Genomic DNA, 143,330 nt, shown 5'->3' with positions numbered 1-143,330 from the left:
GCAGCCAGCAGCACTGAAGAAGCATTACAGCTGCCAGGCAATAACTTAGATAGTTACAGCTGCCATCACCTAGTTCACGCAAGCTTTTTAATATCTTTTGGCAGCGCTTGGTGTCACAGCACAAAAGGAAAGTTGGCACTTCCTAGCATACTTTGTTTGACATAACTGTAGGCAGAACCCAGCTGATACCTTCATCAATGTGTATGTGTTTGCTCTTAAGGTACGTTTTAGCAGATCAAACATTGTTTTTCCCTTTCTGGGGCACACACCACTGTTAAATCACAGGTTGGGAATCACACCAGATAAATGGGAAAGAGCTCAGTGGGCTGGAGCACACGGCCAGTCGCAGCAGCACCTCAGATAAGGAACACACACAAAAAATATCCTTAAAAACAAAAAGAAAAAGATAGTACAGCAGGAGGGGCTGCAGAGGGAGGCTTAAAAAAATAAATATACTGCTTTGCCAAAATGTTCTCCTGCCTCGCCAGTAGCAGCAGCAGCCTCAGAGCCAGGCCAGATTCTCTTCTCCATTTACCATCCTTATAAAAAACCCACAAGCACAAACACATAGACCATCACATACACATAATTAAAGCATCGACATCCCTTACTGTGATTTACAATCCACACCACCAGAAGTACACAGGCGCTCCCAGGATTTCATCAATGTCTCATCTGGTGCTCTTGGCAAACCCAACCTCTTCCTTAGACACAGCGCATGCTGCACCTCGTTCTCTCAGAAATGGGGACGCAGAGCTCTTCCCCTTATGGGAACTGGGGAAGACGAGCACTAAATGTGTCAGCGCTGGGTGATTTGCTGCCCTGGGACCTCATTTTGCAGGAGATTAATAAAAGACTAGCCTGCAGCATCGACTCCTGAGACCGCTTTCTATCATCTCAAGCCTTCTACGTGGCCCGTGGATCTGGGTTACAATATTGTACAAGGAACTGGACAGCCTCTGCATAATGATATTATCATACAGCTCTTAAAAGAAAATGTACAGAGAGAGAAGACTCTGCCCCCAGGAGCTTGCATTGGCTATGAGCAAAGCAAGCCCATAAACCTCTACCTGAAGTCAGCGAGGGTTCTAATAGAGTATTGAGTTAGTTTATTTGCAATTCATCCCATAAAATGAATGCACTTATCTCTTAGGCCTCTAGTATTTCAATGGGCATCAAAAAGCTACAGTACTGAAACGAAGAGCTTTACAAGGTTTTTCAGGTGTAACACCACCCGGAAGAGCAGCAATTAAGCCAACAGAAAGCAAAAAGCAGACAGCAAATATCATTATCTTCATTCGGAAAACAGGAATCTCGGGCATGTGGAGGTGAGATGGCTGCTCCAAGCTTGACCCAGACAATGGGGACAGGGCCAGAAGTGAACGTCTGTCATCCTGGGTTCACATTCAACACCTCACCCCACAGGCCAATTGTACCCCTGACCCACGGGGTGCAGTGGGCTCCCCTGAAGGGAGCAGAAATGACTTTGTGACCCAACTTTGTGATCCACAGGAGCCAAGGGCTTGACCTGAACACAATGGGCTAAATCCAACTCCCAAAGCACCAAAGGGACACTAGGGAGGTGCTTGCCTATTTTCCTAACACACAGTATCTATAGTCAACATTCTTTAGGTACATCGGACATGGACAAATAAATGTAAAGCATATCAAGAGCCACATGAATCTGAATTATTTATTTGAAGCTGATCTGGGAGCAAACAGTTTTTAATGGCAGCACACAGTACAAGGGAACTGCCTTTGCCGTTATCTAGTCCCATGCATATGTCGGGCCAAGATAAAAGATGCCCCATGGGAAGGACAAGAAGATTTTGCTTTGGGACCCCAGGTGAGACTTATGCGGTGGCAGAAAAGGAAAGCTCATCCACAAAATGCACGTGTTGCCCCAGGATGGTCCAGCCTATGAATACATTTTGGAAGCTCCTAATACACTGTATAAAGAAACAGTCATTCATGTACACGCACACTAAAGGACAGTCCCAGATTTACAGCCACCCACCAAGGTAAAGCAGGTGGCTCTAACGTAGTAAAAATGCATTGCAAGGAACTTGTCATGAATTTTCAAAACAAAGATGCCTACAGACATAATAAAATTGATGTGATATTCACTTATAAAAAGCTTTCACCTATCTTAAAATGACAATGCAGGGGAATTCAAGGAAAGGGGCTGTCCCCATCATCGCTCACACAACAAAGTGGTTCACTCAGTTCAGGCAAGTAATGTCATTGATCTTGACAAACAATGGCACAGCTTACACCTTTCATGAAGGTAAGACATCAGGACCAAAGACACACAACAAAATCATGCCCAGACAATTGCTGTAAAAAAGAAATGCTTCAAGGTCCTGGCAGAGAAAGCCAAGTGTTTTCCTTCCTCTAGCATGGGATATGACATTCCTTGATTACTTTAGACATTTCAGGGAAGCCAAGTCCAACTGTTAGCCAAGAATTGCTTCCTCTTTCCTTCATTATGTTTTTAGTGGAAGCATGTAAATTCGGAAATACTGGAAATCCAAGTCACCTTTCAATAATATGAACAGAATAAACTGACAGACTCCTCTGCTAGCCCCCAAAACTAAAGAGGGAAAAGAAACAAAATCCAGATTTAAGCTTTGCAGGCAAGATATATCCATGTCTATTAAGATGTGGATCAGCAAGTTAACCAGTCTGACAGCAGTTTACTTCGTCTTTTAACTGGGAGGGAGAAAAAAAGCTCAGGTTCAGTGGAATAGAAAACAGAAAGAACTCGGATAAAGAATGAAACAGGGATACAAGGATAAATAGTCAATTATGATAAACTGGTTACCTTGGTAACTATATTTATAACTGTAATGATGTTGCTATTCTTTTACTGATGAACAGAAAGGTTTGATGCAAAGTTATATCATTCCGGTGTACAAACCAGCATCTGTTCTGTTGGTAAAGCTGAATCCATGTCGTAACGAAAGATGACAAGCCTCGGAAGACTTGTAAATGCTTTTAAACAGCTTCTAAATGGTTGTAAAGCTGTTCCTAAGGACAGGTGAGCTCATAGCACTGGGTTTCTACCCTCCGCATCATTGCTTGGCTGTATGTAGTTGCCTCACAATCTTTGTGCCTGGAGTAACACTCCAGATAGGAGAGAGGATGGACACAGGAGCAAAGGAGAGAAGACGACCAATTTAGAAAACCTTGGGGGTGATATTTGAGTTGTTGAGTGTATAAATGCGTGTGACCTTTACCAAATGCATGTGCACAGCTGCCATAATTGTACGTTGCATCCTGACTGCTTCCAAAAATTACTCTGGTGAACAGCCCCTTCTTTTTGAAAATTCACTTGAATTTCCACTGTTAACACCTGAAAATGAGATCTACTGATACCTCTCTGCCATTGTAACCGGTCTGCGGAGCCCATTGATATCTATGTATAAGTTAGTTACACTCCACCCTACAAAAGGTCTCCAAGGGAGTCACTCTGAAGAAGCACGTGGGGGCAGCGCCTGAATGAAAGGTGCCGTCACAGATCTCTGATCCTGAAAGCAGGCCATGTACAAGACCTGGCTTCCTCTCTCCTCATGTTCCCATATTTTCTCCCAGTGAATACCAGGACTTGGGGATAAAGGAGGCAAAGAAACCCTCCAGGTTTCATCCAGACTTGCCATCAAGATGCTGCTGAGCAACATCCATCAATTCCACAGTTTAGACATATTTGCTGACACCAGAGCTTGTCCCCAGCAGTTATGGTCCCTGCAGGAGCTCAGGAGGGTGACAGAGCTGCTTCAGCATCACTTCTCCACACTCCTTCAGTCTGTGTTTGTCACATATTCCTACACTGCAACACCCTTAATCAGGTTCTTGGGCAGTCGGTGTTATCGCTGCCCTCCATTGACATGAAAGCGGAATGGAAATGGAAACAGCAAAGCAAACCAACCCCCCCGACAAAACATAGTCAATGCTCAGTTTGCATTTGGAAGGAAATAATCCTCCCGATGAACTACACTGAGATAGGGGCTGCCTGTGTGTCTGAGTGTGTGAAACACAAGCCTTCCTCACATGACTGAAGCAGGCTTTTCAGTTAGATGCTCAGTGTTGATTAATGGAAGTACTACAGCTACAGCACTATAATACTCACAGATTTTACCCTCTGCTGTCTCTTTAGGCCATTGCCCCAAAGGCTTTCATGTTCCTAAAGCTGTCATTTAAAACATTTGTGAATCAGGATGTGTGGACAATGGAAGAAGCTGGTAGAGCCAGCGAGTGCAGATGTGAAATAATTTAATCAACAGCAATTTTTCCATTTACTTCAATGGGCTTTGGATCACCCGCCTCATGAGTGGAACATGCATTGAGGAGGAAGCAACCCGAGCCAGATAAAGAGCCAAGATACCAAAGTAACAGAGTTCCACTGAACAAGAGGGTCCACAGCAGCTGCAGCTTGAGATGCATGATGTAAACACAGACCTAGACTCAGCTCACACACTGGGAAAAGGATGCAAGAGAAAACTGAATATAAGCAAGGATTTAGCCATCAAAAGGCAGTGCCACATGGGTTGCTACTTAGAAGAATTTCTGTGGGAGGAAACATGTTATGGTACTGATAATATTCAAATAGGTTTGCAGAATTTACCCAAGGAGGAAATGAAGGAGCAAAGAACACAGAATTTTTGGCTAAATCAGAGAAAAAAAACCCTGAAGGTTTTCTTATTCCCTGTATGGCCAAAGTATTAGGCTATGATGCTCACTGTAGTAGTTACATCACACTATGGTGTTGAGATCATTGTGTGTGAGTTGACAACAGTTGCCCTAATTGGTGTCATTAATATAATAATAATTGTTCCTCAACCCATTGGCACTTCAGAAATGGCCATTCCCAAGCACAAGCAGTGGTGTGTCCCTGGTGCTGAAATGGTTAACACCATGTATTACATGTCAGTAATGAAAACTAGCACTCGAGCAAGGAAATTCAAAGCTACGGCTGACACACCATCGTTAACGCAGCCCTTTGTGCTTAGCTACCACGGGAGTCTTGGAGCAGCACATGGTGTTGTACCCCATACAATATGTGCTACTACAATACCGCATTCACAACACAATGAATCAAGGTCAAGTGAGTGACCCTAAAAAGAGCTTTCTTTTAATTCTTTAAAGAAACACCCCATGATACGTAGGAGCCCATTAAACAAAGCTGCAAGAAGATACAGTAAACTTTAATTAGCAGTGAAGGCAATAACCTCACTTTATACTTCATAATTTCTCCCACCATGTTTTATTACATGGAACAGTCGTTTTAGTACCTTTGTACCTAAGGCAGCATCCATGTGGTGTGGAAAGGATATGTTGTTGGATATTTATTGTAATAGGGCTTCATGTGGTTGGAGGTCAAAGTGTAGGACTTTCATTTGTACATCACTGCTGTACTATCTGCTCATGTCTCTGGGTAACCTGATGTTTAAACCTTTTGTAAGGCAATTGCTGAGGAGGTTGTTCTTATTGTTAGGAGAACTTGGAGAAAGGATGCTGGGCCCTGGCTTTGGCACAAGCCTACTGTGTGACATAGGGTACTCCGCCAAAATCTTTCTCACACTGACCTCAGATGCTTCCATTTTTAGGGGACTCAGGTGCAGCTCCTAGGGTCTGGTCTTAGAAAGCCTGGGAATCCTGGAAGCAGCTCCTCAGGCTTCTCGGGACCTCGGAACCAAGTTGGGAAAAATCACAACTTTGTCTCCCCACAAATTACCTGCGATATTGAAATGTTGCCCTTTTGTCTCTCTGCCCTTCAAAACATCCCCCATCGAGCTGGAATGGGATTTACCTACCAGCTTGCAGACTGAAAGGGACACTGTTAACTTTTCTTTGTCCTTTTTATGCTGGATATTTATCTGACAATGGGGCTTAATACTTGAACTCCTTGTGTAGATAAGGACACTATCTGCATTTTGCTGGTGGAAAACACCAATGCACGGTGATTCTGGACCAGACCCACAGCAGGGCTTGGGCAGCTATAGCCAGCCTGCATGGAAATGATATAATCCTCAGAACACCCAGGAGTCTTCTGGCACATCAATCGTTTGCATTACATTTCCCCAGCGTCCTGGTTTCAGCTGGGATAGAGTTATTTTTCTTCCTAGTAGCTGATGCAGTGCTGTGTTTTGGCTTTAGTCTGAGAATAATGCTGATAACACACCAATGTTTTAGTTGTTGCTAAGTAGCGCTTACTCTAAATCAAAGACTGCAGTTTCCCATGTTCTGCCAGTGAGCAAGTGCACAAGGAGCTGAGAAGGAACAGAGCCAGGACAGCTGACCCAAACTAGCCAAAGGGATATTCCATACCATAGAATGTCATACTTAGTATAGAAACTGGCTGGGAGCCGTGGGTTGCTGTTCAGGGACGGGCTGAGCATCGGTCAGCAGGCAGTGAGCAACTGTATTGAGCATCACGTGTGTTTCTTGGGGTTTATTCCTTCCTTGAAGGCTTCCTTGGCTTCCTTGAAGCCTTGGGTGAGATGGTTTAGTGTGAGGTGTCCCTGCCCATGGCAGGGGGGTTGGAACTGGATGATCTTGAGGTCCTTTCCAACCCTAACTATTCTATGATTCTTTTTCCTATTATTAGTATTACTACTTTATTTCCGTTATTAAACTGTTCTTATCTCAATCTGCAGACCTTACCTTTTCTGATTCTTCTCCCATCCCACCAGGTGGGAAGGGAGGGGGCACTGAGTGTGCAGCTACATGGTACTTAGCTGGAACACGTCTACTGGAAGGGGCTCACTGCAAAACCATCATTGCTTTCCATTTCTTATATACCAAGGCTACAGGAGCAAGGCATAGCTAACAGTAGTGGCAGCATTTGATTTATGCTACCTGCTCCACAGCCTCTGCCACACCACCTTCCTTTCGTAAATGGGTGTGCTAACTGCTGTGCTACAGAGTCAAACTATTCTTACATCCCTTTTCCGTCCCCATTAACCCTGAATTTTACAAGTACTGTTATAAGAAGCGTGAAGAGTGAGGGTCTTCTCCCCTCATCCTGCCTAAGATTATCTCATAGCTTGATGCATAGGATCTAATCCTGCCAGAAAAGAGATGCAGGAATCAAGGCAGGAGAAAAGGATAGTGAACTCAGATGTCTTGGATGAATGCGCTAAGCAGTAAAGTATCAGATAAAGTACTGCTGTCTTCTGTTTGGCTCGTGAGAGAAAAGTCAGACATTGAGGTTCAAGGGAGTCTTTCAGTCTGCAAAGCCCAAGTACAGAGAGGCAACAAACAGTGCCTGGAGAGAAGCAGCTTGCAATGGTGTCTTGCTGGGCAGCTTCTGAACTCCATATAGATTTTATGTATTTATGTACCTACCCCGGCTCCTAATTTTACTGCAGGCACTAGGCCACTAAAGATAAGTATTGTGATGCTTTGGTGTTGTGGCAATCAGTGGTGTTGTATCAAAACAACAACTTTTTGTTGTTTTGTTGCCAAAAGTAATACAGAAAAAGTTCTCAAGAGATGAGGGATCTGAACCCAAACTTCCCAGTGCCATGGCTGAGACTTAAACACTGGATCAATCTCTCCTTCCTGGAATTTATTGCTTTTTCTTGTACACACAAATGCAAATAAAAGTTTACTTGTAAGTGTGTGAAGTGATTCTCCAAATATGTGTCTACTTTATGCATTTGATGGACTAGGTCCTGGTCCGCTTAATGCTTTCTCATTACAGAACTACATTTCCTGGGTTCTTTTCACACCACAAGGAAAAGAAAACTACTTAAAGACAAAAGGAGTTGGCAACCACAATACCCAAAAGTTACTGGAAGGCCTAAGAAGCAGGTCCAGGGACTGAACCTGGTCGAGTTCATTGGTTTATACTGACCAGATTTCAAGCTGATGGTGTCATTTGGCATTCATTTCTGGTTTTGAGAAAATTAGGACCCCACTTTAACAAAAAATGGCAGTATTATTTCTAATTCTTCAAAATATATGTTTAATGTATCCTGTAGGAAAAGGTCTCCCCATTCCCTTAAGCCTACCTGAAATGTCTGAGAACAGCAACATATGCAGTATCAATGTCAAATAACACAGCATAAGGCCTGATTCCCTTCCCCAACCTTCATCCATGCTGTTTAGTACCTTAATCCCAGAGGATATCCCAAAAAAAGACTTATTTTCTGAGGGACTGAGAACCTCAAATATAGACAGCTACTTACCAATCCTCATTTTAGTTTGCTGAAGTTTTGCTCCTTGTCCTGTCAAGGTCCATAGCAGTCAGGTACAGCACCTCTTGTGGATCCGAGTCTACATTCACAGCCTTTTAGGAGGAGTTCAGAAGAGCATATGCCTCATGAAGTAACAGGAGATGGATCTACCTGTGTACCCCGTGCCATCCAGGATCATCTCTCCCAGTAGCTGTATCTACACCATCTGAATGCCCGACTTTTCAGAGGTCAAGCATGGACATGTGGTTCCATACAGGAATAGGTCAGGAGCTTCTGACACACACACAGAGTCTGCAGGATATCCAGAGCTATGATGTAGGTGGCTGGAAGCATGACACCATTTAGTTTGCTCTTAGCAGGGCTGACACAATCACTGAATCCACTCACAGGTCCACCCTGGTATACAATTTTGAGTGTTATCTTGCAGTCTCCCGCATATGCATGAGTTCAAAACAACAACATTTTTAGGACAACATTATGATGTGTAAGAAAATCGGAAAGGCACTTTCAATAACGTGCTGTCCATCACTCTGGTTGGTGTTACTTAGCACAGTAACATACCTCAAACTGCAACATCTTCCCACCAGTCCTGCACTGAGAAGGAGAATACCTCCCAGAGCACAATGATGAATTAGATGAAAGGTGCAAAACCTTTCTGCTGCAAGCCATGCAAGGGTTAAAAGCAGTAAAGGGAGAAAATACGGAAATGCAGATGATGCTCTTTTGCCTTTTTTCTTTCCTACTGACAAAATGTAGTTGAAACCCTCATTAATAAGAATAGGTGAAGTATTATCAGTCTCTCTTTTCAGTTCAGGCAATGTGGTGCTGTTTGGCTGCACCTGACAGAGACCTTACAAGCAACACCTAGAATAAAGCTGGAAGATTCATCCACAGACCTTCAAGAGGCGAGATATTCTCACCTCCCTTTGACTTAGAAAAGCCAAACTCCTGAGCATCTGGAAGGCTACACACCGCAACTAGCATGTCAACAGCATGTAGGGCTGCATTAACAGCAAGTGCAGAACTCAGGTGCAGCATGCTCTCAGCAGCGTGCCCTCAGTGAACGCTGGGCAGTATGCTCTGCTCCAGCACAGGCTCCTGAATTGCCTTTCAAAGTAGCTCTTGTTTGAGCATGTTACAGCAACCTAGCTACATGGTGACAAAAACATAGATAATTGTCGCAGCTTTGTGTTAGAGGAAAGGGCAAAATCGAGACAGCTCAACAGAGGCACAAACAGGCGTGTTGATGTGGAAGCAAATGAGAAAATTCAGCAGAATTAGCACCAGGTGCATTAGCACTTCTTCCTTCATAGGTTAGGCAAAAAGGGGAGTAATGATTAATGCTAGTCTTATTTATACAATTTATTTTTTCCCACTTACGAAGGGCACCACAGTGACTTGGCACAGTGACTAGGCGCCAAGCGAGAGCCCTGTTGTGAGAGTCTGTGTTTTGTGCCTTTATCTTTGTTGCAATCACAGGAGGTCAAGTACCCAGAGAGCACTGCTACCCCCTGTTCAAAAAGTATATGTGGAACTTTGCAAGAGTTCCACTAGAAGACAATCTCATCTATAACTCCCTTTTACACACCACCTTTATGCCTAGAAATTATTAAAATATACTCATTTAGATGATACCGAATTTGGCTGTGGTGATTTTACATCAGGAGTGATTTTGACCCTAGGAAGTTTCTTTCCAAGAAAAATTGCTCTTCCCAATTGAGGCTTAAATCCACCAAGAGGAGAAACAACCAATCAGCTTCAGAATTCCAGGGATGCCTTCATCTCTGTGTTTTCCCTGTGGTTTTAGAGTATATTGTTGCATATGAGTTACAAATGTGTGAAAACGTTAAAGTTGAGCCAACTACAAAATAAGCTAATATCTTGTGTTTTCTGAAAAATGCAAGCCTAATTAGAGTTTAGGTAATTAAAGCTTTCACAGTTATAAAAAATACAATACATTCATTTATGCAAATCTGACACTGAGTGCGATTTCAGTAAAATACCATGTAATGTGCATAACGTCACAATTTTGCTTACAATTGAAACGTCTGCAAAGCAAGTTCTCTTCCTAAATTTCAGGCCCATGCACTGTAATTCTCTTGCATTATGGATTTAAAACTCAGATTGCTTTGTCTTCAGTTAAAAATGATTAGCAGTTTACATCGGATTTATGTGCTGGCATAGCCTTTGTATCACTGAACAACTACAAGCTGATTTACAAAAGCCCCGATACACTATGTGTATATCTATGTAACTACAAAGTAATACGTGATGGCAGGCATAACCAGCACACATAATTTATAATTAAGTGATTAGCAATATAAGCCACTATTATTAATTAATGTGTAATGCTGACATTGTGCTTGGGGCTGTATAAACTACAAGCGTAAGGCAATCTCTGCCTCGGAGTGGCAAGAGGCTACAATGACAGGCACCATCTCCCAGTCCCACAGCTTCTGGGCAGCCGGGGGGAGAAAGCACCCAGCGGGAGTCCTGAAGCTGGCTTGGCACAGCCAGGCACAGGCCACTGAAGGCTATCACAGCCACCAACACCTCTGAAAGAACAGCAGTGGCAAAAGCAAAGACTCCTTTTCTCTAGTCAGAAAGCAACAGAGCAAAACCAAATACTTAAAGGCTTTCCAGCCTCTGTAACACTGAGGCAAAGACACAGCAAATATTAATACAGAACAAGGAAGGCCTAGCTCCTCTGTCCCTGCTCACTGAGGAACAAGTGGGGACAAGTATATTTGGGGGCTGCACGGATGCTTTTGCTCCTCTGTCACTCTGCAGAGTTAAGACCAGCTTTCGGGAGCACAAAACCTGTGTTTCTGAAGGGAACAAGAAGGGTTCACAGGATATGAGGTCCCCCAATACCATGACAGCCAGTTCTCACGAAACAGCACCCAAAGCACATTCAGACAGAGAAACAAGAGTGAGTAAGGCGATTCCAGAAATGAGATGCCACAACCATAGTAGTGAAATACTCAGGTTATGTACATCACAAGAACAGCCACTAAATGTTTGAGAGGAAGGGGACTTCCCAGACAGAGCACACATTTAGGTTTGATCATTTCTTTCTAACGTAGACTGAGATTTTAACAGAAGCAGCATGTGAAGAGCTGGTTCTAGCTCATAGCACTCAGCATTGCTGTGTCAGTAGTCACATTTCCCTGTGTATGTAGAAGGACAAGAGGTATGAAACTTCCTGCCATGAAACCAGTATAGCTCCACCAATGGTTAACACCCCACAAGGGATAAACACTCGCTTCCATCTAAAGAGGGTTAGGGAGAGTTTTTAATGCCTTCCCTCTGAATTAGCCAGGAGAAGTCTGCAGTAACTAAAATTGGGTTTAGAACTTCTGGGGGGAATTAGGTGTTGAAAACCAGCTCTAACAGATATTAGTTTTGAAAATCCTCTGCTTCTCTCATGCTCAGCAGCCTGCATGGGAAAAAATCCAACCTGGAAGTGTCCTTCATTATTATTTACATAGAGCCTTACCTGCTCTTCTGTTGATAAATCGAAAAGCTGTATTTGCAGCAAAATAATGATAATATACAGCTGCATGGGCAGATTACGAACAGCAAAGCAACCAGACAATTATTTACTGTGCTGCTAGAAGACAGGTACTAACTTCCCTTACATCAACAAGTTTTAAAACTGTCACGCAGCTTTTAATTGCCATTAATAAGGTAGAGATAAAGCCCTCTGGGTCTTAATCCCATCATCATGGTGTTGCAAGTTAATGATATGTTAGCCAGTGCTTTATATCACTAGCTTACAGAAGAGTCAGAAGGAACATTTCATCCTAGGCCATCAAGGCTGAATTCCACGGGTAACCTCTAACCTGGTGGGGCTGTCAATCAATGAGCAGCACGCATGAGCACCGTGCTCCTGGTATATCTCCTTTAACACCTATGAATTTTGTCAGTCATCATCCATTATTAACAGTTCTTTCAGTTGCTACAACCAGACTGAGTTGTCAGATCTTTTCAGGATAGTGGAGGGCAATTTGGTATTGATCTTGTCTTGGAGAATTCGGGATCTACTCATGGGTTTGGGTAGCTGATGGCACCCTGAAAGGCTGAAGATTGTTTGGCTTGCTTTGAAGGACCTCAGAAGATTACATGAATACGAGAACTGTAAGAAACCTGCAAAATATTAAAGGGGCTATCAAGGAAACAGCTTCAGATGGATTTAGCTGAGTTGAACAGGGATCATAGAAGTCAGGTCATGGAAAATAGCTGGGTCTCAGTAATGAGCAGGACCTCTGAGAGGTATTGTCATACAGATAATAGAGATCTGCATCCAACCTACCACAAGATTCATTGGCACTTTGATCGGATCTATGTCTTCTGTATAGGTAAGGGCAAAGAAAGAATCCAAAGGAAAGGCCATTTTCCCTAGCTTGCTATTGAAGTATTCTTACAGAAAAATACTCTGGAGACCAGGGGCTCTCCTGAATAGTTTTACATAGGAAATAGGGCTGGAAGAGTCCTCCCAGGTCATCCCTGGCTACGTTTGACACATCATATCTCATTGATATCAGAACATCACAATCTTATTGATAAATTCCTTAAGTTCTTTTCTTGAAACCAGGTAGTTTTCTTGCCCCTGTGACTCCGATTGGAAAGCTGCTCCAAAACGTCATGATATTAAAAATCTTCAGCCCTTTTCCAAAGAACATTTGTTCAGTTGGCTCCCCTCAATTGTTCATAAGGCATTCAGTTCACCCCTAATTTAATCAGTTCTCTCTCACCACTTACCCTGATGATATATTTATAGAGAGCAACATACCCCTACTCAGTTTTAGTTTTGCTAAACTTAAGACACGGTCTTTTATTCCCCATTTCCTACCTCAATTTAATATCCGTTTTTCTGGACTCTGTCTTTTTCTGGATCTCCCCAGTGCCTTGTACAAAAGTACTCAGGAATCCCACGTTTCCTGGATATGCTTCCCCTGATGCAACATCCAGGGCAACATCTCAGGGGATGTTTCTCTTCCCTGCTGTCGCTGAGCTCCAGCAGTTGTCAGTCATTGTAAGACTCAGCAAAACACTTCTGTGTTTCTTCCAGCTGATGACCCCCTGCTCAGAGCAAAAGAACATCTGCATGACCTTGTGGTTTATTAGTACTTAATTTTATCCATTTTCCATTTCTCCTCTTGTCAGGGTCAGTCCTTCTCTCAGTTGTCAAGGCCGCACAGCTTTCTGTCTCTTACAGACTTTGCATTTGCACACATTTTCTGCCGTGGCCACAAATAAAACTGTTCAGATGGGTCACAAGACTGATCATTAATATACACTGCTCATTACTGTTCTTTTCCGTTGACAGTCCTTTCAGCTCAGTTCTCAGCAGTCCTCCTATAGCCATTTCTTTACATTTATTGTGCCCTGTGTTCTCCAGCATGAATTCTTTCCTTTCATGTTTTAAACCACTGCAATAAACACTTTACAGAAATCTTGATGAATTAGAGTGACTATATTTCTCTTGGTCACAAACTCAGAGAAAGATACCATTGCAATGTGACACGATTTATCTTTGGTAGCCTATCTACTGCTACAGTATTTCCTAATTAAACCTTCTTCCAACAGATCTATGCAAAGTTCAGTGCCCATGTATTACAATGACAACAAAGGTCAGCTCCCCCTAATCTCACTCTGCTAGAAATGAAGAGCTTACAAAGGTAATGAAATTATTTCACGACAAGAAAAGTTCTAAGACCTGATCTGCCTTGGAACATGAGCCACAGTGTAAGCCCATAGAGTACAATCATTTATAGAGATTCAGAGGATTAATCAGCTCAAAATTACGACAAAATCTACATAGAATCATAACAATTTGAAAGGTCCCACCAGCCTTTTAACATGTTTTCAAGTTTATGGAAGGAATCGTCACTGGTCACTGCTGTTGAGCTAAGTAAATATGGTTCCATTGCACAGAGCTACTCACCTTGGACCCCGCAATGAGAATGAAGCAAAATTTACTGTGTTGTCTTAAACTATCCTTACCTTTGCCTCAGCATTTACACCTTAGTGTAGATATCTTAATGGAAATGGGACGTAGCAGGGAAAGAAATGCTTTCATTGTTTCTTTTGCATTCAGGACATGCAAGCGCACAGAACTCCCGGGCACCAGCTGAGACACAGATATGACTTTGTTCTGCAGGACAGGGACTTCAGTATTACAGACATGCACAGAGCCCATGCTGCTGAGGGTCCTTTCAGAGAGCTAGTTGTGATGTCTGATGGAAACATAGTAACATGGACAACAGGCTGCAAGTATCATTCCTTTGTGAACTTTGCTGTCTCACCAGGTCAATTTAATTATTCAGAGAAGATTAACAAAGAGAGAAACAGTACCATCGCTAGACCCCCAAACACTGTGCCATGTCCCTCTGGCAGGAGAGAGGATGATTTTGTGACTAAAACAGAGCAGAAAGACTTACAGTGGTACTCTGGATGTTCTTCATGACATTGAACAAGTCGCTTGAGCTCTGTGTGCCTCAGTTTTTCCACCCATAAATCTCCATCATCATAGTTCGCAGAATCACAGATTCCTTTTGAGACCTTATCTATTAGAGCTTTTGAGACACTCTCAGATCCCTAGATGAGAATTGCTAGAAACTATCATCAACTCAGTAACTATATTTGCAAGCAACAATTCTCTATTTTGGCCGAGTCAGTAGGGCTGCTCCTCATAGAAAGCTCTTAGCTTAGTAGCTCCTATGGGTTTAGAGAGCCCGAGTTTCTGATGATGTAGCATGAGAAAACGATAGCAACATGTACAGCACTCTAGGAGTTGCCATACTTCATCATTGGAAGCTGTTAGACTTAGGTGAACATGAAGGTGCTAGCAGACAAATACACCAAACCCTGACAAAAATAAATGGTAAGAAATGTTTTATCAAAGAGCAGGCATTTGCTATAGGCCCAACACTATGAAATGCAGGCCTCAGTTTCTATAAGAGACATTCATCTAACAGTCAGTATCAATTCAATCAAAGCTGCCTGAGCAGTGTAAATCATTACCTTTACACTTATACCATTTCCTTGTTAAGCTTCTCAGACCTGGGCTTGTGTGAAATCCAAGGACAGTCACTAAAAGTTCTAAATGCATCTTGCAGACATGTGCAGTATGCTTAACTGCCTTCCTGCTAGGTGTGCATAACTCCAGTTGTCCAGTCTTCTCTAGAGAAGGAGAACAGGAGGAAAGTTCATTGTTTCCCCAACAATTTGCAAGAATATCTGAATTAAAAATGGAAGTTTTGTCATTTGCATTGCAAAGGGAGCAGGGAAAGAGAGGAAGTATTGTTAGGTACTGGTAATGTAAAAACATAAGTATGCTGTTATTTATGTAATTAGTTATTGCTTTCATTATGGGTACAGTCTTAATGGTTATAGTATTTATGTATAATTACCTTAATATTCACTGAAATTTCCAAGTAGCTCCCTAATTAACTGTCTCAAATATATAATTACATTGCATCTTTACGCAAGACTTGCCTAATTAATGTAGTTACACCACTTCTTTGTGAATGTGCATTATTAAATGCTCTTCGCATCATTCTTCTGACTTCTTGTAATTCACGCTTTACAAAAATTAAGACCCTGAATTAGAAACCTTCATGAGCAACCAGCTCCAAAAGCAAGCACCAGATGATCTTTTCTTAATAAAAAACAAATCTTACTAAGCCTCATTACCACTCCCTTTAACAAAAGCTTTCCATCTGGATCTGAAAGAAATCCCAGGTACCATTGTCTTTTAAGAGGGCAGAGAAAATACGGTGTATTTCTCTGTATACCAGAGAAGACTTTGCTGCCATCAAGGGTCCAAACTCCTGGACTTCCTAAATCATCTGCCCGTCTGGTAAAAGAATCAGGTGAGTGCATGATAGCACCCCGATCACTTGGCAGCGTCAGGTGGCATTTTCAGAATACAAGAAGGAACAAGGGAAGAGTTACTGGTGAGAGTACCCTTCAAAATCATGTGTGCCACAGCTTTAAACCAAGAGCTTTGAAATCCTTTTTGCCAAGGGTTCCACCTCTGCGCTTGGCTCACTAGCTGCCACTTTGAAGTGTCTTGCATGTCACGGGTTACCAGTGTATCACAACCTGGGAGTTCTTGTCTAGCATGCAGCTCCTAGGTCTGTGGGCAAAGGACCGAATGCCACCACCAGTCAGCAACACGTGTGAAGGGAATTTTTCTGCTCTGAAGGATTTAATTGCACTTATAGACTGAACTCCTCTGATCCTTAGCATCCTCTAGGATGTTCAGCTAGTAACATGAGAAGAAAGGGAGTAAGAAGAAATTCTGGGATCCTGTCTTGCAGGTCATTATGTCCATCTTCACCTGCCAGTGAGGACTACAGTGATAGTGAGGTTAGGCCAGAGACAGCTTCTCTAAACAAAAGGAGATGCACTGGAAAGTAGCAGAGCTAAAGAAAACTCATCAGAGCTCTCATATAACAGAACTAAATCTGAATCCACCGAAAGGTAAGGACAAGATTTACCATTCCACAGCCAGAACAGATGCCAAGGAAGAGTCTGATTCTGATGGTTTCATAGGTCAAACTTCCCTTACACTGGACCCACTCAATGAATCCTGTTGGCCGGATGGGCATGACAGCCTAACGTATTACAGCAACACTGAACTCACCATTCATTTACATGTGATCAGCTTGCCCAAAGGCAGTATGTTTTTTACACCCTGGGATTTTTGAAACAGTGGGGTATGCACCACAGACCTTTCCCAGGGATTTGTGTACTGGTTAAATGCTTACCCCAACAGTTGGGACCTGGGGAAAATCTTGGCAAGTGTGCTTGTAGACTCTACAACTGCTTCACCTAGTGACATCCATTCAAAAAGCAAGTGAAGTGGGGGAGAAGAAACATGCTTCAAGGGCATTTACTTAGGAAATGTTCTCTTGCAGAACTGAGGTGAAGGCTGAGAGAAGTGTGATAAAGATGGTCTCTGTCTGTTCCAAATAATCTGGTTTGTACATTTATTGTTCATTTCCAGTATGAAATTTCTCAACATATATGCATGGCAGCTAAATCTCAGAGGTAAATAGGCAAAACCTCTGGAGCTCAGGAGCCAGGTTTATCTGCGTTTACCATTGCAAAGTTTGCAGCAACCAGCTGTCAAAGACAGGCATTACAGAGATGTAAAACTAAGGAGATCATCCCATTTCAGCCCCCACAGCAATCACTGTGTACTAGTACATATAAACTACGCCATACAGGAAAACTAACCCTGATAACTTTGCTTGAATATAGATACAACTACTTTAGTAAGCAAAGAGTGAGCTTTACAAGGGAGGCTGACATTTTCAAGTGTAGAAACGTGCAGTTAGGCACCTAAATAAATAGGCTGGCTTTCAGAAGCACTGAACATTAGGAAGTCAGAATAAGAGCTACTGTGTGCATCTTCAAATATCCTGCCCTATACGTCTGTGTATTTTGGCCATTTAATAAGTACATCATATTTTTCCAGAGCAGTCCATAATCCTAAACTACCTGTATTAAACAAATCTGTGCTTAAACAGGTTCAAGCACTGAACAAATATCAAATCCATCACTGCTAGCAAATCACTGCTATTTTAAAAGAGCATCTTGCTTTTTGAAATAGCAGATGCCAACTCATATACTAGATACAATAATTAAGCACTTTGTATTGCAATATTTTAGATAGATGTTTAACGTATCAGTTGAACATGTTTCAGCCAACGTGTGACGTGCATGGAAAATACACTGTCATTCCACCGTGGGGTTTTTCCACTTGCATTTTTTTCTTCGGTTTTATAGTACGCAAAGAGTGACTGAAACAGCGAGTCATACAACATCTGGGAGACAAAAAACACACACAGGAAAATGCAGCAGAAGGGGAAGATTCATGAAAACAGGAAACATTAAGAGGAGAGTGAAAATATGTCAAAACAAAGGAGGCAATAGACTGTCAGAACAAATGAGTTCACCCATCGGCAGAAGTTCCTCAAGAGCCTTCAGAGACCAGCAAGGTGACGTATGCCACTCCTGACACAAAAGGACAGCAACCTTTTGAACCTCCACTCTGTACACACATGAAATATGGTGGTTTACCCGTAGACATGCCAGTTCCACACAGAAAAAAAAACATTTTTCCAAGCCTGCGCCTTGCTCTGATAGGAAACACCAGCATTTTAAGAACACTGCTAATAGCAAATACAGATGCTTACGGCCACAGTTGCCCAGTAGGTGCTTAGACCTAGTAAAAGCATCATTCACAAACACGAACATCGCAGAGGACATTTTGCTCCATGTCCATAGCCTTTTCAACAATGTTTGCACAAATGGCCTTTTATTTGCCCAAAGCTTTACCAGTGCTCCTGTATTTCAGGCAGACAAGAGTATTCATCTGCATCCTTCACCTTCCCTCAGGTTTCTATTCATAGCACTTTAGTCATTCACTTGGATGCTGTTAATATTATTCTGTGCATTGGGATAGTTTCCCAACAGAGTAAACATGATAAATACCCAAAGTGAGCAGCCCTCGGACTGAGCACTGCTCACCCAAGCTGGTCAGGCCACGTTTCAGTGACAATTGCAAGTGTAGAAATCAGGCCATGGTGCAACATGAGAAGCTGTGAAAGCAAAGGCCATTCTGCAAGAGGTTACACAGACTTTAAAGCCTGTCAAAGCAAAGCTTCCCCCGCCTTTCTGAGAGGACCCTCAGAGAGAGGGAGCCTTTGTAAGACACCATCAGCTGTTGAATCTCTATAACTTTAGACAGAAAAGCAGCCAGGTATCACCTGTACAAAGACAAGTTCCTTGTGTGGGATTTTCTCGGTCTTCTTATCACAAACCCATCTAGGAGGATTTTGACTGAGGAGATGTGGTACCACAATGCTTTGTAGCAAACTAAAGCCCAGCCTATAGAAAATGAAGGATGTGAGGGCAATTTTAGAATGAAAAAGCCAACAGTAAAAAAAAAAAAAAGCAGTGTAGTGTAGCCTCACCCGCTGGCTTCATCATACAGCAGATTCATGGGCTCTCCCCATTTCAGGCTGAGTATTTCCCTCAGGCACAAAGGCCATTTAGATGCATAACTCCTGTTGACGCTGAAAAGAGAGGCAAGCACTTAAATGCATTTGTGCCTTCAAAAATCTCTCCCTGTTGTAGTAAAACTAAGTCTCCAAGACTTGCAATAAAACGCATTCACCGGTGTCCTATAGAACACCCCAAAGAAAAACCACACTTGCTCCTGGTATAGGATTTGCCCTGCAGGGCAAGGAGAGCCATTGGATGGGCCCCGCTGCTTCCCAGGGACATGATGCTCTTTCTCCTCCAGCCCAGGGAGAGGAGCAGAGAAACCTTGGGACCAAAGGCACATGGCCATCATGGAGGGGCTGACGGGAGGACAAAGGGGATGTGACAGCCACCAAAGGCCATGCAGCAGGGATTCTGACCCAAAATTTCCATCAGCTTCAGTCTCAAAAGCAAAGCTGCCACCTGAAGGGCACACGAACTTCATGAACCTGTATCAACACATGGCCTTTAAAAATACTACAGGAGGTATCTGAGGGTGTTTGAATGGCTGCCTCCAAGGGCAACAAACAGTTGTAGGACACCAGCCTCAGCAAGACGTGGGTCTCCAGCATGCCTCCTTGAAAACTGTGAGCTTGAGCTCTTCCTCCAGCCTTGCAACTGCACTGCCATACCCATGTGTGTTTTATCTTACTTCAAAAATAAAGTTAACACCTTTTACAAATTCCAGTTTGTACCCTAAAATCCTGCATTTTGCACTCAAGACCCAAACATGACCATGAAGTTAAGCAGCATTACTGAGCATCCATCAGGCTGGATGGACCAAAAGAGAAAGGAACAGATCCTGAAAGCTCATCATAATCCAGGACCACATCGTGTTGCATAAAGACCTGCCCCTCTCTGGTCACAGATCCCCACAATAGTTGGGCAAAGAAGGAATACCTCAACTCCCCCAGCTGCCAAGGCTTTCCTACAGATACACACACAGCAACATGTACTTCAGACCCAGCTATCAGAAAGCGGTGTGTGACCCTGCTTCAGCCCCCGAGAATGAGCAGTACTGTGGAGCAGCAATGGGATCAGCAGAACACTCGGAAAGCGAACCCCTAACCACATACCTCGGTTTGGAAAAGTTAATGTTAACCATTACCTGAAGGGCAGCTCTTCCACAAGGCATTGATTATTCCCCACAGCAATGAAATTAGGAAATATAGAGGGGCTCTGCCAAAAAAAAATACATAAAAATGAAAAAAATCCTCTTAATTACATACAGTACTGCATGACTTCACAGAGCAAAGCTTTTCTTTAAGATCTTAAGACCACCCACAAGCATAACACATGGCCTGGAACCTGAAGAGAATATCTGAACAGGGGTCTCAGCATAAGGATGGGAGGGGGGCAGTTTTGCTTGAGCATATGCAAATGTTTGTTTCTGTGGGATCAAATAAAGATTAACTATTTGTTGTGCCTGGTTATCATTTGTCGGAGCTGGGGGCTCCTCGCTGAAACAGGGAGAAATAAACCTTTAAAACCTGTGACACAAGAGAGTTATTTGTCTGTGCAAGGCTTTAGTCACGGGTTTTGGTGCCTTATGTATGGATGTTGTGCGGGAATAGGACAACAAGAGCTTTGTTCAACTTGATCATCTCATCAAACAAGGCTAAAAGAATAAAAGTTGGGATGCAAGACTAAATGGATATGATCTGAATGCATATTTGTGTTACATCTAATACAACTAGCATCATAGATGAACAAGATCAAATAAATGGTAAAACCTGACAAAGAGAAGAATAGATGGTGTGTGGAGCCATCTGTTTTGGAGGACACCCAAATCTGTCTGAATCAGGAAGGCCAAACTACCAGCTATTCTAAGATCCTCCATTCCAAGAGTGGCCTAATACGCAACTACACAATCAGCTTCTCTCACCATCACTTTGGCTGCAACTTTTTTGTGCAATTAAGTAATTTATTCCTTTCTTCATCCTCCTGATTCTAATGAATCCAAGCCACAAACAAGCCCCAGTTGCTCCTATTCAAGGAGTCTGATTGCATCTGGCAGTAATTGCTGAAAATCCTGAAGAGGAAACAGGGAAGGAAAGCATATTGTTTGTGGGGGTAATAGGTGAAGACCTGCCTCTCTTGACCTATAATACATTAGTGTCAGTGAACATTTGGCAGCCTTCAGATGATTAGCAATGAAGATGAATCAAGCAAAAAAAGAGGTAGAAATCTGCCTCATCTGAATCGCCAGAACTGCATAAATTTGCATGTTGATTAGCTGTTCTTTTGTCTGTGTTCCTAATTATTATGACACATTATGTCTTCATCATGCAAGATTCTGATCTGTCTTGTTCAAAATGCATGTAGAAAAAAGTGCTGTTTATTGATTCAACATGTAACTTTAATTTTTATGTTTGCTTTAATTAAATACATATTTGATTGCCTTTGACTGGTGTCTCGGATTTTTTTAACTCTTATTTACTTCCTCCTGTTGACAAACAAACAGGTAACCTTTCTTTATTCTCGGATCACTTGCTGATTAGAATCCTCCCCACCCCCATCCTCGCCTTCACTCACAACCACCTTTGCTTCCTTGTTAGAGCCAAGATTGCCAAAACAAAAAGTCCTTAGGTGGTGAAGAGTGATAGCTACAGCACTGAGCAGGATTGCGAGGACCTTAATGATGTTAACGACAGCAAAGAAGTGCACGTACTACAGGGTCAAGGTAATTTTCTTATGCTGTAGATTCATTAGCAGAAAGAAAGCACCTGGATAGGCAAAACTTCTGATTTGTGGGATTAGTTACAATGGGCTCAATCCTGCCCACATTGTCTATTGACTCTCACAGCAGCAAGATTAAACTCCAAAGTTCCTGACCTGAAAGGAAGTGAAGTCCGCAGCATCCCATTGACTCTCCTACTTAACTCCAACAATCAGAACATTTTAGCTGTTTCTGTGAATTGGGAATCTTGAAATTCACATTTCTTCCTATGAGATTTGTTCAGGTGGCTATAAGCAGCCAAATCAAATCAAAGCCAAATCAAAAAATATAGAACTGTAATGACCTAAAGAAGTTTCCAGAAGGTTTTCACTAAAAAAAAAGGCAAATTATGATGCCATTTCTGTATCATAAAAACCACATAATTGAATTTATATTTTATCCTTTTTTAATTTTTTTATAAAATCTTGAAAATGAAACAATATTTTCAATTGGGAATCAAAATATTTCCTTGTAGATGATGTTGGACTGTTCAGAAATGCTGAAAAGAAACAAGTTTTTTGGCACTTTTTTACCTTTTCCCCCAAACTTAAACAATTCACTAAAAGCAGCAAAAATTCATGCCTCATTTTGTTTGACAGAAAACTGCCTGTTTTAAGCAAGAACTTAGTTTGAGATTAAACATTTGACCCTCTCCTCTGCCAGCTAATATCAGTTTACCCTTATTACATGTATGCTTATCATGAACTCCGTCCTGTTTGTAGTGGGGGCAAACAATACTCCGCTTGAATTTGTGTTTGTTAAATCAGTAACATGTTTGTATAACAATAAGCATCATGTTGTAATTCAGTCGGCTGAATAGCTCACAAAACTTTGCACATAATTCTTCAGGTTGTGGGTCAAATATGAGGATCATCAAGTTTGACTGCCTTCCTCTAAGGGTGAAAATGGAGTAATTCCTTATTGCTTTCAGTCTTCTGAAATCTACCCCCTCAAGAAAAGGAGTAAACACCCTATTACATTTTCTCTAGGGGCAGCAGAACATGCCAGTCAATATACAGATATTAATCAAAACTGTGCTGCTAAAGATGCCTGAGGATGAAAAAGCCTGTATATTCAAGCCACTGATTTAGCTGTTCTTTTTTACCATTGTACCCTTGCCAAACCAAATGAGATTTGAAACAATAATGCCTGCCGTTCTTCACCGTTAATGGCACATGATTGGCTACAAGTGTAATCAGTTGCTTGGTACCCACTAATCATCTTGAAACACAGGTAAATGTAAATCCGTATTTCGAAGAATATAAACATGTAATTAACACGTAGCTACAGAAAAACTACTGGAATATAAAGACTTCAAGGCTTCAACATAAACCCACAAGGCAGGAAGGGAAAAGTTGTTGTATATTCAGGCTATTCATGTTTATTTTCCCTCAGTCCCAAGCAAACCATAGTAACCACTGCCATGGACCTCCTCCATATCAACATCCAGGAGTAACCGAGGAATCAAAAGAGATCTCACACATAGACATAAATAATCATAGGGAGCTAAATAGAGGCAGCTAATCGACTTTCTCTTTTCTGTAATTCTCTTCCCAAGGCACTTCAGCACACACTGCTCTGCACAGAGGCACGATGCTCTGGGCTCACCCAGCCTCCGCAGCACTGAGCACAGCCAGAGTTTGGCTGAGTGTGCCCCAAGTCAGGCAAAGCACAATGGGCAAGTGGGTCCCACAGGTGTGTGTGATATGGTGCAAGCCAGCATTCCTCACCTCCACCCTGCAGTAGTGGCCTGAGCATGGGGCAGGCAGCAGTTACCAGGACCACCACTGCGTGCTGCAATTACCAGTATCAGTACAGAATCACAGAATCACAGAATCCCAAGGGTTGGAAGGGACCTCAAAAGATCATCTAGTCCAACCCCCCTGCAAGAGCAGGGTAACCTACAGTACATCACACAGGAACTTGTCCAGGCGGGCCTTGAATATCTCCAGTGTAGGAGACTCCACAACCCCCCTGGGCAACCTGTTCCAGTGCTCTGTCACTCTTACAGTAAAGAAGTTCTTCCTGATGTTAACGTGGAACTTCCTATGCTCCAGTTTACACCCATTGCCCCTTGTCCTATCACTGGATATCACTGAAAAAAGCCTAGCTCCATCATCCTGACACCTACCCTTTACATATTTGTAAACATTGATGAGGTCACCCCTCAGTCTCCTCTTTTGCAAGCTAAAGAGACCCAGCTCTCTCAGCCTCTCCTCATAAGGGAGATGTTCCACTCCCTTAATCATCTTTGTGGCTCTGCGCTGGACTCCTTCAAGCAATTCCCTGTCCTTCTTGAACATACATCTACTGCGAGTATCATGGTGGTTCTCATTCATCAAAGGAGAAATCATACCAAAGAATGGATGCATTCTCCACCCATAGTCCTTTCCTACAACTTAATTAGCAGGAGGGATCCGTCACTTCTTCGTAAGCGGAATTCAACCCAGCTTCTTTGCGGGATCCAAATGATTTCCTAAAAACAGGATCCATCATCTGGTGCACAATAGCCAATTCTCACACACAAGAGCTTATTCCAAGTTTGAGGGAAAAAAGGGGTTCTAGCTGGTATCCCACAAAGCTAGCACACCACTCCATACAAAATTCCCGTATGAATACAATTCAGTTGAGGTTAGTAACTACCCATAACCTTCCCACTGTTTACCGATTGGTCAGTTAATTTACATAAGATTGGTTCATTCATTTCTTAATACACACGTTCAGGGGAAGGGTCTTTAAAGTTGGGTGGGCATCTTTTGACCTATAGGCATGATTTTTAATGTTACAATGAGGGTGTAATGAGGACAGTTCATTGAAAGGACACCCTAATCATGTGCTGTTGACACATCAAGGTCATATATTGATGATTTCCATGTGTTTTCAGGATGTACCGGTCTTCAAGGATAGTCTTTTCTGGTAAGAAATTCCTTAGCCCTGTTTCTTAACCCACCTACACAAGGCCAAAGCCTCTTCCCTGGCTATCTTTATCTCCCCTCTTTGTTAGTGCTGTTCCCAGGTCATCCTGACCTTTTAGGAGGCCCTTGTATCTGTTTAGGCTTTTTCCACAGTAACACATGTTCCAATTTTTAACTAGATTCCTACTTAAGTTCCTTACTTTTTAACTGTATGCCTACAACACAAGTCCAAACAGTTCTATCTTCTGTAAATGCTTCCCATTTCCTCCTATGAAAAGCAAGAGCATTCTTTTACATCTGGCCAAACTTAGCTTCATTTAAAAATCCTAGAGAGTGCTCTCGCCCAGCTCATCAGAGGAGTATTTACCAACGTGCTGACAGGACAGGGCTTCTGGCTGCACTGGCTGCACCTCAGAACTCACTCTGGTTTAGGATCTGTTTGTCCTGGATTTAACCCAGTGACAGTGTCTGGCTTCCTCTCGCTGCCATCTGCCCAGGATTGCTCCAGAGCCCAACCCAGAAGGCTGAAGTCTTGAAAGAGGGAACCCAGGGGACCCCAACCAAGAACTACCAACAGTTTGGGAATTAACTCTCACCCAGCCTTGAGCTAATCAACCCTGCAGTTCTTCCTGACTAACATCCAAGAGGGTTTGCAATTCCCAGGAATGATCCTGCAGCTGCTAGGCAAAGGGTAACTTGGGCTAAACCTGCTAGAAGGGAATCTTTTACATCTGGCACAGTCTGAATTTAAGGCAGGCTGTGGAACTGGAGCTATCTGAGCGGCATTGATGGATGATGCCCTCCTGTCAGTGCAGAGAGAGCAGACATCCATCCTCATCCTCCTTGACTTCAGCATTAACTGTGAGATATTGCTGTCTTGCTTGATAGGTGGCAGAAGTCCAGGGTAATGCAGTAAAAGCGTTTTGAGTTGTTCCTACTGGGACATACCCCATGACTTGTGAAAAAGTGTTATCTTCAGCACTACACTCCCCTTTCCTGTGGGCTCCTGATCTGTATTCCTTATGGTGCTTCCCTGTGTCTACACAGAGCCGGTAGGTGACATGGAGCAAACTGAGTTAGCAGAAATAGGCAGGGGAAATACAGGTAAACCTAAATTTCTGTGTACGTAAACACGCTGCTACTGCCAACATGGCAGTGGAAGAAAAACAGCTGGTTAACTCCAATCTAAACAGAGGTAAGACAGAGGGGAGACAGGAAAGCATCTTTAAGAGCTTGTCACTTGAGTGCACTATGCCTGGCAGGATGGTGCATTTCCACAATTGGTGCGCTTGGTTTATAATTTAGGAGTGCTCTTGGATTTGCTACTGATGCTAAGTTTTCCCACAGCACCCTCTGCAAGTAACAGTCCTATCCTCTTCCATTGGCTAGGAGGCTTTCTGCCACCCTGGCAGGTGATGACCTTGTCTCTGTTATTCATGGCTGTGTCACTTCTCAGCTGGACTACAGTCATTTGAAATATGCAAGCACGCAGCATTCATGCTTAGAAAACTTCATTTGCTGCTGCAATGCATCTCTTCAGTGACAAAGGCATATCAAACCTGGCATTGGGCCTGGCACCAGCTTCCCATGGAATTCCTAATTGAGTTCATGGTCTTCGTTCTTATCATCCTCGTCACATCTAACACTTTGTATAAAGCTGCAGCAAAGGAAACGTTTGACAGATTCGCTCCACTAGCCCAATGAGCTCTCTGCAGAAAGAATCACACACATCTGTCCGGAGCCCTCAGCCTGTGGATTTAACATCTTCAGGGAATGAAAGCCTTTACCAAACCTCCCCTCCATCATAAGGCATATTTCTCTGACTTGCATAAATAATAACATCAGAAACACAAACCCAAGGTGCTCCATTACATCCACTTCTCCCTCGTCAGGAAGGTGAGAGAGGGAATCGGTGTGTGACTGATGCACTGGTACAATGCTCAGCAATAGGGTGTGGGGAGCTGGCTATTGTGTGGATGAGCCCCATGAGCTTACTCCCAACTTCAGCCACCAATGACGCTTTCCTAGGGTAAAAATCTCCTTGTTTTGCCACGTGATCCCATTAGAAGGCTCTGACAAACAGTGCAGGGTCTCTTCCTCGAGGAAGTGTTTTCCACAGTGCTTGTTCCCTATGGCAGACCCTTGCTCTGCAGTCCCAACAGCAAAGCCAAAGCCTGGTCAGCATGGTACAGTTGGCCTGGCATGGCCCTGGCACCAGGGCCAACATAGCTACACAGGGGTGCCAATATGCAGGGCACACACGGGTCAGCAGTCCATGTTGGACCTGTTATGCCTGGGAGTTACCTGGATCTGACCAGAAAGAAACCAAAAGTGTCTCACTCAGGTACTGAAGTGCATTCACTGCCCCTATTTTTATTTTACATATTGTCCTTGTTCAAATAAGGAATGTGCGTTAATTCTGTACGTTGCCAGCTCCTCAGCATGAATATTACTATAACTGTTTAAACTGAGAGCTTGTACATTTGTCTCAGCATAGTAAATGTGGTTTTAAAGGCTGTTGGCAGGTCATTTGGCCTTTAAAATCACATGTTCTTCCCTAGAGTATGAACCTTAATCCAAATAAGACTTTTTTTAAATCGATTTTTCAAGTGCTGCGGTATTTTTAAAGCATTATGGTAAATCCCACCTTCAAACAGTGAACCATCTCCAAGCCCTGCAGTCTTCAAAGATCACAGCAGACGATGGTAAGACGGTAGGTCACAGTACCAGGAAGCACGTGGAAATTATTTACTGTATAAAACGAAGAAAGATAATGAAGATCTGCGTAAAGGATGAAAGCTTTTTGACTAAGAGCAGCATTTGCTGAAATTCACGCTGGTCATTGTGGCAAGAGCCACTTGTTAAGAGGCTTCCTTCCCCATAGCTAACTTTCAAGTTGCTCATATTGCAGCTATTCCTAAATATGTCTGTATCCGAGGGACTGATTGTTGTATTGCATCTAATTTTTTGATGTAAGTTCTCTTTATGTTCAAGACAGATTGATGCTTGTTCCGTAAGCAGATTGCTACCAATATAGTGGTCAGTTAGAGGTATTTTTCCAGTGTATTCAGTCTAGTGCAACTCTTCATGTTCATTACAATTAAAGTATTTACAGTACAGCTCTGCTTGCCTTCACTCTGCCCTTGCAGTAAGAAATCAACATAAAGCAACTCCCTCTCAGCTGAATTGCACCCTCACAGTGGAGGCTGTGTTGATTTAATCAAGCGGTGTAAGATGAGGCAAAGCTTAGAGTGACTGCAGCTGCCTGCTTGGGATCTTTCCTGGGGAGAGGGATCCACCACCAGCACATATGGCACAGGTCTCTGCTGAGAAAACTGAAGGAGAAGCAGAACCTCTTTGAACAGACCCAAAAGAAGAGAAGCTGAAGGCCACAGCAGGCTGTGTTTGACCATGAATGTCTTCCTACCCTAACAGCTCACAGTTCAGGTCAGCTGGAGCTTTTTCAGTTAGTGTGGCTGGCTGAGATTTCATCAAATGAGAGGAGAAAAGGACCTTTCCTTACAGAGGGGATGAGATTCATGTTGAGATTTTGAAAGCAGGTGTTGGCCATAAGGTTTGCCAGATATGAACTACACACTCAACAGAAGAAAGCGCAGGGTCTGGGGGACGTAGTGATTCCCAACCTTCCGTATTCCTGCCTCACCCAGCTTTACCCTCCATCGGCCTGCTGAGACTGCTCCACCTCCCAGTCCTCTCTTTTCCCAAAGCCTGGGAACAGGTCAGACGATACGAGGCTGCTTCATTCCTGCTGGAATCATTATCTGTTCCCTCTGAAAACGCCGGACGTCGGCCATGCCCTCCCACCGTTGGCCCTGAGGTGGCCACAGGAACCCTTACCATGGCCGTGGGCCCACCACAGTGGGACAAGACAATGGGTTCACCCGCACCCACCCTCCTGTCCTGAGGGTTCGGGAGGAAAGGGGAAAACACAAACCTGGAATTACCTCAGGAGCACAAGTGCCGGGGGGAGCTGCACGGATGTTCCGTCCCTGGCGGTGTTCAAGGCCAGGTTGGACGAAGCCTTGGGTGACACGGTTTAATGTGAGGTGTCCCTGCCCATGGCAGGGGGTTGGAACTGGATGAGCTTAAGGTCCTTTCCAACCCAAACCATTCTATGATCCAATGTTGGCCATTACGGCCGCAAACACGGATGATAAAATGCTCTGTGGGTCTGCCCAAATCCCTTGAAAAGGGAGGATTTTGGGGGCACTTCACCTCTACTCCTCTGGTAGGTCCTGGCTGCCCTGCAGGAGGGAGACGTGTGGCAGCGGCGGCATGGCTCCTGCCGTCAGCAGTGGGGCTGTCTCTGTGAGCAACACCGCTTTTGGGTCCAGATTATTGTTCCTCGTGTTCCTTTGTTTGCCATTGTAATCTCCGTAGTCATTCTCCTTGATAAACAAACAAGTGAAAAGATGCAATGAGCTGTAAGAATAGATTTGCACAGGGCAGACAACGGAACATTTAATTTATTTACCTCTCCTAACAGATACCTGGGGTGACATTTATTAATAAACGGCATTATCAGGTGTCTGATATGTAGCTCGCAGAAATTAATTACCCAGCCCATGGTAAAACCATAACAAGCCTGCAGTGCTGTAACATTTGTGCTAATTGAAAATGAGATAAGTGCTGTGGGTGCAATTTGCATTCAATGCAGTGTATTAATTATCTTCAGTTCTCTTCATGATAAATATACCTGACTGAACCACTCTGCTAATTTACTGTGTAATAGAGTCATAAGTGGATTCCCTTAGGTGACCAACTACAGGCATTGGGCTCTCTGCAACATCAAGGCCTTCCTCTTTTCCCAGGCACTTAAATGGGTTAGCAAACACAGAACGCGCCTTTTGCAGGCTGTGTCGGGAGTACACGGCAGCTCAGGATGAAATTAGGAATCAAGACCCCCTCAACCCAAGCCTTCTGTACTTTGTAAAGCTGAAGAGGAAGCACTTCCATCCATGGCAAGCTGTGAGGTCTGAGGAAAGGCCTTTCCCCGCCTTGCTCCTCATCCTCCCCCCTCCCCATTCATTTCACAGTCAGGTTATCGTGGGATTTAATTACATTTGGTGTGAGGTGTAAATTAATTGACTCTTGTAACACCCATAATGATCAGGAAAATTCAGATTTAAAGATACTGTGCAGTTCCAGTAGATTAAGGCACTAATTGTTCCGCTCTCACCGACTATGATTTATGTGGGGATCAGGTTACAAAACCAATATGTGCTCAAGTTAAAGCTCTGTGGTACCATACAATTAGGACTAAAGCTTTTTGTAAATGGGCCCAATAATGCAAGAAGCTCTCTGCTAATCCTGGCCTTTTTAATTCAGAGGTCACTCATTGTCTAAGGCAACCGCTTATACTATATGCAACCACTGTCCTTTATTCACCCTCCTCCTATGCAGCTTGGGTATCTGAATTTGCCACTAACCTTGGACGTGCTGTTACTAATTTCAGGGTAGGTGATGGCAATGCAAGAAGATCAGGGCCAGCCCTTTGCTGCGCTGCCCCCGGAGCATCCTGGGCACGCTGTGACGGAGAGGTGATATCTGCCTCCTCCGGCTCCCCTTCAGCGTGCAGGCTGTGCATGGGGTCAGCTCTGGGGCTCCGCTGTCAAGTAAGCAGACATCCGGGGCAGCAGACGGATGGAGGTGACAGTCACCGTGGCAGCTGAAGGGGCCAGGAGGTGGTGCAGGCAGGGAGAAGGGGCAGCAGCAGAGGAGGGGGGACAGGCTCTGCGCCCCTTCATGCCGCCTACCCCACAGCCAGAAGCACTTTGTTATCATCATGCAGCCGGGTGCTTTCTCATCACTTTGTCCTTGTCCATGGGGTGCTGCAATCCAGCGTAGTTTTCCTTGCTGAGCACCACCAGGACAGCTTTCCACCATCCTCCGTTAAGCACGGAATAGCCAGTGCTGTGACCGTGTTCTCACAGGGCAGGAGGAGGCAGTGGATGGGCATGCAGTGTGCCGGAGCAACTAAGAGGTGAGAAAGATCAGGGTGAAAAGAAGGTAAGAAGTTGACATTTCAATGCCAGAAGAATCAGTTTGCTTTTTCAACAGAGTATCTAAGCACAGAAAAGCTGGAGAGAAGGTGCACATCTGCCAAAGACATGTCCACGTGGTCCTTTTGAAACAGAGAAGGCTCTCCAAGCTCTTATTCTTTTTCTAAACACATCAACTGCAAATACAATCTACTTTCCCAAATTATTTTGTGTGGCTGCCCACACACTCTTTGCTTTTTGTGTTTGGTCAGTTTAATACCAAAGGCGCACTGTAACATTTTAGAGCTGTTTTTAATGTGCTGGTATGATCTGTGTCAGAGACCTTAGCAGTGACATCTACAAAGGCATCAATTATATCTCCTCAGCCCTTTCCTCGTTCTCTGGTAAGGAATTCTTTGGAAGGATAAAATCTGAGCTTTTCCTGAAATGGTTACATTGCTACAAGGACACCAAGGGTCTGCCTGATGAAGAGGGACCTTGTAATGGTGGTTTATTGGGGTGCCCAGAGCAAGGGCAGGGTTATCCCACTCAAAGCAGGGCTGTCTGACATCACTGACTCCTGGAAACAAGCAGGCATGGGGCAATGTGCGCTGCAGCCACCTTTGCTTTACCATCCACCCCTTGTTATAACCCAGGCCCAAGGTGGACTCCTCTCTCAGACGTAACCCCCCATTCTGGGCTATAAATTCTTTCTCTGAAGAAGGAAAAAAGCCTCAGTGGGGCAGAGCAGCATCTTGGGGGGCCCAAGGACCCCCAGCACAGATGACTGAGCCAGCATCCCTAGCAAAATGTACTTCAACATCTGCATCTCTCACCACCCCATAGCCCACACGCATCTCTTATCCCTATGCTGCAAGGGTGTCAGCATCCTCATCCCTTGGGCAAACAGGACACAGCAGTTTGCCCAAGGGTGCCCAGCAGGCTGTGGCAGGGCTAAAGCACAACCCTGCTCTTCTGCATCCTTGTTTTGTCCTCAATATACTGCCCCCCCCCCCTGCTTTTACACAAGTGCAGTGGCTAAAACACCTTCCTGCTCTTTCAGGAAATCCAGCACTGCACAGAATAGGACATGAGATGTGATGGAAAAAGCAGGAGGGAAACATGAACAAAAAAAGTCTTAACTTTCTGTGTGAAGCACACATTTGCTAAATAGAATCCTAATGGCATTATTGTACCTAAAAACAGAGACTTGAAAATGCTGTATACATTATTATGCTCATTATCTACCAACTGCAAGAATGCTGTGCTAAAACTAACTCAAAACACCTCAGGTAAGGTAATTGCTACTAATGGATTTGAAGTGTGCAAAATTGAGCGTTATTACACCGACATCACATTCTCGACTTGGTGAAGCTGTTGGATATTGTAGTTACCAGCTCACTCATCTCTCAATCGGGCAGAGATTTGAGGAAAAGGGCAAGCTCTCTGTCATTCAGCACTGGAAGGAAAATTCAACAACACAATATTACAGCAGGCTGTTTGCACCTCGTTGGTTAAGATGGGGTCAGAGCTCGCTTCCTAAACCACTGCTTCAGAAAAACATCTACACGGGCTTGCTCCAGAAGTAAATCTCCTGGGAAAGACCCCAGAGCAGACTTTGCATTTGTGAGCTTTACAGCTTGTAGGTCTAAAGAAAAGAATGGGACAGAAGCTTGCAAAGTTGTTCTAAATGAGGGGAGCCATGGGTCCAAGTGACATATTCTGATGCAAATTAAGGCCTGAGTCTTCAAGATATCCTAAGCCACTATAAAGCCCCACTGCCTAAAGACAGAAAATCATCCTGTTAGACCCCTCCTTACGTAGGGGGATGATGCGAATCTGAACTTTGCCAAAGCCCAGGTGCGCTGGAAACAAGATACTTGATTCACCTGCTTGAAAAGTCCCCTATAACAGAATATATTCATTTAGCTTGTTTGGTACACCAGCAGCTATCCCCAAAACAAGCGGCTCCCAGGAGTTTTGCTCTCTTTCATGAAAGCTAAAAACTAAACTCTACCAGAGCAAATGCTTTTCTAATCTGTGAGAAGTTAGGCTAAGGCCAGTTCTTATTTTAGCTCTAACATCAAAGCTAGAAATTAGTGTTTGGAAAAAATTAGGTTAACTATTGTCATTTCGGCTAGAAGAATAGGTGGCCAGTACCCAATAAGTTTCAGTTCCTTCTGATTATCTTGGGGGAAAGAAATTAAAGAGGCCATGTCTGAACAGGATTAAAGCAGTCTCTGCCCGAGTACAGAAAGCACAAAGAAATGGGAACTCACAGCTGCAAGCGAAGGCAATGGGAGCTGTGCTTTGAACAGATAACAAGCTAAGTCCTCTGAAAAATCAGACCATGCATCTCAGATTGGGAACTTAAAATTAGTGAATACTTTTCTACTTAATCTCTTTCTGCCTCAGTTCTTCATCACGAAATGGGGATAATGCTACCACCCAATGCCTCACTGCAGTGCAGTGAAAGTAAGTTCATTAATGTTTATGAAACATTCAGTTACCATAGCGATGAGTTCTATAGAAAAGCCCATGTGGAAATTAATATTTCTGTCTTCAGAGCAGGGTTTGAATAGAGCGCATTTAGTAAGGCCTGGGGCCACACAATGAGGAGAGAAGGAAACAGTAAATAACTCGCCACAGAAAAATAAAAACAATCATCAAAGCAAAATGGCCTGTTCAACAGAATTATTTTTAATCGAAATTCGTCATTTTGGTAAAAGTTTCTTGGTAAAAAAATACAAGATCTGTTTCTTTTGCTTTTAACTTTCACTCCTCCAGTTCTTGGCATGGGGGAGAGAGCTCTATTAAAGAGCTTATTTAAAGAGTCTGGAAACCACCATCTTCCAGTTTCCAAAAATCATCATTTTTACCAGTTTGCTGGGGCAAAAGTCTGAAAAATTAGTGACACCGGTGATCACCAAATCAGGCTCCTGAACAATCCTGACCCATTGAATCCATTGATTCTCCTCATAATTGGTTCTCCAGTCGGTTTACCTGCTGGAGCTGTGAGAGCATGGCAGTCAACACAACTAACCCCTGGGTTTGAGACGTTAACATCTTGGCGACAACGAAATCACAGGCAAGCACAAACTTACACTGTGTGACCTGTGCAGATGGATATGAACGTGGGAGGAAACCCCATTTTAAGAAGAGAGATGGCTTTGGCAGGAGAAGAGTCTCAGCAACAAACTGTCCCTAGGACCAACTGCAGGTTCCTATGGTAGGTGCTGGGTGACTTACAGCAAGTACAGCTCAGGGACAAGCTTGACCACAACTACGCTTCCCACCATTTCAGGGGCCACTATCGAAACTGCAACCCCTCTTCTTTATTTTCTTCATGTTGTTTGCAGTGAAAAACACTGTGTTTCCAGTAAGAGAGAACTTCTGCCATAAAGCAAGCAAGAAAACTCTGAAATCCCCATCTGAATGCACCTACCTTCCACTGAAAGCAATTAATCACGTCTTCCTCCTTCTTCTCTGCTTTAGTTGTTGCTCTCTTACCCGTTTCTGCCATTGTACCCAATGGAAATACATCTATTTTCATTTGGCAACCATGGCCTTTTCTGAAAAAGGCAGCTTCAATACGGTACAGAATGACAAGATTGAGGCAGGGAGAATAAACTGCTGGAGCTATTTATTGTGTTCAGTCACCGGGTTTCATACCAAGCTGGGTTGCTTACCCTTTTTTCTCTTTCTGATAAGTAACACTGTTGTCCTGTTAATTGCCAGTTATTTTAAAACTATGATTAATAGCATAGTGCAGAATAACAGAATTAACAGACTACATTTCTAATGGTCTTCTAACAGGAAGAAGCAGAGGAACCTGCTCACCCAGGCTGAACTTCCACACAACAGAAACCCCAAGGTGTGCGGCTACAATTGCCACAGAGCCCTGCTCAGCCTGACTTGCCCTTATGGGGAGGTGCCTCTGCCCCCTTCACTGGCACAGGGTGGCTCCCCTGATACACATAAACCACTGTGGAGCTTAGCCTGGGAGCTCCAGGCAAAAGGTAGTGTTTCTAGTTAAGCACAGTGTTACACGGGCTTGTGCAGTCCAGTCGGAAAATCCTGTTAGAAGCGAGACATTGACAGGATTTTTGGAACAATAAATAAATATTTTAAACCAAATTATGTTTCAACAACAGCTCAAGCAGATCTAGTTATACCAATTCGACCTCACAAAGGTAAGATGGGCATCACCTTTTACATTTCAAAGCAAGCCTGAAATTTGGCTCAGTAGGAAACTCCACCTACAAGCAAATTATTCCATGGCTCTTCACTATACAGATGCAATTCTTAGGCAGGTCTGGCGCTGAAAAACAGGGCAGAAAGGATGCTCCATTCAGTGACGACTGATTTTATTTCAGAATACCCATGTTTCTGTATGGTACCTCATGCTAAGGTGCTGTGTGCTTGCTGGGACATGATGGAGAGTGCATGGAGCACACGGAGGAGCCTTCAGCATCCTATTGCAGGGTATTGCCCTGCGTCAGAGGCAAGAACCAAACCAGCTTATGGCTATAAACGTTCTGGTGCCCCTTTGCACAAGAAAATAACTGGCCTTTTCCACAGGCTTCAGGAAACTTCAGCCAGGACTACAGAAGCTTTAAAGTCTTCCTTTAGGAAAAGCTCTTCTAAAGAGAGGAAGCCTAATTATGAGCCCTGCATCCTGCTCACAAAGCTCTGGTACCCAGAAATGATGCGAGGGCCAATTGCCAGGACTAAACATTTAAGGCATCAACAGGTGTTACATGTTATGCATCAATGAGGTGTACATCACTGAAACATAAAGAGCCAGCAAGCCGGCAGCACAGCCATCAACCACAACAACACAGCCATAAAATCCTAATTAGCCTCATCCACTTGTTATGGACATTTTTATTTATTGACATGGTCAAATTAACAGGCAGCAGGGTTTTATTGTAACGAGAGCCTTGAAATCAGCCCAGGAAGAAAGTTAGCATTAACACTCAGCTCCGGTATGCCATCCACATTTAGCCACATAGATGTGGATTTTCAAATAAGAACTAACTACTGTCACTGTAATTAAGTTACCTTGAGCAAGTGAGAGAAAGCGAGTCCTTAACCAGTGCGTGTCTTGTTCTACTCCCCCTCCGTACAGAAAAACCACGCAGCAGCAGAAATTCAGCAAGCGCCATAGCTTGAAGTGTGCGCAGCCACAGGCCTGAGCCCTGCCTGCTGGAAGGAACCAATTCAGGCAAGAGGAAGTGAGAACATGTGCTTATGGAGTTGTCCTCATGGCGATGTCTTTTTGTGGAGGGTGTCCCTCAGGGTCCGTATTGATCATCCATGGAGTGTCCTCATGGAGGTGTCCTCCCTGGGGATTACCTTTTTCCCCCTTTTATAATGAGTTGGGGGCAGTACCTCTGTTCTTAGTGTTATACATCACACATTCCTGGTAGACCAGTTTCACTGGCCCTGCAGCCAGCTCTTCAACTGCACCGGTCTGCAGCAGTTCTTGGGATAATGCGAGCAGTCAATCCCTCACACCAATCCTCAAGACAATGGAGGGAAGAGTCTGATCTCAGCTCCTCCCACCCACCTCAGAGACAACGGATGGTGGAATCCCACCTCAGCTTTCCGTACCAGTCTTTGAGACAATGGAGTGGTGGAGCCTGATTTCAGTTCAGTCTCTCACAAATGCCAGGAACAAAAAGTCATTCTCTGAACCTCGCCGGCCACGAGGTATCTGAAAAGTGACCACAAGCTGCGGAACAAGACTGGCTGTTCCAGAGGAACAGTGCACTTATTTTATACTTACAAAAAGCAGGTGCCCTACTGAGTGATAAGCTGCAGCTGGAATCATAGATTCATAGTCTCAACCAGGTTGGAAAAGAGCATCAATTCCAACCATTCCCCAGCGCTGCCAAGGCCACCACTGCCCCATGGCACTGAGGCCTCGTCTCCACGGTGTGTGAACACTTGTGGGGCCGGTGCCTGCAGCCCTGCCCTGGGCAGCCTGTTCCAATGCCTGAGCACCCTCTGGGGCAGGAATTGTTCCTCAGCTCCATCTAAACCTGCCCTGGGGCAGCTTGAGGCCGGTTCCTCAAGGTTTGTGTCCATCACCACAGAAAGGCAGATTCCTGTAACACAGACAAGATGCAATGGGCAGTAAATATTGTTCCTAGCTCAGTTACAAAGCAGGAGTGAATATCTTGGTGTAGCTAGTGCAGTGGGAAATACAGATGATGAGCCTAATTGCTCCTTGAGCCAGGTAAAGAGAAAGGAGCTGAGCAGCAGTAGATTATCAACTGGGTTAGAGAGAGCACACAGGGTAAAGAAGAATTAAGAACGCTTTACAAGGTGTTTTAAGCAAGTTTACATTTTGCTGAAGATAGAAGGTGTTTCTTTTTAAATGAGGCACTTTTAGAAATGAAATCATTGCTTCATGCATTTAAAATGTACTCAGTATAGGCACCTTCACAAACCCCATTTTAAAACTTCTGATTCATCCACCTTAAACAAGAATATTCCAGCAATTGCAAAGAAAAACTGGGAAATGATCTGTGTAAGAGCTGAACCAAGCAAACTGCATATTTCACATGAATTACTTATAATGCGCTTGGCTTGTTGGTAATTTCCATTGTATACGAAAGATCGCAGTTGCAAAAAGCACCAACATCCCACATTCAGAAGTGATGCGTGAGTCTAATTTCAGAGTCCAAAATGCTGAAACACTTCAAAAATACAGTCTGAAATGATGGCTCACTTCATCGAGCTAGAAGGTTTTACACTAAATCCTGCTCTGTGGCTTAGATGTGGGCTGAGGATGCGATGTGGGAGACAGAGAAAAGCGCTTGTAGAGATTCTTTGGCTCCTTTGACTTGGCACTTGGGGTACTCTGAGAGGGGCTGAATCAGTGTCCCCAGGGCACCTCCCCATCCTGGCCAAGGCAGGAGATACTTTTATTGCCTTTCTTCAAGTGATGGAAACATGGAGGGAGAGGAGGGCAAAAACTGGGGGGAGGAAGGCAGTTTTCAGTATTTGCCGTTATTATAGGTTATATATACAAGAAGAAAGTTAATTAAGCTTTAAAAAATCCATCACACATCAATGGGTGCATTTTAATGAGTACAAAAAGTTGAGGTGTTTACTGCCAATTAAAGTGGTTTTTAAATAAGCATTAATTAAACACAGAAATTCAGAAGAAAGTTATACCTTGTCAAAGAAAGGCCAGTGCCGTCTATGCCCACTTCTGCTCCCATTCAGACTCAGATAGTAATTACCACCAACCCTATATTTTCCATAATAATGAGGAGAGGCTGTCATGGCTGTCAAACAAAAACAAAACAAAAAAAAAGAGAAGGTAGTGCACAAAAATACCCTCAAACTGAAGTAAACTTTTCCTTCAGAGCCGAAGCCACAGGAGACGGCAGCGCGGAGCAAGGCCGCGAGGGACAGCAGCTCCTTCCAGGCAGCACAAACGCTGCCACATGGAGGGAAGTCTCCCGAGATGGCTTCCTTCTAGTTGAAGAAAGGGCAAGGAACGAGCAGTTTCATCCCTGGTGCTTCACCTCATGGAGGACCTGCAAAAGCCAAAGAAGTTGGTTTGTAACACAAGCAAGTGCTGACTCATTCCCCGCTTCCCAAAGCGGGGAACTGGGTTTCTCATCATTCTGGAACGAGGAAAACAAGTGATAGAAGCAACCACTGAAAATCAGTTCAGTTTGCATGTATCTGTCCAGCTGGTGCAACATGGAAAGAGGGGTGGTCATCACTTCTCTGTTCTTCTTTTGAAGTTCCCTTTAAGCTCTCCTTCAGCTACTGTCTGTCCCTGAGTGGGGAACAGACGAAGAGGATTCTCCCACTGTTAGCCAGGTCCGTGTTTAAACACCTTAGGAAAACCTTCCTTCCCACAAAGCGCATCTCAGGCCCCAAATGAGGTTTTTAAACTGCTTTGTTGAGAATGGTTTCTCACCTCAGTTTCCCAGCTGTGGAGAGACAAAACAACCCACCACCTTTCCAGCCAACAGCAGAGGCAGGTCCCATTCCCAGTCCCCTAGCAAGTTTCAGACAACTCTTCAGTTGTTAATTTCAACACCATAGAAAAGAAGGATGTAGACATGCACAGACTCCTGTTCATAGAGCCCCTGTCCCCTAGCAGGCTGCTCGTGTGAGTTGTTTCACTCAAACAAGCCTCTTTACAGAGTACAAAGCTTGCATCTATCTAGGAGTACCTGGGTGCCTCTTTCCTATGCTGTGTCAGGTGATGCCTGCAGTGAGAGAAGGAGAACATTAAAGCCCATGGAATTTAGCTGGACAGGGCCTTCAGATCTTGCCCTTAACTTTCTAACATATCTGATGGGGCTAGAGAGGAATATTTTATTGCTAGAAATAGTTGAGCGATTACTTCAGAGAAAGGACGGACGTAACACAAAAGAGTTTCCAAGTGCCGACAGGAAGGAATGTTGCTCATGCAAAATTCCACATTAGGCACTACAATAATAATAAAAACCCCACCGGCCCTTGTGATGTCTGAACTCCCCGACACTGATATATGGACAGGGCAACAGAGGAGGAAAAAGACAGGGAGAGCAAAGCAAATACGGCGGGATGCTTACGAGCAGAATACAGGAGCCAAGTGTCACAAGTTGACCCTTTGTGTTTGCACTGAAACCTGACTACTCCGGGCAGAATTCCTTTAGCCGTTCATACCTGGTTTGATTTTTGTTGATAATGGCTATTCCTCACAGCATTGTGACATTTAATGCCTTTTAATCAAGACTTCAGAGAAGGAGATACGAATTTAATTACTAAAAAAATCCATTGTAACACATTTATGTTTTCCTCAGATGGATTTGACCCAGCTCTGATGAAGGGCTGCAATAAATAAGCGTTGTGCATACAGGCACACAGCAGGAATACAGCTTGCTTTGGAACAAATGTGCTGTGCATCCAAGGAAAACGCTCGCTCCCTGACTGCTGCAGAAGAGCCCTGTCACGTCCTGTGCTGGAAAACCTCTCACACTTCTGGACAAGGATAGGTGCACATGATGGCAATCCCGGTGTCTTCGCCTTGTGGTTGTGGTCACCCACTGCTTAGGGTAGACCTGATGTACATTATCCTCTGGGGATGCTACCACAGAGACACCTGGACACCAGCATAGCTGGGTTTCTCATCATTCAGGAACAAGTCAAACAAGGTATAGAAGTGCAGGGAATATAAATCATTTACATCTTTCTTATTAAGGGCGAGTATAGCACTGGGCTGGGAAGCACCTGGTAACTATCAAGCACCTAAAGGAGAGATTGAAGTGCCCAGCATTATCAATAGTACCAACCTCTGCGGCTCCAGCCCATCTTTTCAGGCCCTCTGACATGAGGTTGGGATGTTCCTTCCTTGAGGCTTGCATATGGGTTGTGCATCTCTCCGAACACAGAACAGGATTCTTTGTGTCATCCACCAGCCTTTTGGCTTGGTGTCCTTCCCCAGCAGGTCCATTTCATGCTTAGTTGGGACAGGGACCACACCAAGCGGCAGGAATCATTGGTACTTAGGGTTTTATACCAAAATAAGTTAGCCTACAACCCTTGTCTGTTGTTCTTTGTGGCTGTCATACACTTAAATATCACTTAAGTGGCCAGTTAAATGAACTTTATGTAAAGATAGGCTGCTTTTCCTCTTATAATGATTAAATGAGAGACAGAAGGAAATTTGTTTTAAAAGACCTCTAGCTGAAGGTTGCCTTATGCCCTGAGCCAAACCAGTTTGAATTTCAACCAAAGCTCCTGATTGTGTTCAGGGTGTTTTAATATTTCTCATTCATCTGGAAACACTTTCATATATCATAGCCACACAAAGCTGTGCAGCTCTTGGGTCCCAACACACAGCTATGGGGATGTGCTAAAAAGAAGGAAACATGCTTTTAAAATGCCTGAATGAAAGGAAAGACAACATTTGTGGCTGGGAGGCAAGTCGGAACAAAGTCCACTTGGACAAAGGCTGAGAAAGAACCGAGTTGAAATTGGCATCACACGGATAATAAAAACAACATTCAATGGATTACTTGGTTAATAACTGGAAAACCCCAAGGAGCAGACAAACAGAGAAAGGAGGAGGTAACTCCTTTGGAAGTACTGTAGGATTTTTCCAGGCTCCTGAGGCTTCAAGTGAGGCTGCCTGGCCATACTCGTAAGACTGTATACTCACACTGGGGTTTTTTGTAGTTAAATCAGTGCAAAAAAGTACCTGTACGCTCCGAAATCAATGGAAACCTGATTTCTTCTGCATGCTGATCTCTGCAGCCTCATCAGAGGTGACTGACAGGCTGAGTGTCCTGCCATAGGATACACAGGTTTTTTCCCCAAGGGTGCATCCCACAAGTGGAAGTCTTCATTATAACTTAGTGTCTTGTCCTCACATCAGTCAGATAACGCTGCTTTTCCCTGCGCTAAGCAGGAACCTGATAACAAGTCTCAAAAGCCAGCAGCACCCTCAGTAGTTACAGCCATAGGATAGATAGATTCTCAGCTGCCAGCGACTTCATCCATCCTTACACATGATGCTGAAAGAAATGCCCATCTCCTTCCCTGCCACATAAGCATGCAGTGACCCATCTCTCTAAATACCCCTTTGACACTTCAGTTTTGAGGGTCTGTGTGACTAAACAACAGGTTCCCATCTCAGTGGGGCCTTCTCCTAAGTTACCTTTTGATTGGCCAGAAACCTTCTGAAAGGACACTGCCCTTAAAGAGGGCCTGGAGAAGGTCTCAAAAGGTGTCTCTGTTATTTTCCCCATTGACTGTGTGGCAGGAGCCCTGCCTTACCCCACTCTCTCCCCATTGAAGTGACAAAGGTCACTTCAGAATTTCCAAAACAGAAACAAACCTTTAATTTTAGGTACTATATTTCCAGAGACGAGGCCAACAACGTGACAAGACAGTGCGTTGGTATGAAGGTGGATATTATTGTGAAACAGAAGAGAGGTCAAAAAGCCACCCCATGAGCTATGGACAGGAGGTGACCGGTAGCACGGGTTCCATCCCTCTGTGCCAGAAAAGCCGAACCAAAACACACACATCCTCACGTGCCTCCGTGCACGTGCCGCGATCCGAGGTGTGGGAATCCTAAGGGGACTGTGTTGGTGCTGCTGGAATATCACAGGCAGGAGCTAAGCTCTGCCAAGGGATCTGCTACCTGTATTGTAAAGCCAGCAAGCCAGGTTTGTGATTTAAAACCCCAAATTCAAACCCTTTTCAGTAGAAAAATTGAATTGACTGTAATAAAATAATAGAGCCCGACATTGCTAAAAGGGGCTGGATGAAAAAAAAAGGCACTCTGAAAACCTCACCTGAAACAGCTCTGAGCATTTCCAGGTTTCTCATGCATCGCTGTGTGAAGCAGCAGCTCATTTCTCTCCAGAGCTGCAGAGGTAAGAGCACACGAACGATTAAACAAGCAGGTTTAACTACCTCGCGCCGACGAGGAATTTGTCAACACGGGCTGAGTATTTATGTGGCTCTGCAGCAAACACTGTACGGCTGCAGGAGTCAAGCAGCTGCCTGTCAATAAAGCCATTCTCCTCGCTGGAACATAATAGCACAGACTCAACATGACCCTCAGAGGCCTCTTTAAGCTGCCTGGCTGTCTCCTCCTTCCCCATCCCTCCAGAGTCCTTCACCAGCAAGATCTGAATTGAAAGGGAGGGGAATAAATAACCCCCAAACACACGTATTAGAATCTTTTCTATCCATCTTCATATTAAAAGTGACTTAACCCTGGGCAACTCAGCCTACATGCACACGAGCCTGAGCTAAAGCAAAGTTAGGGAAAGACAGCTTTGATTCACAGCACGTGAAGGGCTACCGACAATCCCTTTTAATAGAGCTTGCAACATTAATGTAGCCGGAGCCACATGTGACACCCATTAGGGCCAGGGAGAGCTCCCATGCATATATTTCAAGGAAGCAGTAGATTCCCCGGTCCCAGAAGCTGTCTTCATTACAAAAGTCTAATGCATTTTTTATTATTCAGCCTTCAGTGGAAATGTCACCTTTCTAAAGCAAGCTGTTATCATGTGTTTCCCATGCCAAACACATGGCCTCTAAGGAGAGGGTTTTATCTCTACATTTTTAGTGATTTGTATTTCTCTTTCAAGGAGCTCCATGCCTTAAGGCACCCGAAGCGCTCGCAGCACAAGGAGGTGAGGTTACACAAGGTGCCGCTGAAGAGGACAATAAAAACCCAGGGCTGGGAGCCCGAGCAGCTTCCGAGGGCAGCCGATAATTCAGCTCCTTTAGTAGATGTAATTACGAAGCTTTTCCTTGGGTTGGGACCATATCCTCGCAGAAGCAGGCGCCCACCGAGCGCAGGCAGTGCCGCTGCCCCGGCGCCTGCCAACCAGCCAGATGCTGCCACATATTGGCATCTGGGGCCTGGAAAAGCAACTGCGGTCTCCGTTTGGCGGCGGATCCTGACCCCGGCGACTGAAGGAGACAAAAGGAGGAGAGATGGGAGCGGGGGGCGGAAATCTCTGCTGACAATTGCACTGGTAAAGATTGAGACAAAACCCTATTGTTGAACTGCTCTCCAAATGAATAAGTTTTGGAGCAGAGAAGGGGGGGGGGGGGGGGAACCAACACACCCGGCATGTTCTAAATGCTGTCAGAGTCCAGGGTGAAGGACAAGGGATTATTTATGAAAAGGAATAATGAGGAAACCAGATGCCTGCCTTTTCCAGCCCTCTGTGCTTCCAGTCACCCTAACGGGGCATGTGCTGTGCTGCTCATCAAAGACTCCTCTGCCTTAAAACGCAGGGCAGGCACTAGTTAGCTCTTCCCATCTCTGTCACTTAACTAAATGCCCTCCCTGTTTTACTGGGAGGTTCACACAGTCAATCAGCAGCACAGCAAAGGCTGAGGGAGAAGAGGTGCAGACCTCAGCCCAGCCAGTACCTGGATGGCCACGTAACTGCACCCAACCAGAAAAGCAACTGTTAGAAGAAACCCAACCTCATTTCTCTGAGGCTGAAGCTACATGGGCATGCTTAAAGCAGGGAAGCAAATATACTTTCTATACCTGTTTTCCTGAAATGACTTCTCTCTGTAACTGAAGAGTAAGTTCCTGACCCCAGCAAAGTCAATGGGAAAGCTCACAGTGACATTAATGGTGCTGGGAGCTCACACTGTGCAGCTACTTAACCCTAGAAAGCTCAGGACAGAGCCCTGGGTGTCATCATCTACTGTGAGGTGTCCCTGCCCATAGCAAGGGGTTGGGACTGGATAAGCTTAAGGTCCTTTCCAACCCAAACCATTCTGGGATCGTATGACCCTGCAGCATCACATTGCTCCTGCAAAGAGCCGGAACAGCCAAGGTCCTTCCCACAAGAACCCACCTCTTGCTTCTCCCTACTGAGTCTCAGCTTTACCAGTCCTGCCAAGAGGAGACCAGAGGTTGGTTATAGGAGCTTCCCTGAGGTCAGAGCAGGCATGAGGCTGGAAAGGAAGGAGCCCAAGGAAGCAGAAAGGTGGGGAAGCATGAGAAAAAGGTACTAAAATCTAGACAAAGGATATCTGCCGCTTGGCGCGCCGTCCACATTGTTAAGTGGCTCTTCTTCATGCCTGGTTCATAAAGGAAGATTATGAGCTTGCAAATGTCAAACCACAGCGCACGAGCAGGACCACAAGCGGTGCTCTAAATCACGGTGCAGCACCGGCCCCTCTCATGGAAGCTCCTTCCTCGTTATCCCACCACTGCACGAGGCACCATAAAACTCCCGTTACTCACTCACTGCCAGGGTAAGCAATTTCCCAGCACTTTTACAACCCCAGCGCTTCCATTCTGCGGGAGCAATCCTCTCTGTTTTCAGCGGTACGTGGGGATAACAGCTGCATCTACTAATCCGCTCCCAGGCCCCGGCGTTTTGGGGCAACACTTCAGAACCAAGGGCACAGAAAGGGCAAGAAAATCTGTGAAGGATGTAACACAAAACATAGATGGAGACAGCTGGGCAAAACTAGAAAACACCCTGGGGATAAATGGTTCAGATCATAGAAGGGGATGAGAGAAAACTGGTAGAGGTGAGGAGGTTGCAAAGCAAAGCAAAAGGAGGTTAGCAAGGCTTTGCTAAGGAGGACTGCTGACCCTTGCCACATCTGCTCTTCCCCTGGCTGGCCCATCATTATCCAGCTCCATCACTTGCCAATTGGATTGTCTAGCTTATTGCCCCCAGAAGGACTCATCCCAAAGATGCCAACCTCAGGATCTCAGCAGCAAGGCATCAAGCTGACCGCCTGCAGCCTTCTCAAGGAGACATAAATTCCCCTCTGCCCAGCACTGTGCACTTCCCCAGACCTCCTGCCCATCACAGTGCCACAGCAGCCCTCCGGCAGCAGCTCTAATCCCTCCTGATGGGTCCCTGGGCCAAGAAGTTGGAAACAGAACTGTCTTTGGAGAATGAAAGCCTCTGTTCTGCCAAGAGGCACTGAGGTCCTGTTGGGGCAGCACTCCTAAGCTGTCACCCGCTGCACGGTGTCTGCAGCATCCTCTCTGCAGCATCCTGAGTATCCCCTTCTGCCCAGCAGCAGGAGATCTCCCCACACAAAATTACTTTTGGGTGGGACCCAGAAGTCAGGATTTTTGGCTTTGCCACCCAAAAGTGAGGATTTTCTTGAGGATACTGCACCTTTGGACCCGGGCTCCCCAGCTCAGCTCCCGCAGATGGCTCAAGCAGCCATCAGCCTGCACCAGCCCCGCGGCACAGGACACAGCCGTGTGCTGCCAGTCTGAACCACTGCTGCCAGCAGCAGCTGCTCGGCACCTTTTAAGCAAGTCCCATTCCCCCTCTGGGAGTTGGCTGTGCCACCCCTTCCCAAAGCGCAGCTGGAGACACACAAGGCACTCCCTGCGGACCCACTGCTGCTTCGCCAAGTCCCTCGCACCCCCGTGTCACCCTCAGATACATTCACGCACACAGGAGCTGCACCCCAGCCTTGTGCCCCTGATGAGGACAGTGCCGCGGTGAAACACTCACAGGGTCCAGCCCTGGACCTGGTGGGATCATATGGGAAAGTCCTGAAGCACTCGGGGTGGTCGTCACTGCACCTCTTTTGTTGGTGGGTAAACGCTAAGCAACAACTGATAACACACATGGTGCCACTCATGGTGCAGTGAGAGCCTGCAGGAGGTCCGGCCAGCCACCCTGTGGAAGAGCCTACAGGGCAGAAGGAAACCAGGAACACGGGCCACACAAACAGAATCTCCAGCAGCATCACCCTGAGGACGCTATGCAATGAGGACAGGCGCTCCTGAGGCAATGAGCTGCTGAGGCGAGAGAAGGGGGCGCAAGTAGACAGAGAAATCCTGATCACACAACTTCTCAGACCCTGCAAAAGCTGTGGAGCTCTGATTTGAAAGCTACCAGTGGCTCAGAAGACAGAGAGCCAAGGGCCAGCTAAGAGAGGTGCTCTTCAGCCGCATCACTGCTGGCTGTCAGAGGACTTTGGGGGTGCCCAGCCATGGACCAGTCCTCACTGGTTTGATGGCACATGCTGAGGACCAGGTAAAGGTCCTCTTGCGCAGGGCACAGGGCTGGGCAGCGTCTGGGGACCACAGAGCCCAGTTCAGCACAAACCCTAAGAAATCAACAAATGTACATTTTCATTTTACTGCTAAAATCCCTGCCACAAATCTCACCCAAGAGGAAGTTTCTGTTTCTCCAGCTTCCTACTCCATGTCCTTGAGAAAACAAATGACACCACACTCACTAAAAACCCTCCAACAAACCTGGAGTGGTTCGCTTCGCACTTCCCTGTACCTTGTTATGCTGAGTGCTTCATTTAGATGAGCCTGACCTCCCCAGCCTTCTTCATCCCAGTGCCCTTCACTGTGGGGACACACCAAGGAACAGGTTTAGCACTGGGGAGAGGAGCCGGGTGGATGCTGCGGCACAGGTAACCCTGCCGACTCAGCATCCCAAAGGTGTGCAGGGAGTCAGCGGGACAGTGACTCCTGTCTGAGAGGTGATTTTCACAGGAGATAGAGGAGCTGTGCTACAAGCACAGAAGCTGTGAATACAGCCACTAAAAGCAAAGTTACGCCCCTTCTATTTCATAAGATTCAATTTCTTCCATAGATCAGGGCTAACCTCACTCCTGGCTCAATCCTACCCAGTGCAAGCCTTCAAACATTCGTCTCACAGTTTTTCCTTAGCAGGACGCAAAAATCATTACAGAACACAATGAATTACCGTGAACTGAATTATTTGTCCTAAGGGTGTTACCTGCCTTACCTGAACATCCACAGGAGAATAGGAAAATCTATAGCTTTATTTTCCTGTGTTTTACATAGACGCTCACGAATTCCTGTGAACAAAAGCAGCACTGATTTGTTTTGCTGTCAGCCATTAGGTGTAACAGAAGGAAGTTGGAGCGGACTTTGCACTATTTAACAGTGAGATGTGCACCACAGGGCTTTGTAAGAGGCACCAAAAAGAAGATACATATTGAACATTTCAAGTCCTAAAAGCCACAGATAAAAAACATTTATTAGGTAGGAAGGATTGTCTTCAAGAACTAAAGTTCAAAACCAAGGGGTGAATTAAGCAGGAAAGGTTTTGTTTATTAAAGGAATACATGTAAACACCAATACAATATAATACATGTTTAAGGAAAATAATAAAGACAGCAAGTAGGTTGTGTTTTTTTGTGCAATTAACTCCAGACTGTGATTCCTTAAGCAAAACCATCATCTGAGTCAGCTGTGAGGTTACAAAAACCAGTAAAGGCTCATTTCTGACAAGCCATCTTGCCAAGCGCCCCATTCCTTCTAGACTCCATCACGATTCCCTCACTACTAACGTGCTGGAGAAAGAAACAGTTGTGTCATTAGCTAAACCAAATGTGAGTGACAGGTCCCCTGCTTTCTGCTAGAAGAGCGTGCTCCTTCTGCTGCTCACAAAACCAGCTTGTGCTCCTGTGCTATCTTACCCTGCCTTTACTTCCAACCAGCACACGGGCACAACCTGAACAAGAAAAGCATTTTAAAGCAACACGGAAAATATTTGTTCTGCAGTTATCACCAGGCAAACGCAATGGGACAGATCAACATGGGCAATGACATTATAATGGCTGGGCTAGAGAGCCCCAGGGGTGGAGTGAGGCGGCTGAGGGAAGGGAGGCTTTCCCTTGAGCAGCGAGCCCTCTCCAAAGTGACAGCCAGGGCAGTGCTGGAAGGAAGCTCTGGATCACATTGGTCTCCGCATTAGAGATTTCCGACCTGCTCAGCGCAGGAAGTTGTTCCTGTGGCTCACCTGAGGGAGTTCCTGTTATGAAGCCAGAGGGTGGTAGGTTGAAACACAGTTTCTGAGTGATGTAATCTTGGACAGCGCTCCGTAGGCAGTGATACCAGTGACCTGGTTACAACCTGCGGTGTTGTCACAGCCCCTGCGCTGGCCTGGTGATCACAAGAAAGGGAAGAAAAGGGAAAAAAAAAAGAAGGGAGTGGAATAATTTAAAAAGGGGGGGGGGGGGGGAAAGGAAGAAAAAAAAAGACTTTCCAGATTTCCTTTGTTTAAGTGAAGCATTTTCCTTTTCCACTTTATTTGAATACACAGACCCGGTGTCTAACAGATGGAGACTGTGCAGATGCACTTTTGGGAGTGCCCATAAAATACACTGCTAAAATACAAACGGAGGGATACTTTTTTTTCCTTTTTTTTTTTTTTTTTGGAGTTGTAAATTCAATAATCATTGCTGTCACCTCATTTTCCCAAAGGAATTTGCCCTTTGTTCTCCGGATAAAGCTGGGGAGAAGAAGAAAAAGGAGGAAAAAAAAAAAAAGAAAAAAAGAGAGTGAGAGCAAAGGAAACATTTGGGAAAACACCCCACAGACCTGTAATCTGTACAAGCATTGCAGCACAGAGCATTTGTGTGTCAGGAGCCCATACGAGCAGGGCTGCTCAGCAGCGACAGCAGCATACAGCACAGTATTCTGCATTTCTTATATTCTTCTCCCATTCTCCAGGCCTCCCTAACAAACAAACAGGTCAGCTAATTGGCTCAGGCCCAAGTCTTACCCACTAGGGTTTGCTCAGAGATGTCACTTAGTCATCTGGCATGAGCAAATCCCAGGCTTCTTCCTGTCCGAGCAGCAGAGTGGGTGCAGGCTTTCTTTGATTTATTAAGACTATTAACAACCAAGCAGGAAAGTTCAGAAGCTTCCTCAAGCAGAAGAGTACAAGCAGAAAGGGTTTTCTTTCCTGAAGTAGCAGCTAAAAATAGGACACTTAGAGGAAGTAAAGTTCAAGTGATAAAGTGGTGGCTGTGGTGATGAGAGTTTTTCCTTTTTTAATCTATACATTTATTTAGCGTTGTGTGTTCTTGCTCCTTATTAGAGTGCTAAAGCAGTGTTTATCCGGCTGAGGAAAAGATGATTTCCCTTTTTGTAGTGACTTTAACATGTAGCTCATCAAATACAACAAAGTCAAGAGTTATAAACAGACATTGCCAGCCAACAAAGTACAACACTTGACAGCATTATTTGCCTTTTATATGCTCTTTCCACAGTGGGAAATGATATGCCATTTTCAAGACACATTCCGCAGTATTATGCAACAGCTTTCTTAATTTTTAATGGATATATTATTTTTAATGTGTCAACTTCTGCATAAAGCATTTTAGTATTTTATTCAGCATACGCCGTTAATAAATTATTTGCTCCTTCCTTCCTCTGCCCCCCCTCCCTGAGCTGCACTTAGCACAGGGAAATGGTCGACTGCCACTATAAAAGATACTTTGAACTGGCACAGTCTATAGACACTTCCACCATTAGACGAAGCACCAGGAGCACACTCCTGTTTCTGCTTGGCCAACAAGCTGGCAGTGCTAAACGTCACAAACTACCCTTTGGTGAAAAGACATACACACACGTAGCAACCAGTTGCCATAAGAACAAGCTAGCACCCTGTATAACCTGTGATTCCTGTTATAAGCTTTTGGCCTCATCACTCCAGCGTCTTTAGTCACCACGTCCAAATGGTTTGGGACATCCAGAGGAAGCAAGTCAGGGTGCTTCTGTGCCAGACAAACTTGTCCACTTGACCTGAGTTTGTTCAGAGGACACGCACCTCTCATCTCAGCAGGTCTGCCCATTCTATAAGGGCAAAAAAGGGATGAGATTTGATGTCTTCAACACCAGCAACACCAGCACCAAGACGCTCCGCAGGATTAAACTGCAAAAGCTTGATATGAAAAGAAAAATACAGATATGATTCAGTGAGTGAGAACAAAAACAACTGCTTAAAAGTTCCAGAAAGGTCTAAGGTAAAGGATATCCTACCGTTTTCCTGCTCTATAGATTACTCTCAAGAGTGCAAAAGCGTGCTTGAAATTCCTAAAATCTAGTAAATGGAAGAAGACTCTCCTTTCCTTGAGTCTCAGTGTTACAGTCTTCAGAGACTACTGATCACAGCATGCAATTCCCTGAAGCACTGCACACTGGGACTTCATTTTAACCTCATTTTTCAACAAAAGAGAGCAGCAGCCAGAGCTGCATCAGGAGAACTCTGGACACTGCATTTGCTTCATGTTAACCTTTGCTCCCATCACCGCACTATGGCTACAGCAGGGACAGGGGTCTGTAACTTTCCATTGCACACATTGTGAGTTGATGCTAAAATACCAGGATTACAGCCAGTTCTCTATTTCCTAAAAAGAGCCCAACTTTTAGAGTCACATTAATAGACTAAAAGTGAAAAATCCAAACCCCAGTGAGGGAAACAAAACAGTGTCATGGCTTCATGGAAATTTCCTAAAATCCAGCACCTCGTTTGCTTTTTAGTTGTACATCACATGCTGAATTAATGTGAAAAGGAAATCACAATATTTACATCTGTTTAAAGATACCACTCCATATAAAAGGGAATGCAAAGGTACTACTCCAAAGAGACTAATAAAGACACACACAAATATTTTGCTGGTTTAGAACTGCTTATACTCTATTCAATTACAGGCAGTACAAAGGCATGATTTCTTTCTTGCTTTTTCTTCAGCAGCTAATAGGATAACTTCTCCCAGTTGTCACTTGGAACAATGCGCATTCATATCTTAATGCACTCAATATCTAAGTGAGTCCGCATCCATAAACATATGAATTTACACATTCTAAGATGGCTCTGCTATTTGCAGTCATAATGTCACATAGTAAAGGTAGCTCAGTGACAGTGAATAGTGCTACTGTGATAATCTTCCCCAAGCCACCAGAAAGAGATGCAGTCAGTGTGTCTCAGCCTTCTGCTGAAAGGCAACCAGCACCAGCAGAGGGAAAGCCTGGAAACTTATCTTCTGGAGTCTGTCCTTCCAGAAGAACTTTAAGCTCAGAAAGCAGATGCAACACCAGCTGCAGTATCTATTGGAAAGCCACGCTGAATGTTTTGTTGGTGGTAAAGCCTGGAGGTGCCTGAAAAAAATACTGGGTACAAAATGCCAAACCAACGCAACAATAGCAGCTTCCTCTGTCACCAGAAATAAAGGGATCACTGTTTTCCTAGAAGCTGGCTAAACGAAGGGGGTGTTTACAATGAAGTCACCTGCACTGGAAGCCATAGCAGGAGACAACGCCTGGCAGCTTTCTGTAGAGCTGAACATTGATCCCGGAGAGTTATTCTGTGATGCTTTGACCTGTTTACCCTTGCCAGTGGGGGGAAGGAAAGTCACAATGACAAATTGCTATCCATGCCAAGAGAGCTTTCTTCCTTTTCCTGACAAGGCTTCCTCAACAATGAATGGCAGCTTCCTTGGATAGTCACACAACAAAAATGTGATTTACTACTTCATATAGCTGAACCTCTACCAGATAAGTCACCACCCTGCACTAGAAGGCTTAACTTCACAGGCAATGGGGTGACTGTTCTCTGAACAGATATGGCCTTGTAAATACATCTGCAAGTGGCAGAGATATATTTTTCACCTAAACCTCAGATGGCAAAAGAGCCATTCTTTGGCATATGGAAAAATAGGCACTAGGTTCGTCTGCAGTGAAGAACAGTCCTACACCGGCAGGGAGAAGAGGACTGAATGACTTCATTCGTCTTCCCATCTAGTCTTAATGGAAGGAATTCCCTAAATCAAGTGTAGGTTTGCTTCTCCTTGGACATTTGAGTTCTGCAGCACCTGTGGGTGAGGGTAGCAATTTACTACCATCTAACAATATAGATGCAGATTATACAGAAACATGGTCTTTCTTTAGTCACTTTCCATTCTATCTTTGCCAGAAACACAGAGATACATGCTTTCACCTTCAGCAACTTCATGTCACCTAGTCAAAATAGGAGGTCCAAACACCTAGTTCCATTCCCACTCATCATTTCACAGTAACAGCACAGAAATCAGTCACTGGGTCTTTTGACTCACTGAATTTTCAACATTTCTCTCCTCCTTTGTCTTCAAAAACTATTTTTCCCCCTCTGCTCTGTTCAAATCTGCCTCTCAGTCATGTCATTAACTAGGCATCCACTCGGAAGATACTCTTCAAAGCCAAACAACACAGTTCACATATTCCACTTGTGCAGAACAAGTGATACAGGTCAGATCCAGGCTCCACTTCTTCAGTTAGGTCAAAATTCGCCAGAAGGAAGATGGCATTACCTGAAATTCAAAACCCTGTACTGCAAGTTTATTCTCTCAGTCATGACCACCTAAAGCTAAGAGTAAACTAAAACCAGCATTCAGTACTATTTCTATTAAGTTTGAAAATGATGTATCAGTCTGGATGGTTGTCTCTATTTTAAAGTTTGCTATTTTGCCTTTCGTCCAATCTATCAGTTACCTTCTTATTACAAAAGTCACTGTATTCACAGTCTAAACTACCTTCCTTAACAAATGGCATACAGAAGGTTTCCTGGAGGACAGCTACAGATTTTCAACCACAGCAAGGTCATAACTTCTAAACAGTGTGTTACTGGTTCCACAGTACTTGGCATTAACACTTTTCAGTTTAATTCAATGTATTACAAATGTTTCCATGATCATTTAGGGCAGGATTCTTAAAATGTCCATGCATCACCAGCAATTGCTTCCAAAGCACTCAGCCTTGACCAAACTTGCTCTTTGAAGGAATGGCAAAGCATTCTGGCTTTCTACAGAGACTCCTGGCAGCAGAACTCAGAGTCTCCAGATGTAACAAGAGAGCTGAGCAAAATCAACAGTGCTGATGAAAGAGCCATCAACTTTCCTGTCAGCAGCTTTCTGCTTCTACATTTACTTCACCAGAACGGCTTAGGTAAAGCAATATTTTTCCAGTCTATATGTGTACCTACAGAGAACAATTTTTCCCCTCAATTACCTGCTGAATCAGTGATCTGGCTTCCTTTGATACATGGTCTGGTATACTCAAAGAAGTGTGAGTGTTTATTCCTGAAGGATGGCACTCAATCAGGGTCTGCAGAAAGAAGGAAAGAAAGAAAAATCAAAGCAGGCAGATCAATGTATTAATTAATCAATTATAGTGTTGGATTATCTCCTAATATACACGCAAATCAACACGCACAGTTAAAATCTCAGTGCTTTCCAGTACAAAGTACTGATTCTGGGAGGAATGTTTGCAGGCACTGAGGCCCCTGGAGATACAGCTTTAGAACACTTACGTCTTAGTGCTTGTGCTCCATTGCTCAAAATTGAAGAGTCTGGGAATTTGGTGGACTTTGCTTTCTTCATGCAGAACTGTCAACTAATCGCCTGTTTGATTTGGCTGAGCACTCTGCCTCAAAATACCGAACTAATGTGTAACAGCAACACACAGCTTATACGTTGTCCCAGGAAATAATACTGAAATTAAGGCAAACTTTTATAAATGTAGAGACAGAATGTTGGGAGCTCAGATTTCACTGCAGTTAAGAGGGCAGCATGGTTATTGGTTATTGTTTCAGTTTTACACAGCTTTATCAAGCTGTTCTGCTGAAGCTTGAGCATGTTTCACTGCCCTGGTGCCATGCAGACCAAACCCGTTGAGGGTACTCTGGTCAGCAAAGCACAACTGAGAAAGACAAGCAAACAAACCACAACTGGGCACACCACTTGTGAGAAACTACTGGCCAAGAGGTCAGTTTTATCAAGTCAGTTGCCCCTAGTCCTACCTTCCCCGTGAGGAGCTCAAAAAGAATTGCACCCAGACTCCACCAGTCACAGGCTTCTGTCTCTTCTAGGATAGCGCCAACCTCTAAACACAAGACATTTCAATTAATATTAAAAGGGTCAGTTACACCTTCAAAATTAACATATATTTACAAGGTGACTGTTTAATGCTGACAGAACATATACTAAATACCACAGAGCTTTCATTATGCCTGCAATCTAGTTAGCCCTTTAGCCACCTACAGTTTGCATTGTTCAAACACAGCAACGCTATCCATTTTGTGCATAATTTGCTTTTCCCATGCATACACAGGCATTTTCATGACTTACAGGCACTACAGTTAGGATTTTTCTATATTGGACTAAAACTGGACAGTGACAGACAGCAAAGCAAAATATATGTAGAGAATTTACCCTGGTCAGAAGAGCTGAACTGACCAGAGTGGCCCAAGGCATCCCTAGATGCAGCACAAGGGAGGTTACAGTAGCCTACTGCATGTTTTAGAGGGCAGGATTTGCCTCATGGCTAACCCATGCCCTTTGCTGGGATCACCATAGGAGGCTTTTCACAATAGCCTCTCTTGTCTGTTGGGAAACAGATGGAGATGCTAAATCTACTTCACACGGCCTAACCACAGCCAGCAACTGTCTATTGCTACAGCTCAGCCCAAATTGTACCTAGGTACAAATAGTTGTTCTTAGCATCCAGCCAGCACCAACACTCTTACCGCTGTCCAAGAGATAGTGGAGATGTGAGATGGGAGTTAGAGCCCCTTGCCATACCCATTCACACATTCGATAGCATAATGCACGCAGAAAACTTGGCCTTCCCTGACTCAGGCTTTAAACTACAAAAATTATGAAATACAAACACACCACGCTGTCTGCTCTAAAACAGGCAGGAAAACAGATTGCAGCGAAGATGAAATCTTCATTTAGACTGTCAAAAAAATGCAGAAGCTGCACTAAAATAGCTTTGGTGGCAAAAGCCGCACAGCTTCCCAGCAGAGGACAACAATTAGCATACAGTTACATAGTGGTTGCCATGAAAAGCACTGTAGCATGTGTAAAAAAAAATCTTGCTCATCATTTTATGGAGCTTTGCATGAGCATGGCCAAGGAGAACTACAGGTAAGTCAGAGTCCAGGGTCAGGGAAAGGAAGGCAGTAGACCCAGCTCTCCCCAGATGCAGGGATAGAGCATGGGAATGCGCAGGGGGATCCCCCCCCCCCTTGGGCATATGTGCTGCAAGACACTCAGCACCTCTAGGACTAGGCTGAGGTTGCTGCTACAAGAGTAACAAGGAAGGATGGCTCATTGTTTCTTTAGGTAGGACATCCCTCACATTGAGAAGTTTATTACAGTTAATGGTGTTTGAATGACCAATACATCACTATAAGGGTGTCACACACTAGAATTTATACCATTCCTTACAGATTAATTCTTCTATCAGCATGGAGAAACTTCTACAAAGATCTAATGGCAGCCACGTGAGGAACTGTAGCAGCATAATTACATGCATTTTTAAATGGCTTTAAGATCCCAGGCAAGCATCCAAATGAAGCTGAAATTAGGGTAAATTGAAAGAATTTGTGTAAAAATCAAAATCTGTTCTTGCAATTTAATTTTACGTCCCTTCACAGACCTTCTAGGTAACTGTCCTGTAAAAAAAGAGAAACAAAACTAAACCAAACTCAGGCCTTAACACACGAACCAGCTGCCGAAAGGTTTTCATATCACGTCTCAGTGAAACCTCCTGACTGGAAAGGGCTTTCCAGTCCGACTGGGATTTCCTAGAGCTACAAGTACCAATAATGCACACTCAAAACCAAGATAACACGAATGGAAAGTGAAATCTAATAACAAATACTTTAGGCTTCTTTAGAGCAGAGTTTTCCTTCCCATGTGGTTTTTACCCCATGGATAATCTAGACCAAAAGCTCTTTCTTCCAAACAAATAATGGGATTTATTTTTAAATTAAATTCCACGCTTATTCCAGAATAAGTTCCTATACTGCCATTAACTTCCCCACATTGACACATCTTACGTTTTAGAATAACGCCACAAAGGAGGTAACCCATTCTTCCCCATAGACATTCAGTGGGAATGGGCCTCTGGAGTTACAGCCCAATTATAAAACAATATTCTAAAGGTGAAAACCACATCATTGTGAGCACAGGGGAAAGAAATACTACAAAAAATAATCATTTCTGAATTTTGGAATTATTTCCTTTTCTGTTGGCCATCATGGATGCTGATCCAGCTCTCTGAAGCATCCAAGTTACACTGCCTTCTTTCACAGAACCACACGCAGTTATTGACATAACCTCACTTACTTCACTGATGAGGAAAATGGACAAAGAGCCAAAAAAGTAAACTGGAGTCCACTTTTCCAAAATCCAAGCTCAGACTTTCAACTGTAAGAATACTTTCGATACATGCCAAGTCAAAAGAAACGTCATTGAGAAGAGTCATCTCTCTTAAGAGAGCAGTACTGAACTCCTTCATCCACTTTTGACCATGACTAAAATGACACAAGTAGGATATATTGAGAACAGTCAAATAACAGAGATTTCTACCTGGGCTGAAGGTCTCTGGCTGGGTTCTCATGCACCCATCAGCAATTGCATAACAAGTCATCTGAACCAATGCAGAACAGAAAACGGTTTCCTCAGCTAAGGGAAACATCTGAGCATCCTTTTTTACATAAACTAAATTTTGGCTCCGCTTTTCTCCTGTTACCCAATGTCTGCTTTCCTAGGTTCTAGAGTTTCCTTACTTCAGATTAAGATACCTTAAAGAAAACCCCAAAATCATTGCAAATACTACAAATAAACATGTGTTGTTTACATTTCCTTACTTTAAACAGGTCACAATACGCTGATCATAATAAGTTCAGTATATCACATCAATGTTACTGCATTTTATCTGCACTACACATCATGGGAAAATTCAGAAACTATAGATTATGAAGTGCTTTCAAGTGATACAGAGTAGCTAGCTAATGTAATGTACCACACAGGGCATATGCTCTTTTTAAAGCTTTAATATTGCAATAAATCTGAACTACAATATCTGCCTTCACTAAAAAAACATTTTCATCTCAATCCATCAGCAAAGTAATTTAGACTATAAATGCGAGCAACCCATAAGCTTAAGTGAATAACACGGGGATATTTGTGCCAATTCTTTACTTCATGAACCTTGAAATCAAGGACCTTATCCCCATTTGTACAAACAAACGTGCACACATGGGTGGTGTTTCTAGGACTAGCAGTAGGATATTTGCAGGAAAAAAAAAATCATATTATTCTGCAATAAAAAATATCCTTTCAAATAAAAAAGTAGGGTGAAAAAATAATCAGCAGCTCTTCTATTTCTTCACTGCAACTTCAGAGGAAGAGCTTTCTTCTTTCTCCCTTCCCGATGCCTGTACAACATCTAGCACCAAGCAGAACATGTCAACAGCAATGCTAAATTCCTGCACAGAAGCAATCTGAACAGCAGCCGAAGGGAAGGAGATTTGTAAAAGGCTATCAGGTTCAGCTAGAGACAGATGGTACAGGTAAACACCCTCACTACCCAGCACCATCCTCCTTCCAGAGCAGCTGGTCTCAACTGAAAGGCCATTTCTTTATGGTTTCCATACTTATCTCAATATTTGCATTCTACACCATGATACCTTACTTCCTGATAAGGAGTATGTTGCTAACAAAGCTCTGTATTTTTAAACAGAAGTGCCAGTTCTAAAGTAAAAAAGCAGAACTTCACCTCTCTTGAACACACATCCTCGATAAAGTCATTAACCCTAACAGCAAGGCTGATTTTCTCGTTCTATCTACTGCACTGTAACCTGAAATACACTGTTCACGCTGAAGGATTTCAAAAGCTTTTATTACCACACCTCAAACATTCCCTCCTAAATACAGGTTCCTCCAGGGCCCACAATAGGGCTTCCCAACCAGCACGCACAAACACTAGCTTAACACAAAAGAAGCTCAGATTAAGGGTGAACTCAGACATTCACAGTCAACTCAGGCCAGATGGGTTGCAAATCACCAAGAACAAAAACTCCAAAGAACAAAAAGACCAATAGCTTTGCAGGATAAACTATAACATCCAAAAAAACCCCGCATCTGAAGCCAGCTCACAAGAAAACAGGCTCTAGGTGGAAGTGCTGCTTCTCCAAACACCTAAGAGTCAGTAAGGGCTTTGCACTGAGGTGGTTTGCCTGAGTTCAGAAGGGAACATTTGATTCTTGGTGAGTTGATAAGGATTCTAAAACCCGAGGAGCCCTTTTCCCTTACCCCATGTTTCACGCAGAAACAGGTACCTTCCAGAATCATTCTGCACTGCTACGAAAACAAGGAGACCCACCTGAACTACTATCAGTCGCCTGAAACCATTCAGGAGGAAATGGACTTGTCCAACATCCTGCAAACATCAGACACAATGTTCTCCCCTTCTGTGGCCATTAAGATAAACAGCATTGCACGAAAAACCATTAGAGTCGCTTCAGAAATTCTATTTACCTTACACTCGTTTGATTTTAAAAGCTTACTATTTTATCATATTTTAATAGCGATATATGTAAAGAAGCATTTGCAGAGAACCAAGTAAAATGAGTCCAAGCTAATTTACTCTAGGCAGATTCAGTCAGCCAAGATATCGTAAGATGCAGTGACTAAATAACACATCACACAAGCAATCTGGCCATAATGCTTTGCCTAAAATGCTTTAGCAATTTATAAACCACCGTATTGAACCATCTATAGTTAAGTAAAAAAAAAGTTTATCATGGTCTTTAAACAATAAAGTAGTGAGGCAAGTCCAATGAACATCTGCTAAGATCAAATGGAGTATGAAAATAGAAGTTTCATCTTAAAGGTATTCAAAACATATGAGCATTTATGTTCCTCTTTGGAAGAAACTTCCTCATGTCACTAAGAGAAGAGAAACTAACAGAGGGAGTTTGTTCTTTCTTCCTTTTAGCAACCCAAGCTGGAATTAAAACTTCTTCTGAGATGTGTAGGTGACAAAAGAGACAAAGAAACCTTTTACTGCTCTGTTATCAAAACAAAGCAAACACAAATTAACCTTTCAGTTAGCTCCATTTACGTTCAAAAGGCACCTTCTACACTATCGTCAGGTTTTAGCCCCATCTGTAATAATAATTAAAAGAAATACATAAATCAATAAAGAAAAACCAACCACACCACACGGGTAAATTACAGCTTCTTCCAAAGGTATTAACTACCCACAAGAACATGTACTTCACCTGAAACACGTGTACTTGAAACAAGCCTGAGTGCCAAACCGCATCAGATTCTTTTCAGAACACACCCCAGACCTAACGCTTTCAATTACCTACTCCAGGTTCATGGCATCTCGCTATTTTGGGAGCAGTCAGTTGTCACTCTTTTCTGCGGGACACTCTGGTGTCTTTGGAGAGCTGCAGCACTCCAAATGCTCGCTGTAAAGCTGTTACTCCCAGCTCCACAATAATCAGTACTTTTTCTGTAGCTCCAGACCTTTCCTCGTTATTCACAACCACTAGATATTTTCACGTTAATGTTTAGTCCTGTTTCCTACTGTCAGGGCTTTTCAAATCAAGCTAGCCCATCCTGCTGTCTTTGCTGCTCAATGGTCATTCACCTGCCTTGTTTGTTCCTTCCCTTTTTAGGATTACCCAGAGACATTCATGTCACACACAGAGCTAGGACAGAGGCAGAGAGAAAATCTAGGAAGTCCAGTCTTACACTATAACCAGGAGACCAGCCCTCCCCTCGACACCTTACAGGGTCAATGGCACTTTAATCTACCACAGTTATTTCGCTTCTTAAACAATCTACTCAAATTAAATTACTATAATACAGAACAGCAGATTTAATGAGTGCCTGCAAGCTCCTACTGAAAAACACATACACAAATAATATGCAGATTTTCCAGCATCAAATATCTATTTGGTAAACAGAGGCAAACCATTTTTTCCTTATTCAGTAAATAAAAATTATAGCATACAGGCTAATAATAGCAACCTAGCAATTTTTAGTTTCATGCCATATGTTTTAGGTTATCAGCTGCACTTTGCATCTGTATTTTCAATTGTCTAAGAGCAGAAGTGACATCTTCATTTGGGAGTACAAAAATCAGGTTGCACATTGAAACACTTTGTTGGGGGTTGTTGTGGGGTTTTTTTTTGGAACAAAATCCTCTACCCACAAAGCCTTCTTTTAACGTAGGCTTTGCATTCTGTACAATTAGTAGCAGGTTAAATGAAAGTAAATATACCATATATTTATGTGCAGGCTTCTGTGAAGGCTACTTTGTGTAAATAAGGCTTGATTATAGCACACAGCTTATGAACGCATCAGAATAATATGATGCATTACTGATGGCCAGTTTCCTACTTACATTTTCTACGAAGCTAAGCTCTCTTTGGCTTTAGGATCTCAACAAGCACATCTCCAGTTTTTAGTGAACACAGTCTGGTGAAAACTCATTGTTTGGAGAAGAAAGAATGAAAAAAAGACTCCAGAGGCTGCCCAGTTCTGAAATCTCATCCTCTGAAAACAGTACAGGGATGCGATAGAATGCATCCCTGCTGCCGGAATGAGAACTCGGTGAGTGTAAATAGAACATCTCATTCGCACGGCGTATTTGCACAAGATGTTAGACCAGAAAGCTGCTTCTACAACATGACACTTCACTGGTTAGATGGAAAAGAACCTAAAGGATTTCTCTTTATGAGTAAATGCTCAACTTACTGTTTTCCTTGAAGACAGAGCTGACTAGGCTATAGACAATTTTATCTTTCTCACACGCATTAAGCATGCCATGAAGGGACTTTTTAACAAAGTTAACTATTTGATTTTAAAGCCCCTGACTATCAAGAACAGAATACAATTATTACTCCATCTAAAAGGTAACAACTCTTTATATTTAAGATCACAAAGTTGGCAAAACCGACACTTCAATAACAGAAGGTGATCATTTGCATTTCAAAATTCATCTATCTTGCTTTTCCCTCAATTAGACCAAAACATGTTGATTCACAGGTTTGTGTGTGTGTTTGTTTCTTTTTTAAACTTATTTATAGAGCAGAATAATGGCCCCCCTGCTAGGCTGGCATTTGCTCAAGTTTCTGTCCATGTAAATTGAATCTGTTACTGGAATTTTCCCCCCTTCAGAATACCAAGGCACATTAACCAAGAGATAAAGAGATAGGTTGCTGATACTATCAGCCACCAAGCAGGTGGATAATGCGAGGGAAATTCTGTTAGTTTTTGTGGGGTTTTTTTGGACAAATATGTGATAAGAGTTCTCAGGGGGCACGGAGAGCAAAGGGCTGTTTAAACAGAAGTGAATCATTCTCATCTGATCTGCTAATAACTTTGTGTTCAGACATCAGCTGCTCGGCACTCTTCAAAATATTCAGCAAACAAAATTGCTATAAAAAGGAGGAAGGTTAAAGAAATAAACCACATAAACCTCACATTAGTCACCTGAACTGTATTCACACAGCAGAAATTCACAGTTACAAGTGCTTAGTTCTTCTTTAAAAGCAAATAGGTTATTCTTGGCCAAACCCCCCACAGTTTTACTTGAAGTGGTGTTGAGTTTATAGGGGATGATTTATAATCCATCATTTCCCTTGCGGGTTAGAGAAACAACATTTGACTTATCATATGTGAACAGCAAAGATTTAGTTTGGCCATTAATCAAAGTATAGCACAGGCGCTACTTTTAAGCATCTGCAGACAGCTTTGTTGTTGCACTAGTTGGTTCAGCATGAAGTTTATTTTTAATTGAGTAGAACTATGCAGGAGTAAAGAGAGTTCTCCAGCTTCACCAGCAGCTTCAACAGCACTATAACACACCACGACTCAGAGCCTGTGAGTACAATTGTCGATATGCAAATCGTTACAAATAAATCACATCTTCCGTCTCCAGTTCTTAGATGAAGTTAGGCAAATTAGAGCGAGCAAGTGCAACAGCAAAATCCATTAATGGTACAATGCCATCTGCCGTCTGTAGTGGAAAAGTGCCACCTCCTGACACAGATTTAGCCCTGCTTTTAATTTATGCACGATATAAAATGACAATAGCTATTTCATACAAAATTAATTACATTGCTAGCAGGGAATGGTATGCAGCTTTTTAAACTATCTCTTCCCTCATCTTTTTGACACTTCTCCATTTACAATGTTTGCATTTGTGCCATTATTTTATATATACACACAGAATTATCTCTTTTCTACACATGCAGTCCCATTGCTTCTCTGCTTCTCATACGATACCAAGCTCTGAGCAAGCCCTTGCTATTCACCACAGCAAGGATCGGATCTCTGTTTCTGTTCCGATACTACCTCATTTTGCATTAATTCAAGGTTACAACCTGGGGTTCTAAAAGCCTCAAATACAAAATCCTAGATGCTGCAAGCAAGCTCCACGTAGGTGGACCTCTGTTCTCCCCTGGGTGTGAAAAGCTTCAACATTAATATATTACTATCCCTATACCCCTCCAGGAATCAAGATTCTGATACATAAATTGTAAAATTGAGAATCCATGTTTACATGCAACCAATAAAGCAACTTAATATCTAAATATGTCCTGAGGCACTTCACTGCTACGTACTTTATAACTTGTGCTGTAAAGAATTAACACCTGAAACCTTATTAAAAAGATCAAATTGTTTCAAATACATTTTTACAACATTCATGTAACTCAGCAAGTTTCCTCCCTGTTTTAAATTGAGCATCTCCTGCAATCTCTTTAAATTTCACACTCATCTTCTTTTTTCTGCCTCCAAAATTTGCTCCTCAAAAATCAACGCAGAAAAAGAACTGCATCCCAAGACTCATCATCTGTTCCCAGTCTCAAACACCAGCTAAGCATCTTCCCTTTCTTACATACTCTTAACAAGTGCACTTAAATAACAAAACATTGCAATCACAGAACATGTAAATCACTATGCCTAGATCCTGTTCTATCCCAAACTCTGATAAAAGCACAAACCAAGCTATACACAAAGACAACATTTTACAAGCCAAGTTTCACTGCATCCTTCAGGTCGGAGGGAAAGGGAGAGGGAAGGCTCAGCACCTGAGGTAGGGCAATACAGCACACAATACTGGAAAAACCAGGAAAATTCAGAGCAAGGTAAAGACTCACTTTGAGTCACTTAATTTAGTCACCGTGTTGTATTATAAGATACCTGATGAAATTTTGTGAAGATTACTTGTTCACCTCTACAAAACTACAACCCACTTGCCCATTTCTCTTAATGCACCAAACTGAAGCCTAAGTATCATTTCAAACTCCTTATTCCAAGCAGCAGCTTGAGAAGCAACGCTATCAGGATAACGGGGACACATGGGTTTCCAGGGACATGGCACACTCCTTAAGATGAAAAGTGATAATCCAAATAAGGGTTTTTTCTGTAATACCAGAAAGTAGAAAGGCCACTAACATATTTTTAATACTGAACAGAAGTTCTAGAGCAAGATTTACCATCAGCAGTGGCACTATAAAGCTACTCTGGACTCCATCACACATCATCATTGAAGGTACAGGTATTAAATCACTGCTCACAATAGAATGACACTTGGCTCCAAAATACATTTTATATTGCTAAATTACACCAAGTATTACTCTCCTATGCAAAAATTAGCATGAAATAGCTCTACTAAAAGTACACTTTGCAGAGATAACATAGAGAAATATGAAAGAACCCCAAAGCAGTATCAATTCAGCCATCTCGCATATATCTAATATTTGCATCTGCAGCTCTTAATCTTGCAGCTCATCAGTGACAGCAACACAAAATAAAGTGCAGCTCGGGATAGGACAGGGAGAGAAGGCAACTTAAGCAAGAAAAGCCCGGATGGATACAGCATCCATACTACGAGGTGGAAATAAGGCTGGTGCAGAAAACTTTGTTCTTGCATTTAGGGACTTCTAAATATTATTTCAGTTGCTCCCTATGCATTTAATTACTGCAGGAGTTGGCTGGTTGGGGTTTAAGGGGCAAAAAAAGCCTCTCTTTGGATCCTCATTAAAAGACAGAAAAATTAAGCTTTGACTTTCCCAGCTCATTAATGATGACAGGGTGGGAGAAGGCTGCACTTCCATCTTTGCTACTATTCAACTAGGGAGCACTGTGTTCAAGGCTGGGTTAGGGAGGCAGGAAAATGCCACTTTCTAACAGGACATCAGGTATGTTGGTAACCAAGACACATCTCTATCTAGCCACCACAAGAATTAGTGGGATTCCCTGATTTTCTTGTTCTTGAATTAAAGTGGGGTGAGGGCGGAACACAAGAGTTGGGTTTGCTTTGATAGGTAAAAAGAATTGTTTTCTGTAATACCTGCCCTTTTGACTAGCACCTGAAGAGAAAACACTTTATTTACTATTTATCTCAAGAGCACTCAAATTCTTTGTTGAGATCCTACCACCTTTATTCACAGAGAGCAGTTTCTTACTGTGTTTCAGTGGCAGGACTAAGTCACAGAATAAACACCTGATGCCACATTCAGTTCAGAACTTCCATTGCTGATAACTTGGATTCTGACCTCTCCTGAACCCATTTGGAGACTCTGAGCTTGAGGACCCCTTGCATGCCACGCTCAGAGTGCTCAGCACAACGGGTATGTTGGCAGTTCAAATTCAGAATAAAGAAGAGGAACTGAAAAATAGCCACCCAGTACCCATTTTAACTCAAAGAGCAGGGGTTTAAGCTAGCTATGAAATTACTTAAATTACTTATAGCTTTATATTTAAACAAGCACCTGATTTTTGTCTTTCACTGTTATTTGATCACTACATTAGCAGAAAATAAATTGGAAAAAGGAAAAGAGGGAAGGCTCAATTTCAAGTGCCATCCTTGCTATAAAAACCCAAGAGATATTGATTTTTATCACCCTCCTGATTGATGAAAGTAAAGAGCTCTCTATTTTAAAGCCCACTGTAGCTCATGAGAAACATCAGAGGCATCTCTGAGCCTAGTAAGGTTGTGTTTTCAAACTGCTATGTTGGGGTTTTTCCCCCATGTTCTTTGCATGTATACATTTTTGCATTTTTAAGGCTCTTGGTATTATCTTTTCAGTCTGCCCTTTCCCTTCTTTGCTCTTTTCAGTTACCAAGATGTGCCCACATGTAGCAAGTAAGCGCAAGCAAACAAAACATTCCTTAAATTTGCTTAAACAAGACATTCAATACAATTACTCTTTATGGCAATGATCTAACAAACACCACCACAGTTCAACAATAAAGCAGTTATGAGCCCTCCAGCTTTTCAAGACATCCAGGCAAAGAAAATTCAGATATTGCATGATCTCGAGCTCTATGCTATAGAAGCTCTGTGAGAAAATGAAAGCTGCTCATCTACTTTCCAAGTGAAACATTGTAGGTGATTGCTCTAACCTGGGGCACAGTACATTCTCTCTATGGCATCGTTGTCACAGGAATCTTCAACCTCCCTCCACCTGCTAAAATACGTTAGCTGAATGTGTCCTAAAAACAAAACGACAGGAGAAATCAAAACATTTTTCCCTTCCATTTTCTGCAGAAGTGAACTGTAATTACTCCTTTTGTAGCTAAAAACAGTATCATTAAGAATAATGGCATCATTAAGTACTAGAAGCTATTACTGGGGGTGAATTTGCTGCACTGATAATGAAGCTCTAGACAGGAAATGAAGATACTAATTACAAGATAAAACGCCTACTCAGTTAATTGGAAGCAACAGCGAATAAAAAGAAATGCATTTGCAAAAGTTCCTGACCTCTATCATTCAATAAGATGTTGTTTGGGTTCAAATCGCGGCACACAATTCCTTCTCTATGTAAAGCATCAAGGGCTACAACCATTTCAGCTGCCCATCTTTGAATACAATCCTCTGGGATATAAAACCTGGAGGTTATCGCTAATCTTTTGTCGAGGTCCTGAAAAATCTGATGTATTTCCTTCTCCCCTGCTACTGATATTTTGTCTTCTCTCTTTGGTGCTGTCTTTTTACTCTCAGGTGCTGGTAACAAAGCTGAGTCTGTTTCCTCTTTCCCAAAGTCTTCAGTTTGATCAGAAAACAGCAACACTGCTTCATTTCTTAATACGTCTCCATCCAAGCTCACATCTTGAGCACCTGAGAGATGGTTGGAAACAAACGAACTTTCTTCTTCACATGTCACATTTACGGAGCAGGCTCCAAGCCCCAGAAACAGATCCCCATCTTCTGAACTACCTACATCTTGGTCAGATGTAAAGAGAGTCCCAAGAGCTCCCTGAGTGACACCACTTTGTCCATCTGCTTCCTTGCGGGAAGCATCACCCACTTCTGGTGCCACATGATTTGGCTCTTGATCAAATGCTCTGCATGGCTCTGCAGAATTATTTAGCTGTAAGACATCAGGGGTTTCTAATAACTTTACTTCCGACACGTCCCTATCAGTTTTTGTAAACTTTGTTGGCCTTGACACAGCTGCCTCTTCTGTTTCATCAGACAAACCAGGTAAGTTTATTAGGAGATCAGGCCTTCCTTCATCAGCACTATTTACATCATCAAAAGCAGCATCCTTAAAGGAGATAACTGGCACTGAATCATTTGAACCCCTGCTTACAGTGTCATGAGCTTTCACACCCATTTTGCTTTCTAGGGCATCCAAGCTTCTGTCGTGATCTGGGACAGAAAACAACGGCTTCAAGGGCTCTGATTTCAGGTTATAGAATTTTTCTCCAAAATCAAGCCCCAGGAGCTCACTCGTGCTATCTTTGCTGTCTATCCTGAATAGTTCCATGGGGCTGTTCTTTGATTTAGTTAGTGAGTCCAATATCCTAGTAGGGCTAGCTATTTCTGACTCACTATCCTCAATGAAAAGCTTTCGTTCCTGAGATGCAATCTGAGAGGTGAAACTGTCGCTGCCAACGACACTGCGTTTCGGTAAGCAACTTCTCTCTTTGAGATTTAGACCTTCGCTCTCCACTCTAACCACTGGTTCCTCATTTAGAGAGCCAGAATCAATTTTTTCTTGCCCATATTCATTGCATAATGTTAAATAACTAGTAGTGCACTCTTCCTCTGAGCTGGATCCTGAGTCCATCCACTTGGAACTCTCTTGGCCATCTTCCTGGTTGCTGCTGTCATCCTGAGAGCTCGGCGTTAGGCTATTCTTCAGTGGGACCACCTTTAGCACGCTCTCCCCACAGCTTTCTCTGGAATCAGTGCTGCTGCCAATTTCTTTAGGACTAGGTGTTGGCTGCTCCAGGTGAATTTTAGTTGCACTGGATGTTCTGGCTTCAGGAATTTCAAAGCTTTCCTCAGGACTTCTGTTTAAGAACTTACTGACATAAGACCACAGTTTTCCTCCTGCAAGAGAAGAGGGAGAGGAGAGAAAATCTCTTAGTTTCACTCGCAACGGGATCAGTTTCACTGTGGAACAGGAAAATACTCTCATTGTCACAATACACTGCACCCTTATGCCCACAGAGCACGTTGGATCCAACGCCCCAGGAGGAAGTACTTACAGGGACCGCAACTTGCTTTTCAAGCAGATTTGTATTATTACATAAGTATTTAAAGAGCTGCATCTGAGATGAAGCTGCCTTTTGTTCTTAACTTCAGTAAAGTCTCCTTTTAGAGTCTGCCTCAAGTTGCACGGTGGTCACTACTCTCCATCTGCTGTCTCAAAAGAAAGCAAAAACTTAGGAAGATCAAATGGTTTAGTAAATGGCTTAGTGTCCATTGCCAGTTCTGCCTGTACTGAATACTTCTGTATCACAGCTCCAAGCTCCTGAGCAACATTAGGGGAGATGGATTAAAAACGAATTAGCAAATCTGGTAAGAGGAAGGGAATTACCTCATATTAGCAGGATATTCTCTCTCTGAAGAGGTGGGTTTGCTAGTTAAATATGGGTGTATTTCTCCCTTTAACTTCAGAACTCAAGCTTTTTTGCCTTGCTGCACTACACAAGGATTTATCAATATCGGAAGTTATGCTGGCAAACCAGTTCCCTCACATCAAATACTTCAAAAGCAATAGTTATATTTTAAAACTACAAAACAGGACTCTGTTTCCAAATATTGTACAAATAACAAAGCTTACAGATTAAAAAGCATAATTTGCACAAACCAAATTGAGATGTTAACTGCGTATCCTGCACATGCCAAAGAGTTCAGCCTAAAGCTAAAAAGCCACCCTAGACAACCTATGGAAAAATGCAAAGTCAAGACATTTCCATTTAAAAGATTGTCCAGAATTCCTGGAAAATGCAGGAGTTCTAACAAAATCTCTGTAGAATAATAATAAAAACAAGTATCCACCCCACTGAGCATTTGTAAAATTCTGATTGATTTTCCTTATTTTTTTTTTTCCTTATTTGGATAAAACAGTTTTCTATTTTTCCAAAATACAGTCTTTAACAGTTACTTTTAGACACTCTCCATATCAGGAAAATTCCCCTAAAAAATACAATAAAAGTGTTTCTCATTGCCTAGGAACAGGTTTTTGTATATTCCCAGGTATTTCAAGACTCAGTTATCAAAGACACAAAACCCTTGATACTTAAAAAAATGAATTTGAGTATTTGAATGTGGGGTTTGCTTGCCCTCCATCCCCCTGGCTAAGACAAGACTTGGTTTTGAAGGGAGAAAAAAACCCAATCTTGCTGGTTGTGATGAAACCAAGTATATTAAACATAAGAGGGAATTCTAAGAGACCAAGGGCCCTGGCCCTGCCAGAAGAGCCCAAAGAGCAGGACCTTGCCTCTGTGAGAAGCAGTGAGCCCATGCAGACTCTTAAACCAGGGCTTCTTGCCTTGAATACAAGTTACACAGCCCTAGAGCAGCGCAAAGGCAAAGCTGGGGCGCTGTGGTGCCTTCTGAGCCCTGCAGCTTGCATAGGAGTTCAGAATTCCTGGGTTTCAACTGATCTGGTAAAAATAAAAGCTGTACATTCCACAATTACCAACAATTCTTTTCTAATATTACATTTGTACATTTATTCATGCTTTTGCTATGGAATGGCAAGGACAGAAGAGAGAATGAGGAAGAGCAACAATATATGTGTTTTTATAGATCTGTGAAAGATTTTCTTCTCTTTTCCACACTTCTGTCTGTGACCAACTGATTTTCTTAGCGTAAGTGAACTGAAAGATTAATTCAATTAGAATAGCTTTAGTAAACACTATAATTACTTTAAGCAAACAGTAAACTGGGCAAAACCAACTTTGCCCAGTTTATTAACTGGGCATTGAATTATTCAGGCTCTTTTCAAACAATAAGATCTCATTTGACAACCATAAACCACTGCGTTTAATAAAACAGTCTTCCCCATCCTACCTGCACTATATTAATTAGTACAAGTAGATGCTAAATAATTCCACCTTCATATTACTAGTGGTTATTATTTGTGCTTCACAAATGTCTTGTGAAGACACAAATCTCATGTTTCAAAGGGTGTTCAGAGAACATGACCCACATAACTGCAGCTTTGGACAGGGCTTGGCACAGCTTTAATGCAAATATTAGCATTACCACTTCCTCAGATGCAAACAGTAAGAAAACATCTTTCTGATGGAAAGCTGGGTTGAGCTTTGATTCAGGGATACAGAAAGCTCAAAACCTTACTTGTGTCATCTATTGCCACATTTTCTTCCTGTCATTACTGGTGTGCATTTACATGTGACACCTGAACAGCTTTCACTGACCTAAATGTTTCATACCCCCACATTAAGGTAAGAAGTGGCTGGGCTGCCTGTCAGTATGAAAAGGGCAAGAATTATCCTTGCACAACTTAGCTTTTCACCTATTAAGAGGTCAAACTGCTCTCAGGACAACTTCTGCCTTTTGCTCCCTCCACCTCACATCATCCAAGATTTCATGCAACCTCTACTAGTGTAGCTTAAGAAAGTCTTAGTGTAGCTTAAGAAAGAAGACCCAAGAAGGATTAAGGGATGAAAACAGATGTGTTGAGATCAGTCCTTCAAAACCCCACAGAAAAATGACTGGAAGAGTCAAGGGGCTCTGTGTTTTAGTATGTTCAATATTTTCAGCCAACCTAAAATTTGCAAGAGAGAAAATCTCTGTATCCTTACAGTATTCAGGCATTCACCACTGACACCTCTGAAAACAGACAGAACTTGCAAGGACTCATTTGCTATTTGTAAATGTATCATCTTACCTTTTTATTAAAAGTAATTGTCTTTATAATCACTTGGACCTAAAAATCACAGTGGAAATGACAACTTCCTGCAACTCCAATTCTGAGTTAAATGCAAGTAAAAGCAAACAAAAACATTATTGCATCCAAATCTGTTTGCACACAAACATTTCAAGTCTGGCCTCCTGGTCAAGTAGAAATACGTAAATAAATGCTATTCAATAATTGTGTTCTATAGTGAAAAACAACAATTTCATTCCTTTCTGAAATGTCCAATCCAGGGTCAAACAAGAGTAATATTTGTATCTGGGTATATAATTATGCCTTTATGAATGACATACTAATAATCTTTCCCCCTCTCCCCATGTGTTGTGTAAGATCAAGAAAACCCATTAGCAAGCCATGCTAATATAGTATCAGGAATCTGTAAAAAGTAAAATTACAGAAATCAATCCACACAAGTAAGCTTCAGTCATTGTCAGATAGTCTAACATACCAAGTAACTATAAAAGCTACCGCTTTAAGCTAAAGTTTATTAGTGTTTAATATGACTTCAGAAGTACAGTATTAACTAAGTATTATTTTCTTCGACCATGAACTACAACCAACCTAGCTCACACTATCTGGCTTGATTAGCACATGAAAGCCACCAAGTTCTACATTCTTCTGCAGTTATTCAATGTAAAATTACTTATTAGAATTGCCTTCACCACATTTCCAGAGAAGATGCAAAGACTTCATAGTGCATATCATAGGATAAAATGAAACCTAACAGATCAGCAAATTTAGTCTCCTAAATATGTTTTTGTTCTAGCTGACAAGGAAAATTGATGACCTGTTAGAGCCTTCCTCAGCCAGTGCTCAGACACTTACTGTTGCAGCTTCACATCCTGAAAGGCTGGCTGGCTAAGGAGACATATTCCAAAATAAATCAACGACTTTTGCCAGCTCGGCCCATGAGTTGACTCTGAAGAACAATATACTCCAATTCCTGCAGAACTGGAATGCAGCTAAGAATGCAGTAACCACTGTGTTTAGGAAACTCCAAAGTCAAAGTGAACAATCCAGGCTTCCCAATAATTGTGATTGGATAGGGAAGAAAACCAGAGTACTGAAAAACAACTGCTTGAATTATTCTCCAAAACTGGGCCCAGTTCTCTACATCACTGCATAAGAATTTGTTTGTGCCCAGAAGTACCAATCATAAGTCATGCACCTCATGTGAATTAATATTCTTCCTTGCTGGAAAAAGAACCACCTTATGGTTTTCTTAGAATCACTGTTCTCCTTTTCAATGAGGACATGGTAAACTTCATGATGCTACTATACAATGACTACACTAAATTATGCTTGTACAGTTTCTAGGCCAAAAGGGAACCAGACACACAGGCACTACCATGATACAAGAGCATTTCACAGCATCCCAATGGCAGCCACAGTGGGGTCACAGTGTCCACATGAATTTGAAGCTCATCTCCAACCAAATCTCTAACCTGACAATAGTTACTAACACCAGAGTCATACATGCATGGCTGCTGGTGAATCTCTGCAACAAAGTTTGCTAGTTTAGGCAAAGCTCCCATTTCCCAACGCATGTTGAGAAAAAGCCATTATTTCAAAGCAGCCTCCTGAAAAAGACACTTGCCAAGGACCGTATCACCTTTCCTATGTTTTCTGATTGCTGTCGAAAACCTACAGATAGTACCATCTCCTCCCCTGAGGACAAATGCCCAGCTCTGCAAGCCAGAACACTAACATGGTGTTATCTCTTCCTGCCTGCATGCAGCAAGCCTCTTCAGCATGAAGTTTCTTGAGTGCTCTCCAGATTGATAGGAACTCCAGCTTGTTCATGCTTAAAGAGATTTGACAGCTTCTAACAGCCACTTAAACTTTGATGTCCCGTGGAAGCCCCCGAGCCTATTTTTGAAGCATCTGTTTCTAAAATTTCTGGAGTTAGTAGTGCCAAGAAGAAGTGAGGCCTTATTAACATCAGATTGGCTCTCTACCACACTGGAATTTGCCAAGTGTTTTCCAACAAAGCTATAAGATAACTTTATGGACTTCAGTGCTTCTGTGACACTGCTGAAGCCTCTATCTATGGCCATGAGAAAAGTGTGTAAGAGAATCCAAGACCTTACTCACCCATACTGAGCATGCAGTGGCACAGAATCATAGAATGGTCTGGCTTGGAATGGACCTTAAGATCATGCAGTTCCAACCCCCTACCACATGCAGGGATGTCTCACCCTAGAGCAGGTTGCTCCAAGCCACATCCAACCTGGCCTTGAACACTGCCAGGGATGGGGCAGCCACAGCTTCTCTGGGCACCCTGTGCCAGCGCCTCAGCACCCTCACAGGGAAAAACTTCTGCCTTAGATCTAACCTGAACTTGCCCTGTCTCAGTTTGAACCCATCACCCCTTGTCCTATCACTACAGTCCCTAATGCAGAGTCCCCCTCCTGCATCCTTGTAGCCCCCTTCAGACACTGGAAGCTGCTCTGAGGTCTCCTATTTTTATTTATGCTTTATGCATGTAGAGCTAGAAAATTAAGCACTTCTGAATCATTCCAGCATCAGACTCCCAGGACAGGGTCAGGTGCACAGCTCATGCAGTTCTAGAAGGAACACAAAACTATTGCCCCAGTTAGGGATCTGGGATCAGGCCTTATATCTGCAATACACTTGTTATATGCATTCTTGGGCAATTTACCACTTTTTACCCTAGCTATCCCTCTGTAGAACAGAATATATCACTCCTTTTCCCTTCCTTCTGCCTGTTCGGGGCCCTGACAGCAAATTCATGAAAGCAGGGAACTACCCTTAAATAAATTAACCTTATTAATTCTCTAATCATCAGGGAAAAGTCCTTATAGCACATCATTTGTGAATGGCTTGCAAACAAGGATAGAGGTGAATCTATTATCCAAACTGCTTGCTGTTTTATCAGAAAATGAGGGAAAACCCTATGCAGTTTGTAACTTGTAGATGTAAGTGTCCAAGTCAAGTGAACTCTCGTATCATGTGTTACCAACAACAGCCTTCACCCACATCAAAATCCCTTCTGGTCCCTGCAGCTCTCCTTTTCTTCCCCAGCACAGTCCTGCATCCTCTCTGCAATGCTTCCCAGTTCTTCCCACAATTCCTACCCCTTAGTCCGCTTCAGAGCTCTCCCTGGAGAAAGCATTCATATCTCATCACACCTCCTCTCTCAACCCCAGTTCAAAATAACCCATGTCCCTTGCGTGTCTTCTCTTGCATGGCTTTGACCAACAGTGGGGAGGAAGACAGCATGAGTTGTAACTGCCTCCAAGTACGTGCTTGATGCCTGGACAGCCAAAATGAGGATGTTTGACAGGCACCACCTTCACTGTTGGCAAAACAAACCAGTGGCCTGAGGTGCTGCACAAAGCCAGTGTTGCACGAACCTGATTTAGAAGGCACTCAGTAAATTAAAAATCCTTCCCCCATAGAACTCAAACCAAGTTACAGCTGATGTTGGTAACAGCAAGTCATTCAGGCGAAGCACATTTCACTGGATTTGTGACCAAGATGGCTAGGAGAGAGTCATTCATTTTTAAGCACAACACTCCATCCATCCCAAATATTAAGCTGAGGTTTCAGTTCTTAAATGAAAGAGCTCTCGTCATGCAATGTCTTGTTTTTTCTCACTACTGTCACAATTAAGTTATCACTTCCAGGAGATCACCTCTGTCACTGCTCACATTAAAGCCTTCCTTAAAACTTCTGTTCTCTCCATTTGACCACTGCTCCGCCCAGATTCCACTACTTCTTTACCCAGTTTTCCATCTGTCCTGAGAAGGGATGTTCTTCCTGAAGAGCAAAACTGTAGGTCTTCAGAAACTGCAGAAATACTAGGAGTTATCATTTTATCCTGCCTCTAATTCTTTGCCTATGCCAGCCTTAAGCAGTTCGTATCTGACATGGGTTGAGGGTGGAGTTTTTGTTTGGTTTGGGGTTTGTTTGGGACTTTTTAAACCTTATTTCTCTGAACAAAATGTACCATCTTATGTGGACATTACAGTTCAGGTGAGAGCCTTCAAGTTATTCTGTTGAATTACACACACCTCAAGGAAAGCAGCACTGTACAGAGCAGCACTGTACACCCTCCAGATCACCATCAGGCAGTACTGTAATGTGAGGCTTTTCTTCATGCGTCACTGGCCACGGCAAAATGAAGTCACACTTAGCAGGAACAGTCATTCATGTTGCAAAGTGAACTTTAAATGGCCTCATGTGACAAATTGTTCAGGAAAAAGCCAAAATCTAAGTTATTAGGGGGAAAAAAATAATATTCAATATAATAAAATTACCTTCTTTATCAGTTAGCTTAGTTCCTTTGTGTCATCCGTTCTGAGTTACTAACATCTCCTAAAAAGAGAACTATTAGCAGTCCCCAAATTTATATTCTGCACTCATTCTAAACAAGTACGGATAATTACATTTAGGGAATATTTAAATCCAGGTGTTAGACAAAAAAAATCAAAATGCAATTATTTTGTGCCACCTGTTCCCTGTACATTTAACAGGAATTTTAGAAATGGTTTGAAGGCACAACTCCGTGGCTCTGCTTTGAACTCCCATGTGATGCCAGTAGCTATTTTCTTAGCAATCCAGACCAGAATAACTATGCATTATTAACCAATAGGCAAATGCTCGTGGTTTTTAGCAGAGAGTTATTAAATTCTTGTGTAAATACTTGTCATTTTAACTATAAGATGCTGAAAAGATTTACTAGCCAAAGTTTACAACAGTAGCCAAAGACGTTAGTTCTGAGAGATGACTGTAAATACTGCAGACAGCTGTTGCAGTCAAAGCACTCTTGTCTCCTGTAGAAAATAAACAGTTGGAAGCTTTCAATATTGCTACAATTCAAGTAACCCATCAGGATTTGATGCCATTTTAAAGAGGAATCGGATCCGCTGCAGAATGAGGGGGAAAGAGGGAGAGAGACAGAGGATGGGAATGGGGTGTCTTACACGACATCTCCTAGGCACACTAAACATGTTTTAATCGGATGCACAAGAGATTAATTTGATAATGAAATGTTCCATTGATTAAAACTTAAACCTTTGACTCTTTCCAACAATAAACTTAAACGAGAGACAAACCTTCTGCATGCTGTAACACGAGGAAGACAGACTCCTCGGAGATGATGTACTTGTGCAGACACACCATGTTGGGCACGCAGCGGGGGATGATGGTCGTTCTGCTCCTGCTGTACTCACTACTTTTCCTTAGACCCTGACAGAGAACAAAAAGGTCAGTTGTACCCTCAGTTGCCTTTGGAGCCTGCTGTGCTCTGTGTTTATCAACCAAACTAATCTATCCGAGTTACTCTGGGCTTCAGAGAAACCACTCATCTGCTGCTCTATGCCCCTCGGTCCCCCGAGGCTGTGCTGATGGCATCTGGCGCATTTCCAGAGAACAGAAGATGGCACAAAGCTGCCATTAAAATCAATTACATGGGTCAATGTTTTTATTAGAATCTCTCTCAAACTAAGTCATCAGGATGACACTCAGTTATTTCCCTGTGACCTTTCTTTAAAATTTGATTTTTGTGTGTGACCAAAAGACACTATTACCAAAAAATAAATCCAAGTTCTAAAGACAAAACAGTGCCTCAGCCTTACAGGTAACCCTCACGTTTCCATTGCAGCACCACAACAAAAAGGAATGGAAGGATTAGTCTCCTTGAGAGGTAATGATTTTTTGGGAGGTAGCACAGAGATGAAGTTGCCAGAAGTGAAAAAATTGATGTGGGAGGGAGAAAGGGAGGGGAGAGAGAAAGAGGGGAAAAAAATTATGTCAATAGTGTGACCTATTACAATATTGATAAACATAAGCAGTTAAATGGGAAATTCAATGTTACCCTATCTGCCAGTAGACAGAGTGAGCTTCTAATACACGATATTCACTAATAATCCTTTCTGAGGAACAAACAGGTTTTTCTGTACCCTGCACATACTTAAGACAATTTCAAAGGCCAGATGCACAAAGTTAAGGCAGGGTTGTAAGCCAGACCTGAAGTTACAAAACGTTAATATCCAATTACAGAGCCGTGTTTGGGACAGCAGCTTTTCAGCCCTTGCTCCCATCAGCAGTGGAATTCCTGTCAAGGGGAGCCTGAAATAATGGCCACGGTAACAATGCTCCTACTAAACTAATGCTCAGCATCACAGCTGCTCTGAGCATATTGTGATCTTGATCTGAGTGCTTTCTGAAACACAAGAGTAATGTGAAAAATTTCATCCTGACCAATAAACCATTCATTCGATCGTTCAGTAACATTAAACTCTGTTTTCACAGCCTATTCATGTAAAACATAGGAAAGCAATTCTGAATAAGACCAGTCATCGATTTCATCCAGAATCTACTTCAGCCAATCTTATATTCTTCAGCCGAGAGAAGACCAGACATAAAGTGTTGTGGATGTACTTGGGCTAAGGAGAATTTTCACCTTCAGTAGCAGCCTGCACGTCCTGAGACACAGGGCTTTACACATGCAAGCCCTGCAGCACAGTGATTCTTTACTGAAGCCTGCTAACGTGTTGGTCTCAATAACCAGTGGCAACTCAAGTGACTAAACAGCTCATCTGGACACTAGAAACGTTAAAAAGAAAAGAAGGGAAAGCAACTGAAAGCCAAATACAAAAATACCAGTGGGCTTAATAGGGACGCATGTATTAACATCATATAACACAGGGATAACACTATACCTTAGATGCAAATTGATTTTTGTTTAATTTAGGAGGCCAAACTGTTTAGAGGAGTAATAAAAGACTTTACCCACCTTCAGTATAAAAGTCTGTTGCGTTCTAGTGTCCATCACAAGCAAAACCTAAGCAAAAAGTATTCAGGGAAATATTTAAGATTCACGTAAGTCAACAAAACACAGTTCTTCAATTAAGAATATTCAACATGAGAAAGGAAGCTATCAGTAATCATTAAACCACAAAAAATTTAAAGCCTTGTGGCATATATTTGTTAACCAGCCTTCCGTTAGACGAGAAATATGATTGAGGATATAGATCCCTAGAGAGCTACCAGAATGTGCCCCAATTTCCAATCAGCTAACTTACAGAATGAATGCTAACTTGGTAACAGAAAGAATGAGCACTTCATAATTACAGCAACAATCTAGCAGAACCCAGTTTACAGAAATGCAATGGTAGCAACACAGTGAAGCACAAACAGTAATCTTCACATAGCTGTACCTATGTCACTGCACTAAAGTCCTCACTGTATCTACCTTCCTAGTGCATCACTCTTTCCCATCAGGCTTCCCCTAAATCAAATGGGTTGCCTGCCAGTGGGTTACCAGAGGGGGGCTTTTGTGGGTTGTTTCTTTGGGGGGGTTGGTTGGCTGTTTTGGGGGAGTTTTGGGGTTTTTTTCTCAGGGTGGTTACATACCTGCTTTCCAGGAAGCTAAGCTAGAAGCTGGCCACACACATGCCCAGGACACAAAAGAATGCTTTTATCACCTGTGTAGTCACTGCTGTCTCATTCCTCCACTGGCATTTTCGTTTTGCAGCACTCATAAGCCATAACAGAAATTGCTGCAAGGAAGTCCCTTTGTGCTACTGTAAACTAGTATTAATGTAACAACACCATCAACAAAATAAAGTGGATTTATTTAGGGAGAAAAGAGTGGATGGGTTTGCTGCAGAGAGAACACCTACAGCTGCAGAGAGCGTACGCTTCTGTTCGCAGTGCATCACCTCTACTGAAAGCACTTTAAACACAGCACCAATGAGGGAAGTATTAAAGAACAACTACCCTCTTAAGCAAGCTCTATTTATTTATGTGTTGAAAACAAAAATATACGTATTTGGGAAATGGCATCTTCAGGGAGCTGGAACCCTCGGCATCTCCTTCTTGGAATCACCCTGCTCAGGAATTGTTTTCAAACTCCAAGAACACAGATGCACTTGAAAAGCACCAGCTGCAAGACAGCCACAGCAGCAGCACAAGCACAACCCTCCTCCAGCAGCAAGAATTTACAATAGATGTTGTTTATTTACAATAGATGTTGTAAAGTTCTAGTCTAAACACTCACAGTCAAACCAAAACATTTAGGCTTCAAAACATCAAACACCTAAAGGGCTGCAAATGCCAGCACTGGGGTTAAAAGACTTTGAGTTCAGTATACAACATGCAGCAACTCCAAGTCAATAGGATGGACGCAGTGAAGACCAAGTTAGCCTGCATCAAAAAAGCTTTCTTGCAGAGGAATGACATGTCTGGAGTAACAAAATGCTGGATTCATCAGGAGAACAGGTCTCAGAGCAGGGTTGCACTTCATCTCAAAGACCTCCTTTTTTACTAGGGTTGAACCCACATTTAAAAGCTGTCCTATCTCTTCTGGAAAAAAAAATGAATAAATCAACAGAAGTTGGTGTTTCTGAGATTTTTTGGACAATGACACAGAATTTCCATGTCAAAGAAAAGGTAAACCAAAAGGCAAATGTCCCCAGGCCACTGAGTTTGCTGAACAACTTCTCAGGGCTCTTACCTGGGCCTTCCAGACACAGTGGAAACCAGGTGAATACATAACTGTAAAACTGGTTTTGTTATCCTCGCTTAACCAAAAGGTGTTAAAATTAAAACCAAACACAACCAACCAAGAAAGAAAACCAAAATAACACGAGAAAAAAAGAAAAGCCACTTCACAAGAGGTGCCAAAAGAAGACCAGAAGGGTTCAGAAAGGACTATGAGCTTACAGTCACTTTCCTTCTCCTCCCAAGTTTGTTTGTAACTAGCCACTGTTCACATTGAGGCAATAAATACGAGAACATATGTGATTTTTTTTTCTCCAAATGTGCCCTTTGACTGTCAATATCTCCCAAACAGGTGTTGGCTAAATGATTATAAATTGGCCTCTGGATACACCTCTTCAACTGAGCCGTACAGGACTGGCGATAATATAATTAGACCTAAAAACATCAGGCTGGTGAATGTTTTCCATCTGTTTGGCAATAATGTTTAGTTAACAATAGTCTTTAAAAGAAGCACCTTCAACTTCAGTTCTTAAAGTTATTTATAAGGCCATTCTTAACACACCAGCACTCTTGCTAACAAGAGCTTTAGCCACTTGGAAATTATTAGCCATACGGCTGTATATGAAAAGGAATGGCAGCATTTAACATCTGTATCTCTCCAGATTTACAAGCACCAACCTCATTTAAAGTCATTTCTTAATGAACAGTTCCATGGTCTGTATTAATATTATAGTTGCATGCACAAAGATCATAAGGAGCCAAACATTTTTTTAATACCAACAGTAGGCCAATCAGTAATGAAGCTGTCAGCATAAAGGACAGAATAATAGCTTCTTTAACCCTCAAACAGGATTTGTTCATTTGTAGAGTAGAAGACACCAATTTAAAAACTGCTCATGGGTTTGCTCACCTTTATAAAGACAAAAATCTAATTTGGTCCTAATTTGATACAATTGTCTTCCCAATAAAAGGCTCCTAAAGCCATCTTTTATTCCATGATAAAACAACTGCTATAACTAAAACTGTCATGAAATAATTACCTTTGATAGCATACCTTATTGCACAAATACAATTAATGTATTCCTCTCTTTCATTTTTCACACTTGCTTATCAGCACTGTATTAGCATATGGTGTACAGAACAGATTACTGAGCCCTCGCCCTATAAGACGACATATAGAATGACTACCACTAACACGACTAAAGCAGACAACAGGTCCCTTTAGGGCTAGCTTCATCTGTCGTTCTATTACAACATCAAAATGAAAGCAGCAGCTACAGTTTTATAACTGTAATAACAACAAATAATATTGGTGTGCCTTTGAGGTTAACTGCCAACATGGACGAAGCAGTCTCACTAACCAGCTTCTTTCTTTTACCTTCCCATCAAGCATCAGACCTTCCCGCAGTGAGCATCATCTCCAGCTCCACTTCATTTCATGGAAAATTATTTCTTTGCTGATTCAACAGTGACCTTTCTGCAAGACTCTCTGCCTCAAAAGGCTATGGAAGAGCCATAAAAGTAACTTTAGAAATTCACCTAGTGATGCTCCATTTGGCCCTGGCAGACTGCGCACACGGTCCCACCTAACCAAAAACCTGCTTCAAGGGGAGGCAGCCTGCATGCATATCACAAAAAGGTGGTTTAACCAGGTTCACCAAATCATTAAAGGACTACACGAATGAACAAATCAGTATCAAAAAAACTCAGGAAGGGGTAAGAGCAGGAATGAGATGGTCACAAGTATATTTGCCTGACGTTTTATCACTCATTCAGAGCAGAGAAAGGTGAGCAGCTCTTGGATGCACCACCAGGCTCCTGCAGAAATGCAGTAACAGTAAACCTGTCATTGACCCAAATGTCAGCTTACTCTCCTCACCTCATGCTTTACAGCCAATTTCTAGACAGTAGAGCTATCCCAACAAGCCCTTCCTGTTTGCATTCCTTCACACTTCTCCCTCATTGCAAAATGAGGGTGCTTCAGTAACTCTTTTTCTAAGGGTTCTTTTTAAACTGCAAAGTGACAATTCTCCACCCCAATGGCACAATGGGGAAAAACAGGATTCCACACAGCATTCCCTGTGGCATAACAGTGTTCTTCTCTGAAGCAGATCACAGAGATACTCACATTAGACTCGGGTGCTTCTGGCTCACATAAGCTGATTGAGCCTGTTTCACTGATGATGACCACTACCATATTTAATACCTCCTAACAGTGAGCTGTCAGCTGTAACATTCAGCATCCTATCTTGGAGGGGAGGGAGAATGCACAGCAGGGCATTCCTAGGCCTGAGCAACTAGGCTGTGGCACAAAAGGAGACAAGGCAAAATCCTATTTGCAATACTAATGTAGAGTCAAGGTCTACATACCACGGCTGGCTTTTAGGGCACTTTTGCTTACTCATCCTTGCCCTGTTTTCCTGCACTGATGACAACCTCAACGTGGCCAAAACTACCAGCAGACAAACAGCAATTGCCCCAGATAAATATATAATGTAAGTAAGTGTCTTCAGCAGCACAGACATCCCTATTTTTAAGAAGCACTTGAGCTCTCAGGCATATCCCAAAATACAAGCCAACGCAGCAGTGCTGCATGGCAGCATCTCAGTAAAGTGGCAGAAAGCAATACCCCCCCCAACCCGTGATGCCAAAAAGGATTTTCTACTCGTGATTTTTAGGGTTCTTTTCTAAGTCAAGGGTTAATTCTGATGCTGACAGCAGCTACTTAAAAAAATTAGCTTCTTAGATTTGATTTACAGTGTATCCAACGGCTTCATGGTAAATAAATTAAACTCAATTCAATGTAGTAGGTACAATTAATTGGAGAAGAATAAAATAAAACCTGCCTGGTAAATAACCCTAGTCTAGCTTTAAAACAGTTCATTTTAGGATCCTTTAAATGCACAGAAATTAGCAAATGTTTCGGTATGCTAATTTTTTTTAATTAAAAGATATTTCTGCAGTAAAAGCTCTTTCATATGCACTACTGATTCTTCATCAAACGTTAAGTTTCCAACTTAACACCACTATAGCCGGTGGCAGCCTGAAGGTTTACCATCTGCTGCCACCCAAAGTCACGGTGGCCACCTTCAGAACATATGCATCAAAGCCCTGAGATAAGAGACTGAAGGAATACTGCAGAACTCAGCATAAGGGGAATCACAAACCCAGAGGCAGGCAACAGGCAAGTCACCAGGAAAAAAGGACGTGCTGAAACATTAGTCACCCCACCGAGCACCCAACCAAGGTCGCAGGGGACAACACTGGAAGAACTAAGGACTGCTCTAAATGCACTGCTCTCCTGAAGGGTGGCTTTGACATAAATGCAGTCCTCTGTCACACTGCAGACACCCAGTTCCCCTTTCTTTTCTTTTCCCCCTCTCTACCCCCTACACAGCATCTAATACTGACTCTTTTCTAGTCTTCACACTATCAGGATGTGCCACAGAACATACCTGTGCTTTTCATTTACTTGAGAAGGTTTTAACACTGACCAAAGTAAGCACCTTAAAACATGTTTGCTTACAAGAATGTGACTTTAAAGTCACTAAGGCAGGCTGAAGAATACCTCATGCCTGATCAAAGAAAATGGAATAGGATCTCTTAATGCAGCACCAGATACCAGAAAGGTTCTGAAGACACACCAGAGCTAAGGAATTACTTTAAAAACAGCTCCCTGTTATTAAATTACTATTCTACACTGAAAACACATCAGGTAATAATGTTACTAGTGGCCCATCTAGTAGTTCTGGTCCTTAGCTCCTAAACAAAAGCACTCTTACCATACAATTATAGACTGGTTTGGCTTGGAATGGACCTTAAGATCACACAGTTCCAACCCCCTGTCACTGGTAGGGACACCTCACACCAGACCATGTCACCCAAGGCTCTGGCCAACCTGGCCTTGAACACTGCCAGGGATGGGGCAGCCACAGCTTCTCTGGGCACCCTGTGCCAGCGCCTCAGCACCCTCACAGGGAAGAGCTTCTGCCTTAGATCTAACCTGAACTTGCCCTGTTTCAGTCTGAACCCATCACCCCTTGTCCTATCGCTGCAGTCCCTGATGAAGAGTCCCTCTCCAGCATCCTTGTAGCGCCCTTCACACACCAGAATCTGCTCTTGAGGTCTCCACACAGCTTCTCTTCTCCAGGCTGAATGGCCCCAATTTTATCAGCCCATTTTCACAGAATATATTCTCTAGCACAAGTCCTACAAACTCGAAGATGTATCAGATGACCACCCAGGATTCATCTCCTTGCATATACAGCTGGAAAATCCTGTTATAGGTAGTGACAAGACAAGCTGGTCACCCGAGTCTAGCGTGAGCACTTTGGACTGCCAGAAAACCTTAGCAGGGGCTGGCATAGAGCAGGATGCCACACTCAGGATGCGGTTGTGGTGACAAGGCAGAAGCAGGGGTGCAATTCCCCCCTGCTCTCCTCAGCTGTGTCCTGTCAAGGCTTCCAGGATTAAAAGATCCATTTAACACAGATTTACTCTTGTCACTTTTCAGATTATACCACCCAGACTCTCGCTCGTCTCCCTCTGTTGTTATAAAAAGATTACATTTGCCTAATATGTATGAGAAATGTGATTATCGCTTATCCTTGTACCTGTGCAATACGAATTATCTTCAGTTTGCAATTATTCCTCCTTTCAAACCATTATTCTAAGGAACTTAGAGCTTGTATATTCTATGACTTGCAATAATAGTGTACTTAAAAGACAAACGGTGCAGCTTTGAATAATGCAAATGCTAAGAAAGTAGCATAGAGTCAAACTTTCAAATACTTTTAGCTGGTTGGTAACAGAGAGGAAAGTCCACCTTCTTAGAGCAAACTAAAAACTGGCCAGTGAATGACAAATGGTGAAATATTAACCTAGGAGATATATGTGGCAGGTTTTACTAGAGAATACAGTTTACAGTGTGAAATGCCACTCAGCATCACTAACTAATCGCCTGGCACAAATTATGGACTAAGCAACTTAGTTAAGAAGACAAACTTAAATATTTAAAGGTCTAAAAGAAACTATCTCTAGAAATTATTTCTTTCTGGAGGCCTGCACTTAAATAGTCAATAACTTAGTTTCTATTTTATAAAGGGAAGGGCAGAGTCTGTGTTATTTTACCCAATCTCAGGACTCATGTCAGATGAAACAAAACATTCACTGAAGTCAAAAGAAATAGTGAGATAGAGAAGCTAAAGAGAGACTAAGGGTTATGACAACAGAACACTCAGAACTGTTCAGACTGGTATAAATGGAAAGACTTCAGGAAAACAAGTGGCAGGGGTTAAGGGAGAGGGAAGAAGGGACAAGAGTCTGGAATTGAGATTGTGCTATGTTGGGATAGAGAATGTGTTTTGAAGTTGAGCAAGTTTTGTTACTTGGGGCTTGAAATGTGACTGTAGCTTACAAATAATCCCACAGAGACAGGGAAAGGAAGGCAGTGAGCCAATAAATCAGTTTTGACAATGACCATGTAGTTGATTTGATTTTGTAAAACTTGGCAAGTCACTTAAGAAACTGAAGGGTAATCAAAATATAAACCAAGCTCTTAAAAACTTATTTATTTGTATTAACAGTTACTGCTATTACTCAGTTTCAGATTTGCAACCATTTTGCCACTGCTATTTTCCATTATGCCCTGTTTGGATGAGGAAACCTTGCTAGTCAGTTGAATTCACTATACCACGTTTACGTCCAGTTTCTATTTCGAAGTACCATAATGAAACAAGAATGAATGTCTGTACTGGATCGTGTTGTTGATTACAGCTCCCTTTTCCCCATACCTCTTAAACACACCCAGCCACTCATTCGAATCCATAAGATGATCTCAAGAAAGTTGGCAGTGTGCACCTGAGAGCCAGGAGAGAAAAAACATCTGCTATGGTGAACTCTGTTTTACAACTGCAACAGTCCTTATGTCACCTCGAAATACAATGTTGAACATTTAAGTTTTGAAGTGTTATTCACGCACCACACACACACTGCCATAAAACGAGCCCGTTTCTCCTATCCTCTGATTAAACTTCATTAAAACTAACCATAATCTGATTTGAATTCAACTATGGGGCTGCAGATTATGCGTGTGAACTCTACGTATATTCTGCATACTTCTGCTTTCTGGCACTTTCACTCATCATGTAGACAAGTAGTAATCACCCTTTCTAAATAATTAATAACACTGATTTGGTGGCACTGCCTATTTCTAAAGGTCAACTCATCCAAATGTATTACCACACTTCTCATGGTAGCATGACAGCCACAAAACATAACCAACCATGGCAGGGAGGTTGAAACTAGATGATCTTAAAGGTCCTTTCCAACCTTAACTATCCTATGATTCTATATTCAAGATGAACAGAATTACTTCCAGTTCTTCAGAGAAGTTATTTATTTCTAGAATCCTCTCCAGAAACTCAGAAAATTTTAGCAAAGAGAGTATTTTATTTTCTAAGGTTTCGCATTGTATAACAGAGCTTAACAAACAGCGTATTGAACAACAAGCCCAAATGTACAGACATCTGTGGAAGGACTGATCACAGTCACACCAGTGCCAACACAGACAATGTGGCGTGATGGGGGACCAAGGGAGGGGATAGAAAAGACATAAAAGACAGTCATTGGTTACAGAGGCATAGTTATTACTTAGTGCACTCTGCTTTCAAGATGAATCTTTAAATTGAATGAATCTAAATAACAGAGGGTTCTAAGGAATAAGAAATTGGGGTTGAAACAGCATTGTGAAGGCATCCAGCAGCACCATAACAAAGTCGTTTCTTTAGGGGCCAGTTCTAGCTTCAAAGCAAAGATTTGCCTAGGGCAGAAACTCAGCACAGAATCTGCAACCTTGATTTTTAATTAGGCAAATTTTGAAAGCAAAATCTATTATTCCAAAAAGAAGTTTCCTACTTCAACTACATGAACTGATAAAATAATTGACCATTCTACATTGGTGATAACAGTAGGTAAAATATTTAGCTATTAGCCTGTTTTCAATGTGGTACCTGTGGTAACACTAACAAGAGCTTTGCTGCCCAATCAGTAGCACCTCGGAGTCCACAACATTTGCAGGACAAAAGCCACCCTGATGATTACATTAAACCTCTGTTTTCAGAAACCTACTCACTGGTAGACTCTTCCCATAACAAACACATAAAATACCTGCAAACATCACCTAGTTAACCTTTGACACCACAAAGTGAGCAAGCAGAGCAGCAGTAGGATTCAAGAAAGCTGGTTTCCTCAAGCAAAGTGTAAGTCCTCTTGGGTCTAGTAAAATAGCTGGATTTACAGCACACATCCTTTGCATGAGAGCAGAAGGTCATCATTCTGTGACTTTTCACGTTTTAGAGAGTTTAATAATGCTAAGATCTCTAACTCAGATTCAGCAGAAAAGGGTTAACACAGCCAAAATTGTTAAGGTGACAAGGAAGGTGGAAAAGCAGAAAAAGGGGGAAAGATGCCGCACTGGGAATAAGCTAGGCTAAAATTAAATGCCTAATCATTCTGCCTAGCCTAAAATAGTTTCAGGTAGCAACAAGCATTTTGTCTGTGAAAATGAAGCCAATTCAAAACACTTCAAGAGGCTTCAAATGAAGAACAAAGACTGACATTACTCTGAGGGAAGGCACTGAACCTTTCAGCATTTGATGGAGAGCAGGTTAACAGCTGGTTTTCTCGAGGCAGCACTGTAGCACAGACACCACTCGGGGCTTCAAGCAGCAGCAGGAGAATAAGTCTGCAAAGCAACCACCACCATTTTTAAGACAGTGTGTTTAAGCCAGTCTTGCACAGGATTAGGCAAGACAGCAGTTAAAATATGCCAGTTACCTTCCACACATCCATTTTCTGCTGGAACTGAAGCAGCTACCACAGGGTTAGAACAGGAGTTCAGGCAAAACTCTGATGCTGAATCTGCTACAGACTTGTGACCAAAAGCACAGCATCTTCAACACTGGCCTTGAAAATCAGAATCCACTTTTAAAAGCAAACACCCTCTGTCATCTGCTTCGCTCCAGTGAGGATACTTGCACATTTATTCAGATTTCTCCATGATGTGAGCTTCAGGGCATACATAAGCAGAGAAGGAGGCAAAGAACAGTGATGGTGAGGAAGGAGGTGGGATGGTGCTTTAAACCAAAGGCAGGGGCATCCTCTCCAGCACACACATACACGTGCATACTCCTGCTTCTTATTCACATGCATTTTGTGTATGCATTATAAACCCAAGTAAAAGATGCTCTGAACATCTGGGCTTAAAGGAGTTTTCATTCACCTCACAACATTATGAACACCTTAAAATAGATGAAAACAAAAGGCAGCATACTCAGAATAAGATGAAGCTCATAATAAGGAGAATCTGGAAGCATGGATGCAGAGTACAAAGATACCTGAAAGAATATTGCCCCCTTTTTCATACAATAATTGAGCGTCAACTCTGCCCCTTATGATATTGTTCACACATGAGCATACCAGCTGCATACATGGGCCCATTATTCCTCACACGCATCTCCCACACTAAGATATTTTATTTCTATCATCACCAGAGCCCTGATTCTTCCCAACTCTGCCTGAAAGATCTGGACACATTCACTTCCCTCCTGCAACACTTACTGGAGCTGTGTGCTCAGAGAGATCAAGGAGATCTGATCCCACCAAGGACTCCAAAAGCTTCATTCTGATCAAGCATCTTTTCCAGTTGCTGTTCAATATTCTTATACCAAAATGAAGATACTGAAAAGGTTCATTTCCAACACTTCTGCAGCCTCACACTGCCAGGCTAATTCACAAAGGCCATGCCTACTGCATCTGTTTAGTGGCTACTAACTTAGCGCCTAATTCAACAGATAGGTGCTCTCTCCAACCCGTCTCCCTGATACATATACTAAGTGGAACACAGGCTAAACTATGTACTTACAACTGAGGAAAGAAGATATAACGCATGTGAAGTCAGAGCTGGGAAAACCTTGTGTACTATAAAAACAACTATAACACCTAATGTATATAGCCCTCTGAGGAGAGGTTATCAACTTAGGCACATAATTACAATAAAACAGGCAAAGAAAAGCAAAAAATTAGTCCCCATAGCTAGCATCAGTCCAACAAGAAAAAGAAACCGAGCAATCCAGACCTTAAGAGAGCAGCTACAGGTTTTCTGATGTACGATACAAGTGCATCAACTGACCATGCATCAGTACATCACGCACAAACCAAAGACAATACAAGGAACCGTCAAAAGGCACCAGGGAATTGGCATAGCAAAAAGGAAATGAGCCCTTACAGTCTGCATTAGCCACTGCCACATTGCTGAATAATGCATTATCTTAGAAGTACTTGGTAGGGCGATAACTAATCAGCATCATCAAAACAATGCAGCAATTCTTCTGGTCTCTTCATTAGGCTTGCAAAAATATCCATATGGTGCTTTCCTGTCTAAAGAAGGGAATACCCTGGGAGTTTGGAAGCCATGATTTGCATGAGTCCAAAGCAAACTTGGCTTCACTGCTGTATGTCTGTCTTGGCAGGGGATTTAAACTCCAAATTCTCAGGGAAGGAGAAGAGCCGTGTGTCCCCAAGCCCCCATTTCAAGTAACAGTTCAAAAGTAGGAATTTCTATCCCTCTAAGTTTCACATATTCAGCAGATTATTCAACTGAAAACACATCAAGTCGTCCTTACCCCAGTACTGTAACCATGACTTCACTTTTGAAAAACAGGCCTCAGCCTATTGAATGCCACCAAACATGTACCTTATCCTTTAGCTCAAATACATTTTGCATGACCTTACATGAATTGCTTAGATAAAAGCCTTTTTTCTTCTACTTTTGTTATTTTAAAGTGCAGATGCATTTGAGTCATTTTCCCCTTTTGTTTCATATCCTTAAGATCCACAGCTTCAAAGACAAAATGTCAGCATGCAGTCGATTTATGACTGAATTCTTGAAGAGCCACTGAAGAATTACCTTGTCAATCACCCCAAGGACTCTGAAGGCCTTCAGTTCCTCGGCAGGGCTCCTTAGGTTCCAAGAGGGCCTTGAACTTAGTGATCCTGGAGGCTAATGGAAGATATCAAAGATGATACATCAATCAGGGTGGTACTTGAAGGAAGACTGCCTGCTGAAGCAAATGCCAGGCCGAAGGAAACTAAATTTATCATAAATCAGAGAGAGTGAAGATGAAAGGAGAAGTTTTCTGTTTGTCCTTAGTGGAAGGGATTGGGAAAAAAAACAAGTTGCAAGTAAATAAAAATCATTGAGATAACATTGAATACCAAAATTTTAAAAGAAAATATAATTAATTTTTCTATTTTCTATGCTTAATGGAACCTGGCAATTGATTACTCAGTTCTTACCCATCACAATAATCAATCAAAGCCTTACAGGTATTCTGGATACAAAATAATTCAGAGATCACTGAGGGGAAAGCAAATTAGAGGCTTTTTAAGCCTGAAGAACATAAAATACAGAATTACAAACAGGGGTCTTGTGCTCTCTGGTGAGCTTTATGAAATCCTTTTAATAACAAGGTGCACAACAGAAATAAATCCTCAAATTGCCTTAGAAAAAGGATCTAGCTATGTATCGTTCATCTAGAAATTAACACCATAGCAAGAGAATTGGCAGAAGCTAACTATTCAAGCAGTTCATATGCATAGATTCCTGTCTGTGCTATGTTTCGTAGCTACTCGGCAAACTCAAAGCTTGCATGTCTGAGGGGGGAACAACATTGCAACTGGAAGTCTTCTGGAACAAAGATCAACCCCTTAAGCATCACATATACCTCTGGCACATTAACAAGCTTTCTCAGGAGAATTCATCAGATCTTCCTCTAAACACCCAACATGCAACTTCTAGCAGAACCACAGACCTGGATCTCTTCCTCAGAAATAAGGTAAATTCATTTGCAGAGTTGTTGAATACCAAACTCCTTTTAAACATAATCTGGCCTTCCCAGTACACTGCTGTTGCACAAAGGTAAAGGAAGGTGAAAGGCTTCTAAGAGGTAAAAGCTGTTTAATTTGTCAGCATCCTGAAGTAATATTTAACAAATACACGACAAAGGAAAACTGCTGGTAAGCAATTATGCTGTGGATGAAATGTTTGAGTGTCAAAGATCAAGAAATTTTTCCGTATGATCAGAAACTCTCAGAAAAATTGAAGATCCTGAACTAGGACAATTCGCTTTGCTTCCCCATAAGTGTTTCCCTCTAGCATCTTTACTGTGCTATCTCCAAAGGCCAGAGCACCTCTTCAAATCCCACCCCAAAACTGGTTCTGCTTCATGTTGCCAGTCAACCACCTTTTCTGCTTCCAAATTCTTTCCCCAAATCAACATTTAAGCATTGGCTGCAAAATTCCAAAGAAAGGGTCATGAACACATGTTTGAAAAGCATGGAGGAAAGTGTGCTTTTATGTTCGCCTACTGGGCTCAATGTTTAAAAGAGATTATTATTTATCTCCATTTGTCTGTTTTGTCACATAAACACTGCCAAGCGAGAGTACCAGCAGCAGTTATGATAAAACCACCCAGATTCTACATATCTAAAGGTTTTAGCACGAAGAAGAAATTAAAAGACTCTAAATGAACTTATTCCTCCAAGCCTAATCTAGGTTCCACATCCTAGTAAGCTGCTGGAAGGTCGAGGGAGCTCTTCTGTCAGGTTGTATTTTGAATGTGTGCAATTCTTCTGCAATAATGAGATATTTGCTTTGAAACAATAAGTTGTGCTAAAACAGAGCTTATCCATGACAAGATTTCAAAAGCATTCCAAGGAATATACTTAATGAAAGAGGCATTTCCAACTCCTCCTGACTGCTATACAATATTTCCACGTCTATCTGCATGTTATTACCTTTTAGAACCATACCCCAATAATCAAGCTTTTAAAGCTTTCTCTTATGGATAACACTTCAACCATGAATGAAGTTCCTATATGTCTATAGGAGTTAACAGCTGCCTAATAATGCTACAGAATCAGATTTCTTCACCCCTCATGTCTGAAGAGCCCCCCAAAAAAAACAGTAGGTATTTTTGGGCCCTTCTCTAGAACATCACCAATGACGGCACAGTCAGCAATACTGTGTACACACACTGCTTTTCATATATGCACTACACAGACACTTCTTACCTTAAAACGCTTTATAGTCACATCCACAGCTCCCAGTGGCTTCTCCATTTTTATCAGTTTCAGGTTATTTTTTGCTCTTTACAGTACTTTGGTTTCACTGTTGCAAAGTATAATAGTAGAGGCCAGTGCTGCGGAGGCATCATATTCTGTCGTGAAGCAAGCACACTCTAAATACCCAGTTCCCAGAACTACAGCAGTTAAGCACTCTATGAAGCCTCCTGCTTCTCTGAATAGAGTGAAAATCCAAGCTCTGCCTCCAGCCATCAGTAATAAAGAAAAGCTATCTCTCTCATCAAAAATAGAGGAACAGAATAAAATAACACAGGAAGGAGTAGCAAAGTCAAAAGCTTCCTTTGCCTATAAAAATAAGGCATTTATATTCTAAAGAAAGTGCCAAGCTATCTCTGCTGGCAGGTGGCCATCAGCAGCTTGTCCAAATGCTCAGCATGCTGCTCAGGTACCCCAGCATCTTCTCTCTTGTGCCTAGACCCTCTGTGTTTTGAAACCATTTCCAGACCATTCTGGAACCATTGAAACCATTCTGAGCAGCACAGCTGGAGTTACCTGACTTGGGACTGGCATCACCAGTTCCATTCCCATCACCACCTTTTGGCTAGTGTGTGCTAATTTCAAGTAGAAAGGGATGATGCTGATTGTGATACTGCCCTTTGCAAAGACTCAGCAGCTTGTGGCCTCCACCTGCCTTTGGAAGGCTCTAGTTGCAAGCTACACAATGAAACACAGCAATAGCTCCTGTCTCAGCTTTGGCATCACTGCTAGCAGTTGTAAAAGCAGGGGGAGAAAGAGAAGTACACCAAGAGCCAAGCAAGAGGAAAAGCCTCTTATGTTTAAACTCATTTAAGGCAAGAGCACTATCCCTAGCTCAGTGACACAAACACCATTTGACAGAAAATGATGCTACTGCTGATGTTGCCACCTTTGACAGCAGTTACCACAAAAGCTAAGGATACAAAAAGAGCACTTTCACAAACACCAGTGCAGAACTACACATCAAAATGTGATCTCCTCTCACCATTCGGAGACCTGTGTCTGACAAGTTCAGTAACTGTAGCATGGCCAGGCCCTTTTATATATATAAAATGGTGCACAAAGAAACAATTCTCTATATAAAAAAATTGGCATAAGTAGCATTATAAATAATTGCAAAGAGTGAACAAAACCCAAGCATTATAAAAATACCAAAGTCAAAACAGACCCAAAGCCTGTACATGCAGCTGTGCTGGGCCTTGCAGCTGACACCTTTGTGAGACTGCAGCTTTCCAACTGTCAATCCAGTGAGATGTAAAGGCTGTGCTGTAGCTCCTACTCAGGTTTGGAGGTGGCTCCCCAGAGCTGCTACTAAAGGGGCAGAGGAGAAAATACACCTTCAGTGTCTGCAAAATGGCCTGCTACTGCTGTTACACAGCATCCTTGAATGCTTGTTGTTGAGAAAGCCCTTGAGACTGCTGTGCTGTGCCAAAGGAAGAGGAGGACAGCATTGTTTTTCCAGAAGGTCTACATGCCTGTTTACAACCTCCAGAAGCTGCCTGCACATCTATGGGTCACAGCAAGGCTTTTCTCAATGCTTATAAGACCTGTCAAGTGAATTCCCAGTTCATGGTCAGTCACAGTTGCGTCAACTCCCTGTGCTTCTCTTCAGCCTTAAGAAATCTTCTACCCATCCGTAAGCCCTCTGCCCATAACCTTTTTTCAACAGTGCCAAGAGTTCTTCAAACACCTCCTCTTGTGCTCCTCTCTTCAGCACTCAGACTTGCCAGCAGCAGAGTGGTTACTAAGGATGCTATCCTTGAGGACTACACTGTCGGCTTTTGTTGAGGGAAGGTAAGTAATAAACTATTATTGTTATTTGTTTGGTTTCCATGGCATCAAAGATAATTTTTGCTTCCCAGCTCTGAGCCTTTGCATCTAGGGAAATCTGGTTTTCAAAGCAAAGGGCCTGGCATTTCAAGCTTGGGGGGAATGGCTTGCTTCCTTCTGCCCCAGGCCCCTAGAGAAAATCCACCATGCTTTACCTTCATGTGATGTTCAGATAGCAAATGGGTGGCTTGGGGTTCATTCAGCAGACAGTCTTTTGAGACTGCTGCACATGGCTCAGCACCCAACTGATAGCCCAAGACTTTGGGATATGTGAGAGGCTGAAGGGTGCAGAATGATAATTGAACCTGCACTTCTGAGCTTACCTCTTCCTTTGCTGGACATTTCTCATTCTGGTGGATAAGGAAGAAGTAAAATGTCATGTCTTGAAGGACAGGTAAGCCTAGTTTTGATGCTGATCACTGTGATTGCTCCTTGTAAGGGCACAACAGGAAGCACACAGCACTACACCAAACACAGTTGACAAAGCACTTCTGCCTTGCAACATCAGGTCATGAACAAGAACAGTTTGCCTTAAATTCCTATGCTTGCTTACAAGTCAGACCTCTTCCTCCAAGGTGCAAAGTCACAGCACCCCCACAGCCCATGATGTTCCCTGCACTTAACCATGCTTCCCATAACAAAACCACACTGCCAATGTAATACTGCCACAGGTACTGCTAAAGAACAGGATTTGTCCTTCATTTTCTCACAAACCAATTTCAGTTGTGTGGTTCAAACTGTGCTGACTTGGCCATGTTTCTAGACAGGCATCTTATGCACACAGTGCTTTTTCTCAGACTTCAGTATGTCTCCAGAAACACTGACGAGAGACCTCTTTACAGATCCATGTGGGCAAAGAAGGTATTGTATAGTTGTCGAGGTTTAAACCCAACCACAAACCTCTTTTGCTCACTCCCCCCCTTCTTGCCCTCCCCCTGCTTCTGGAGGGACGGAGAGGAGAATCAAAAAGAATGCAACTCCCACGGGTTGAGATAAGAACAGCCCAGTAACTAAGGCATAACACAAATCACTACTGCTGCCACTAATAATAATAGTGCTAAAGGAAATAACAAGAGGAAAGAATACAACACCTCAACACCAGCTGACCAATAACTCGCCCCACTCCCCCCAGCCAAGCACCGACCGATACCTCCTCCAACCCTGCAGTCCCTCTACCCCTTCCGGGTCCTTCTAAGTTACATCCTGGGCATGCCGTGCTGTGGTATGGAATACCTCTTTGGCCAGTTTGGGTCAGGTGCCCTGTCTCTGCTCCCTCCCGGCCTCCCCTCCTCCCTGGCAGAGCATGAGGCTCAGAAAGTCCTTGGCCACACCAAACATTCGAGCAGCAACTGAAAACATCGGCGTTATCACCACTGCTCCAAGGCCAAAAGATCAAAACACAGCACTGTACTAGCTCCTAAGAAGGAGAAAAAATGACTGCTGCTGCTCAAAACCAGGACAATAGTGTTATTTAAACCATTGGCATGCATATCCTGCCCAAGCACCAGCATTTGAAGAGATGGTATCAACCAGCATGATCTACAGCAGTGCCACAGGAGGTGGCAACAGACCAGCCTTGCCCCAGCATGACCAATGGCATGTAAATGGCAGTCCGAGAAACAAGCTGGTGTGAAGTGGCAGTGAAAAGAGGTATACACACCTGTACTCTACAGACTTGATTCCTTTAGGAGGAGGACATGCTATATACAGATGCAGGTCATTTCAGCTCACTTATCACTGTCTGCAAGGGGTGGAATAACTCATGCAAACTTTAACATAAACTAAACTCCAACATAAACATAACAAACTATTCATATTTACTAGCAGTAAATATGAAAAACACTAAGATGCAAGAATTCAGGTCTGCTAAGGAACCAGCATGCAGAAGAGTCACACTCCCCACTTGCCTCAAGACGCTAAACCAAAGCACAGAGCATGCCAATCCTTTGTGGTTCCTACCACTACCCTTACAACAACTTTGGAGGTAAGTCCTTAATGCACTTTCAGCTATCAACTTGGAAACAAGCTCTTCCTCACCACCACTATCATGACCCAGACGCACCACCTGCCCTTGATGCCAGCAAATTCCAAAGCTCTACGATAAAAGTCAAATTTATGCATTATGAAGAGAAAAGAAAGGATATTAAAATACACAAACAGACTTAGTAAAGCAAAGCCAAATGTGGGAACATGGCGGGGGTTTGTGCAAAGAAGAATAAGCCAGGTGCACCATTTTGCTTGTGCGAAGTCAGGTTTGCCCCAACTTGTCAGTTTTGAGGTTTAACACAGAAGGAGAATGGTTCTGTATTCTCATCACCTTTTTTTTTTCCTTGTCTTATCCTGATTAGTCCTGCTTTTCTTTGGGTCTGCAAAGAAGGCATGTGCCTTATTCTGTCCAGCATAAAAGAGGAAATACTTTACCTCTCAAGTTCACATACAAAAATACAACCTATTTCTTCCTCCTTCCCAACCACAATTCACTTTCAAACTTATAAAAAGGCAAAAATAGGTTGTTCACTTTTTTTTTTATCTTGTTCTGTAGTTTCCAAACACACTGAGGTTTCCATTCAATACAGATTCTTCCCCATTTTCAGGGGTGTTTGACCCAAAGAAAGACTACCTAGTAGGAGTTCATATCAGTCCAAAACACTAAATTGTTCAAAGTATACTTCATAGCAGCAGCAAGACTCCAAATGTCACAAAATATATCCCATTTGGAACATCCTCAAAACTGTACTTGTGGGCTCGCAACATTAAAAAGCTACCCTTCAAAATCACTGCCTTTGCTTTTTTCATTTACTTATTAGGGAGCTGGGTTTTAGAAGGCTTCCCATTTCTGCAGCAGTGGTCTCCTTAAAGCATTTTTAGATCTGTGCAAAATAAGAAGCAATAATCTTGTGCCCCTTTTGTCCTCACTTGATATAAATGTAGAGAGACAGGGAGTTGGTGACTTTTATATTTACTACAATAGGGCGGTCACTGACAAGCACACACAGTTTAGCATGACTGCAGTAAAAGTCTAAAGAACAGATAAGTCCCAAAGGAACTGTTTGGGGAAGGGCAAAGCAGAAATTTATTGAGGGTATCTTGGAACAAGATTTGTTTGTCTTTTGCACAAGTACAGATAAGGGTGTTTCGGCTTAAGAAGGTAGGAATTACTACAAGACCTCCTCAAAAAGCAAGAAGCAGCTGATCACTTCAGGATATCCAAGAGAGACATTTGAAGGGATCTGGAAGAACCTTTACTCAATTAAGTACTTATTTTGAGGGGAAATTCATCTCATCTCCCCTTGCCATGTGCTTGACTCACTTCTGATATACACTGTTATACCCTAAGCTAAAGAAGCCAACAGCCTTCTTGCTCCCTATAGAACTGAGCAATAGCAAGGGAAAGTCAAAAGCAATGTTATGTTCTAGTGTAGATTTTTGCTTTAAATTCTTTAGAATGATTAGAAGTGTTTACGTCATCATGTGCTTACATCATTTACATTACATAAGCTGTGAGTAGAGGAAAGCATGCAAAAATCCAGGCCTGTATTAAATGAAGCACTCAATGCTATGAAATGCAAACAAGAAGAATCAGAGAAGAATGGCAACTTAACAGAATAACATCAAAACACTCCTCAGGTTCCCTGAAAGAGAAATTCTAGACAGTTTGTGAACCTCAAGCTCATATTTGTTTTGCTAAATGACAGGACAATTTAATTACATTAAATCCTGGTCAGAAAGAAGAGAAACTGAAGCCTACCATAGAAACAGATGAATCTTCTGAGGGTTTATGGCAGAAGCTGGAAATCTGTTCAGCACGCATAAGGTATTCTGCAGTCTTCCTTTTCACTGCTTCACGACGAGTTGGACTTGATTCACCTCAATGGGGGAAAAGAGAGAATCACTAAGTAATCAAAGCACATGACTGCTTTGATTCCACCTTTTTGGTTTGCTTTGGGTTATGCCTAATCAAACCTACAGATAGGTTTTCTTATAAAAAGCAAATACTACGGTATCAGAGTTCTACAAAACTAACAATTCAAACCTTGCTATAGACCAAGGTAAACAGAGTCTTACCTCAGTTTTCTGTGTATATGTTTCTATGGTAACATAAGAAGTGAGACCCCTGATCCATTATACTCCAAAAAAACCTCAGAGAAGACATAAGACATTTGCAAGAAAACAATAAGGAAACTGGGGTTTTGCCTCTTGTTTCTAATATTGGCTTTTCTAAATATAAAGGAAAACCAGAAATGCTGTTAATAGGCAAAAGACAATATGAGAGACACCAAAAACTCTTGCCCACGGCTTTCCAGTGCTAGCTGTTCCTTGCCTGTTGGCCTGGGACAACACAGGAAGAAGCACTTATACCAACTGTTTCACTTCCCAGACGGCTGAACCACCATGGTGTTATGTCCACTCTACCCAGCCTCTTGAAAGAGGTGAGAACCCCATGATCCTGCACAAACTCCATGTTCACTCCAAAACTTAATCATGAGCAGTATATTGTTATAATAGACTCAATTTGTGATGACAACAGAACAGTCAACCGCCAAGCAAAGATAAGACTGTGAGTCACAACTGCTATAACAGAGAATTGACATTACTATGCTGAAATACAGTTAGAGACAACTGTCCCAGAAGTCCGAATGATGGCAGAGACTTCATGTGGCCCTGACAGCCTCTTCCAGCCCTGAGGCCATCCAAGACTTCAGAAACACAGCCTTGGCCATGACAGGCTTCTGCACCAACGGGTACAAGCCACCACCTCTTACAAACCAATGCTCTAACAGGGCAAGGAACTGCAAGGATATCTGCCTAACAGACACTCAACATGAAAGCCAAGACAAGGAACAGGAGAGGTAATAAATTAAGCACACAAATACACAAACCCTAACCAAGAGCAGATAACAGAGACAGTAACAAAGACTAGAACTCATAAGATACTGATCAATGGGCCATGAAAGGAACCTCTGAGTGTAACCTTGAAGAAGTTCAGCCAGCAACTTGGTAACTGATAAGGAAAAAAACAGGATTATTGTAGGTTATCAAGAATGAGTCCCATAAAAAAGAGCAAACTTATTATGGGATGTCTGAGGGAGACCTTACTGTGTAAATGCTTGCATGCAAAAGTTATTGTGGAAGGTTTGGGGGGATGGGGGCATTTTGGCAATGTGAGATGTTTAAAAGCAGAATTAAAGGTAAGGAAAAGGAGAGGGTCAAGGTGGAGCACAAGCATGAGCAGAGGTGAGAATTTCATGGGTTGTGTATAAGCAGGCTGCTGATTGCCTGTCCGACTGAGCCCCATACCTGACCACCACTGTCTTACCTTCTTATGAAACTGTTCCACACTATTGTGTGCTTATTATTCTCCGTGCATAAGATACACCAACAAAATTAAAGCTAAATAAGCAAGCAAGTCAGAGAAAAATGTCTGAGATCAGGACCATGGAGCTCTGGCATAGCCACCAGACAGACCTGAACAGAGGATCTTTCCCTGACCAGCAACAGGTTGGAAGAACTTGGTCATTCATGCAGCCTGTCGTTATGTAGGTGTCTGCAAAGGCAAGATGCTTCTGCCTGTGTTAATGTGTGGTCAGCCATGTCCATACAGAGTATACAGGCGCACAGGCAAGCTCCTCTTACAATTTGCATTCAGCTTCACTACTGGTAGGACCCAAAGGGATAGGGATAAGCTGCAGCGACATCTCTCTAGCAGCTCAGGGCAGGAGCCACCGCTCTGATCCTTCAGTCAGCCAGATCTGGCTAGCTCTAACACCAGCTCCTTAACAAAGGAGAAGGAGCAGCTTGTCTGGTTGTTCCATTTGCTAGGTAGCAAAGAAAAATGAAAAACTAAGTACAAGGTCTCTTGCGAAAGGTCAGCAGAGTTGCTCTGCTGTAGGCTCTAGGAGCTGCTATTTTCCCCCTGCCCCATACAAGTGAAAATGAATCACTGCTCTTGCTTTAGACAGTCCTTAGGCTCAGACTGTGAAGAAGGCAGAGGCTCTTTTTCAGTTTATGTTGCCATGGTCTACTACCAGTCATTTTGACCCTGTTACAAAATAAAGACTCCCCCTCTCTTTTGCACTGTGACTACAAATTACCTAAACACACAGAAACATCACACAGACTCCACCAAGAATGAATAGAAAAGACTTACAATCTACTCCATGCTCTCCAGTAAGTGACCTATTGTAAATCTTATTACCCACCTCACAGCAGGAGGGAAAAGTGATTGTCACTTCCTTGGACAGAGATATCATGCCCTCTGCAAAAACCTTTGGTTTGGGAAAAAAAAATGGACAGCCATAAATTCAGTGCACTTGCAGCATACAATATTATGGGTATTTCTCAGTAGTTTCTCTCATTCTAAAGACAGAGGGGACTTTGTACCAGGTCCAGCACCTCTAATAGCAGTCTCCACTTGGTAGGACTCTCCGGGTGAAACTCCCCTAGATAAGACTGCCAGTTTTATTCCCATGTAGGAGAAAACAACTCAACAACACTCCATTGTTTGAATGTGGATTTCGCTTGATCAGAAGACAAGAAACACACAGTGTTTCATAAGCGTTGTAATTTCTTAAACCATGACTAACACTCTTGCTTTCATCTCTTCACTTAATCCTGCAGCACTATAAAACTCCCTTGTGCCAAGGCACTGGTGGTCACCCACATTCTCTTAGACACACGAAGTGGCAGGCGCTCAGGGAAAACAAGTCATCTGCACAGCAACAATAAACTATGAAGCCAGCATTTCCTTCAAGCAGACTGGTAGAAAACTGCTAGGTTAGTGTCTAAGGCTATCATAAAAGTCAAGCTTACTGCTTAATTGTTAGTTACGTGTATTTAGTTTGGATGTTTATTGCTCTTTTTCAATGCTTCAGTAATTTTACAGTGATTAATGCAAACAAGCCAGGATGCCTCCTTAGAGCTGCCTTTATTCTCCCCACTTCCACATCCATCTTAGCTTCCCTTCTACTTTTCCTTTCTAATTTAACTAACATTTGCAAACTGTTCACTTCTTAAAATCTTCAGCCATAAAAGAGGGTGTGGATTCACAAAGCAACATTTATCAGCAAGTTCTTGCTGTGAATAAGATCATGGACAGTTCAGTCTCTGAATGCTTTAACTGGTGGGTGTTGGAGAACTGGATTTATGGAAGGAAGATGTTTGCTTCCTATTCCTTGTGTTAGTTTAACCAAGAAAATGTAAAAAGCTACATTCCAATACAAATTCCCATTTAAACAGCCAGTATCTCACAAAAATCTGTGATACAGGATATGATTTCAAACATAAACGTTACTTAAAAAGCCTTAAACACAGGGGGATGAGTAATAATAAAGGCCCATTAAACTAAAAATAATCTTTAGCATTTATGTCAAATTTCAGGTCATGGAAGTCTTCGCTTCAAATAAATCACTGAAACACAGCACTAGAACAAATCCTTCTATTTGACAGATGTTAATGCTCTGACACAGACTTTATGCCTTTTTTTTAATGCAATATTACATTTTGCCCCAGGATAATGTTTTTAGTTACACAAAATGTGTACTCAGAAGAATCAACTCATTTATTCCTAGTTAAGAACTTTTGATTTAAACATTGTGTGAGCGTATTGAGCTCCTCTTTCTATTCTGTGGTTAGCCCACGACAATCTAAAGAGGTATCTCTAATTACAATTTAAACTTGAAAGGCATTTTTTCTTTAAATGGCAGCAAACAGGAAATGTTTAAACTATGTCAAAGCCTTTGATGAATCTTTACAACTACTCATAAAAGATCATCCTGCTTAAAATAATATTGATTTTTCATTTCTTTGCTCAGATACTACAAGATTTACGTTTCATCTGATCAGGATCAAAGCTTCTCCCCTCTCCTGATCACCGGGATTAAATCAGCAATGTCATTTTACACGTTTAAAAACTACGCTGCTAAAGCGAGATATGAAAGTGTAGCGAGGCTGATCATAGAGACCTTAGAATAAAACCCCCTCAAGATTCCCTGTCTCTCTCCCTCTGCATTTACTAGGAAGCAGCTGTGCCTCACACAGCTTCACATGAATGAAAATATTAAGGCGAGAAACCACCCACTTAGTTTATTTTCCATATGACTTTCCTGTAATTATTTTGTAAACTGTTCACACAACAATATATAAAAACATCTGCAAAAACAGGTAATTAATGTGTCAAGCCAAACTAATGCATTTTTTATGGTGTCCATGCTTCGTCAACTGTAATTATAACTCTTTTTAGGCAAATGATGATGTGTTTGTTGCAACGTGCAAGTGGTTATTTTAGATGCTCTGTTTACTATAACTGCAAACAGAGTATAAAAAAAACTCCACAGCTACTTTGTCACACAGAGCATCCTTCATCTACACAAGCACAAGCAGGCTGCTCCCTCATTGTCCAAAGGTTTTTGCTTATTTCAAAGTAATAAAAGTATCTTTAAATGAAAATTGGCTTTGGAAAGGCTGACCAGGCCACCCGCTGACCAAAGTAACAGTAGCCAGGACATTAGGACAGCAGCCAACAACCTAAAATTTGTTCTTTAATTTTCATTCCTAAGGACAGCTCAGCTACGATATATGTACAAAACCAAACACTCCTAACAACATTCAAATGATCTTGAGGCTTTGATAGAGGAAAACCACAAATATCAGAATGACTGTGCCAAAGAGTTCATCTGTGACTTGTTTTCTATCATCCACTGATTTGAAGGAGAACTGCAGAGAAGCATCAGAGGGGGCTTCTGCTCCCACCTCAGAGCATCTCAGAGGAGTACATATCTTTGAGAGATTAGCTTACTCAGTGCTAAAGTGTTCAGCTCAGTTAAGTGTTTATTCAGGCATCAAATCTTCTGTAATGCTATCCTATAGGAAAATTACTTATGTTCAGATATTCATAGCAAAAAACTACTGAAAGGGGGCCATAACCAATAAGCTCCAACAAACAAAATCTGGGCAGTAAGGACCATGGAATAAAATCTGTCCTTCTCCCCCAGTTAACCTGGGGCTCTGCTAACACAACACACCTGAGGAGTGCTGTCAAACTCAAACTTGCTCTGGTCCTATTTTCCTCCACAGATCCAAGATGAAGTCACATGGAAGAGATGTATCTTACTGGGTGGTAACAAAGATGGCTCTAGTCTCCATTTGCCACTAACATACAAAACATCCCCCATTCAATAAATCATAGTATATAGCACCCACCCAGGAATTCTAGATATTCCTTCCTTTGTTTCTCATCACATCCAAGTCATTCCTCACTGGGAATTAGAGCCTCAGGAAGAGCCAATCTGCCAGGACAACATTTAGTGCACTCCTTATCTAACTAGCTCCTTGACCAGGATGTGGATCTTTCCACACAAAAGATGAGGCTAAAAAGTTAGCATTAACTGCCCCAATCCTCTGTAACCTTCATGTTCCAAATCTTCCTGCTTTTCTCTCAGACTTACTAAAAATATATGTGGGCTGCCTTTATTTAAAGAAGATATTAGAAGAGATATGCTTCAGGAAGGAATGTCCTCTTGCAGAACAGGCTACAAGGAACTTGTGGGAGACTGCCTGTTGTGCTAACCCCAAACTCCATGTTCTTAACAATTTAAACAGTCAAACTTTTCTCTAAATACCGAAATCTTCAATGAAACGTTTATAATTGTCAAATCTAACAGCTATAATACCATTTTTTATTTTTAAAAGTTTCTTTATCTTCTTCACAGTCTTCCTGCACATATCACCCAGCTGGATTGCTGGATTTTTCAAAGCCTTGCTCTCTATAAAAATGCAAGGGAGTAAGCCTTAAAAGATTTATTTCTTCTCACAATGAAAAGAGGTTTAGCAGCACCTTCCTTATTAGTGGGTAGCCCAGCTGTTATTTTTGCCTAATTGGTTCAAGAGGACCTCTGTTCTTCTTAGGGCAAACACTTCTTACATCATGTGAAGCAGACTCCTTTGTCCATATTAGCCAAACAAAAGCTCAGGCACCCCGTAAGTGACAATGTGGCTCATCATCCAGCACAGGTTTGTGACCACTTTGGACACACTTTTATAACCCCTGAATTTATTGCAGGAAGAGCTGCTGATTTTGGAACGAGCCTCCACCAACTTTCCCAGGAGAGCGGGTAACCTTGGATTTTAAACACTTACTTAAGTGAGATGTGGCAGACGCTGGGGCAAATGCGCACTTCAGCATCAAGGGAAGATGCTCTAGATTTTAGCAGCAGGTGTCAATTTGGGATTGGGAAATAAGCCTGCTAGTTCTTCACCTCCAGTATGCTACATATTATATTAATGATGAAATCCTTTGAGGTGGTGGCCAAATTCTGCAGCGGAAAAATTTGTAATTATTAAAAACTAACACCAAGGTTAAGCCCACAATGGTAAAACAATTTTTTCCTCCCTCCCATTTTCCCTCTTTTTCTCTCTTACATTTTGAAGGAGTCACATCTTTTTAAGATGCGCCACATTTATCAGAACCATTCTTTCTTACTGCTTGAAAATACAGTACTGTAGTCTGGCAATCAGGAAGAAAAAACCTCCCATGCTGAAGCACAAATGAGTGACAGTGAGTGAACACCTAAGAAGTCTTCTTCCAAATCTCCCATGTGCTTATAACTATTATGTCTATATTTTATATATCACTGGAGGTTGAGCCGCACACTTACAGATCTACACTTCCTGGGAAGTTACCACTTTTGCATCCTGTAGAAAACCCAAGGTTACACACCAGTGGCGTAAAGGTCTAGGTAAACTCTTCTCTGGAGAAAAGATCTTGGCGTGTTTGCCGAAGTTAAGATTACACAGAAGAATGGTGTGGGTGAAATGCGAGTGACCAGTAAAGGAGTCAGTAACACTCAATATCATAGAATCATAGACTCACAGAATGGTTTGGGTTGGAAAGGACCTTAAAGCTCATCGAGTTCCAAGCCCCACCATGGGCAGGGACACTTCACACTACAGCAGGATGCTCCTAGCCCCATCCAGCCTGGCCTTCAACACTGCCAGGGATGAAGCATTTACCATTTCTTTGAGCACCCTGTGCCAGCACCTCAGCACCCTCACAGGGAAGAGCTTCTGCCTTAGATCTAACCTGAACTCCCCGTTTCAGTCTGAACCCATCGCCCCTTATCCTATCGCTACAGTCCCTGATGAAGAGTCCCTCTCCCGCATCCTTGTAGCCCCCTTCAGACAAAGGAAGCTGCTCTGAGGTCTCCACACAGCTTCTCTTCTCCAGGCTAAAGATACTTAGATAATATCAACTTTCCAGCAACACGGATCAATGAATATCTATTTCTAGAGCAAGTCATGTTAAACCCACAAGGTGGTGGTGGATTCTCACATGTGTGGGACTATCTGAAAAAAGCTAAAATGAATGGTCACACCACAACAAACCACTGAAGGGAGGAAAAACTTCCTGTCCACCTGCTAAAACATGTAGTCCTTAACTGCAAAGGTGTTTCACCAAAGACCTCACCCTGTGAGAAATATTCTTGAACACTTTATTATAAAACTACATAAGGGAAAACCACGGACACTGCGAGACAGAAGGACAAGCAGTGGCATCCCGGCATAGATGAGGACACTAAACATGAAAGCAGCAGCAGGTTCCCCATCAGGAGGGGAGAACTGATGGTCAGAGCAAGGAAAGAAGTTACACAGGCCACCACCACCACAGAAGAGAGGAAATGTTTTGCAAGTCCTGCGCGCTCTTCCTTCCTAACAAAAAGGCCAAGTCCAGTTAGACCCAGCAACCGCAAACACTCCTGTTTTCAGAGCAGAGGCAACCCAAGCACACAGACACCAACCCCTTCAAGTAAGAACAAGTTACTGCAGTTTGAAGCAGAAAGAAGGCAAAAGAGACATGAAAAAAGCCCACAATTATGGGATTCATCAATCCTGACAGTCTAACAGTACTCATATCTATGTATTAAATATAATTCATGTGTGCTTTTATATAGCACTAAGGGAAATAATATCTTTCCATAAGCAATCCCTAAATTCCTAAAACAGAAGAGCAAACAGCAAGCATTATAGATACCAAGCCTAAGCTAGTCCTTCTACATAGCTTGGAAGCTGGAGAGGCTATTTTAAGATAATGGAAGGTAAAAAAAAGAGAAAGAAGACAGGAAAAAAGAGGATGTGAAAAGAGAGAAGCTGTATATGCAAAACCTATTTGCAGGCAGGGGGTGGTAGTGTAGAAATCAGAGCACTGATTATCACACAGCATCACGCCCTTAAACATACCTATGCCATTTTTCTATTCCAGCTCATAATTTACCTCAATTCACCTACACTGACCAAAGCATTTAATTCTGCAGCCTCAGACTTCAGTTTTGTCACCTAAGGACACAAGTGGCACTGTAGCCTAGGTCAGTCTGTTCTGTCTACACCGTATGCTGGAAGAAGTGTGGCAACCCTACTAGGGTCTTCTGATGGGCGGCAGAAACCCCACATAGCAACAGTCAAAAAAAGATGAATGCACTTAGCTGCAGCTAAATGCTGGCTAACAGCAGCTGAGATAAAAGGCTGTGCAGGCAGGATGAGATGTCTGTCAAAGAGGCTGGGCACAAGCAGCAACCTGGCAAGGAGCTGCTATGAGGACTGACTTGGAAGTCTTGGAAAGGTCACAGCAAGCTCAAGCCAATGCAGCGAGCTATTTCCCCCCGAAGAGGGAAGAAAGAACTGATTTTAAAGCCCCTTGGTCACATATTTATTCATTCTTTAACAGCCACATGCTAAGCATCTGCATTCAGAGCCATCTCTATATCATGTGCTACAGGCTGGCTTATGGGTATTGCTGATATTACCCTTTACATGTATCATAAGGCTGTGAGCAGGGCTGCAGCTATGAAACCCCAGACCTTTATCAGCCTCTTGGTGCAGAGAAGCCTTGAGCTGTGCCCTAAGCATGCCCTTACATACCTGAATCTGGCTGTATTTACACATTAAATAACTTCACCACACTTTACAGATACATATTTTACTGCTTTGCCACAATGAACTCTAAATCTGAATGGCATCTTGGAGCTGAGGCTGAGGTCCCCAGCATCATGAGTGGCCCAGATAAGAAAGACATGGCAGAAGCAACATTGGTGCAGTGCCATGCTCCCCTTGGCATGCTTTCTGAATATGTAAAGACATCGCCAAGGGTGACCCATTCACCATCTACTGCACAGTGATGGATCATATAGCACTAACCTGGTCCAAAGATCTGTATGGTCTACAATGGGCGTAGAAACCAACATATTTCAATTATTAACAGCTCATAGCCCATAATAGCATGGGTTTCAGTACCACTGGCAGCACAGTAGAATTAGATGACTTTATAAAGCAAATCATAGCATTTCCAACATCCCTTCTTAATCAAGCTGCTTGCCAACAGAGAAGTCCTCTCACAACCATCGGACCTTCCAAAACAGCAGCTGTGATTTCAAGGTTATATGAAGCACTCGGAATCAGGGAGCACTCGCATGCTGGCTTGGAAAGCCCAACCCAAACAGTTCTATAGCACCCTTACAGTCCAATAGCAGGAAACAGTTTTCAGCTCCTTTGCAAGGAACCAGGGCAGGAAGCTTTTGTCTTGAGTGGCTCCAGTCCCAGAATAAGTGTAAAGCTGTAACAGCAAATAAGGTGAGTGATGATACACCTTAGGAACACAGGTCTGAGATCAGGTATGGGAGGCTTATAGTTCCATCAGTCCTCCTGTTATTAACCTTTCCCTGTGGGGCTCAGCACAACTTAAAGGGCCTCCCTGCAGACATCCAAGGCATCTTCTTAGAAAACAGGCCTGTTGTTTCCTCAGGAGCTGCCTAAAAGATTGCTGCTCTCAAAGCGAAACTACTCTGAGGAATCACTAAGCGAAAGAAATTTAAAATAGCTACTGTGTTGTAACAGAAGTTGTGATAGTTAAGTGCCAATCCACAAACAAGCAAAGGTGCTTTTCACTCTGGAAGCCCTCATGGAACATCCATGGCTGATCGCCTTTACACAAAGTACTGTCTTCTTGGCATTCTGTCAAGCGCGCTCCTGTTTGCATCCCTGGCTCCATCACAAGTTCAAATCATAGCCCATCATAATCCCAGTAATTAGACACAAGTTGGTTTGTTTTCAGTATATCCAAAAATATCATCTAGCCATCCAAAGTATTCCCAGCATTTCATTGTATATGCATTTCTGGGTTAAAAGGCAAAGTCATTTTAGCAAGGTTCCAGTAATTTGTGTAATTTTTGTTCCAGCTCTGTTTACTGGATAAACATCAAAATAGCATGGTGCAGTGCAAAACTGACATTCACAGCCTGCTTTCAAAGACACCAGCCACTTATCTACAAGTTGTAGATACCTAAAGCAAAATGCAGATAACTGGAAACAGTTTGTGGGTGCTGTGAGTTAAGAGGCATCACATACTTCATGCAACAAGGTCCATGCTGCCCCACCAAACCAGCCCCCTAAAACAAATAAACACTCGTGTGCAGTCACAGCTGCTATGCAGATGAAAAACACCCTACATCTCTCAGAGTAAATGGATCATCTCCCTTCAGATGTTAATGTGTGATATGAAGCCTTGTATGTAACAAATCAGCAATGAACAAGTTTGCTTTCTAAACCTCATGGAATACATATGTACTTTTCCGCAGGAATTAGACTGACCATAGTACAAAGGGACTCTTCATCAGATACTATAGCAACAGGACAAAGGGTGATGAGTTTAAACTGAAACAGGGCAAGTTCAGGTTAGATCTAAGGCAGAAGCTCTTCCCTGTGAGGGTGCTGAGGCGCTGGCACATGGTGCCCAGAGAAGCTGTGGCTGCCCCATCCCTGGCAGTGTTCAAGGCCAGGTTGGACACAGGGGCTTGGAGCAACCTGCTCTAGTGTGAGATGTCCCTGACCATGGCAGGGGGCTGGAGCTGGGTGAGCTTTAACGTCCCTTCCAACCCAAACCAGTCTGGGATTCTATGATTCATTGTGTGCCTGTTACTGAAGTTACTGAAACACAGAAAAAAGTCATAGTGTTAACTCCATGTTCATCACCCAGATCCATAACAGACGTAACTTGAGAACAGTTGAAGTTGGATGAAGAGGAGTAAATTATAGAAACAGGAATCCCTCCTTTATTACAAAAAATTCTTTCCACAATTTCAGCCTCCCCATCTATTTTCTCCCAACTTAACAATGCCCTACACCGAAGTCAGGGAAAGCACTCCTTCACATAAAACACAGTTAACTTCCACCGCACAAGTTGGTGGCTTGCTATTGACCAGTGCATTTTTTTTTTTTCCATCACTAGGCCTGAAGCCATACATTGACCTCAAAGTGCTCCGACATGCGAACAAAACAAAGGAACAGCTATAATTGTAAGCCAAAGTTTCTATCAGTTAGTGTACTGAAATGCCTCAAAAGACAGAAAAATTGAATTCCTGAAGGTTTCGGCTTCTGGAGAACTGTTTAACCATCATACGCAATCTTGGAGACCTGCCTTCCAAAACCTCGGAATTCCTGCATGCCGCAATGCCCACAAAACACAAGAGGGGCAGCAGGATTAGGACATACTCTGAAAAAAGGCAATGATAGCAGCTATTCCCTCCCACCACATGTGAAGGAGTTCTGGTACAAATGGAACAGAGAGGTACAGGTAGTTCAACGGCAGTTCAAGGGCTCTACTGCCAGTCCAAGAATTCATTCTCCTTCTTACTGACAAAGATGTTTAATATTAAATGCATGTACAGAGCAGAAATAGGCTGAAGATGCATAAAGAGCAGATGCCCAGCCTCTCAGAGCACAGACGGCATTCATTCCCCAAGTGACATGTGTATTAGGCCTTTTGGCAGGAGTATGAATAGGACATTTAAAGATTTAGTACTAAAACTGTGCAAGGGACTAGTAGAGAATACATGTGCACCTTGCACAGTATAATTAATACCAGCACACCTCTGAGAGCACACACAGCTGAAAACCAAGTCAGGGGGACATCTCTTTGCATAGGCAACACCTGCGTTATCCCGCATTACTGCCATCAGCACAGAGAGCTGCAAAGTCGTCAGAAGTAACAGACTCAAGTGCACTCCTACTGCCTTTATGGAAGCCAGGTACTTCAAAGTGAACAACACAGGTTTATTACTGTGAGTTTATAGACTTGCTCGGACATGATTTTGATGAGGAAGCCTTAAGGAGAACTTGTACCAGTCCTAAAGGAAGGGCTGACAACAGAGACACCCTTATCTTTCAGATACACCTCACCAACTTGGAGGCACTACAGTTCAGAGGTTATTCGGACAGAAGTTTCAAGCACAGAGGATTGGGGATATTTCTTTTCTCCCCCAAGGCACTTCCCTGTTACACTTCAAGTCCCATTTTTAGGTCTCAATTTCTATTTTCTTGGTGCCACCATGTGGCAAAAACATGTATTAACATTTTCCATGCAAAAGTCCAGTCTGTTCTAGAGAGGCCACGCAATCTGCAAGGGCTGTATACTGAAAGGCAGTGTCACTTTATATGTGTGTAAGCCTACATGAACTCTGTGTTCCACTTTTAGATACCACAAAGGCTTATTTAGGCTGAAAATAATCAATGGCAGAAGACCACAGGCATTTTGTAACAATTGCACCATCCTTATCTTTGAAAGGAGCACGTTATTATCCATGTAAAATACATGACCAGGGGTGTTTACATAGCTGAAATGATTAAAGGTGTGGGATTTATTGCAACATACACTGAATATTCACATATCAATGCTAGACATAGCACGTTCACAAGCAGCTAGACTTTAAAGTGCAATACAGATAGTTATTCATGGGGTTTTGTTGGTTTGGGTGGGGGTTTGCTGTCCTCATAGATCCTGAGAAGGCATATATTTTAGGAAGGCATTTGAATCAGCTCTGTCATTACAAAGAAGGCATCGCAGCCTCCCTGCCAGCTTCCAGAAGCTCCAAAGAGAACAGGACACAAAATGAGCTGATCTACCCAAATCTAGTGTAAGTACCCAGCAGAGGATGAACATTCATTTGCTTTCCACCTTCACAGCCATGCAGGGTAACAGAGAAAGGAGCAAAAAAGAGGTGACTGCTAGGAACTAGCCTGTGTACATTTATGTTCCAAAATGATAAGATGCCAGTTAAAAAGCAACGCATTCCCATTATTTCCCCTCCTGTACTGTACAGACGCAATGTCAGCGACTGCACTGAAGTTGCAGGTGCTGGCTATACAGCTCTACATCCATTTAGAACACCTCCACAGACACACACACACACACACACAGAGGTACACCATTTTTAAATACATTTATCAGTAACCTCCACTGTACTATCTGAGTGGAATCAGGGAAGCAGCATAGAATATCACATTTTTCTAGGACTCCTTGATATTTTCATATCCTGAAAAGCATGGATGCCAGTGGGCAGCAGTGAAGGATTAGCAGTTGTCTGAGGTAACTGGATGACTGTCTAGTTGACAGCGAAGAAGTTCTTGGAGGAAGTGTTATCAAATTAAGCAAAAAACCCAACTCACTCTAGTTTAACAAGTTAGTGTGCATCAGTTGAGCAAATCTTCTACAACACATGCAAGAAATGCCTTTCACAACTTCAAGGTAAACATATTACCAAAAGGATTACCATGGATTCAAAGCCAACATGTTTAACCACTGCCACAACTCAACTATGCATGCAGTTACCACAGCTCAACTGATGTACAACAGCGTTCCTTGTGTTCATGCCCTAACAGTTTAATAAAGAAAGCCTTCTGAAGCTGAAGCTTGAACTGTCAGTTTAAACCTGCATCATGCAGCCTTGCATCATGGTAAGAAGATGTGTTTACGATAAAACTGGATATTCAGAAGACCATACCTGAATGGCACACAGGTCTATGAAGAAGTGTATTAGCCAAGAAAGAATAGCTGGGCTCTCCAACAGAAGGTTAGCCAGCACATTCAGCATCAAGAATGAAAAGCATTTTGACAACATGGGCAAAGAAAGATAGGATGCTATTGAAAAGCCACAACAAACAGCAAAGCAGCCACCCTACTGACATAACTGGGACTTCAAAAGGAAGAGTAGATTTACTTCTGCCAAAACATACAAGACCATTTAAGCAAAGGCTGTGCACATATCTTGGACCATGCCTCTGGTTTTCACCAGTAACCTATCCATTATTTTTTGCCAGGCCCTGTTACAGCAGCTCAGCAGGTAACTTCCATTCCTAGAACTGCTCAGAGGGTCTGGACCACTGCTGTGCATCATACTGAGATGTAGCAAAGGCTTCTGCTTGTGTGTGCTTTGGTGCATTAGCATTTGAGTTCAGACCTGGAGCAGCATAATGCATCTGTGCTGTATACTGTCAAACAAAGGCACAATTCTAATCTGACTCATTTGATCTGTGTGGGACAGACAATACAATACACAGACGCTGAAATCACTCCAGGAAAGAACAAATATTTTCCTGTGCTTTATAGTTTTAAGCCATTGTTGGACAAAATGCAAATATATGAGGTTATCACTCTAGATTCTCAAGAACTAGAAAGGGAAAGGGGGGGGGGGGAATTGTTCCCTGGCTGACAAGGTGCAAGAACACTCCACAGAAATCTGCATGTAGTTGCATCTGGTGCATTAACAATAGCTTTGGCAGAGATACATCGACACACCAAAAGCTTTGGAAAAAAGAATATAAATTTTATAATCCTGTTCTCCTCTACCAGTGCAGGAATGTAAGTTTGTAGTTTGCAGGCAGCCTTTAGCTACAGGAGGAGAACAGTTTACTGGAAGAAGCTAAGAGGCTGTGAGCCAAGAATATTTCTAATCCTGTTGTGATTGGGAAGTTAACCTGAGTCTGCCTCTCCCCATGCGTAAAATGGGTATAATTAATCCTCACTTAAGCATGTAAATTAAATAATGTTTCAACAGTGCTGCAAGTGCCACATATTAATAAATGACTAGCTAATAAAAAGGAAAGAGGCAAAAGCGAAGCACTTTGTTACTTACCTGCAAGTCAAAGGTTGTGCTGCAATTTCCAAAGAGGAGGTAGTTGGCACTTGGAAGAGGAGACCCTAAATCATCATTCAGTCTTAGAGAGAAAGATTTCTCTCTCGTATGCACAGCAGCTATCAGGCACATGAAAGCCACACACAAACCATTCTGCATTTCACTTCCCCTCTTTGTAACACAGTAAGTTGATGTTAACTAAGGAAACACCATAAACAAATACAAGTAACCAAAGGTAAGGCAAACATAATGGGGAGATCGATACCTTGAACACCTTCCAGAAGCAGATCAACCCCCTTTCTGTAAAAGCTGAAGGCAGTTTCATAATCTTCTTCCTCCTCCTTCTTCAAGGCCAGTTTTATCAACTCTCCTGCTTTCTCCAGGTAATCTTGTTTCCCAGGTTTGGGTTTTAAGCTTCCAGAAAACAAACCATGACTTTCCCTCTCTGCTTCGGGTTTGCTCCACTCCTGCTCAGGTGCCAGTGTGCTTTGTACCGGGGGTTCAGAAGAAAGGCAAAGGCCAGCAGCTCTACTGGGAGAACTTTGGTTGGATGCCATTCCATCATCTAACTCAGCAAGAGAATCTACATCAACTGTTAGAGAGATTAGGTCGCTGTCACTGGAGAAGCCTGAAAATACAGTTAGAAAGACATCCATTACTCTAGATCTCTCATATACCTTAGGAACCTCCAAAATTCTTTATCCCATCCAAAGACTTTAGCTTTATTCTCACTTATGCAACTTCCTGAGACTTTATGCACACAAGTTCCCTGCATATAAAGCGGTCTTAAAAGTTATTTTTTTAGTACCTACAGAAACAGGGTTTTTTTAAATGAGCCACAAACTCCACAGAACAACTGGTCTTTATTATAATATTGGTAATGAAAAGACCAATATCTAACACCCAATTTAAACTTTCAAATCCTGCTCACTGTGGGCTCCATGATATTACCAAAACTAACCTTTTCTGCATAATTGTTATCAGAAAAGTCAATCAGTAGGAACCAAATTACTGTTGCAAGAAATCCCAACATACTGTCATAAATCAATAAGATGAAGCATTCCAAAACCAGTAAATTAGGAGTTGAATTACAACAGAGTTACCCTCAGCTTATGCATCACAGAATCACAGAATGGTTTGGGTTGGAAAGGACCTTAAGATCACACAGTTCCAACCCCCAGCCATGGGCAGGGACACCTCACACTAGACCAGGCTGCTCCAAGCCCCATCCAGCCTGGCCTTCAACACTGCCAGGGATGGGGCAGCCACAGCTTCTCTGGGCACCCTGTGCCAGCACCTCAGCACCCTCACAGGGAAGAGCTTCTGCCTTAGATCTAACTTGAACTTGCCCTCTTTCAAGTTTGAGCCCATCACCCCTTGTCCTATCACTACAGTCCCTGATGAAGAGTCCCTCTCCAGCATCCTTGTAGCCCCCTTCAGACACTGGAAGCTGCTGAGGTCTCCACACAGCTTCTCTTCTCCAGGCTGAACAGCCCCAATGTTCTCAGCCTGTCTCCATATAGGAGATGCTGCAGCCCCTGATCATCCTCGTGGCCTCCGCTGGACTTGCTCCAACAGCTCCATGTCCTTCTTATGCTGAGGACACCAGAAGTGCACACGCTGCTGCAAATGAGGTCTCACAAGAGCAGAGTAGAGGGGCAAGATCATGCAGCATTCTAACTCACATCTACCATGTAAAGCCTTCTTTACTGCTACCATGTGGTAAAATGAACTAGCTTACACCTCTTTCACTGAAATTTGAGCAAACACATTTTATTCTGCATTTGCTATAAGCTAGAAGCACATATACTAACTGCAAGCTGACCTTCAGTAACTGAACCACTAGCAACTTCACAGGGTTATTTGGATATAAATGGCAACAAAGACATTTTACATATACGCCATTTCATTCTGTAGAGATTATTATCCACAAAAAGCATTCACTCGTAATTACGACTTTCTAACAATCTAAAGGCCACAAATGTAATGGAAACAACTTCTAGATCTCACCTCCACATTCCGACTGGCTTGTAAGCGTCACATCATCAAGCCCGCTTAAATCCTTTCGAACTGAAAAGGAGAAGAAGGACAAAAATGTTTCTGACATTCTTTTGTACAATAGATTATATGTTCACTTGCCATCAAAATGAAAGGGCACAATCCTAGTACAGGTAAAAGTACATAATAAGAAACTACTCTTTGACCAGCTATCAGAGACATCCACTTGGTAACATACCATTAAAATGGTGACATTGCTATTAGATTTGCCATTTCTCATTGTCTCCGTGGTTAAAAACCAAAACACAGGTGCTTGCTCAGGGGGAGCTAATTCAAACCTTGGCACTCCAACTCACCCGATTTCAATACCAGCAGCACTTTAATCCCTATCTCTCACTGCTCTGGTAGTTTACAGCTGAGGAGACTTAAAACAGGAGAGCATTTAAAGCTAGGACCTACACATCGAGGGGGGTGAAAAAGACAGCTTTCAGTCTCAAAAATGTCATTCCAGAATAGTACCCTGCATGAGACATATGGAGCAAGCCATGAATTTGGCAGTGCCACCTGCATATCAAGTAACAGTTTGTTTTATCACCTTGGCACAGGTACTCACTGAGGCAATAAAACAGGCAACAAGGTCAAGACACTTAGCAGTGTGTACACACAGAGAAAGTAAATTCTGGGCTAACAACTGGTATCCATTTTCTTCTGGATTATCGAGTCAAGAGTTTAACCCCATTATCAGGTAAAGTGTCCTGACTTATCTCCATAAAATACATGGCAGAAGCGAGAAGCTGACTTGAGGGCAGGTAATGAAAACTTTCTTCTGGATTTTGCAACCCCAGAGTTTACAATTTATGGAAGAGGGGCACAAGGAGCAAAGCACTGCTTTTCCTTTAACACAAGGGAGAGGAAAAAGACACGATGAAGAACAGATTACCAGCCAGTCTTCGAAAACTAAGGGCCAGTGATGGTGCCACAAGACTGCTTGAGAGCAGGGGAGAGGTTGCACAGAAGATAGTGCTCCTGATCTTTTCAGGGATGGACAAAGTGCCCATGCAGAGAAGAACAGTGCTGGTGTAGCCCCAAGCCCTGCAAGAAAGAAGGCAACCTCACCACAAAACAGTTGGAAGAAGACAGAAGATTCATTAAGTAGGGTATTAAAAATGGGCCATTCACCTGCCCATTTTAGGGACAGCAGTGTCAAATTTGGGTGCAGAGGACTGAGTATTTATAAGATTTAGAGGAAACAAGTTATTTTGTTCAGTGAAGAGAAATTGCTAGCCAGAGAACATATATGTGGAAGCAGAACTGACTAATGGACAAAGGGTAGAATGAATGGAAAAGCTGGGAGTTCATGAGAAGGGTGTGCTGCCCACCCAGACTAGATGAATTAGAGCAAATCCACACAGACCCAAGTTCTCCTCCCTCCATTCCAAACAAAATCATGTTTGCTCTTCTCTTGCAGCCAACTTGACCAGAAGCTGTATGAACACAGCTAGCATGGCACAGAGCCTGAGCTAATAAACTTTGCTTAGGGCGAGGTCTGGCACCACACAACCACAGCCACGGAGCTTCCGGTCAGCCCAAGGGGTAGAAATAGTCTGAACTGCATATGTTTGTTTCTGGGAAGATAATGTGAACACAGTAAAACAGAAGGAGGGAGGGAAAGGGGCAGTGAGGAAAAAAGAGATGAGGCTCCCAATGAACTCTCTAAAGAATCTGGCTATTTGTATAGAAAGGCTTTTGGAGAGGAAGTTGCACATTTGACCATTATTGCATGTACCCAGAGAAGACAGAGTGACTGTCAGGAATACTGGATGAGTACAATGATGCTGAAATCAAACATAAATCCCTGTACTTGTCTGTGCCTTGTGCAATTTCACATATGAGGAGCAAACACAATTTCCAGGAATCAGTGGAAAGTCTGGGTAACTCAGCCTCTTGAAAAGCAGGTTCCTGTGAAAGCATGAGGTGCCAAGCTGCTTTTACAAGCAAGATACTTCTCACTTATCTTGGTACAAAAACATTTCTACCGCCATCAGTTTGCATCTTCCACCATTAATGCGGGAGAGGACGAAGAGCCGAGTATTGCCACTGCCATCTAGAGGCCTTGAAGACGTTTCCTTCTGTCCCTAGCCTAACCCCAGCCAAAAATTGGGTGTCAAACATAAGAAAACAGGAGCTGGAAGACACATGGGTTTTAAGAAAATATAATTCCACAAGCCACGTTCGGCATCAGGAAATCCTGTGCTCATAGTTGTGGCAAGCACCCCCTAAAAGCACTCCAGCTGACTCAGAAGAAGGGTATTAAAGAGGGTTTTTTTGTTGGTTTGTTGGTTTTAGTTGTTTTTTGTTTTTTTACTTTACAGCATTTTTTTCCTTTCATTATTTTATCTCACCTAAAGGAAGTGTTTTTCTCCTCAGAATTAGGCTCTTGTGAATAAAGAAGAGAAACATTCACATGAAGCATGTTTTGAAGCACTCTTACAAGGCACAGTGTAAAGAAAGGGCATTGTTAGAACCTGGAATGTTCATTTCACAGAAACAGTGCCTCTGTAAAACTAGTTACCAGCATTTACCGTAACTACCCCGTGTAATTAAACAGCTCTGTACCTTTCCCTTCACAGAACAAAATACTATGGGGGCATTATTTTGTTAACATCATAGAAGATACTACAAAATAAAACACAGAACTCGCTGCACAAGTAGGATGTATTCTATAGCTAAGTACAAAGTTACTGACAGAGATCCAAGTGGCATACAACCTCAAGCAAAAAATAGAGCAACCCCTATTAGAAAACACAAGCAGTTCCTGTTATTCAACCAGAGTTTTGCCAAAGCAAGTTCTATGCCAGAAAGACCAGAGGAACTGAAGTAGTTAAGACTTAACCCCCTCCCAACTAAGCATGTTTGTATAATAATGTGTATTTGTACATGAGTATAAAACAGTTCCAAATAACAATCTGAAGAGTTGGAAAAGAATTTTTTGTAAGACACAAGGACAAAAACATAACTCAGAAATACATAAATACAGAATCATAGAAACAACTGGGTTTGAAAAGACATTTAAGGTCATGAGGTCCAACCTTTACCCCTGCACTACCTATAAGACTGCATGGTACTTTGCAGATCACAGAATCACAGAATCCCAAGGGTTGGAAGGGACCTAAAAAGATCATCTAGTCCAACCCCCCTGTAAGAGCAGGGTAACCTACAGTACATCACACAGGAACTTGTCCAGGCGGGCCTTGAATATCTCCAGTGTAGGAGACTCCACAACCCCCCTGGGCAACCTGTTAATGATGATGATTATATACAGAGATGCTTCAGCTAGCTCAGCTCCAGAAGCAGGCAAGAAGCCCCAGCACAGCATTGATTTGGCCTGACTGACCCTACCTTATAGCTATACTATTATTTACTGCAAGTAAAGTGCCACTTCACTCTACACATGGTATCCAAGTCAGCGCATCCATCTTCACACTGCGCTAAGGAAATGCGATCACAGGGAAAGAGAGACATCCTTCATTGGCACTGCACAACCAGAAAGCATTAGCATGTTAAGGGAGAGATTTCCAGTTTTCAATTGAACAGAGCACACACAATCTCTCATTCTTTCAATGGGGAGTTCTTTTCAGCAAACAAAAACTGCCATCAGTTTTTCTTGAGAGAATTGAACAACTTGCTCACCTCCCAAGCCTTGCCATAGGCTTTATCATTCACCACTCCAATATGCTCAATCTAGAAGGCATATTTAGACTTTTAAGATACAATACCAATTCTCTTTGAATTTACTAAGCACTGAAAGCATGGGGACATCCAGAGCATGAACAGTTGAATGAGAACCCTCTGAAATTAATGGGGCAGTTCAACTCCTAGACCTATAGGCTATAGGCAAATTCAGACAGTCATCTTTCCATTTTCTGATCAACCCCAAAATGGTTTTAAAGTTCTCTGCAGATTACTACAGCCTGAGACTTGGGTCATGATTAGTAGCGAACACTACCACAGTGTTTGCCCAACCTTTTGGAAGCAGGCAGGATCATGTATGTTTAAACTAGAGGGTTCATTTAGCACCAAAAGCAGTTCAATTTGAGCCATAGAGCACTAGGACTTCTGGAATGGACTAGACAAACTCCCAGAAAACTTTCTGTTAGAAGTAAACTTCCAGCAGTGCAGACAGAGCTGTTCTGAGCCTAACTTCTCCTTTGTTAATCCCAGCTCTGTCATTTCTGTCATACGAAGCAAAGAGAAACTGGAAGCCAGTGCCCCACAAATATGGCACTTGTCATTTATCACAGAATCCCAGACTTATTTGGGTTGGAAGGGACCTTTAAGCTCAACCAGTCCCAACCCCCTGCCACGGGCATGGACACCTTCCACTAGAGCAGGTTGCTCCAAGCCCCTGTGTCCAACCTGGCCTTGAGCACTGCCAGGGATGGGGCAGCCACAGCTTCTCTGGGCACCCTGTGCCAGCACCTCAGCACCCTCACAGGGAAGAGCTTCTGCCTAAGAGCTCATCTCAATCTCCCCTCGGGCAGATTAAAGCCATTCCCCTTGGCCTGTCCCTACAGGCCCTTGTCCAAAGCCCCTCTCCAGGTTCCCTGCAGCCCCTTTAGGCACTGGAGCTGCTCTAAGGTCTCCCCTTAAGGAGCCTTCTCTTCTCCAGGCTGAGCAAGCCCAGCTCTCTCAGTCTGTCTCCACTGCAGAGGAGATACAGCCCTTGGAGCATCTCCACGGCCTACTCTGGACTCACTGCTTTAAAACAGATCACATTATAGGGTTACATGAGAAAAGCAAGCAAACCTTCGGAGCTGCAGTCAGACAGGTTGTCAGTCAGAGAGTCAGACAGAGGCTCAACAGGACCAATCAGTTCAGAGCCATCATGCACTTCTCCACCCTGCAAAGAAAGAGGGAAAGGAATTATTTAGCTGCTGTGCTCTATGAAAAGTTTCACTACATAGACGCAATAGTCAAAGTTAACTTTCCTAACCAGTGAATGCTCCATTACTTTAGAGTTAATGTATTTAATTAAACTCTGTAAGCCTGCAAAATTAAACTAGTGCTTTTGGTTACGTCATGTCTGGTTGCCACAGACTGGCCAGGTATCTAAACAGTCAGCCTACTGCAGCCTCAGAGTCCTGAGCCATAACAGGCTGCAGCAGGTCTGCCTGAAATCCCAGAGTTTAACAGGGAGAAAAAACTGATGCTCCTGCTCTCTTTTGGTACATACACTCTATGCTCTTCAGTGGTGTTCCCAAGCTCAGCAGGTCTCCCACACCACAGTGTTTGCCCATCAGGCTAATGTCCCACCCATGACCCACTATCTTGAGTCCAGTCATAGTCAAAACTGGATACAAAGGGAAGATAAGGTCATCCCAGCATAGTGGGTGGACATTATTACCTCCCAAGCCTGAAAAGAATCAAAGGTAAGTGAAGTAACAACAGGAACAACTGATTGCACTAGAAAGCACCTAAATATTTCTTTCATAAACTTCTGCTTCACATGTCAGGTGCATACTTCCCATGCAACTTCAACAGAAACTGCACCATTTCCAAGGCATTATTACAAATGGGCATTGCTAATCCATCTTGAACTAGCCCAGGACATCTTCACACTAGCCAGCCAGTTTTCCCAGAGTCTATAGCACATAGATACACACAGCACTCCCTTCAGTTGTTTCCAAGACTTCATTGTCCAAGTCTCTCTCTCCATGGCTATTTGCACAGCAATCTGAAAAGGCACAAAACCACCCTCGAGCAGAGCTAAAGGACACGGCTGAGCTGGTGACAGATGAAAACCTAAGGCTTTCTTACAGGAACACATGATACAACAGCAGCTGACAAATAAGCCCAAATTATTATACATGCATAATTCCCCTTGTTAACGCACTCGCTCCTGTAAAAACTAATGTCTTGCTAGTTTTACTCATTCCCTTGCAAAGCCCCAAAAGGTCCATTGGAAGGCTAAAATGAATACTTTCGTTGAGCAAAGGAGGGGAAGCGAGCTCTGAACAAATACCCCAAAACAGAGGTATTTCCTAAGAACTGAAAAGTGCAAATGCAAATAAAGTGAAAAGCAAAATATTCTAACTTAGACTCCCAATTTCTGTTGCCACTAAAGCTCTAAGAAAACTGATAGTTTAAAGAACTCTGCACCATGAAAACAAGTAAAGCTTTGTAAGCTTTGCTCTCATTTTGCTTTAGCATATGTATCATTTAAACATACTTACACATTAATACACTTACATCCCATCCCAGCCAGATGAGCATGCCCTTAATTCCAGCGAATTAAATTTACATGTAAACATGATAGTATGTTCATATGTTTGCAGAATGTTGGAGTACGCTACTAAAAATAGAGAGGTTTGAAAGAACTATTGAAAACAAACTGCTTCAGATGTAATAAGGAGGAAATCCAGATCAATTTATCGTTGTTTTGGAGAGTGGTTCTTACAGCACTGTACAAGCAGCACATTTGACTAGTTATATGCCAGATTTGTTGTCATGGACCTTAATCCATAACAGGCCATAAGAAATCAGTCTAGAGAGTCTTCCCTCCTTTGGTTTGAAACTACAAATGCTTAAATAAAACACAGAATACAGTGACAATATTTGTATAACTTCCCACCGAACACCTGGATTTAACATCCTGGGTTTTGCTCATCATTCAATAAACAAGGATTCCAAATTCTTTCACCTGAAGTTCCTGTAAAACTTTTCACCTTCTAGAGATATAGCATGAGGGGGGGTTTAAGCCTCATTTCCAGAGTGAATGGAAAACTTGCAGTCACTTCTCAAATCATGTCACATCAGCTCACCGTCACGCCGCGGTTTATGAAGTAAAGCAGAATCAGCACTGTATTTTATTCAGAGCAGTAAGAAGCAAATGCATCTGCAAATACTAACAAACCTTAAAAAAGTCTTCAAGCTGTTTGCTGTTATAGAGAGCAGGGATGTTGGCAGAAAACTGCAACAGATCTTCAGCACATTGCCTTCTTTCTTCAATCACGGTTTCATCAAATCGCCCTGGAACAGACACATAGCTTGACAGCTTTACAACTAAGTACACAGTTATTTGCTGTAATCACTACAGTAAAGAAAACACAAGGCAAAAGCAACCTTCTGGAGACAATGCCCCGAGCCTATGAAAGTCATTCAAATGCGCCAGGAGAACATAGCGAATCTTCAAACTTCCTATTCTCAATTGTCCCTAGAGTCCCGTCTTCTGCAATCCACTTGGATGATGAAAGCTGGCAGCCACAACAAGAATCCTTCGCCCTCTCATCGTAAGAATATGGGAGGCAACAGTCTTCATTAGCCAAGAGACACTAACGGATGTCCAATGTTATCTAACAATAAATGAGACACGCACAATTTGACAATATGCCAGTCAGTGTCAGCCTTGATTACGGCCCGAATCCTGGAAGGAGCTGAGCAATCTTCACATAGTCTCAAGAACAACGCACAATATGAGCGGATAGTAAACAAAGTATTGCTAAAAGCCCCCAAACAGATCATCATTTCCAAGGTGCCAGTTATGGAGGAGACAAAGTGGAGGGGAGATGGTGAAGCCCTGCTACCAGGCACTGAAGCTTTCCTCTGAAGTAGCTCCATGCAGACAGGGACTCATCTCCTCCTGGATTCAAGAGGTAAACAGAGCTGGAAAGCAGCTCATTTACTAACAACGTATGATCCTTCCCTTTTTCCTACCCTGCACCCAAGACATTCCAATTAGGAAAAAACCCATCTTTAAAAAACAATCCCACAGTTCACCTGAAGAGTTTGTTTCTCAGGAGAAAACCCTTGGATCGCTACCTTAAATTCACATTCTTCACAATTGCACACAACTTATTTTAGCTTTTCATATCAACATCACTTTGTTGTTGAAATAGTTACAAGTTTACAAAAGAAAAAGGGCAGAGGTTAACAGTAATAATTGGAGGAGGACAGAACAGATACTGGAACGGCTATACAGAGGGGAAAAAAGGACTGGGAAGACAAGTTCAAGAAACAGTATTGCTATAACAGCATGACCGGAAAAATAAGAACCACCTGTGACAGCTCTGTGGCATTAACCTTTGAAGAGGACAAAAGAAACATTGAATACAAAAAGCAAAATTCATTTATACTCGGAGCAAGCAAAAAAAAAATAATCCCAGAAGAAAGTATCAAAGCAGGATTCTTTCCAGAAATTCTCCAAGTAAATAGCTCCTGCCCATGTGGTACCAGAAAAAAGGAAAATAACACTAGAAAGACATACACATCCAAGATCACAAACAAAGCTTTTGAGGGTTATTTTTCTGGGAAAGAAAAGAAAAGACATCATTGGGCTAATCTGTAGCTGGATCAGTTCCGTGACTTGTTCACCCTGCCCTTTCAGCTGCACAAACATTAGCAAGCTGTACAAAAGAGCAAGCAACAAGCAAGCAGAAAGGCGGCAAAGGCAATGCTACCACATTGAGTGGCAACACTGAAATCAGGCTCATTAAACTGCTCAAGCTTCCTGTGTCTTCAGAGCAACACTGGGGTGCCTTAAGGCTTTTGTTTCATCCCATGCAAAACAGGACATCAGCTCCCCTCAGTACAGCACAGCAGCATGGGCCAGTTAAATGAATCTACAAAACGACAAACGCTGTTATAACGCAACAGAAAAACGAATCGCAAAGAAGTAAACACCTAACAAGGCCAGAAACAGGAAGCATCTGCCATGAAGTAATTCTGTCAGAGATTTTTTCCTGATTTCCCAGGGACCTTTCCCCATTCTAATACGCATTTTCCTCATCCACATCATCCCAGTACTTCCAGTGGGCACCAGATGGACATGTCAGGACCAGCCTGGCAGGGTTCACTGATTGCCCAGGCAGCTGCAAACTTCATGGGGATGAGCCTGCCTGGCCTTTGGTAGCCCCACCAAGCTTCTCACTCAGTTGGTGTTCCTCAGACTTTAGAGAAATAGAATTACATTTGCAACTGCACCCCCATTCATAATTAGCTGATATTAGCCACATGAGTAAGAGGTTTGACTTTGACAACACAATTACATAAGGTTATTTTCTTAGGACGCTGAGCTGAAAACAAAACACGTTTGAACAGAACCACTGAAACATTAGTCACTGTCACATTTTCCAGCTCATCAGCATCATGATACACTATCAGGACAACTACTTACAGAAGTAGAGGACTTCTGGGGGAAGGAAGAACATAATTCATACTGTTCACAGACTATCTGGCATCCTGCTGGCAGCTTCATTTCCAGCCAGCCCTGCCTAAGTCCTTCCCCCTCTCCCTTTTTTTGTACTTTCAAGGAATCTTGGATAGCTCAACACTTTCATTATCACCCTTTTCAATCAGATGTTCAAAGGTGCTTAGATACCCAGCTGCCTCTTCAAACATTAGGAGGTGTTCCTGCATCTAAATCAACATCTCTCAGACACATGGCGACTTCATCACAGTGATGGTGTCTTTCCCGGGCTTTAGGAAGTGCTAACTACAATCCTGGCATATAACAAATGCATTTGTACAGTTCTGCTGTTCCACCAGCAATGATCCATTCAAAACTTGTTCTGTACATAAAAACCAAATATAAATCCCTGTGAAGAGAATGCACAATTCATTTTGTGGAGCAGAGATGAACAACAAAACACCTAGCAAGGTTTGTGTTTGTGTTTCAGTTTCTCAAAAGACTTCCAACTATATTTAAGTTGGAATCTTAAATATGCTACTTCATTTGGTATTTTCAAATGCAGGAAGTGTCCTTATCTAAGCTATATGATATGAATTATCTTTCTGACTCACTGCTAACAATTTACCATCACCTGGGGGTTTTGGTTTCTTTTTGCCAGGGGGTGAGGAGAGTAATTTTCATACTAGAGTACATTTCTGCAGTTGTTAGACACAAGACATGCTGAGTGCAGGTTTACCAGCAGTCTGGTAAAGTGCTGTGTATAGCAAACACACAGGAATGCTTAAAATGTCCAACAAAAACTAAAGTAGTTTGAAAATACTGAAGAAATTATGTTGATGCATATTAGGGTGGGAGAGTAATCACTCCCCAGAAATAGGTATCATAATCATAGAATGGTTTGGGGTGGAAAGGACCTTAAGCTCACACAATTCCAACCCCCTGCCATGGGCAGGGACACCTCACACTAGACCATGTTGCCCAAGACTCCGTGCAACCGGGCCTTCAACACTGCACTTACCACTTCTTTGGGCACCCTGTGCCAGCACCTCACCACCCTCACAGGGAAGAACTTCTGTCTTAGATCTAACCTGAATTTCCCCTGTTTAATTGCTGCATAACAATTCAGGTTTTAGCAGCTGGATCTATTAGGACATTGTATATGCCCATGCTTGCATTCATTATGTTTCCTCTCTAAGACGGGTGGGAAAGGTTCAAGTGAACCAAAAAAGAGTGAGAGTATTTCTTTTCCCCACCCCTAACAAGTTCCATGCTTTGATGCGAGCAGCTCTATTGTAACAGCATAAAAATACATGCACTTGCACATTATAATTATCAAAAGCTGTGGTATCAAACATGAGACGCGGTTGAGTTCTGCAGATGTGGCAAGTCTTTGTTGACATGAAATGTAGAAGCACAGCATGACCCAGTTGTTTCCAAATAAATCCCAGTTCTCCACACCATCTCCTAACACTCTGAATGCTCAACTTGAGATTCTGCTCAGGTTTAATACTTTTAATACAAGCGAGTTTCACTATCAGAACCACCAATGCTCACTGTGTAATGTGTACTCTCTACAGAGCAACATATGTAGGTTATTTAGAGCACACATCTTAATAAAACTTAAAAATAAAAGCCCTTCTAGCACAAAAGATACTCAAATAAAATAAAAATTAAAGAATCTGAAGGTAAATGCTTTAAATGAAAATAAACCATGCAGCAGTTATTATATGTGGAAGTGAGACTGGAGAATATGCAATAAAATGTCATGCTTTAAACAGAAATAATTCTTAAATCAAAAGAGCAGAACCAGATATTTCTGCTCCTTTCAGCTATGGAGCAATCCAAATTTGTTTTTACATTACCTCCTCTTATCCTGTATTCTTCTGTGGCTCAGCTTCACTCACATGTAGTGGGGTTTGGTTTGGTTTAGTTTTAAAGACCTTTCTTGTAAAGAACTACCTTGAATATTCCTGTACACTTCCTTCTTTTGCAATGTGCATAGCAGTCACTTTTGTTCACCAATACAATAGAAGAAGGATGCCTTTCAGAAGGGGTTTCACTCAATTCTTCCCTTGCTTACAAGGCTAGTGTAAAACCAGTTAATTTGCATTTCTGGCAATTTAAAATTATTTCAGATATTAGAAGCCCATACTCTCTTTCCATCCTGATTCTTTTTACCCCTCTCTTTGCTCCTCTATGAATAGCTACCACGTCTTCTACCTGAAATTCAATTATGCTTTGCAAATATTAGCTTTGTAAATAATTTCTCCGGTGAGCACTCTAACTGTAGATCAGCTATAAAAGCATCTCAGGATGAAACTAATACTACATTCTCTAACCATTAACGCACAACTTCTGACATAGCACCGAAATTTACCCCACTTCCAAATTCATAAATAACTAAAAATGAAATTACATAAAAGTTGGATACAATTTAGCTGATGGGAAAGACAATTTAAACTAGGAATTTTACCCAGCTCTGGGCAGAGTGCCAGGAAGCCTGCATCAGAGTTCAGCTCCCTTGCCTCTCCTTTTGCTGCTCCACACAGAAAAGGGCTGTTCCCAGCTTCCTTGAGGAAACTGGACTTGGGTTATAAACTAACTTCAACTTGTTGAAAGTTCTTTATGTTAGTTTATTCTTTAAGACATCTCAGTGACATGCACTGTGAGATGCTGCAGCCATCAAAACCAAAAAGTACCAAAAATTCCAAGCCTGTAGCAATATTTGATCCTGAAACTTCAAAGGAAAAATTTGTGCTTTCCAGGCTGAGGTTTTACCTCCAGAGGAGTTTCAGTTTCTCTGGCACCCAAAGCAAAGGAAGGTCAGCAAATACCGCTGCAGTACCATAACCCCAGGTAGCATTATTATACTGGTGGAAAAGAGGCTGACTAAACATCCTCAATTTTGGCAGCTCCCAATCCAATAGGCTTAATTATCCCAAAGCAATAGCAAACACACATGTACACAAAGGAAACAAAAAATTAATACAAAAAGCATAATACACTAAAAAAAGCGTATAATATTCATAGAATCACAGACTGCTTTGGGTTGGGAAGGACTTTAAGATCATCCAGGTCCACCCCCCTGGCATGGGCAGGGATGCCTCACACTAGACCATGTCACCCAATGCTCTGTCCAGCCTGGCCCTGAATGCTGCCAGGGATGGAGCATTTACCACTTCTTTGGACAACCTGAATAAACAAATAAATAGACATAAACCAAACACAACAACAACAAAAGACAAACAACCTAAAAATGCGGGGAAAAAAAACACAAAAATACCAGGGTGCACAAATGGCACAAAAGCTTATGCTAAAAACATAACAAAATGCTAAAAAGTCTTTTTACATACTTCGCATGGGAAAATGTGCATGTAGGAGATGCATGCCAACAGCATACTAGACTCTAAAACATACTAAAATCATGACAAAGACATGTAAAAGCATGCAACAGATGCATGTCAAAAAATGCTAAATATGGTAATGTGAGACAGAGAAAAAACACAGAATCATAGAATGGTTTGGGCTGGAAAGGACCTTGCTATCATCCAGTTCTAACCCCCTGCCATGGGCAGGATATAGGGAAAATGCTCTAGATACATATCCAACACTGCTGAAACTGCCACACACGCACCCCCTTCACAAACCAGTGCTAGCTAGATGCATGCCAAAACACAGCAAGCAATGGCTGGATGCTAAAACGCAGACAACACATGGGAAAAACATGTCTGACAAATACAGAAGACAGGCACAGTGCATGGGAAACATGCACATACACACAAAGCCATGCACTGTATGCATGCCAAAACCCCACCAAATACGCTGGACACTAAAAATGCTAGGACTATATGGAAGAAACACAAAAAAGCAGGTGGTAGCAAGATAGAATAAAAAGCCAAACCCATGCTGGATGCTAAAAGCTCTTAACAGCATATCATAAATGCACACAAAACGAAATGCCCTAAGTGTGCTGTGTGTTTAAAAACCCACCAAAACATATTACGAATAATGTAGCAATGGAAAACACCACCAGAGCAATGCCTGAGAAACAAAGAAGAAAGGAAAACCATACCAAGAAAGGGTGCAAAATCCTTGGCTGGACACTAAATACCACACAAGGTGCATACAAAAGCTATAAACACAGTCTGAATGCTTCAACAAACCAGAAAACTAACCCAGGAAAACAACCTGTAAACACCACAGAGGCCTTAACCCCAAAACACCTTAAACACTGAAGCCTGCCCATAAACACCTTGGAACTAAAAATCCCTCCAAAAACTCCATCAATGAAGGGCACATGGTAGACTCACACCAAGAAAAAATGCCATAAGTGTTGGAAGCTTAAAAACCTGTTCCAATGCCCAATAATGGCATGCAGGAGATGCATGCAAAAAAAAGCCCCAAATATACTGGACACACAAAAAAGTGCTGAATAACTTAAAAACCCACTGAAAATCATGCAGTGTATACACGCAATCCTCCCCTCCCAAAAAAACCTATACACAACAAAGAAATCCTGGTCTTCTTCAAGGCCAAGTTGGACAGAGCTTTGGGGGACATGTTCTAATGTAAGGCATTCCTGCCCACGGCAGGGGGTTGGAACTGGATGATCTTCAGTTACTTTCCAACCCAAACCATTCTGAGGCCAAGATCTATGAAATATCATAGTCATTCCCTAGGGACCAAAGCCACACCTACAAGTGCCCCAAATCCACACCAAAAAGAAAGAGCACATGGTAAATAGATGCCAGAAAACGCCAAACATGCTGGCCACTAAACACCATGCAAAGGCCATATAAAAAACGTAACGCGGGATGGATGCTTTAAAAAGAAAAGACACAAAACCAACTTGTAAACTCCATGGAAATGTCTTTGTAACCCAAAGAACACCTCACAAACCAAAATGCCCACCAAAAACCCCATGAAAAGGAGCATGGTAGATTCATGCCAGAAAAACCCAACAAACATGTTGGATGCTTAAAAACCTGTTAAAACACACAATAATTGAATGCAGAAGATGCAAAGAAATGCAAAACATATGTTGAACACTTAAAAAAAGAACGCTAAAAAGCGGCACCATTCTGCACAGTTAGCAACACCTTAGAAATGCCTCAGAAACACTCGCAAAGCATGCAGTACATGCATGCCCAAAACAAATGCCAAATATGCTGGACACGTTAAAGAACGCTGAAAAATGCTTAAACAAAGGCTGAACATCATGCAATATATGCCCGAAGAAAAGCTACACCTCAGAAATGCTGGACACTGAAAAATAATTGCCACAGCAGTGCCTCAACAACCAAAAAACCACACACAAAACAAGCCCTGACTTCACACCAGAAGCCTTAACAGAGGAAAGAGCATGAAGAGGATGCTTGCCAATACATCCAAACATGCTGGATGCTCAAACACATCAAAGGTACATGAAAAGACAACAACACACACACAAAAAAAAAACAACAACACAGGCTGGATGCTTAAAAAAGCTCTCAAAATATATTCAAGCAACTTGGAAGCAGCATGGAAATATCCTAGTAACCCCCAAAGAAGTGGTGGAAACCGAAAAGCCTGCCAAAAAACACACCACAAAAGAGCACATGGTAGATGCACGTTAAAAAGCAGCAAACACATTTGGGGCTGTTAGCAATGCCGTCGAAACACTCATAAGTGGTAGATGCATGGCAAATGAACTCAAACATGATGGACACTTAAAATCCACAAAAAACTGCGTGGTATATGCACAGCAAAAAAAAAACAAAAAACCAAAGAAATCCTGGACACAAAGAATGCCACAGCCCTGCCTTAGGAACAAAAAACAAATACAACAAAAATGCCTTAGTAACACCAAAAGCACTTTAGAAACTAAAAAGCTCACAGAAAACCAAACCCAACCAAGAATGCGCAGTAGATGCATGCAAAGAAATACCAAACACTTTGCTGGACACCTGAAAATACTCAACATTAAAACGTTTGGGGAAAAAGGCTCAAAAGCACATGGTGATGCACACCAAAAAGCTTTTTTGTCATGCATTTCTCATGCAGAGCCACGATTCTCTTATAGCTTGCTTTGGCAAAATAGCTAACTGCTACATGGAAAACTAATCCCAAAGGCCTAGCTAGATAAAGTTGATAACTACACTGAAATATCCAAAATAAACCCCACCACTTTCTGTAGCCATCACTTGCTACTTCACTATAACTCATCAGTAAAAAGCAGACAGCTCATACATGAACGTCTTTGGTCTTTATTCAGGTGCTGTTCATAAAGCTAATATAGACCTCACACGCCTGAAAACAGGGAATGTATGTTGTAAAGATACGGAACATCCACATCAGTACATATTTGAGCTAATACCTCTAACACGGAAGCAAGGACTCAACTACCCTTGCTTAAACAGGTGAAGTATCAAACTATGATAGACCTGCAGTATAACGATATAACAAACCTAAAAGTAGATTAGTAAAAGCACACAGAAAAGAGCTCTAGGCAGCCGCAAAACAAGACTTATTTATAGATACCGAGTTATCAAATTATTTCAACACATCAGCAAGAAATTATGCTTACCAAATAGTATCGCTTTGGCAAAAGGTGGGAAGAGTTCTGTATGTCTGCACAGGTTTTTGTGAATTTGCCAGAGATCTTTGTGAAGTTTCTTAAAGTCACTGTATCTCTTCCAAACGACTATCTGAAGTGGAGAAAGGGGAGGGAAGTATTAGCGAGGTTCATTGTTCACATTGCCTCACACAACAAATGCATTGGGTTTGTATGCAATATATATCTAATGTATATAATACAAATGTATATGTATTGGATTTTTAGCAAATCAGACTACTACCTTCAGCAAATATGTCGAACAAAAATATGCAATCTGAAGCGCCAACTCTTAACAACCGCAACAAAAATGTTCATTATCTGTCCCCAACCCCATTTTGGCTACCAAGACTTCATTACAGAGAAAAAAAAATAAATCACAAGTAAATGCTGAAGGAAACAAAACGAGCAAAGGCAGCACTGTTTCCATCACACTGAGATCCACACCTACACAGGGAACTAGTAAGAGAGGAGAAAATGGCAAATGGTAGCACTGCACTACCCAACGCCCCATAACATGCTGTGCTTGACACAGCTGCAGGTAAGGCAAAGTGACACAACAGCAGAAGAGAAAATGAGGCAAGAGAAATCAATACAAGACGGGGATTCTTAAGGACAGAGCATTAAGCACCTAGGACAACAAACCTGCTTGCAACTTGCTTCTGTAAAATGCTGATCAGGCGTAAATGCAAGCCCACATTATTAGTAATAACCCTGATCCAAAAATTGAATATGTTCCTTTTGTAATCCAGGCAAAATCTCCAACTTCAGGAATGGAAAGACAGCACTGGGTCATCACCCCAGCTTTTTCTCATCCATCCCTTCCAGAAAGAAGTAGTCATCTCCCAGCCAATTTCTACCTTGTCATTCCTCCATCCCATTCTTTTTATTCTTTCCATTCAAGGAAGGAGGAGAACCCAACAGGAAAATCAGGCTAGGGAAAGAACTGAGCAACAAAATTTGCACTCCATCAATTGCTAACAGGTTTGCTATCAGGACAAAAAAAATTAACACAGACATTTTATATCTTGGCCTCAGTTTTGGTCAGAGTCACAAAGCCACCACAATAAACCTCAAAACTAATGTGAAGTGACTGAAGTAGAACAGGGAACAAAAGAAAAAGAGACAGAGACTGCAGTGCATTCAGGAGTTGATTCCAGTGTTCCATCAGTCAAATGGCACAATTAGCTTACAATTAACCATAAAGATTCCAAATACTTCTGATCGATTTAACAGGTTGCTTCATGAGTGATTGTAACTGAAAAGCTACTTCTTTCAAGCAAACCAGACCTAGAACCAAGTAAAAGGTTTAATTTTAGAGGGGTCTTTTTGTTGTTGTTCTGTTGGAGTTTTGGAGGTTTTTTGTTAGTTTTAACACTAAGGTCTCAGGCCTTCTAAGAATCAGCAGATACAAGTTCTACTTACAGAACAAGACAGATATATGGTAACAGGACTATTAACAGTAGATATGCAAAGCTCCAATGTGGCAACACTCTCTCCACCTTATAAACTCAGCTATGATAAAACTGAGTGCTATCATATATGATATAATAGCAGCCCTGATTCAACTTCACCTACTGTGCACACATTTCCAGGACTCCATGACCACTAGTACTTAGTGGAGTTCAACAGACAAGGGAAGACAAATCATAACCTCTCAAGAAGGCAAATTATTTTTTCAATGCTGCACTTCCATCTAATCCGGTATCTTGGAAGTGGATGATTAGCACTTCTTCAGCATGCATATAGGAAAGAAAATTGCTTATGATGGGGAAGTACTGAAACATTAAGCTATTATATTGTCAGTACTTGGAGACAACATGAAAAGCTGGCAGAAAAATAAAAGCACGAGATTCTGTTCCACTTAAATAAATTGCAATTTTTACTGCTGCAAGTGATCTCCCAATAGCCAAGAGGAAAAATAACTTTGCAAGTAGCTTATATAGCAAAAACAGTCAAGCTCATCCTAAAACCTTCCACAAGCTCACAGAAATCATGCCTTTGCATGCATGTGGCTCACCAAAGCTCCCACTCTAACATAACTTATTAGAAATCAGATTTGGAGGAAGGACACACTGTACTTTGAGGCCCAACAAAGCACAGCAAGTATATCACAAAACATATGTTAGACTTGTAATGCAATAAGGCGCTTGTCATGGCTGGAGCCAGTAGATCTCTGTTAACTCATGTGATTCATCTGTTCCACAACGAACAACCCTTTCCCCTCCATGAATAGGAGAAAAAACCTGCAAGACTACCCTAGCTACAACTGCCTCACACACCATGTTGCCACCATCAGTCCCCAGAAGCAAGGAAATTGAAATCCACTAGCTTTTCTGTATAAACTCTTCCATTCAACTTGAACTTCTTTTCTTCTTCCAAGAAGAAAGCCCTCACAAGGTTACCTTCCTCCCTGTCCCAGCAACAACAGCTGGAATTACTTCAAATTGTAATTGGCTGCAGTGGGAGAGATGTTGTATTAAAGGCTTGTATCCCAAAGGGCAGTTAAAGGAGGTGAGAGAAAACAGGCAAGTAGAGCTGAACTCACAAAACATAGCCTTATGTGGAGTTGTATATACATAATGTATCTATTAACATCACAGAAGTGGTACTGAAAGAGAATTCTGAGTAGGGAGGCACAGGTAAGTGGTGCTATATAGAATCACAGAATCATAGAATCGTTTGGGTTGGAAAGGACCTTAAGATCATCCAGTTCCAACCCCCTGCACAGGCAGGGACACCTTCCACTAGAGCATGTCACCAAAGGCTCTGTCCAACCTGGCCTTGAACACTGCCAGGGATGGGGCAGCCACAGCCTCTCTGGGCACCCTGTGCCAGCGCCTCAGCACCCTCACAGGGAAGAGCTTCTGCCTTAGATCTAACCTGAACTTGCCCTGCTTTAATTTGAACCCATCACCCCTTGTCCTATCGCTACATATATGGGTGCGGGAAGGGGGTTGCATGGGACAGATCATAAAGCAACAGGGTGGTTGCGTGCACAAAATTTTGTCTATAGAATTTCTAAGTGAGAATTCTGGAAAGCTGAGGGACATTTATTTTCACGGGAACAAGTTAGGAGCATATTCTTTTTCTTTCAAAGGCTGCCCACAATCTTTATTTAACATAAACAACCAATATAAAACAGAAAAGCTCCCAACGTGTGGTTTGCTGACTACAGTTCAGTGTTACAGCAACTACTATCTAGGATATTCCTTTTAATACCTAGGTACTTTCAGATGCTCGCTTATAACAGAATCACAGCACACCTAACATGCTAACACATGCAAAAAACTTAATTTGGTACAATGAAGGGTGGAAAAGGGCAATCATCACTAGGGTTCATAGCACATTCACGCCTCCTTATTGTCTAGAGTATGTGGAAGTCTACATGGCTAATCTGCAGCCACCAATCAAAGCTATAACCAAAGCAATGACTAAAAGATAGTGTTTTACTATTGTTTCAAACCTACTTAACATATATTCATGCAATACTGTAGTTCAAAGACACTTACAATATATTTTTCTGCTGAATGGCTCATCAACAGCTTGCTATAAAGTGGTTTTCCCACAAATGAAGATTAAGGTAATGACAGAATGTGCTCATGGGAAGTTCAATTCAGAAGTCTTCCTGGAAGAGGTGAACATCAAGCTAGACTACAGTAATGCAGTTCTAAACCCAGATCCATTATTCTCTCTGATTTTGATAGGCTATTTTAATCTCCTAGAGATTAATTTTAATCTCCTAGAGATTAAAAAAGATAAATAAATACAAAAAGCATGAATGCTTATGTTTGTCTGATTCCCAGGATTTCAAAGAAGGATGCAACAAAAAGGTGTTAGGTGTATTAGCCAATTCTCACCTCTGCCAAGCCACTAATCAGTAACTCATGCTTGACCACACAGAGATGCAATGAATTCATTTATGGGCTCTTCTTTCATCAACTATCCAGGTTCTCCTCAACTGTAGTAAGAGACTGCACCAGAAATTGAACAGATGCATATGTTACACAATGTCTGAAAAGCCATAAGGTTGTGCTTTTGAAGGAAGATTTTGCAAGTACATCATACAACAATACCAGCGTCCATTAGTCCAGAAGAAATCAAGGGGGGTGGAAAAAAAAGGGGTGTAATCTAAAAAACAAAACCCCACAAACCACATACATGTGATGTATTTTTTTGTCTCAATAATAATGATTCCTGCCAGTCTTTTGAGGTATTAAAAAGGCACAATACAGCAGACTCTCATTCAGAGCCTTTTCAGAAGGGGCAAAGAGTAAGCAGTTTTAAAGTTTTAGTATTTTCCAGTTCTATGCTTTGCTAAAGGAGCCTCAGAGATACAGGCATAATCTATGACTTGCAGGCTAATCTCTCACAACTACTCTACGTTCCTCCATTTTCCCTAATACACAGTAATGGTGTAGGCTTTTCAGTGAAGTATTGGTTAAAGCAGAAAAGAGTACCTACAGCTGAGACCTAAGACTTGGATTGTGGACTGATCTCTAATTTTACCAGTAGGAGTTAAGTAACCATCAATTTGCCAATTCCATCCCTAAGAAAAGAGCTTGAAAAGTTATCAAAGCAGTTTTGCCATCAAAAGACACACTACTCCCTAAGACTTTGTTTCAAGTCAGGATTCATCACTGAGGAATGAATTGCAACATGTCACGCTAGCTACTGTTTTCAACTGAAAGTTAAAGACAAATGGTAACATAAAAGAATTACAATGACAAAACACACGGAAATTGCTAAATTATATCACAGATGCTTCAAAAGTCATAGTGAGATTCACACAAAGATATTTGCACAAGTTTAAATTGTTACCTCCTGGACATCCTCTGGATTTTTTCTTGAAACAATCTGAAAAGCAAAACAAAAACCCATGTAAGCACTTGGATTTCCAGTTTGGAAGTTAGAGGAACATAGAGTGATTTGCTGCTGAAGAGAAAAATCTTGAAAGGGGCAAACACTTGCATGTTCCTCTGCACCCAGAAGTGTTTTCATTTAGTTTGAAAGAAGTCTAATATCCAAATACAACACAGTGAGGTATTTTAGCAGCAGAGTCAATCCCTCTGATTAGAAATAGACATCCATTATAGGCAAAATGGCACAGAAGGCATCTCAAAACAAAGAGCACATCCCCCCTCACCTTCCCAGTCTCTTCCTATTTAATTCATGTTAGGGCCACATTACTCCCAATAAGCGGAGCTAATTGAAGCTACTTGGCTTAATAAAAGCTGCACACAACCTCACTGTGAATGTGAGGCTTTGCATTTACTAAGGCAGCATTTCCACTTTATTTACAGCCATCAATGCGCACACATGTCTGGCTCGATCCTTATGTATTTGTTTCTCCTTAAACACTCTTTGCCTAATCAATTATAAATGACTTTGTCTAAAGGAAAATTGCAGTGAAAACAAGGCTTGGCTCCACATCATAAAGAAGCTTGTCTTTTGTCACGATTTTTTTTCTTTAAATAAATATTGATTACAAAAACCTTTGTAATCCAAGTTCTGCATTGGGTTTATAAACAGCACTAAGAGCATATCCACACAAACAAACAAATCAGATCAAGACATCTTTAATTCATAACTGCTATTATTTTGTGCAAGTCAGTATATCCTTCATTATAACAGCCAAAGCTGTTTAACAAAGTAATTAGCTTCTTGTTAGCTAAAGCAAGACAGGGCATTCTCAATGCAACTGAGAGTCTCCACAGTGACACACCCCAGAATAATCACTGCTGTGAATAAGTGATGCAAGTAGGCAAGCGCGAGGAATCCACACTACCTGCACCCCAGAGACTACAACACCATCCCACCAAACCGCAAACACCATGCTTAGAGCTGCTGCTCTAAGATGGAAGACACTGAATCTACACTTCCCTCTTGCTAAGTGACAGCAACGAACCCCTCATATTTAGTCCCCACAAATTAGCTCTCTTCCTCCCTTTCATTTTTCAGGAAGCCTCGCCAATGCCTCCCAGATTTCATAACATCAGTTTACTACACAGCCCAGCCACTCATCTTCCACATATTCTGGAGGAGACAAGGCAGAAAGGAAAAGTGCTACCTCCTCTAGCAAGCTCTCAAAAGACCTTAAACATTCTTCTTCACAAGTCTTTCTCTCACCTTGTACATCAAAGTCCTCTTCTTCCAGCGTAGTCTACATTAGTAAAACCTTCCTCAACTTCTCCTCACTCTGCAGTAACCTAACATTTGGCAACTTTACCTAATTTTAACCTTGGCAGCCCTTGCTCCTTCCTTCATTACCAGGCAGTTGATATCTACAACTGGTGAAATATTACTAACCTTCTTTTCTAATAGCTGGTGTACTTGATGTAAGGAGCCTGCAGAGCTGGGGGAAGAAGGTATCACAGGCATGGCTACACATCACAGAATACCAAAGGGCACACACCAACTGCTTTGCTTTGCAGTTCACCTTTAGTTAAAGCCTTGCAACAGTTTTGGCAGCTAGGTAAGTTACCAGATGGGCAGAAGGAGACCCAGAGAGATGAGTAATTACCCAGCCAGTTCGTAAGAATCTGGAATAAACCCCACAGACCCTGTTTCATACTTGTTCTAATGTTACATCGCCTTCTATATCTACCAGCCATGCCAAATTTAAGTCAGCACGTAATAATTTATGTGTTGTCCTACTTTGTTCTTCATATCTTTTTCTGAAGGTCAACCTGAGAAGAGGTCTGCCCCTTTAATCCAACCTAGAGACTTGGCAAAGGTTATCCAATCCCCCCACCTCGCATTTTCAGTGCATGTTTTTAACCCTCCCACAAGGACCAATGCAGTCAACTCTTACAAATCTGTAATGCAAGCAACTTTAATCTATCCTTAAAAATATCATTAGGATACCCAGCGATGAGCTAAGCAATGCATAATTACTGTGTTAGGATCTGAAAATAGATCCTACAAGGATCCATCCTCGCTTGCAAACAAAGTATTTCAGACTATCCTATTCTTTGTCTGACCAGCAGATATCCAACATAACTCATTAGAATTTTAATTATCTAATCTTCAAAGTTAACTGAACTTTTATTTGTGGCCTATATTTTCAGATACCATTAAGGACACTCCTCACACTGTAACCCACTTCAGGTTATATGCATTTCCAAAGATACAATAATAAGAGACAATATTAATCTAATCTTGTCTGCATTTACTATTATTCCACAGTTTACAAGAAAATAAAATATATATTCTCTGCTACACAGACAAAGCCTTTAAGAAAAAGGCTGTAGTAAGGATAGACCACCTTAGCACTCAGAAGAGACTGCATGAGCAGTTGTGCCTTTCAGTCAGATGTTTAGGAGATAATGAAGAAGTGCTTTCACATCCATGATTATATTATATAATATTAATATATTATCTTCCTGTTGCAATACATTATATTGCAGCAGAAAGTTCCTTGATCTTTGTTTCACGAAGGATTCATAGACCACTGAAATGAACCCAAAATCTCCACTTGCACATACTGAGTATGCTAAATCTCAGCCAGAAGGGTACTCAACACAACGGGAAGATCCACCTCACTTTTTTCCTGGCAGTCCCTCAAAGCTGCTGAGCATCAGATCAGCAAACACAGCTGTAGTGCTGTGATACCAACCATGGAGCCAGATCACTGCAGGAACAGGAGGGAGGAATAAGAGGAAAGAAAAAGGGAGGGTAACAGATTTTTTATTTTAAATCATTTTGTTCAGCATCTAACTCCTCATTTCAAGTATCAAGTACTCCATAACAGATTATCAGATAGAGCCTTACTGAAACAAAGGTTATTTATAGAATTATTTAGAACTATAGACTCATGGAATGGTTTGGGTTGGAAAGGACCATCCAGTTCCAATCCCCTGCTGTGGGCAGTGATGTCTCATACTAAACCATGTTTCCCAAGCCCCATCCACTCTGGCCTTGGGATGGGGCATTTACCACATTTGTAAATCCAAAGCATCCTTTGCTGCAAAGAAGTCAAATATTTTCTCCTTTTAGAGGATTTAGATATCAAAACCCTCTGAAGGACTAATGATGTCTAGTTAGCTCAGTTTAATTTGGACAGCTCACAGACTGGTCAGCTCCACGCTCTACACTAAATCACGCACAGTCAGCACATTGCCTGGTTCTGCACTACCTCGCTTGGAAAAGCACCAGAGCATCTACTACTTGTGGGGCAGAGAGAAAGAGCAACACTGCTCACTTAGGCAGCCACAACTTGCTCTTGAACAATTCTGCATAAACAAAAGCATCACAGAGCCTTTTAACTGGCTTTAGCCAGTAAGAACAAAGTCACCAGAGTAAAATAAGCAAAGCCTTAGCTCATTTCTATTACTCTCCATTGCACTGACACAACTTTTTAGAACACACTCGCACAGCCCATCACGACTAGTGCAGAAAGAGATGATGGCACTGTTCTCTATCTCAGGAACGGCTTTTTAGATTAGAACATCAGAGAAAAAACACCTCTTTTCCTCTTTTTCCTTTAACAAATACCACAGTTTATTGGACTAAAAAGAACATTTTAAACACATCCCACATTTATGGTGGGTGGATTTGTACATATATGTTTGATTAAAAAAAATAAAACAGTATCTTAATTTCACAAGTCACACAAAGTGATCATAGCTGAACAACCCAAGAGCTACAATATATACATACATACAGAACATTGTATTCTTTGAATTTAGGGAAGGTACATAAAAAAACACAGTGTTCATAGGCAGACTGTCTACAGCTGCAACAGCTACAAGATCACAGGTCACTTAAATAAACTCTGTCCCTCCATGACACTTTCTGATGCTCTGAACATATCCCACCATACCTGTGACTTGAACTCCTGCACCTATTTCCACACTTACTCCCCTCCCTTTTTGGCTTAAATAGAAAAGCGAAGAAGAAAAGGAAGCAAAAAATTTCCCAAAGGGAACAGAAGGAGCTTTCACTAAAACCAGCACCAAGCCAGCTCTCTGCTTCAGCTTGCTTTCTCCTCCTGCTAGGCCTCTCTTATGCACTCAAACCCTCTTCTCCCCAGTGGGGTTGAATGCTGGGCACATGCAGCCCTTCAGAAAGGGGCTATCTAAATATTATCCAGCTGGGCTTTGTGCTTCAGTGCAGGCATGCTTTACCTACATACCCTGCTCCCTTGTTTTTTCCCATAGCTGACTGTACTGTGGAGCGGGTGGGAAGACAGCACAATTCAGCTAAATGAGAGACTGGGAGGAGAATCACAGAATCAACCAGGTTGGAAAAGACCTGTAAGAGCATCAAGCCCAACCGCTACCCCAGCACTGCCAAATCTACAATCAAACCAGGGAAACAGACAAATACGAGTTGATGTTTGTAAGCTATTCAGTCACAACCTGCAACAAACAGGAAAGAAACTGACACTGCGAAGCGCCTCTGGGGCTATCACGTTATGTGATACCACAAGTTCGCAGGAGGCGACCGAGGTTCAGCTCAGGGGACCCGCCGTGCCCGAGCCCTCCTTCCTCCCCTCCCACCCGTACTCAGTGACGGGGGTTCCACACCGCGACCGGCCCGATCAGCGCAGGGCACGGCAGGATGCCCATGGCTGTGTGCGGATCTATTCCGCACACAGCAGCGGCTTTACAGACCGCATCGGAGGCCGGCCGGGCCCGGGGACCTGGGGGAGAGGGGCAGAGCCGCAGCCGGCACAGAGGAGGCCGAGGCCAGGGCCGGGCGCTGACTCACCCGCGCCGTGACCTTGTAGACGGTGTGCCCGCGGGGATGCCGCCGCGGCTCCGTCACCGTGTAGAAGCGGGCGAGGTCCCCGCCGCGCTCCCGCGGGCTCAGCATCCTGAAACCCCCCCGCTGCCGCCGCAGCAACGCCGGGCCCTGACCGAGGCGGAAGCGGCGCCCCGGAACGCTCCGCCCCGCCCGGGCGGTGCCGAGGGCCCGGCCGGGCCCGCCCCGCCGCGGGGAGCTCCGGCTGGGCCCGCCGTGAAGAGCAGCGGCTGCGGAGGGGCGGGCGCGGTGCACTTATGGATGCTTCAGCGGCTGGGCGAGGCTGAGCCTCGGAGGGGCTGGAGATGGAGACACCGCTTCCAGCTGCCGGTTATGAGCATCCCCGGTTCCTAACGGGCAGCTTGGATGTGGCCTCTTCCGGAGTCTGAAAGCCTGCCTAGCATGGGGGAGGACAAGGTGTCGTGGTCATAGAATCATAGAATGGGTTGGGTTGGAAAGGACCTTAAAGTTCATCCAGTTCCAAACCCCTGCCACGGGCAGGGACACCTTCCACTGGAGCAGCTTGCTCCAAGCCCCTGTGTCCAACCTGGCCTTGAGCACTGCCAGGGATGGGGCAGCCACAGCTTCTCTGGGCACCCTGTGCCAGCGCCTCAGCACCCTCACAGGGAAGAGCTTCTGCCTTAGATCTAACCTGAACTTGCCCTGTTTCAGTTTGAACCCATCACCCCTTGTCCTATCGCTGCAGTCCCTGATGAAGAGTCCCTCTCCAGCATCCTTGTAGCCCCCTTCAGACACTGGAAGCTGCTCTGAGGTCTCCACGCAGCTTCTCTTCTCCAGGCTGAACAGCCCTAATGTTCTCAGCCTGCCTGCATATGCGAGGTGCTGCAGCCCCTGACCATACTCATGGCCTCCTCTGGACTTTCTCCTACAGTCAAATCGAGACAGCTAAAGGTGTTCTGCTAGGGCATGGCTGTGAAGGGTTTACACTTGGCAATGATCACCAAGCCCCTTTCAAATACAGGCACCCACATGGTGTCTACAGATCTTTAAGAAGACCTTCCACTGACAGAGCTGGTCTGCCAATTCCAGTGTTGCCATGAGCTATTTTCAGAGATGCTGCCTTAAATGTAAAGAAAGGCTTGTAACACATAACTGACTAATGGATTTCAAAGAGGAACGTTCACAGAAAGGCAAGTTCAATGGTTACTGCATTTCCATGTTTTGTGTTTCGTGTCTTTTCCAGATTCTTTAAGCTGTACCTTGACTGCTTCCTGCAGATGGGCCCTCATGTGTACATAGGTCTGCAAAACACTTTGGGGTGAGGGAACTCCCCAGGGTTTGGCATGGCTTCAGTTCAGAGGAGCACAACTTTGTGCTGCAAGATGTTCTCCTTCTGTAAGATTATAGGTACCTTCAATTGCTTGGCTGTAGTGGGATCTATACAAAGGTAGATCTCTGCAAATAGAGATCACACTAGATTATATAAACTGTTAGGATTATTTTCTCTTTTTTTATCATTGTGTATCATTTAATAGCAGATGTTAAAAAATCATCTTTCCATTACCAGGTCTCTCTGGTCTCATGCAGGTCTTTGACATGAAGAAAAATACTTAACTGCATTTCTTTTTAAAAGATCAGAGACTCTTGTGCTGAAGCTGATAGTAAGCATTTCTCCTTTGAGGACAACTGAAATGCACTGTGAATCTTTACAACATTTCCAATCATTGCTGTGTAAATGAAAGGTCATCGTCTATAATCACATTCATTTTCTGAGTTCCAGATCAGATTCACTTCCATAGATCTGGAAGCACAAGTTCACGTTGGGTACATCTAACTTCATGGAAGTAACAATCACAAGGAACACCTCAGAGATAATTTGGTCTTGATCATCATTCTTCTAAAGCAATTTTCCAAGTCCCAAAGCTAAGATATGCATCAAACTCCATTAGATAGTGATTGTTTTCTTATACCACTGATGATGCAGTTGAAGTTTCACTGCAAGAGACTTTCCAAAAGGAGATCTTCTGTTTGGAGTAGTTTTAATGTACAAGTGAGGAAACCTAATCTGAGGTTTGTTTAGATCTGAAATTTAGATCAGAATTGAAGGGGTTGGACAGAATGATCTGAAGCACATGGTTTTATACTCATCTTTAATTTTAGCTGTAGCTTGCAGCTACTCAGATGCAGTGGTATCACATGCAAAAAACCACCAAAGAGCTAGTAGAAAATACGCTTGCTCAAGTAAACAAGGAACATTTTCTAGTATGGTATACTAATCATTTGATACCTCATGCAGCTCATATAACCCTCTAGCACAAAAACATGATTAGACAACCAGTTCTGGTATAAATTTGCTTATGACACAAAGCTTGCTTGTAACAGCTCATAAGATGTGATAGTTCTGAGGTTTTAATGGTATAAACACAAATCAATGGGATTGAAGCACTGACTAACCCCTGATAATTATACATTAGATCTCATTCAAATTTCAATAGCCAACTGGTGAATCTCATAACTCAAAAGCTAGCAATTTGGTGGGAGGAGGAAGGGAGAAGAAGCAGTAGGAGTAGCGAACAAGACAGAGAAGAGCATATTGCAACTGCATAACTCCATGGCTGAAACAAGAAGGACAATAAAAATGATCAGGTATATGGATATTTTCCTCATGCAGAACAATGGAGTAGTCCGAGATTTTTCAGTGTGGAAGAAGGAATAATATGAGGAGACATGATAGTGATTCATGAAAATCAAGAGTGGCATGGAGAACATGGAAGGGGATGGACTGTTCAGTCTCTTTTAGCCCCAGAACCAAAGGCCAGTGAAGCTGGTATGAATGTGGTCATAAATCTAATGATAATAAAAGAGTTCTTCATATGATGAGTGCTAGACCTGCAGGACTCTTGTCAGAGGATGTTGCTAATGCAGAACGTTTGCAAAGTCAAGTACTTGGGCGAGAGAGTCACTGAGAGTAACTAAAGAGACAAACACACCAGGCTTAGGAAATCTGCTGAGCTGGAAACAGCTGGAGGCAGGGAAGTGTTCGTTTGAAGTTTGCCCAGCCCCTGCACACCTCCAGGCATCTGCTGCTAACCGCTTTTAGAAAGCAGGAAACTGAGCTCACTGGACCATTGATCTGAACCACCATGGCTGTTCTGATGTGCAGTATAATCAATCAAAACATCCCTCGGTGAGCCTCCATTCGTTAGGGAGTTTCGAAAGCTCAAATGACTCATAAAGTAATTTGGCTTCTAGTTACAAACCAGAATTTGGAGATACCATGTTGAAGAATATCTCTGAACATGGTGCAAGCAACCTAGATGCACAAAATAATTAGAGGAGACTAAATAATCCACAATTGAGTGTTACTAGCTTATTAAGGCTTTCCTAGATCAAGGCAAGAAATAATATCAACTTTGAGATGAGAAACAATTTGTGTTGTATTAACAGGTTAATCTTTTTCTTATCTTTTATTCTGCTTCTTACACAATTAACTTTTATGCTTAGCAGCATATCTTCCCTTTCATTAAGGCTTACCTTAAAAAAGCTTTACCCCTTTCCTTTTTCCAGCATCACTACTGAGATTATGGAAAAACCTTTGAAGTGGCAGAGCAACTTGGGTGTCTTATGCAGGTCAAAATAAAGAAACTAATTGCATTTCATAGGAAGATTCCCTTTGCTCCTAAAAATAACAGCAGTTGTTGTTGCTATAGCTATGGCTTACTGTCTTCTATCTTAGAAACATACCTAATACATAAGAATGCTTCAAAAATGACCAATACAGGTCTGGAAAACATACTTGGGAAGTCTTGTACTACCCACATATTATGAAGCTAATAGCTTTGCTCTCTTATTACAATGTGAAGAAACTAACAGAAAATGGATGGGTGTTTTTACCTTTTGCCAGTAAGTAACTTGCATCCAAGAAGCAGAAAACCCGAGCTGGATTTGACATCTTGCCTAACTAGCGCTCCCCTCACCTAACTCATTCTTCTAGTTCAGGCTTCCCTATCACCCCTGCGAAAACCTTAGAATTAATTGTCGTTTAAAGTCACTTCCATGGCACTAGTCAAAGGAATGCAGAGCTAGTGTTGGACGTAATTGCAGTGCCTGCACAGCATCCACGCTATTTGGCACTATTGTATTTCTGTACTACATTTCCTTACAGTAAACAGAGCCAGCATTCACTCTGTCCTTAGACGACCTCAAG

At 42.5% G+C, this 143,330-nt stretch overlaps 1 protein-coding gene and 1 long non-coding RNA gene across 7 annotated transcripts; both read right to left on the bottom strand.

Moving 5' to 3' along the window:
• Positions 1-35,630: 35,630 nt before the first annotated feature.
• On the bottom strand, positions 35,631-38,681 carry LOC136014592 (uncharacterized). The gene is made up of 3 exons (XR_010612790.1): positions 38,255-38,681; positions 38,090-38,165; positions 35,631-37,014 (listed from the first exon to the last, which is right to left on the bottom strand). It is a non-coding gene; the product is annotated as an uncharacterized LOC136014592 (long non-coding RNA).
• Positions 38,682-48,698: 10,017 nt separating this feature from the next.
• RPS6KC1 (ribosomal protein S6 kinase C1) lies at positions 48,699-139,328 on the bottom strand. 6 transcript variants are annotated; one of them, XM_065679400.1, is made up of 16 exons: positions 139,130-139,327; positions 134,237-134,272; positions 129,389-129,509; positions 120,550-120,665; positions 118,443-118,536; positions 113,649-113,708; positions 111,904-112,266; positions 96,434-96,552; positions 88,643-88,735; positions 76,967-77,014; positions 75,285-75,417; positions 65,787-67,364; positions 65,426-65,515; positions 54,001-54,083; positions 53,211-53,306; positions 48,699-50,109 (listed from the first exon to the last, which is right to left on the bottom strand). In XM_065679400.1, the coding sequence occupies exons 1-16, from the start codon at positions 139,232-139,234 to the stop codon at positions 49,999-50,001; spliced, it is 3,246 nt and encodes a 1,081-aa protein (XP_065535472.1). In that variant the 5' UTR covers positions 139,235-139,327; the 3' UTR covers positions 48,699-49,998. The 6 variants fall into 6 exon arrangements, with proteins under 6 accessions (XP_065535472.1, XP_065535473.1, XP_065535474.1 ...); XM_065679401.1 differs by lacking the exon at positions 139,130-139,327 and adding an exon at positions 133,276-133,389 and having other exon boundaries at positions 134,237-134,270; XM_065679402.1 differs by lacking the exon at positions 88,643-88,735 and having other exon boundaries at positions 139,130-139,328.
• Between the last annotated feature and the right edge of the window lie 4,002 nt (positions 139,329-143,330).

The sequence above is a fragment of the Lathamus discolor genome, chromosome 5, assembly GCF_037157495.1.
Source record: "Lathamus discolor isolate bLatDis1 chromosome 5, bLatDis1.hap1, whole genome shotgun sequence".
NCBI classification, from domain to species: domain Eukaryota; kingdom Metazoa; phylum Chordata; class Aves; order Psittaciformes; family Psittacidae; genus Lathamus; species Lathamus discolor.
The sequence above is the reverse complement of the archived record's forward strand: the minus strand, read 5'-3'. Positions and strand labels throughout refer to the sequence as shown.

Bases quoted from the DNA above. Each gene is read 5' to 3' on its own strand.
- RPS6KC1 (XM_065679400.1), bottom strand. From the start codon at position 139,234: ATGCTGAGCCCGCGGGAGCGCGGCGGGGACCTCGCCCGCTTCTACACG. The intron at 88,736-96,433 runs GTAGGCTTCAGT...ATCTTCCATTAG, and splicing joins AAGATTCATCTGTTTCTATG to CCTCCAGGATCACTAAGTTC. The intron at 54,084-65,425 runs GTTAGAGCAATC...TCTTGTGTTTAG, and splicing joins GAGAATGTACTGTGCCCCAG to AGGTTGGCGCTATCCTAGAA.